The 143,599-nt window shown below is 36.8% G+C and overlaps 6 protein-coding genes across 9 annotated transcripts; 4 read left to right on the top strand and 2 right to left on the bottom strand.

The window, feature by feature from the left end:
- The first annotated feature begins 22,873 nt into the window (after positions 1-22,873).
- On the top strand, positions 22,874-25,947 carry LOC126969390 (rab11 family-interacting protein 2). Its single transcript, XM_050814781.1, has one exon. It carries the CDS (start codon positions 23,041-23,043, stop codon positions 24,469-24,471), a length of 1,431 nt encoding a protein of 476 aa, XP_050670738.1. The 5' UTR covers positions 22,874-23,040; the 3' UTR covers positions 24,472-25,947.
- Positions 25,948-25,982: 35 nt separating this feature from the next.
- Positions 25,983-29,411, bottom strand: LOC126969393 (protein KRTCAP2 homolog). The gene is made up of 4 exons (XM_050814784.1): positions 29,240-29,411; positions 29,007-29,161; positions 27,083-27,210; positions 25,983-26,153 (listed from the first exon to the last, which is right to left on the bottom strand). Exons 1-4 carry the CDS (start codon positions 29,241-29,243, stop codon positions 26,045-26,047), a joined length of 396 nt encoding a protein of 131 aa, XP_050670741.1. The 5' UTR covers positions 29,244-29,411; the 3' UTR covers positions 25,983-26,044.
- A 4,034-nt stretch (positions 29,412-33,445) lies between these two features.
- LOC126969392 (hydroxymethylglutaryl-CoA lyase, mitochondrial) lies at positions 33,446-46,183 on the top strand. Its single transcript, XM_050814783.1, has 6 exons — positions 33,446-34,157; positions 34,242-34,387; positions 34,619-34,742; positions 34,990-35,202; positions 37,070-37,258; positions 45,816-46,183. Exons 1-6 carry the CDS (start codon positions 34,104-34,106, stop codon positions 46,086-46,088), a joined length of 999 nt encoding a protein of 332 aa, XP_050670740.1. The 5' UTR covers positions 33,446-34,103; the 3' UTR covers positions 46,089-46,183.
- Positions 46,184-46,304: 121 nt separating this feature from the next.
- LOC126969391 (sialic acid synthase) lies at positions 46,305-55,137 on the top strand. The gene is made up of 5 exons (XM_050814782.1): positions 46,305-46,631; positions 51,574-51,789; positions 52,936-53,283; positions 53,789-53,939; positions 54,206-55,137. The coding sequence occupies exons 1-5, from the start codon at positions 46,503-46,505 to the stop codon at positions 54,409-54,411; spliced, it is 1,050 nt and encodes a 349-aa protein (XP_050670739.1). The 5' UTR covers positions 46,305-46,502; the 3' UTR covers positions 54,412-55,137.
- A 2,677-nt stretch (positions 55,138-57,814) lies between these two features.
- On the top strand, positions 57,815-102,713 carry LOC126969394 (major antigen). Of its 4 annotated transcripts, XM_050814786.1 has the most exons (41): positions 57,833-57,934; positions 58,137-58,457; positions 64,906-65,012; positions 68,070-68,222; positions 70,787-70,893; positions 74,038-74,196; positions 75,493-75,651; positions 77,200-77,454; positions 77,892-78,055; positions 78,384-78,537; positions 80,413-80,586; positions 80,860-80,991; positions 82,144-82,234; positions 82,689-82,816; positions 82,908-83,093; positions 83,172-83,296; positions 83,373-83,514; positions 83,613-83,849; positions 83,923-84,076; positions 84,208-84,531; positions 84,683-84,843; positions 84,918-85,043; positions 85,581-85,898; positions 85,981-86,152; positions 86,897-87,023; positions 87,615-87,729; positions 87,805-87,963; positions 88,039-88,260; positions 89,019-89,147; positions 89,605-89,769; positions 90,702-90,857; positions 91,303-91,401; positions 92,761-92,913; positions 93,925-94,062; positions 95,194-95,348; positions 95,984-96,095; positions 97,016-97,119; positions 97,442-97,604; positions 99,077-99,180; positions 100,109-100,208; positions 101,274-102,712. In XM_050814786.1, exons 2-41 carry the CDS (start codon positions 58,270-58,272, stop codon positions 101,334-101,336), a joined length of 6,180 nt encoding a protein of 2,059 aa, XP_050670743.1. In that variant the 5' UTR covers positions 57,833-57,934; positions 58,137-58,269; the 3' UTR covers positions 101,337-102,712. The 4 variants fall into 4 exon arrangements, with proteins under 4 accessions (XP_050670744.1, XP_050670745.1, XP_050670742.1 ...); XM_050814787.1 differs by having other exon boundaries at positions 57,815-58,457; positions 99,080-99,180; positions 101,274-102,713; XM_050814788.1 differs by having other exon boundaries at positions 57,815-58,457; positions 82,710-82,816.
- Positions 102,714-106,692: 3,979 nt separating this feature from the next.
- LOC126969401 (cullin-associated NEDD8-dissociated protein 1) lies at positions 106,693-141,915 on the bottom strand. The gene is made up of 24 exons (XM_050814796.1): positions 141,719-141,915; positions 141,467-141,636; positions 141,158-141,371; positions 140,717-140,851; positions 140,096-140,253; positions 137,745-137,907; positions 136,862-137,035; positions 135,563-135,671; positions 134,522-134,655; positions 132,872-133,032; positions 130,617-130,822; positions 129,634-129,821; positions 126,958-127,086; positions 126,749-126,880; positions 125,002-125,173; positions 124,562-124,710; positions 123,126-123,301; positions 115,244-115,442; positions 113,271-113,390; positions 112,458-112,595; positions 111,156-111,344; positions 109,573-109,816; positions 108,272-108,418; positions 106,693-106,926 (listed from the first exon to the last, which is right to left on the bottom strand). Exons 1-24 carry the CDS (start codon positions 141,758-141,760, stop codon positions 106,793-106,795), a joined length of 3,783 nt encoding a protein of 1,260 aa, XP_050670753.1. The 5' UTR covers positions 141,761-141,915; the 3' UTR covers positions 106,693-106,792.
- Between the last annotated feature and the right edge of the window lie 1,684 nt (positions 141,916-143,599).

The raw sequence follows: 143,599 nt of genomic DNA, 5'->3' as shown, positions 1-143,599 counted from the left end.
TAACCTAACCTAACCTAACCTAACCTAACCTAACCTAACCTAACCTAACCTAACCTAACCTAACCTAACCTAACCTAACCTAACCTAACCTAACCTAACCTAACCTAACCTAACCTAACCTAACCTAACCTAACCTAATCTAACCTAACCTAACCTAACCTAACCTAACCTAACCTAACCTAACCTAACCTAACCTAACCTAACCTAACCTAACCTAACCTAACCTAACCTAACCTAACCTAACCTAACCTAACCTAACCTAACCTAACCTAACCTAACCTAACCTAACCTAACCTAACCTAACCTAACCTAACCTAACCTAACCTAACCTAACCTAACCTAACCTAACCTAACCTAACCTAACCTAACCTAACCTAATCTAACCTAACCTAACCTAACCTAACCTAACCTAACCTAACCTAACCTAACCTAACCTAACCTAACCTAACCTAACCTAACCTAACCTAACCTAACCTAACCTAACCTAACCTAACCTAACCTAACCTAACCTAACCTAACCTAACCTAACCTAACCTAACCTAACCTAACCTAACCTAACCTAACCTAACCTAACCTAACCTAACCTAACCTAACCTAACCTAACCTAACCTAACCTAACCTAACCTAACCTAACCTAACCTAACCTAACCTAACCTAACCTAACCTAACCTAACCTAACCTAACCTAACCTAACCTAACCTAACCTAACCTAACCTAACCTAACCTAACCTAACCTAACCTAACCTAACCTAACCTAACCTAACCTAACCTAACCTAACCTAACCTAACCTAACCTAACCTAACCTAACCTAACCTAACCTAACCTAACCTAACCTAACCTAACCTAACCTAACCTAACCTAACCTAACCTAACCTAACCTAACCTAACCTAACCTAACCTAACCTAACCTAACCTAACCTAACCTAACCTAACCTAACCTAACCTAACCTAACCTAACCTAACCTAACCTAACCTAACCTAACCTAACCTAACCTAACCTAACCTAACCTAACCTAACCTAACCTAACCTAACCTAACCTAACCTAACCTAACCTAACCTAACCTAACCTAACCTAACCTAACCTAACCTAACCTAACCTAACCTAACCTAACCTAACCTAACCTAACCTAACCTAACCTAACCTAACCTAACCTAACCTAACCTAACCTAACCTAACCTAACCTAACCTAACCTAACCTAACCTAACCTAACCTAACCTAACCTAACCTAACCTAACCTAACCTAACCTAACCTAACCTAACCTAACCTAACCTAACCTAACCTAACCTAACCTAACCTAACCTAACCTAACCTAACCTAACCTAACCTAACCTAACCTAACCTAACCTAACCTAACCTAACCTAACCTAACCTAACCTAACCTAACCTAACCTAACCTAACCTAACCTAACCTAACCTAACCTAACCTAACCTAACCTAACCTAACCTAACCTAACCTAACCTAACCTAACCTAACCTAACCTAACCTAACCTAACCTAACCTAACCTAACCTAACCTAACCTAACCTAACCTAACCTAACCTAACCTAACCTAACCTAACCTAACCTAACCTAACCTAACCTAACCTAACCTAACCTAACCTAACCTAACCTAACCTAACCTAACCTAACCTAACCTAACCTAACCTAACCTAACCTAACCTAACCTAACCTAACCTAACCTAACCTAACCTAACCTAACCTAACCTAACCTAACCTAACCTAACCTAACCTAACCTAACCTAACCTAACCTAACCTAACCTAACCTAACCTAACCTAACCTAACCTAACCTAACCTAACCTAACCTAACCTAACCTAACCTAACCTAACCTAACCTAACCTAACCTAACCTAACCTAACCTAACCTAACCTAACCTAACCTAACCTAACCTAACCTAACCTAACCTAACCTAACCTAACCTAACCTAACCTAACCTAACCTAACCTAACCTAACCTAACCTAACCTAACCTAACCTAACCTAATCTAACCTAACCTAACCTAACCTAACCTAACCTAACCTAACCTAACCTAACCTAACCTAACCTAACCTAACCTAACCTAACCTAACCTAACCTAACCTAACCTAACCTAACCTAACCTAACCTAACCTAACCTAACCTAACCTAACCTAACCTAACCTAACCTAACCTAACCTAACCTAACCTAACCTAACCTAACCTAACCTAACCTAACCTAACCTAACCTAACCTAACCTAACCTAACCTAACCTAACCTAACCTAACCTAACCTAACCTAACCTAACCTAACCTAACCTAACCTAACCTAACCTAACCTAACCTAACCTAACCTAACCTAACCTAACCTAACCTAACCTAACCTAACCTAACCTAACCTAACCTAACCTAACCTAACCTAACCTAACCTAACCTAACCTAACCTAACCTAACCTAACCTAACCTAACCTAACCTAACCTAACCTAATCTAACCTAACCTAACCTAACCTAACCTAACCTAACCTAACCTAACCTAACCTAACCTAACCTAACCTAACCTAACCTAACCTAACCTAACCTAACCTAACCTAACCTAACCTAACCTAACCTAACCTAACCTAACCTAACCTAACCTAACCTAACCTAACCTAACCTAACCTAACCTAACCTAACCTAACCTAACCTAACCTAACCTAACCTAACCTAACCTAACCTAACCTAACCTAACCTAACCTAACCTAACCTAACCTAACCTAACCTAACCTAACCTAACCTAACCTAACCTAACCTAACCTAACCTAACCTAACCTAACCTAACCTAACCTAACCTAACCTAACCTAACCTAACCTAACCTAACCTAACCTAACCTAACCTAACCTAACCTAACCTAACCTAACCTAACCTAACCTAACCTAACCTAACCTAACCTAACCTAACCTAACCTAACCTAACCTAACCTAACCTAACCTAACCTAACCTAACCTAACCTAACCTAACCTAACCTAACCTAACCTAACCTAACCTAACCTAACCTAACCTAACCTAACCTAACCTAACCTAACCTAACCTAACCTAACCTAACCTAACCTAACCTAACCTAACCTAACCTAACCTAACCTAACCTAACCTAACCTAACCTAACCTAACCTAACCTAACCTAACCTAACCTAACCTAACCTAACCTAACCTAACCTAACCTAACCTAACCTAACCTAACCTAACCTAACCTAACCTAACCTAACCTAACCTAACCTAACCTAACCTAACCTAACCTAACCTAACCTAACCTAACCTAACCTAACCTAACCTAACCTAACCTAACCTAACCTAACCTAACCTAACCTAACCTAACCTGACCTAACCTAACCTAACCTAACCTAACCTAACCTAACCTAACCTAACCTAACCTAACCTAACCTAACCTAACCTAACCTAACCTAACCTAACCTAACCTAACCTAACCTAACCTAACCTAACCTAACCTAACCTAACCTAACCTAACCTAACCTAACCTAACCTAACCTAACCTAACCTAACCTAACCTAACCTAACCTAACCTAACCTAACCTAACCTAACCTAACCTAACCTAACCTAACCTAACCTAACCTAACCTAACCTAACCTAACCTAACCTAACCTAACCTAACCTAACCTAACCTAACCTAACCTAACCTAACCTAACCTAACCCAGTCTGTGTCGCACCTCTGACGAGTAAGCAGCAAAAACGCTTCGCTCCGTACTCGTAAAATATCATAAGTGGTAAATTTGTTACTTCAGTACCAGTGTTGTATATCCAACGACGCGTCTCGCGACGGCGAATCTAGTGGTGTAACTCCCACTAGGATATACCGTGAAAAAGTGGAAAAAAAGTGAAAAAAAGTGGAAATTGTTAAAAAACTGTGCACAAAAGTGTGAACGCTGCCTAAACTAGATCTTTTCCCCACCTTTTTCTTGATTGCGCACGGTGCGCGTTAGCGAGTTGCACATTTTGAGGCCTCTCCCGGATTTTTCCGACTACGGGTTCGGGAGATAACCGGGATAGAGTGAAATTGGGTGTGGCTCGAGGTACCTCAAAACGTTGTTGCCCCCACAAGTGCGATATACCGTTGAACGCGCCGTGAAAATACCTGCTCAACGACACATCGCGTTTCGAAATCAAACGTGGGGAAAAAAAGTTAATCAAGAAAAACCACCATAACCATAAAAAGGCAGCGTTCCCTCTTAAATAACTTAAAAACTAAAGCGGTGACATATAAGTTTCTGTACACCAAACGATAGGTCTCATTGAGACGCATCTTTTGACCCATCATTCAGATTTTTCCGGCCATCGGTGGCGCTACAATCGCCAATTTTCACCGAAACCGCGTGGCACGAGGTCGGAGATCCCGAGGGAGCAGCTCAGCGTGCGATACGTCTCTGGATAGATCTCAATACAAGGAACAAGCCGCCGCTTCGAGCAGCTCAATCGGACCACTCCACGCGACACCAGCCCGCCGGGAAGATCTGGACAGAAAAACCGGGATATCTCGGGAACGGTGCGTCCTAGCCCATTTTTGACCCCGGGCCTGGATATACACAGTGTGTATATCTGGTCTTTTTTCCCTTTTCATGCCCTACTAGATCCTTTTTTCAAAATTTAAAAATTCCTGATTTTGTAAATATCCCAAAAAATTTGCTAACTTTCGAAATTATCAAAATTTTAAAATTAAATAACTCCGGAACGGATTAAAATTTTGTAAATTTGACACCGGATCCAGGTACAGTTTGTTAAGAAGCATTTGGCTCATCTATAAAAAAACTTGATCCCATACCCAACCCCCCCTCCTACTTACCCCCCCACCCCAAATTCCTTCTCTCACCGTTCCCAGATTAACTAGAATTAGAGAAATTAGTTATAGTTGTATATATATTTCAAAGCTGTAATTTAATTGTGTATTTTACCTAAATTTTGCTGCCGTTTTCCCAAAGCACAAGGATGTCATCCACATACAAATCGACACGAACCTTACGGTGCACCGACCGAGAAACGATTACCGCGACGACCGCGAAACGCCCATCGTCAGACCCCGGAAGGGTGAAAGCAGTCCCATGCCGTCGCATCGAGGCTGGGGAGGGTTCCTCCTTCTCCGGAAGTGAAATTGGGGCGGGGTCGGGTTCACGACCTGAAAGTGGCACCCTGGCGCAAGCGCTCCAAAGAGAGGCGGATGCGGCTTTCCGCACCCCGCCATCTGGAGATCGGCGTGGTAGCGTCGGGGGGCCCGAGAGCCCGACCGCAACCCTTTTAAAAACGGCGAACGGAGTTTACCAGCGGGCCAAAGAGGAACTGGAGAAATCCGGTAACTTGAAGGGTTCTATAAGGGCGACCGTACTGGACGGCCTGAACTTTTTATACGAGGCCACCCTCCAGGTAAACAGTGCGCGACGTGACGTCCTACTGCAAGTCGAGCACCTGCAGCGAAGGCACGCGGAGGACGTTGCAAGGAGGGAGTCCAGTCACGCGGAGCAGATCTTGCTCCTTACGCAGCGGCTGGAGAATTCAGATGTGGGGGGGCAGACGGCGGAGTTGCGAAAGGAGTTGGAGGCACTCCGCCGTGTAGTCGAATTCGACGTTATTGCCGAGATGGGGAAAATCAAGCTCCCCCCTCCACCCGCTGCGAAACTGGGCCCCCTTCTCGAAGAGTTAAAGGGAATGCACATGGACGCTGTGAAGATGTTGGATGAGGTGCGCGACCTAGGAGCCAAAACGTCTAAGCTCCTAGAGGAGCCCGCGAGGGCTCAGGCGCTGCCTTCCTACGCGGCGATGGCTGCAAAGGCACCTGTCAAGTCCGGCCACTCGATAGTGGTGACCAGCGAGTCACCAGAAGACTCGAGTGACAATGTGGTCACCAAGATCAGGAAGGCCGTTGACCCAACAAGGACCGGCGCCAAAGTGGACAGCGTACGCATGGTCCGAAATAGGAAGGTGGTGCTGACATGCGGCACTAAGGGTGAGGTGGAGGCCGTGAAGACGCGGCTCGGGGCTAGTTTGGGCCTCAAAGTCCAGGAGGCGAGAGGAAAAAACCCGATGATAATCATCAGGGACGTCCTCTCTTGCCTCAAGGACGAGGAGGTCATTGCGGCCTTACGAGCTCAGAACAAAGAGCTCTTCGCCGGCCTCCATAAAGACCACCAAACGGTGGAGGCATGCTTCCGCCGAAGGTGCCGCAACCCGCACCTCACACATCTTATCTTGCGGGTGGCCCCTCCGCTATGGCGCCGCATGGTTGACGGGGGATCTGTCCACCTCGATCTTAAGCGATCAAGGGTGGAGGACTTCTCGCCGTTGATCCAGTGCTCAAAGTGTCTAGCCTTTGGGCACGGGCGGCGCCACTGCAAAGAGTCTTCGGACCTCTGCAGCCACTGCGGGGGGCCACACGTGAGAAGTGAGTGCCCCGATTATGTCACAGGAGAGCCGCCCAGCTGTGTCAACTGTCGACACGCTAAGCTGGACAAGACGGATCACGGTGCATTCAGCGGAGACTGTCCGGTGAGGCGGAAATGGGATGCCATTGCCCGCCTCGGCGTGAGTTACTGCTGAGGGCACCGCGGTCATAAATCCAGGTGGTCGCGGGCCCAGGGATGCTGCTTCGAGGCACATGATACAGGTAAACCTGCAGCGGAAGCGATTGGCAACCGATGAACTGATGGCGGAAGCTGTCAGTCAGAAGGTGAGCCTGGCACTGCTGCAGGAACCCTACACAGGTAATCAAGGTGCCTTGAAGCGGTATCCGGGGGTCCGCGTCTTTCAGATGGACCAGGGGATTAGTAAGACCAATCCCGCAAAGGCCGCAATAGCGGTCTTTGATAAAGACCTCCAGGTTGGGTGTGACCCGAGCCTCCAGTCGGAGAACATAGTGGCAATTACCATAGAGTTCTCCGACTGGACACTTGGAATAGTGTCCGCCTACCTGGAAGGGGATAAACCCCTGGTTCCATACCTGGAACGTCTGTCCAGCGTCCGATCCAAGTTGGGAACTTTAAGTGTTGTGATCGGAGGTGACTTCAATGCGTGGAGCCCATGGTGGGGAAGCGCAGACGAGGACCACCGGGGAGCCGAATTGGCAGGATACTTCGACGACAACCAGCTGCACATCCTCAACACCGGAACCGAGCCAACATTCCAAGTGGTTCGGGGAGGTCGGCTCTGTACAAGCAGAGTCGACATTACGGTGTGCAGCCGAAGTATCTTGTCAAGGATGGAGTCCTGGAGGGTGGACCCCGACATGGTCAGTTCCGATCACAACGCTCTAAGGATAGGACTCCGCGCTGGCCGTGCAAAAGCACCCGGCCCAGCACCAACCACTCGGATATATAACACACGCAAGGCAGACTGGGATAAGTTCCGAAAGGAACTAATCTTACAGCTCCAAAAGCGCCAGATCCGAGTGGAAAGAGTGTCGGCCGTAACCGCCCCCGAGGACATCGAAACCGTTGTCCTCGAGTATCAGGAGGCGGTTCGCCAAGCGTGTGAGACCGCAATCCCAAAGCTGAAGCGAATGCTGAAATATGAACCTCCGTGGATGACCTCCGAACTTCGGGCCCTGAAGCGCGATGCGGTTACTAAGAAGAATCGCATCCGCTGCGCGGCCCCAATTAGGAGGGAATTCGTCGTCCGCCAGTATCTCGACGCCCGGGAAAAGTATGAGTCTGCCGCACAAGCGGCACAGACCCATAGCTGGAAGGAGTACTGCACCGCGCAAACAGGCGAAAGCCTGTGGGACGGCATCTACAGAGTCCTCCGTCAAACCTCGAAAAAGCAAGAAGATAAACTTCTTGTGAGGGACGGAGTGACTCTTGATCCCAAGCAAAGCGCAGAACTCCTTGCAGCTACGTTCTTCCCGGACGATAGAGTGGAGGACGACTCTCCCGTACATTCCGCAATAAGGAGAGAGGCGGACCGCCCTCTGTGCGAGTTATCCTGCACAGAGGACGATCCGCCCTTCACCCTTGCGGAACTCAGGGAGGCGGTTCACGATTTCAGCGCTCGTAAAGCGCCTGGATCGGACGCGTTCACAGCTGACATCAGTGCCAAGAGCATTGAGGCAGATGAGCGGCTCTTCCTAGAGATAGCCAACAGGTGCCTCGCTGTGGGATACTTCCCGAAGCCGTGGAAGCGTGCGGCAGTCGTGACACTTCCCAAACCGGGAAAATCCGACTACCATCATCCAAAGTCTTACCGTCCGATTGGACTTTTGTCAGTCCACGGTAAGACTTTGGAAAAGATGATGGTACGTCGGATAAAGTGGCACGTACTGCCGACGCTAAATCCGGCCCAATTTGGATTTATGCCACAGCGAAGCACTGAAGATGCCCTCTTTGCCTTGATCGAGCACATCAGAGCTGAGGTCAGGGCAAAGAGGGTAGTTTTGATGGTATCTCTAGACATAGAAGGGGCATTCGACAGCGCCTGGTGGCCAGCTATCAAACACCAGCTGGCTGCCAGGAAGTGCCCCGGGAACCTGTACTCTACCGTGTGCAGCTACCTCAACGACCGGGAGGTCATTATTCGATACGCGGGCGCCGAATGCGTAAGGCCCACGACCAAAGGGTGCGTTCAGGGATCGATTGGGGGGCCCATATTCTGGAACCTCCTGATTGATCCGTTGCTGGGCGCCCTCGAGGAAGAGGGTCTGCGCGTGCAAGCCTTCGCCGACGACGTAGTGCTCGTCTTCTCGAGCTCCTCTCCGGAGACTATCGCGCGGACCGCTAACTCCGTCCTCCGGCGGGTCTGCGACTGGGGCTTGGACAACAAGCTGCGATTTGCTCCACACAAAACCAACGCCATGGTGATCACCAAGAAACTGAAACTAACACCAATTCAGATCACCATGGGCGGCGAAAGCATAAAGATGGTCACTGAAACCAAGATCCTGGGTCTTATAATTGACCACAGGTTGTCTTTTAAGCCGCACGTCATTGACGTTTGCCGAAAGGCAACGGCCATCTATGGCCAATTGTCAAGGGCGGCAAAGACAACCTGGGGTCTGAACCCAGAGGTGGTCAGGACCATCTACATCGCCGCTGTGGAGCCAATCGTACTTTACGCTTCAAGCGTCTGGGTCCCAGCCGTAGATCAAGTCGGAGTGCGGAAGCTGCTGGAGGCAGTTCAGCGGGGGTTCGCGCGGAAGATCAGCCGGACCTACAAAACCGCCAGTTTGAGTGCGGCGCTGATCCTGTCAGGTATCTTGCCACTCGATCTGAGGATCCGAGAGGCGGCAGAACTGTACCGATATAAAAGGGGTGAGGACATTGATGGTATGGCAGACAGGAAGGCTGAACAGCGGGTTAGCTTTCTGGATGCTCCCCATCCAGCCCTTGCTCCTGAGGTAGAATTCTGCTGTCTCGAGGAGACAAAGGCCGAGACCGACGCGGTAGAGATGCAGGATGACCCAGGAGAAGGAGAAGGTTACCTGCAGGTCTACACCGACGGTAGCAAGATACAGGGCAGGGTTGGAGCCGGAATTTCATACAGGCGGCAAGGCTTGGAAGTCAGAGCAAGGAAACTCAAATTAGAGAATTATTGCTCTGTCTTCCAAGCCGAAATGTGCGCAATTTCAAAGGCTATCGAGGACATCTTGAAGATGCCCGATATGAGGGTCGAGATCCTTAGTGACTCCAGGTCGTCGCTGGAGCTGCTAAGGGATCGATCCTCATTCCACCCGATAGCCTTTGAAATTAAAAACCTTATCCAGCGGGCTCGAAATATGGGTAAAACCATTCGGTTCCGCTGGGTTCGGGCGCATGTAGGTATCGAGGGGAACGAGAGGGCTGACCACTTGGCGAAGGACGCGGCGCTCCACTCGAAGTTGAGGGCTGCATACGATGGAGTGCCGGTTTCGACTCTCCGTCGCAAAATCCGAGCCGAGACCCTTGACGTCTGGCAGGAGCGCTACACTGTGGGTCAAACTGCAAGTGTTACAAAGGCGTTCCTGCCGGACGTAAAGGCGTCGTATAAGCTGGTTAGGGAGGAGCCCTTCTCCGCACTCATGGCCCAAATCATCACGGGCCATGGCGGCTTCTCGGCGTATCTCCACCGGTTCGGACTGAAGGATAGCCCAGTGTGCATATGCGACGGTCAAACGGACGAAAACGCATTGCACCTGGTGCTCGACTGCCCTAGGTTCGGCCGGTGGAGATTCGACCTGGAAGTGCAAAGCGGAGTGGCCGTTCATGAGGCCAACCTTCCTTTGCTTTTAAACGAGCCAAATAGGAAGCTGTTTGAGGCGTTCTGTATAAGGATTCTTGTGGATGTGCTGCCAAGAAACGGCAGCAACATAAATGTTAATAAGTTTAGATTGTAAATAGTTAGATGTAAAAATTTAAACTGATGTAAATAGGCTCTAATAGTAGACAATGTTCAAGTCTACTATTTACACAAGCCACAAGATAGTATTAGGTTAAATCAAATATAGGTCATAATGTAATTAGTATTAAAATATGTATAATATGGTTCCCTATGCCAATGCATAGGGCCCATAATACATCCCTAGTCTGTAAGTGAATGTGCCTAGAATAAGATAGTTTAAGTAATCAAACTGTAAATAGTATAGATAGCTGTAAGATATTTGCAATAGTATATAAGTAATTGATTAAAAATGTTAGTAGGTAAGCGACAAATATAAATAAAGATGATTATTATAAGTGATAAGAAAACCCACAACCCCTACGGTCTCATGGTAGGGAGAAACTTGTTATATATAAGTAGTAGCTCCTCGGCCCTGGAGCGAAAGCTGCCAGGGAGGTAGGCCTACTAGGAGAAAAAAAAAAAAAAAAAAAAAAAAAAAAAAAAAAAAAAAAAAAAAAAAAAAAAAAAACCTAACCTAACCTAACCTAACCTAACCTAACCTAACCTAACCTAACCTAACCTAACCTAACCTAACCTAACCTAACCTAACCTAACCTAACCTAACCTAACCTAACCTAACCTAACCTAACCTAACCTGCCCTAACCTAACCTAACCTAACCTAACCTAACCTAACCTAACCTAACCTAACCTAACCTAACCTAACCTAACCTAACCTAACCTAACCTAACCTAACCTAACCTAACCTAACCTAACCTAACCTAACCTAACCTAACCTAACCTAACCTAACCTAACCTAACCTAACCTAACCTAACCTAACCTAACCTAACCTAACCTAACCTAACCTAACCTAACCTAACCTAACCTAACCTAACCTAACCTAACCTAACCTAACCTAACCTAACCTAACCTAACCTAACCTAACCTAACCTAACCTAACCTAACCTAACCTAACCTAACCTAACCTAACCTAACCTAACCTAACCTAACCTAACCTAACCTAACCTAACCTAACCTAACCTAACCTAACCTAACCTAACCTAACCTAACCTAACCTAACCTAACCTAACCTAACCTAACCTAACCTAACCTAACCTAACCTAACCTAACCTAACCTAACCTAACCTAACCTAACCTAACCTAACCTAACCTAACCTAACCTAACCTAACCTAACCTAACCTAACCTAACCTAACCTAACCTAACCTAACCTAACCTAACCTAACCTAACCTAACCTAACCTAACCTAACCTAACCTAACCTAACCTAACCTAACCTAACCTAACCTAACCTAACCTAACCTAACCTAACCTAACCTAACCTAACCTAACCTAACCTAACCTAACCTAACCTAACCTAACCTAACCTAACCTAACCTAACCTAACCTAACCTAACCTAACCTAACCTAACCTAACCTAACCTAACCTAACCTAACCTAACCTAACCTAACCTAACCTAACCTAACCTAACCTAACCTAACCTAACCTAACCTAACCTAACCTAACCTAACCTAACCTAACCTAACCTAACCTAACCTAACCTAACCTAACCTAACCTAACCTAACCTAACCTAACCTAACCTAACCTAACCTAACCTAACCTAACCTAACCTAACCTAACCTAACCTAACCTAACCTAACCTAACCTAACCTAACCTAACCTAACCTAACCTAACCTAACCTAACCTAACCTAACCTAACCTAACCTAACCTAACCTAACCTAACCTAACCTAACCTAACCTAACCTAACCTAACCTAACCTAACCTAACCTAACCTAACCTAACCTAACCTCCCCCAAAATCCCAAAAAACCCCAAACACACTTCCATAGGCCGACTCCCGAAACCTTCCCCCCCTCCCCCCTAATTTTCGACCTCACCCCCTCAGTGGCTAACTTTGGCCCCTGTGCTCCCAGACCCTCCAAGTTTGGGCTCAAACGAACCCTCTCATCGAGAGGAACAGTTTGGCCCCGACGGATTTCCCCCACGACCCCCCCCCCCCTTAAAAAAACCAACAAAATTATTTTAATATCTCCATAGGCCGTCCCCCGAAACCTTCCCCCCCCCCCCCCCGCAATTTCGACCTCACCCCCTCTAGGGCTAACTTTGGCCCCTGTGCTTCCAGACCCCCCAAGTTTGGGCTCAAACGAACCCTCTCATCAAGAGGAACAGTTTGGCCCCGACGGATTTTCCCTCAGACCTCCTCCCCCCCTCTAAAACCACTAAACATAATTTTCAAATAAATCAGCTAAAAAACTTATTTTAAAAATATACAACCCCGAAATATGTTGAGGACCCCCAAAAAAGCTTCCCCAGTAGGAGAGAGAGACTCCCTAAAGATGCAAGATAAGGCTGAGCCTTCACAGGGAAATAATGTCAGACAAAGCATCGGTGATAGTGAACCGGCAATACAAATAGAGACCATGAGCACCTCTCAAATAAATAAAACGTTTACAATCGATATAACACCCCAAAAGCGAGAAAGCAGCAAAAATTCTGAAAGAATAAAGGAAGCAATTGCATGTGTACAAAAAGGGAAAACTGTCTTAAACAACTCGGGCAACTTAAAAAGGGAATACAAAACAGACCTTCTTCAAATTTTAGAGCGCCTCCTTAAGTTAGTGAAGGAAGTAGATTCGGTGAAGATAGCCAAAAAGAGCGGGAGTGAGGACGAAAACAAGGAGGAAGAGAAAATACAGAAAACAGAACCAAAAATTGATGACATACTGATGAAAATTCAAGAACAATCGAAAATTATTAAGGAAAACGGAGAGAAACTGGACCATCTCAAAGAATACATAGAGAGGAGGACATACGCAAATGTAGTGGCTGCACCCAGTAAACGACTCCCTGAACAGGCAGCATTGCATTCGGTCATCGTTACCTCAAATGACGAAACGGAAACAGGAGAAGACGTTTTGAGTCGAATAAGGAAGGCTGTAAATGCAAAGGAAGGAGGGGTAGCCGTAGAACGTGTTAAGAAAGCAAAAGACAGGAAAATCATAATAGGATGCAAAACAGAAGAAGAGCGAATGAAAATAAAAGAAAGGATTAACAAAACAGGGGAAATGAAAGCAGAAGACATCAAAAATAAGGATCCTCTGATAATACTTAAAGACGTTTTAAATTATAACAATGACGAGGAGGTTCTGCGCGCGCTGAAAAACCAAAACAAAGGTATATTCAACGGACTTGACAATGAAGAACAAAGAATGCAGTTGGCCTATAAAAAACGCACTAGAAACGCACTGACTAGTCATCTTATCATTAGAGTTTCTCCGAAAATTTGGAAGCGCCTGGTCGAAGCCGAGGTAGTACACGTAGATCTGCAGCGAGTAAGGGTCGTGGACCAATCACCGTTAGTCCAATGCTCTATGTGTTTGGGCTACGGTCATGGTCGAAGATTCTGTAAAGAAACGCAAGAGAAATGCAGCCACTGCGGAGGCGACCACATAAAAAGCAAGTGTGAACATTGGATTACCGCAGACGCACCATCATGCATAAATTGTGTTACAGCCAAAGCGGATAAGGTCAACCACAATGCCTTCAGTAATGAGTGCCCGATAAGGAAAAAGTGGGATGCTCTAGCCAGGGCCACCATAGCCTACTGCTAAGGTTGTTCCAGGCGCACAAATAAGATATAAACCGTACGTCGTAGCACAAGCCAATCTCCAGCGCAAGCAACTCGCCACCGATGAAATGATTATTGAGGCCATTAAAACAAAGATGGCATTCGCGATGATTCAGGAGCCATACGTGGGCGGCTTGGGCAAAATGAGGCATTATAATGGCGTAAGGATTTTCCAATGCGCGGATCAAAACCACGGTGTTGTGAAAGCGGCCATTGCAGTATTCGACGATAATATTGAGGTTACCCAATACCCGGAGTTCACGAATCACAACATTGTTGTTCTAAAAATGAAGACTAAAGCGTGGGAGTTCACAGTAGCCTCATTTTATTTCGAACCTAAACCAAAACCTATAGAACCATATCTAGAACAACTTAAACGAAATTGCGAAAAATTTGGCCGAAATATGATCATCGGCGGCGACGCGAACGCAAAGAGCCTATGGTGGGGTAGCGCTGAAGTGGATACAAGGGGCAACGAATTGGCTGGGACACTGGAGGAAATGGGCTTACAGGTACTCAACGACGGCGATACCCCAACGTACGACACCGTCCGCGGTGGAAGATCTTACACCAGCAGCGTAGACATCACAGCGTGCACACAAGACCTGTGGAATAGAATTGAGGGTTGGAGAGTCGACACACAGCTAACGAGTTCTGACCACAACACAATAATATTTAAAATAACACTTACCAAATCTAAAGGCAGTACCATAAACAGGACCACTCGGAAGTTCAACAGCAAAAAAGCAAACTGGACCCGATTCCACGAGAAAGTTGACCAATTGCTTAAAGAAAATGAAATTAATATACATGAAATTAATAAAATTAACACAACAATACAACTAGAACGAATAATAGAAAAACACACGAAAGTAATAATTGATGCGAGTAATGACAGTATACCACTAAAAACAAATAAAACCGCACCCGCCTTTCCATGGTGGAATGAAGAACTCGCCAGACTGAAGTCAGAAGCGCTCACCAAGAGGCGCAGAATCCGATTCGCAGCACAGGTCCGAAGGGAAAAAGTCGTAGGAGAGTACCTGGAAGCAAAGGAAAGATACGAAGAAACGGCACAACAACACCGAATTGACAGCTGGAAGCAGTTTTGCATGAAACAGGATAGAGAGGGGCTCTGGGAGGGAATTTACAGAGTCATCAAAAAAGTAGAAAAAGGAGAAGAAGACCTACCACTTAAAAAAGAAGGCAAATATCTAGACCAAACAGAATCCGCGCAGTTGTTAGCCACAACATTTTTCCCGGTAGATGACGAAACCATTGAAAATGAAGATCACAGAAGCACAAGGATACAGGCTGCGCAAGTAAACACATCAGATGACAACGAATATTATGACCCACTGTTTACACGGACAGAACTTGCAGTAGCCACAATGAGTTTCAATCCCAAAAAAGCCCCAGGATCTGACGGACTAACAGCAGACATATGTCAACATGCCATAAATCATGACCCCGAAATCTTCCTCGCACTAGCAAACAGATGTCTGCAATTAAGCTACTTCCCAGTCATATGGAAAAAGGCAACGATAGTAGCTCTCAGGAAACCCGGGAAGGAAAACTATACAGAGCCCAAATCCTACAGACCGATTGGACTTCTGCCAATAATGGGTAAGATTCTGGAAAAGATGACAGTAAACAGACTGAAATGGCACATTCTACCCCGATTAAGTGAACATCAGTATGGATTTATGCCCCAAAAAAGCACAGAGGACTCTCTCTATATCCTAATCAACCAAATAAGATCAAAGCTAGCGCAACACAAAATAATCACAATAGTATCACTAGACATAGAGGGAGCCTTTGACAGCGCGTGGTGGCCGGCAATCAGAGTCCGTCTTGCCGAAGAAAAGTGCCCAATCAATCTAAGACGCATAATTGACAGTTATTTGCAGAATAGACAGGTGAATGTAAGATACGGGGGGCAAGAAGTCACGAGATCAACAAACAAGGGATGCGTGCAAGGATCGATTGGAGGCCCTATTTTGTGGAACTTGCTCTTGGATCCGCTTCTTAAGGAACTACAACGAAACGGTCACTATTGCCAAGCTTTTGCAGACGATGTCGTTCTCTTATTCGATGGAGATACCGCTAGTCAAATCCAAGGCCATGCTAATGCCGCTCTCGAATTAGTGCGGGCGTGGGGTGTCAGGAACAAGTTAAAATTTGCCCCGCAAAAAACTAAAGCGATGATTTTTACCAACAAACTCAAATACGATACCCCACGTCTACACATTGGAGGGATCGACATTTGCATGGTCAAGGAAGTCAAAATCTTAGGACTCACAATAGACAATAAACTCACTTTCAATAGTCATGTCGGAAATATATGTAAAAAAGCCTTAATCTTCTATAAAAAATTAGCAAAAACAGCCCGAATAAGTTGGGGACTTCATCCAGAAATAATAAGGACCATCTATATAGCAGTAGTAGAACCAGTCATCTTATATGCCGCAGGTGCGTGGGCGGAAGCAGCAGATAAAATCTGCGTTCAAAAGAACCTAAACGCTGTACAAAGAGGCTTCGCGCAAAAGTTGTGCAAGGCATACCGGACCGTTTCCCTCAATGCAGCGCTGGTGCTGGCTGGGATACTCCCCCTAGACCTACGGATTCACGAAGCAGCCGTTCTGTATAGGGCAAAGAGGGGTGTGCCCCAGCCAGCACTCTGCGACAGGGAGGTAGAGCGGAGGGAGCCCTACACAAATCTTTCTCACCCAGTGGAACGTATGAGCCTGAAGTTCGTTTGCCTAGAAAATCAAAATGAGGTTGAAGCAAATAAACACCAACAAGTGCGTATATTTACGGATGGCAGCAAAATAGCAGACAAAGTCGGAGCAGCACTGTCCGAATGGAGTGACGACAATGAAATCAAAAGTAAAAAATTTAAGCTGTCATCCTACTGCACAGTATATCAGGCCGAGCTTTTTGCCATACGCGAAGCTATGAGAGAAATAGAGAGGAACCCGGGAAGCACCTTCGGCATATACAGTGACTCAAGATCAGCACTTGAGACTATCACCAGTCACCACACTACCCATCCTCTAGCCATAGAAATAAAGAAATACATATACACTTTGCAAAAACACAACAAATCAGTTTCTTTTTTCTGGGTCAAAGCTCATGCAGGGCTACTGGAAAATGAGCGTGCTGACCAGCTAGCAAAAGAGGCAACTAATTCAAAAAAGAAACCTGAATACGACCTCTGCCCAGTTTCATTTGTTAGGCGACAAATCCGATTAGAGTCGCTTGAAAAATGGAACTGGAGATATAAAAACAGTGACACTGCAGGCACGACGAGAATGTTCTTCCCGGATGCAATAATTGCATATAATGTTATTAGAAAAATAGAGACGACTGGAGTTTTAACCCAGACACTAACGGGTCACGGTGGGTTCGCTGCATATTTGCATAGATTCAAGTGTAAAGAGAACCCATCATGCCCATGCGAACCCGGAAAGGCTGAAAGCGTTGAACACGTCCTACTGGAGTGTCCAATTCACGCTAAAGAAAGATATGAGACGGAACAAAAACTAGAGATAGATATAAATTCAGAAAATGTTAGTATTTTAATTAGCAATAAGAAATATCAGTGTATATTTATAGAGTTTTGTAAAAGCATAGTCAATAAAGTAATAAAAAGAAATAAAACTAGTTAAGTATTAATAGAAAACATGTAAATAAAGATAAGTTTAAGTTATATAATATCAGAAATATTAAGTTAAGTTTAAAAGTAATGTACTAGATTGTAAGACAAAATATTTAAAAAAAAAAAAAAAAAAAAAAAATATATATATATATAAAGATAAAAAGAAAGATATGAAAATGCTACACTACAAAGGAAAGATATAAAAAGAAAGATATTGGAAAAAAAAAAAAAAAAAAAAAAAAAAACAGATAAGTTAAGTTGATATACTGTCAGACGTTGTAAGATGAGTTCATTAAAATTTATGTATTAGATTATAAGAAACAAAATAGAATAAGTCCAAATGTAAATATACTAGGATAAGACATTGTCAATAATTGAAGTTTGTACTACAAAGATAATAAAGATACCGAAGGGCCCCGATACTAACATCGGGGGTTTAGCTCGCGGGCCGGGACATGAAAGCTCCCGGACAGAAAAAAAAAAAAAAAAAAAAAAAAAAAACCTAACCTAACCTAACCTAACCTAACCTAACCTAACCTAACCTAACCTAACCTAACCTAACCTAACCTAACCTAACCTAACCTAACCTAACCTAACCTAACCTAACCTAACGGCTATCGGCTTGATTCTCTAGCATTGCGTAGAGATGTGGGTTATCTCTGCAAATTCTACCGCATTTATAACGGGGAGTGCTCTGAGGAGCTGTTCGGGTTGATTCCAGCGGCCGAATTCCACCACCGGACATTACGTGCAAAGTACCGTCCGCATCACGTAGACGTCCGGCATTCAACAACCGCGCGCTTTATTCGAAATTTCTTGCCTCGCACAGCCACTTTGTGGAATCAACTACCGGCAGCGGTATTCCCGAACAGATACGACTTAGGGACCTTCAAGAAAAAAGCATACTCCCACCTTAAAGGCCGGCATCGCATTTCTTGACACACCTGTTGTTGCGGATGTCCATGGGCGGTTGTCTCACCTCTCCCCATCCCGTGAGCCTCTTGCCCGTTTGCCCCCTCTCATAAAAAAAAAACAAAAAAAAAAAGAGTTCCGCTTTCAACAAGAGTTTGTATTTCGACATTTCCTGACATTTTGAACGTTAAGGATTTATTTGATTTTTATAGAATTTTTAACAGGAGTTTTGTTCGGCCAAATTTGGATTTTTTTTTATTAATACGCGTTTATTAGCTTCTGCTGTATGTCTGTTTGTAACCGACTCCATTGGACTTGATATTGTTTAGTTCCTGTTCAAAGACAATCTTGAGGACTAAAATCCAGTCGTGCGTCGGAGTTGAGACACATTACTGAAATGACAATGACTTACAGTGAACGCTGTTTTTTATGCGTTCACTGCGTACATAAGTTTAAATTAAGCTTTCAATACCATACATACGATACATATAATATAGTACATAATTGGGCTATTTCTTCTCATATAATAGAAGTTATTTATTTTCTCCCATGTTAAATAGTAGTTGCTTACAATATTCTTGCAAATATCTTCAAATATTTTTTCATTTTGGCCAGTCCAGGAATCAGGTTTGGAAATGGAGTTGCTTATAATGGGAACAACAAAATCAATCAAATTAATTAAAGAGCCAATAATTGCAAAAGTTGCAAGGGTACTCATATCAATAAGCCAAATTATAAAGTAAATCACAGAAGCTGTAGCAATAAGGGCACAAGGGTGCAAATGTTGTTCCCACAAAAGAACAGAATTTAAAGGTACAAGAGCCAAATGCCATCCTTCTAAGAATTTCTTCAACTTCTTGACCTGTAGATCCTGATTTATGTCCGATATCATCTTATGAAGAATATAAACAACGGCAACTTCCAAATCAAAACCAAACACAAATGTTTCTAACTTTGTAACGGGATATCGCTAAGCGACAAAGAAAATTAATCTGCAACAACCGCCAACTAGAGTAATCAGTAATTATTGAAGGAGCAAGGACTAAAGGAAAAGGACTCGTTAGAGTAAAAGTGTTCTGTGCTAAAAGCGTTCGATATAATATTAGGGGTTAAAGTATGAAATTGCCGATTTCTACGGAAAAATTGAATTTTTTTTTTCTAATATAAAATATTTATTTAATCTAAATAATTACTCATTATTATCTATACATTGCTGCCTTATAATAGGAAGGTCGTGTATTCCTTTGCGATGGAACTGTGGTGATCTACATTCGGCATGCTGCGTGAAAGCATTTTGTACTGCCTTCAAGAAGAAAACTTTTTATCATGTAGAAAATGGTCCAAATCACGAAAAAAATGGTAGTTCGTTAGAGCAAGGTCTGGCGAATACTGATGGTGAAGTATGGTTTCTATTTGCAATTCCTGTAGACCTGAAACGGTTTCTCGTGCTGTATGATTTCTCGCGTTATCATGGAGCAATAATAGTGAACATTCATGAGTCGGGGCTGTTTCACTGCTTGTTTTGCTATCATTGTTCGGAGTACGGAACAGTAGACATCTGTCGTTATTGCTTCACCAGATCGGAGAAAGCTATAGTGAATAACACCATGCTGAGCCCATCAAACAGTTACCATTACCATTTTATTGATCAGCTTTGCTTTAGGACACTGTGCGGCATTTGACCTGGGGTCAGCCATTGCATTTTTCGCTTAAGGTTGTCGTAAAGAATCCCCATTTCATCGCATGTTACAATTCAATCCAATATTCATTCATTTCTGTATCGATTCAACAAAGCAAGACAAGTTTCAACACGCGTCTCCTTCTGCAGATCAGTCACATCATGGGGCACCCATCCGTATTTTTTATTTTATTAATTTGACCAATATGAGTAATAAGCATGATCCTGCAGCCGTAAACTCTGCTTTATGGTTTTAAAATTAAAAATTATATTTTTTATAATCGCTAATAGAATGGTCGCTAAAAACCTTTATTTATTTACGGTGTGTGTGGATTGATGCATCTACTGTACGATGGCCTACTATTATTGTTGATACAGTAGTAGTCGGCCATGACTGTACTCAATAACGCTTGTTTTTACGAATTACTTAACATTTTTTTGGAGTATTTGTAGTGAGTATTATTGCTGCATCACTTTACATATATTGTAACTGAAATTATTTGTGAGTGAGTGATTGTCACAATGAGTTTCTTGCCACTTCTTCTTATTTAAGCTCAACCCTCAAAGGCAGTGGATATGAAAAGAAAGGTCATTTCCTTGACCTGCATGAATAAAGTGATTTTGATTTGATTACCCAGAGCATTGAGCTTTTGATTACTGTGAGTAAAAATATAATATTAATATATAATATTAATTACAAGGTTCAGCAGAATTGTCAAATTGTAAGTTGACGTATTTGGTGAGTACCTATTGCATGATATGTAGACTAGAATTCTTTTATTGTTGTTTGTTTGAGTTCTCGTAACAGACTTCGTCATGCTCGCTTAAATGTCACTGCTAGTGGCGGCGACATGGGACGGGTCTTCCTCCCTTCCCTAAAATATGCTTGAGGGAGGCGATGGCTTGCGCATGCGATCAGCTCGTGAACGGGCGCTGCTTGTGGTAGCAGGATGATCCTGTTGCCGGAGGCTCGGCTTCAGATTCTTAAAATTTATTATATATATATTTTTTATTTGTAATCGTTTATAGAATGCTCACAGAATACCTTTATTTATTTACGGTGTGTGTGGATGATGCAGCTACTGTACTCAATAACTTTTGTATGAATTTACATTTACTTTTTAGACTTACTCGTGTAAGGCATTTGACTATTTGACGTTGAGTATGTTTGTTGCATCACTTTACATATTATATTTTAATTGAAATGATTGGTAATTCGATGAAAATGTAAATATTGAAATAAAAGAATGACAATGAGTTTCTTGCTACTTCTTCTCATTAGCTCAGCCCTTTACGAACTGGCGGTAGCTTCAATAAAATAAAATATTTTTTTGACATTCATAAGTGTGATTTCCGTGACCTACATACATGAATAAAGTGATTTTGGTTGTGATTTTTATTTTTGGTGAGGTAACGTTAAAGCATGCCGCTATTCCTGGGTAGTTTGGCTTGGATCAGCTTCCCACCATCTCAATTCATTGTTATTCATTGTCGTTTGAGCCAAAATGTGCCAAGATAGTGCTTGGACGATGTCTCAGATTTAGTAGGCTAAAGAATTTTTGAATATGAACTTTCCCAGTGGACCCCTGTACTAAATGACAGCTGTATAAATAAAAAAATAGACTTGATGACGGATGTTGTATTGAGATGCTTTCTCAAATACCTACACAACAATGATACCTCTCTTATGTATTTGTGCCAAAGTAAAGGAACACAAAAGTAAACGCCCTTTAGGATTTTGAGGAAAACAATTTTTCTTATTTGTAAGTTAGAAGTCCATTTAAATTACTGAATCAACAAAGCCAAAATCAAAATCATTTATAAAATTATTTTACATACCTACCTACTGGTCAATACAAACGTAACCTTTCCGCATCGGCCGTGTCCGCGGGCACTGGTAATTCAAAAAACAATGAGAGCGGCTGTGCCGCGGGGCACTCTTTTACCTCATCCAGTTTTCACCCTTATTAGGTGTACAAGATGGTTTATTTGCCTACGCAGTTATGAACGAGTGAATTCCCAAACACATTTCGATCCGTTACGATTCAAGGCCACCAATATTCGACGTCATAGCTTTACGGACAAAGCACTTATGTGTCCACTTGTTCCCGGCCGGCGCAGCGAGCGGTCGTTATCAAGACTTTACACGAAGATCGTTCTTTGTGGAGATTTAAGCTTAATTTTATAATTAACATATACTATTCATTACAAAAACATAAAAGGAAATAAATATAACAAGTAATTAACAATAATAACAATATTTATTTTAAAATATACCTATTTTTACACTTTTTTTCGAATGAAAAGTCTTTGTGAAATAAAAAAGAAAGACAATATGAATAATTTATACATGGTCTTATAGCTTGTTTCAATAGCTTTCAGTGACAGTCACCCAAATCACCCTAGCTATAAGCATTTTATAACTACACGTAAAATAATACACACGGGGAAAATGCCGGAAGCTTGCCGATCTACAGTGTACAGCGAGATCCGGAGCGCGCCGATGCGGAAAGGGTAATAATTGAGGAAGACTTGGCAGCACTGACCAACCATTCGGCTTCTGGGCCTATGGACTTGCATCCTATGCCAATAAATAAATTTAAAAAAAAATGGCTTCGGTACTTGTGTGTTGTACTATTACTCTTTGGCTTCGGTCTACCGCGATTGGGTTACCTACATTTGTCATTTACAATTATTGACATTCCACAATTCACAAATCAAATCACAATCAGTGTTTAGATTGTAATTTGTATGGTATGATTAGTGATGGTGATTCATTTTCATTTACTGAAATTTAATTGTTATTAGAGTGAAAATTGATAAAACATAGCTAAGGTTTACGTTTATTCAAAATGTGGGACCCAACACACGTACAAGTAACAGTGCAGCGAGCTCGAAGCTTGCTTATTAAAGGTAAAAACGGTACAAATAACTGTTTTGTTACGATCTCCCTTGGAAAAGATAAATTTCAAACTTCTGTTAAACATAAGAGTACTGAGAATGTTGATTGGTTTGAAGAATGTGAATTACGTATTCCTTCACAAGGAAATACTGCTGAAATAGTCTTAAAAGTATACTGCGAAGATATGATTAAGGATCATTTATTGGGTCAAGTATCTATTCCGTTAAAAGATCTAGATGGGTATGAACGACCCAGAAATCGGTGGTATCCGTTGCATGGAAAGACAGGAAAGGAAAATGATAAAAACAGAGGTGAACTTGAAGTAAAAGTAGCATTCATAGTAAAGGAAGGAAGTTTGTCAGATCTTAGTAAAAAGGAAAAACATAAATCTTCTTTGTCCACTATTGCTCAAAATGTGGGTGGAAGTCTCATGAGCATAGGCAGCATAGAAAAGCGTAAAAGTATAAAGAAATTAGCAAAAAATTTAGGTTCAAAAATGAATCTTACCAAAAAAGACAAAAAGAGTGAGTCCCCAGCTCTTGGTGGAAGTGTTGGAAACCTAAGAAGTTCTGTGCTGTCTACTCCAGATACATCCACACCAAAAAGACCTTCAGGTGAAGCAGATCCTGGGGTCATTAGTGAAGATGAAGATGAATTTGCTTTTGATGATTTATCTCACAAAAGCTCAGGAAGTTCATTAAATGTACAAACATCTTATATGCCTCGGATAGCAAAGTACACACCTTCTCCAGTCAATGCCTCACTGGAAAACTTAGGTGGTGGAGAATTTTTAAGAAGATCAACTAGTAGTAATTTGGTCATGTCTGATAAATCTACACCTGTGAAACCAGTCCGTCTCAGTCTTGACACATTTACAACACCTCAACTGCCTGTCCAAGCTCTTGATAAAAATGATGAATGGTCACAGAAATTAGTTCCAAGAAAATCCATGAGCCAACTGGCTATTGATAGAGAAAAATCATCAAGTCTTGAAAGAAACAAAAAATTAGACAGTCCAAGTTCATTAAAAGAAAAACCGAGCCCTAAATTCTTCAAAAAATTTGGTAACAGTAACAAACCCAAAAAGTTGCTTGAGGAGCGGATTATTGTTGGTGAAGAAAATATTGCTGAAGAGGACAGTATTAACTCTGCTTATAACAATATACCTAAAACTGTACAACAGCAATTTGACGCAATGTCACGGGAAGACTTGATTGTAATGATTTACAATTTGCAAAGAGATGTTGAATCCGAAAAGAAGAAAAATAAGGACCTTGAAAACTATTTGGACAACTTATTATTGCGGGTTATGGAAACCACACCCAGGATACTTCAGAATCCATACATGAGAAATAATAGTATGCATATTAGAAACAAATAATATTTATGCAGCTTGCAAATGTATACTCTTTATTTGAATTAATATTATTTTATTAATTCGTTGAGATTGATGATACGGAATAACATTAAAAATATAATATATTTACTTTGTGCATTTGCACTGATACAGCAACTAGGTAGTTTATACTTCCGTCCAAATCTGTGCCTTCTAAGTATTACATGGGTCTGTGATATAACATATTCACTTTGAAAATTATGATATCAAAAACGCAATACAATTTTGAAATGAATATATTTAAAAGCATTTTTATAGGTATAAAAGAAATTATTTAACTATATTTTGTAAATATGTCAGTTAGCAGCTATGTTTACATAAGAATAAGCAATTTGCTTAATTATTCAACCATTATGCATGCAACCAATGTGTGCCAAAACTTAATTGATGTTAATATCATTATATAATTTAAGTGAAGATTAAAATTGTATCCATGTTAAAGACTTTAGAATTACATTAAAATATAATTTAGAATATACTTTGATACAATGAATAATCAAACCAGTGGGAGGCTCTTTTGCCGGATGCCGGCTAGATTATGGGTACCACAACGGCTCCTATTTCTGCCGTGAAGCAGTAATGTGTAAACATTATTATGTGTCAGTCTGAAGGGCACTGTAGCTAGTGAAATTACTGGGCAAATGAGACTTAACATCTTATGTCTCTAGATGACGAGCATAGTTGTAGTGCCGCTCAGAATTTATGGGTTTTTCAAGAATACTGAGTGGCACTGCATTGTAATGGGCATAGCAAATCAGTTACCATCAACTAAACATCCTACTCGTCTTGTGCCTTATTTTCATAAAAATTAAAAAAACATGTAACACTGGTAGTATTTATTAGTCTGTTTACCCATCATTTATTTTGGGCTCTGAACGGAAATTAAAATCAGTTGTAGACTGTCAATTATTTTTGTTCATTATAATTGATATATCAATTGAATGTGAAGTATTAATAAGATGTAATAGTTAATTTCATTTTTAAAAAGGTTGTTATTGAATAAGTTTAAAACAAGCTAATACATTCCATTGTGCAATAAGTATAGTTTTAAAACACTATTATTGGAAGATTTTGTTTGTAAATAAATAGAAAACAATTGCATATCTTTTTGAAACAGATTCAATAAAATTATTGTAATTCTACAAAAACAGAGTGGCACAGCTTAATTATTTAGGAAAAATTAATTTTTTTATATTATAAAGTTACTCAAAAATATATGATATATATTTCTATGTATGTTGAGTGAATTAATATTGATTTGTTGTAAGCCTTTGTTATACTAATTCTAATTTACCTACTAACATTTGCATGTTATTCTAAGTTTCTATGATGATCAAAAATTACAGTTATAGTAAGAACTTCTTACTCTTAATAATAATAGTTTAGTCGTAACTAAACAAAGAGCAAGAAATGTTACTGATTATATTATCATGTTTGTGGCAATAAATCTAATTCAAAACATGCATTGTATTATTACTGTTGAAATAAAATAAGGATTGGAAATAATAAGTATTTATTTATTCTGTATAAAAGAAGTATTATGATGATCTTAATCAATTCACTTGTGGCGTCGACTCTTCACTGCTACTGGGGCTTGAGTAGTGGCACCATATGTTTTTTGTGATAACTTGTTCAAGTAGTATATTGTGACCAGTGAAAATATCAAACTGAAAAAAAAATTGTATCAGTGGTCAATATAGGGTTTTAGTATGTTAGGCTCGTTTCGAACAATGAAGTATATGTATGTATCTGACATAATTAATAACAAAAATTCTATTTTTCTAACTATTGCCATGATTGAAGGACTAAATGCACCTAAAGATATGATCCTTTAAGCCTAATATTTTAATATATTGCAGTTAAATCGAAACACATTGAGTAATTTCTGTTGCTCTACAATCATTAAATTTGGTTACTCATTAGTTTCTATAATTGATCTCTAATAGAAGATACAGTCCACATATTTTTATGTCTTCTGTCAATCTGATTTAGGGTTGCAATTGAAAATAAAGAATGCCCATAGATCACAAGCAAAGAAACAATTCAATACTCATTAGTTGTTGTCACCTTATAAAATGGTTCTAGAACAAACACAAGATAAATTGCCAACAATAGATAATATTGATAAATAACTCTGGTGTATAAACATATCAAGTATTTTATTACTTTTTTTTATAGTATACTGTTTCAAAGTTGTCTTTATTATTGCATCAATTGCACATTAAACTCACACTTGACCACTTTTTGCATATATTTAGGGTGCTTTCAATTTTTTTTCAAGTTACAAAATTACCTAAGGGCTTGAGGCATCATCATGTCCACGCAGTCTGGTGCATGTGCCTACATAAGCATGATATCAATGACAGGCAAGGTTTTAATGAAATAAAATTAATTGTCTGTGCATGCTACAACACAGGTGTTGCTACAGATGAAGGTTTTTTGTCATGTGGTGGAAGTCCAGCACCAACCATATAAATCAAAAACACTCTTAAAGAGTATGAAATGAACCACCAATCAAAAACTGACCAAAATTTATAAGCACAGTTAGTGTGTATTCACTAGAGCAATAATGTTATTTAAAAGACTGCTAAATTACCATGTTGTAAAACAAATTCTGTGCACCATTCCAGCAGCTATGAGAGATATTACCATTGTTAGAACAATCTCTGGTAATTTCAGCTGAAAGTTTTTGCTAAACAAAACTGCTTCCAAATTCCCTACTGCCTGTATATATGATAAGGAAAAATTATGTGTATTATTAATTTGGAAAATACAGAAGGAAATAAGTAATGTCATGACATGAGCTCCTCAAATGAATATAAGCTTATATTTGATTGATACACTCATAGCCTTTTAGTTAGTTGTTATGGTTTTTAAATAGGCTAAATACTAGGAAAATTTATTGAAGTAGGTGTTACTTTGTGGAAATCCATAATTTTACAAATTATTTGAGCTTCCAATATTTGTCTTTAAACAATTGGACATGTGTTTCGCCTCTACACGAGGCATCCTCAGGACATGTTGTCTCGCCAAAATCTGGCATGAGACTAACTTTTGGCGAGACAACATGTCCTGAGGATGCCTCGTGTAGAGGCGAAACACATGTCCAATTGTTTAAAGACAAATATTGGCGGAATTAACACTAAAGAAAACTCAAATCACTTGTATAGGCTAAATACTGATTAGTCCTGTATGAAATCACTTTTTATTGATTGTGATATAACTTAGATGTAATTATTTATTGTGGTAGCCACTATTAATTATAGCCCATAGCTAAGACTGATTCCTGTTTTGAATTTTGTAGTTAGTAACCCTCACTTCTAAGCTAAGGGTTGAATCCTAGTAGATGCAAACATTTTTATGATGAATATGTTTGATTTCAAGTCCAGCATGTATATTGTAAAAATATATCATTGTTTGGCACTTACAGTACAGGATTTGCCTACTTTGAGGCTAGGTAATTATGTAATCTAATAAGATTGTGTCAATTATTATAATTGTTATATTATTAAGTGGTCCCATTATTTTGAATGATTATTGAAGCCCCATATGAAGTACTTTATTCTAAACCCATTTTGTGACACCTATATGCAATCACACCTGTGGCCACCACATACACACAACCAATATATTATATAAGTAAGTATACAACAGTTGAGAACCCTCTCTCAGTGGGGTAACCCTCTTTTTATGCAATATTCTAAGTCAAATAAACTTTATCTAATTAAGCTTAAACTAATCACTTTAAATCATCATTTAAAATATTTAAGTATTTTGAAATACTGAATCTCCTTACTATATTTTCAAGAAAAAGTAGAGCTCGTGAGAAGAACAAAAAGGAAACTCAACAGCCATTCTTTTCAATCAAATAGTGTATTTTACAGTGGCTGCAATACACACAATAAATTAGTTTGTATGGTGCTACATCAAATATTTATTTATTCAAAAAAAAACAAATGGTTACATTCATAAATTGTTTACATAACAGGATAGTAAATCTAAAGATCCCAAATTTTTATGAACAGCCAATATAGATGTGAAATAGTATGGTACTACTAACAATTTTTTTTAAATTTGGTTACAGGTTTTTTAATGATGCTAAAAATATATACCAAAAAGCAATTTAATATGAATTAATTTTAAATTGTATCAATTATTTCATAAAAAGTAATAAAGAATAAACTTTATAAATATAAATTATTGTGTATTTAATGCATCAACCTTGCGAGCTTATTTCTTAATTTGTGTAAAAATGCTTTGTGAACATGACGGTAGTGATCACTGTCATACATTTATCCTCAGTCCTGACATACCCTGGCTGATTTTCAGTTGACACCTGACCTGATCATGGCAAGTACGCCTAAGTTAAACATTTATTACCACACATTTGCTCTATTAATTAGAGAATACATCAATTCTCTTCTATAATCAAACCATCCAAACATTTTCTTCTCAATAACTATCATTTACAAACACCAATATAATGTTGTGTGTTAATAATGAGTTTTATCAAAGGATACAGTTACAAAGAACATAAACATCAGAGATCCTAGATATCCACCGAAGATTATTGTAATTGGCGACTTCACTAACAGCGGTTTGTACATCTGCATACCAGAAAATATCAGTAGTGTTAATATTGAAGATAGTACAAACGATGTGGCACTGTTAACCGCTGAAACATAAACATGATGTAGATTATCAAGTTCGACCCATTGAAATAAAGAACCTCAGTTTTGTTAAAAAAAATTACCCATAATGTTTTTACTATATTAAATGATAGACAAGTAAGTGGTCAGTTATTATCAGATGTAAAGATGTTTCAAAGCTCAATTTAACAGTAAAAACTAAAATCACATTCGTTACAATCTCCACGAACCCAGTGACCGGCGTTCACGATGATTGACGATTCACGTCACAATAAATCTGACAATGACAGTTGACATAAATGACAGTTTGAGTGATTCGTATGACTAAGAAATACGAAAACTTGCTTCGACTGCCGAAGACAACAAACACGGTCGCAAATATGTCGGTCTCAGGAGTCTTGTGCCGTTTGGTATCGAGACACTTGGCCCATGGCGCCGAGAGGCGCAGACAATTTGCAAACTGCAAAGTATATAGACTATACAATAAAAAACTAAAATAAAATAACTATACACGCCTCAATAAGGCTACTGGCAACTCAAGCGCTGGCAGCTATTTCGGTCAACGGATACACTTGGTACACTTCCCCGTACTGAAACTTTTAATTTAATGTAAACATAAGTGGTATTGTAAATATAATTATAAGCTTATTTGTGTGACAAATATAAGACCTATTGTATTGTACCTAACTAATAACTATTATACTCGTAAATCGACACATAAACACAATGAAATTATGTTGTTCCTTTTAGACTAATTGAAAAGCAAATGCATCCCAAGAGATGGACAATATTCTCTTTTAACAAAAAATATTAACATTTTTCTGAATTCTCATACTTTCGGGGCAGTCTTGACGTATCACCTTCTCCTTTCCCTTCTCCATTATTCTATTCTATCCTACGAATTATATTATCCTTCCAACGGTCACTTAAGAGGGAGATATACCACAATTTAGGCATTTCACGTTAAAATGTGAGTTAAAATTTGTTTTCTAATTCTAATGGTAGTGGTCAGTGCTAAATATTGAAACAAGTTTTATTTTATACCTGAAACAAATATATTACTTGTTGTTAGACTTTATAGGATATACATAAATAAACAAAAGAGTGTGTGTACTTATGTACACGCATTAGAAGTTATACTTCTTTGGCGCATGGAAAAATAAGTAAAATTTTAACAGATAGTTAAGATCAAAGATAGTATAAACACTTAAATAAGGTTAATACAAGTATAGATTTTTTTTTTATACATTAAATTTGTTAATATACCAGAAATAAAACGAAACCATAAAAAAATATTTTATAGATAATAATGTAATAATTGTTAATTAACGATGTAAATAAATTATATATACCGACAATAACCTCAAATCTATAAATGCACTCAAAACAGTTTATTCAAATCAGTTTTATCACTAATATTCAATATATATACATATACTAATAAATTATTAGTAAATACTATTACCGTCGTATATAAAATTGATTTAATAAAAACACCAAAATAATATTTATTTATTCACACTGATTAATTGTACTGTTACGAAACACGTGTTCTAAATATAAAAATACTAGAATATACAACTTGAACATAGTTATCGATTTTCATGCCACCTAGAACTAACTTCACGATGTAGAATTCAGGTGACGGTGTGCGCTCGCATCGTAAAAATTCACTCTCATCATTTTTCTCCATCGCGCCAAAAGAAGTATAACTTCAATAATTACTTAAATAACAAAGGAGCGTCCGGGTCACCTAGTGTTAAGTGATCACACCCAGCTTCTTTGAAACCAATTTGGCTTTGCCCTCCAGATGACCGCGAAATTGGCAATCACTCGAGATTTCGAGGGAGGTGTTGTCGAAGAGCGGTGATACGACAAATGGGATTTTTTTGGTGATAAACGCTGTAGGTGTACCTACAACAAATAACATAAATTAATGTCTATGTCTAATATCTAACTTGTAACGTAATACCTTCGTAGCATTATAGATCGTAGAAATATAAATCGTGCATATTAACTGTAATAAGCGTATGCCGAAAGATTCGTTCTTAAAAGAACATATTATTTTATTTACCGTTACCTATATTAGCTCTGATAAGAACCATTTCATAATGCTGTACATCAAGTCATAGAATCATGCAGATCACCAGTAGTCACAGTACGTAGTACAAGCATCATCACGTTCTCCCGAAGATCGCAGATATACTCACGTGACCAGTCATATGCTCCACGTTACACAACCTCACATCAAGGCCGAGCGTACTCTACTACAGCGCGTAGATTTTTATTCATTCAATTTTAATAAATGAGCAACAGGAGTGAGTGCCCATTGACATCCACCGATCGAGCATCGACACGAGTTTACACAAGCGCTCGCTGGTCGGCATACTGCGATAGCATTAGTTTTAGAGCGCGATAGAACACATTGTTTAGTTCTCAATTCTAATTGAATGAAACGCTTAACTATTGGTCACAATGTAAGCTTTAATATTGGTGTGTAATTTCAAAACTTGTAAATATTTTATAAGTAACAATTGTAATTGGTTAACTAGTTTTAAGGATTTTGTATACATATCGTGTAACTGAAATAAATTATATATTCCTCACATTCTTCATATTACTCAAGCAGTCATTTTATTCAATCTCCAAAGGCTCTATCTCAAAAACGCTCAAACTTGAATCTTCTGGGGGTTTAATTGGACAAAGTTCAATTTACCCCAATTCACGACCTTCTCAAGAGAGTTCTCAATAATAGGTATACCAAGAGCTGGTGGTTAATTATGCTCTCCATGATTTTTGAGAGTAGTGATGTAATAGGCCTGTAGTTTGCAGGATCTGAACTGTCTACTTTTTTTGTATCGGATGGACAAGGGTCATCGACTACATGAGTCATAGACTACATACATACGTCCAGAGCTCGCCGAACAGTTTTCTGTCTGAACTGTACTTCAGGCAGAGAGCTCTGACATCTCTACCAGCCTAGAAATAAGACTTATTTTAGTTTGGTGAAATCCGACCTTAGTGATATTTACAACTTATTTATAATTATTCTTTCAAGTATAGTTACAAATCAGTGAGAACTAAGGAAGGGAAAACTATTAAAGGAACTTCAGGAAGTATGAAATTGTACAAACAAGGTTGCATTAAAAGGATTTTTGCCTTTGTGTTCACATGGGATCCCGATTCGGGCCTGTTGTATACGGTAATGCAAAATGTGCCATGTCATCACAAAATTCAGTTTTTCAAATCCCATGAAATAAGATTTGCTAAAACTTCACTCCGTGTGAACGTAGCATAACTCCATAGTGGTGAAGTTTTTTACCAATGATTTGTGTTTTATACAATAATTTTGCTTTGCATAAATCGCCAAAGACCTCAATAAATATATTATAGCTATGGCCACAAGAACCACATCACCATCAGTAGTTGAACGGAGTCCTTGAAAACTAAACTCTGTATTGTGTAGTATAAAATTAACGTAAAACCTAAAAATAATGGATAATTAATGGTGTTAATACAAATATTGCAACCTAAACCGAATATTAATAAGCTATTGGATAACGTTAGTAGACTAGTTAGTTAGTAGTCACTGGGACTCAAGACTAGATACTGCTTGACTTAAGGCAAACTATTATACCTTATTAAGTTTACGTTATACGTCTAGACTCCAGATGGAGGCTCTTTCTGTCTAAACAACCGGTGAAAACAAACCAGGTTTATTACTTTATTGTGCGTGACAAGCTACGTCTTGTATGTCACTTTGTGTTAGTGCTAGGGATGATCAATATTCATCGATGGTGAATAAAAATGGATGCTTAGCTGGAAAACATCAATGTTTTAACTTTGATATAATACATTTGATACATCGATTTTATAGGAATAAAATATCGAAAAATCAATTATTCTTTAGGGATTATTCTTTGTCAGGGTGTGCATCGGATTTACTAGGTTCAACTATCAAGTTACATAGTCATTAGCTAATAACTATCAAGTTCAACTATTTTTCACTAGACGGGACTATTCAGACACCTGTTAATAAGTTATTTTTTTACAGAGTGTGCCCAAAAATACTGGGAATGTTATTTTTTTTATTTAGGTTTAGAATTTCTATAACAATAAACAAATTTCCTCAATATGATAGACAGTTTTATTTGTTACCGAAAACATCGATGTTTTTAGACAGATCGGTGTTCAATCGATATTTATTGTACATTGATACTTTTGATTCGATGTTAATATCGATATCATCATCGATGGTTTTCTAATATCCATCCCAAGTTAGTGCGCGCATTGCTCAATATGGAGGTTGACAGTCAACCTCAATTTTTTTCGACGTTTTCATAGCTGTTCACGCTTATATGATCTAACTTCTAAGCTCTTCTAAGGCAAAGGCATATCGTCAAAGCGGACAAAAATTAAATGTGCGCGCGGATATTTAAGCGCGACGCGCGGTTACTAGAGCGGTGTACCTTGTAATTTGTGGAAAAGGAAATAATTTATATTACACAATTTTTTCATTTTTGGGATTATGTTTCGGATTTTATTCCAAATATATTTTTCTCTGTTTTAATCGCATTTCGAAAAGTGCAAGTGCAGCTATTCTTATTTGTTACTTTTCGTACGTCGCGGGCAAAACACAAAAACCGCGCGAATGCTCAAAACTAGATCATATAGAGGATAAAAGACGATACGTTGGTCAAAACTTTTTCCATCAATTTATTTAAAATTGTTACTTATAAGTTAAATTATTAACAATGAAAAAAGAATGTAAATACGGCACGTAAATGGAATTATGATAAGAAAAACCTCTAAAATTAAACAACACGTGATCAGACGATGAGAATTGCGTTATCACTTATTTATTATCATATTAAATTGGGTATGCTAATACGAGTACGTTTGCTAACAAACATTTGTAACCCAATTAAAACACTTCTACTGAATTAAAACATAAGTAATTTGACCATTATGTATAGAAGAAGTGTTCCCGAACTATTTAGATTTTGTTGTGTACGCTCTATCGTGAGTATTAAAATATCAATGACATTGTTTAACACTTCACCGACCTAGTCATTTATATGATTTAAATTTTTTATTCCTTCTTAGGTTAATAATGCTCCTGATATCAGAATATATGAAGTTGGACCAAGAGATGGATTACAAAATGAATCAAAATTTGTACCAACAGAAATAAAAGTCGAGTTAATACACAAATTGACAAGTGCTGGAATAAAAGATGTTGAAGCAGCGAGGTATGAAATGGCTTGCTCTCTCCCTATATTATTTATTTTTGAATTGGCAATTTTTTTTCATCTCAAAATAAAGAATATTGATTGGAGTCTTTAACTTAAGCAAGTTCAAGGCAGCTAGCTTGTTGAGCAAATATTTATAATATAAAACCAGATATTCTCATTGATATCTTTTACGATCTTTCTGGCAGTATCATACCCTAACTCTCTTAAATTTATTATTTTATCTTCTAGCTTTGTTAGCCCTAAGTGGGTCAAACAAATGAGTGATGGTGTGGATGTGATGAAAAATATAAAACGTGAAAAAGGTGTGAACTATCCTGTTCTGATACCCAATTTAAAAGGATATCAAATTGCTGTGAGTCATGAAATAAAAACAACTCATTCCAAATCAAATCTAACACTCCAATATTCTCTTCTACTGACGCCTAAATTAACCTTTGGCTGGTAATCATTATTTTAAACAGTAATAACAACATAAATACATAGGAATTGTAAGTTTAATTATGATCTTCTTCTTCATAGCTTAGTTGATTTGAATTGTCTTGTCTGGTCTATTTACATAGTGCTTGCTCAAATATTAAATTTTATGTCATGTTATTTAGAAACAATGCAACATTGAAGAGGTAGCTATATTTCCGGCTGGCTCGGAAGGATTCTCACAGAAGAACCTTAACTGTTCTGTTAAGGAGGCCATAAAAAGATTCAAAGAAGTTGCAGATCAAGCTATCAGAGATGGATTAAGAGTGAGAGGATACATATCATGTGTTCTAGGCTGCCCATATGATGGACCAGTTAGTCCAAAAACTATAGCAAATGTAAATAAATTTATTATTTTCACACTAAGTGCATATATTATAAGTAATTACTTACCCCCTTATTCATAATAGTCTGCTAACTTAAAGCATTGCTAATTCTCACTCTGTCTTCTTCTATTGACCTAAGTCAGAATGAGAAAAAACACTCCTAAGCGGCTGTTTAAAGTTAGCGGACCATTATGAATAAGGGGGTAAGTAACTAAAAGAAACACTAAGTTGTTGTATATTATAAGAAACATGCCAAATGTTAACATTAATGTTAAATAATTTCCTTTCCCCTGATTTTCACACTTTTAAATAAAATGGAACAAAAACATTATTAACTCTTCAGTAAAGTACATTTTTGTTGTATCCTGTGAACTAGTAAGGGAATTTATTACAAGCTAGTTTTAGAAAACATATCAACAATCAAAAACAATTGAAAAGTCAATATTCCTAGCTAGGAACCTGTTGATTTAAAAAAAATTAAATATCCTGTATAATTACTTCCTCCGATTGTGTCGTTGTGAGGCATTGACGTACAGTAAACAACTAGAGTTTTCTTTCCCTGTGTTGTGTTTTCACCGCGCTTTGAATACAACGCCACGCAATCTATAAGCGTATACCAATAAACTTTGAACATTACTGCCACGAAATAAGGTGTTAATTTGAATGAATGTAAGTATAAATAAATAAATTTTAATGTTATCCGTTATAAAACCAGATATTCTCATTGATATCTTTTACGATCTTTCTGGCAGTATCATACCCTAACTCTCTTAAATTTATTATTTTATCTTCTAGCTTTGTTAGCCCTAAGTGGGTCAAACAAATGAGTGATGTGTGGATGTGATGAAAAATATAAAACGTGAAAAAGGTGTGAACTATCCTGTTCTGATACCCAATTTAAAAGGATATCAAATTGCTGTGAGTCATGAAATAAAAACAACTCATTCCAAATCAAATCTAACACTCCAATATTCTCTTCTACTGACACCTAAATTAACCTTTGGCTGGTAATCATTATTTTAAACAGTAATAACAACATAAATACATAGGAATTGTAAGTTTAATTATGATCTTCTTCTTCATAGCTTAGTTGATTTGATCATGTGTTCTAGGCTGCCCATATGATGGACCAGTTAGTCCAAAAACTATAGCAAATGTAAATAAATTTATTATTTTCACACTAAGTGCATATATTATAAGTAATTACTTACCCCCTTATTCATAATAGTCTGCTAACTTAAAGCATTGCTAATTCTCACTCTGTCTTCTTCTATTGACCTAAGTCAGAATGAGAAAAAACACTCCTAAGCGGCTGTTTAAAGTTAGCGGACCATTATGAATAAGGGGGTAAGTAACTAAAAGAAACACTAAGTTGTTGTATATTATAAGAAACATGCCAAATGTTAACATTAATGTTAAATAATTTCCTTTCCCCTGATTTTCACACTTTTAAATAAAATGGAACAAAAACATTATTAACTCTTCAGTAAAGTACATTTTTGTTGTATCCTGTGAACTAGTAAGGGAATTTAATACAAGCTAGTTTTAGAAAACATATCAACAATATATTCCGAAACAACTCAACACTTCAACTATCAATAATAATAATCACAAATTTCAATACTTATATTAATTTCTTTCTTCAATGTCTATTATGTAGGTATGATACCTACATAATAGACATTGGAATAGTTAGTTTGCCTCATAGCTATTAAATATTATATTTTACACATAGGTCTTATCTTACATAATGCAATTTTGTTGACACTTTTCATGTCATCTTTTTGCTACTACTGTTGAAAGGGATACTAATATACTTCATAAAGTCAAAGTTTTAAAACACAACTTGTATGAAACTCATATATAAAATGTATTTAAGATAACAGAAGAGGTTCTCGATATGGGATGTTATGAGGTATCTCTGGGAGACACAATTGGTGTGGGAACGGCTGGATCAGTGCGACGATTAATGAAGGAAGTGTTGAATGTTACAACACCTGATAAAATTGCTCTGCATTTCCACGACACTTATGGACAGGGATTATCCAATTTGGTGGCTGGACTTGAGGTATCACATTATTTATTGATAATAAATTTATTTCAGGCTCTCACTCTCTCACTTGATATAATGGTAAGAGGTATAATCAATCCACAGTCTAATCTACAAAATGAATCCAAAGTCAATGCCGTTTTATCACCCTGTTGAAATTCCTTAATGCAGTATTCCTGAAGAAACATATGCAATATATTGGGATCATACACTCTAATCACTGCTCAAGCCTCAAGAGGCATATACAGGCTGAATATTTCAAGTGAATGTGGATGACCAAATCCTAAGTAATAGCAATTAGGACTTAAAGGAGTATCAAGCCCCGATTTTGATGTAGTTTAAAATTGTATTAATGGTTTTTTGAAAAGTCAATATTCCTAGCTAGGAACCTGTTGATTTAAAAAAAATTAAATATCCTGTATAATTACTTCCTCCGATTGTGTCGTTGTGAGGCATTGACGTACAGTAAACAACTAGAGTTTTCTTTCCCTGTGTTGTGTTTTCACCGCGCTTTGATACAACGCCACGCAATCTATAAGCGTATACCAATAAACTTTGAACATTACTGCCACGAAATAAGGTGTTAATTTGAATGAATGTAAGTATAAATAAATAAATTTTAATGTTATCCGTATAAGTTAATGTGTACTTACAACGCGATTGGGAGTGTAACTGTTTATAGTATATGTCAATGCTGTGTGGGCATATTTTTTATGTACTTATTAGTTATTTCTATTGGTATAATTACTATCTCAAAAGTACTCTTTTATTTCTTTATCTTCTTCACAGATCATTTAAATAAAACGCTTTTAAATGATTAAACCGCGTGTAATTGTAACTGTGTTGTAACATTAGATTTTCAAACATGTGATCTGCAAAGGTCTCGAAAAGTCGGGCTAACTAAAAAAATAATAAAAATTTAACTTTTACTCAAATGTGTAACACTCGCGTTAAACAAAGAAAATACTAAATTAAATCATTATACTTTTCACGATTATTGTGCCAAAATTTAACTTTATAAAAAAAAGGCTCGACACCTACCTACTGACTTAGTTAAGTATGGGTACCTTTCGCAGACTTACGGGCAATATACTGGGACTGGAGATTTGGTATTTTTCAATGGCTCTATTGCCCATTTTTAACCCACTACACAACCCTGATTCTAATCTTTCGAATGGTCCGAAACTAGTCGGTAGGTACCAACACCGATTAATCGTTTGTGAAGTCGATTTAAATAATTAAAGCCCTTTTTAAGGTTTCTTTCTAACTTTTTATCTGACATTAATAAACCTCTTTTTTATAATTAAGTACATATTTTATGATCGATTTTTTTAATCGACCATAGAGTTAATTATTTAAAGCGCATACAAGTTACTGTTGACTATAGGTACTCACTGACTAGACTGATTAATAAACTGCCACGTGACTTGACCGACTCGTTGACTGAGACTAATTTAAAACAGAATTTAAAAAAAATACTTTTTAAGACTTGACTGACCACCGATCAACTTATCGTGCTTAACTATTAATTGTATCAAGTACTTTTACTTTTATTTGTATAATTATAATGTATAGCTAAGTGATTGTGAACTATTTTTTTCTTTTATTAATTTAACTTTGTTGGTGTAGACTTAATTTAGCAATTGTACAAACCTCAGTGGTTTTTATTGCTTTGAAACCGCAATGTAAAATTTGTTTTTTATTAATAAATATATATAAAAAAAAAAAAAAAAAAAAGTGATTACCTTACTTGATACTTATTTGAAGGTAGTGAAAGAGGGCCTAAAACTTACATAGTATAAGTACTATAACATTTCAATAAAATCAAATCAAAATCACTTTGTTGAAACTACATTGTGAGTGTAGTCGCCCATACATAATTGTATTGAGTAAAACAGTAGCATTAAAGACCTCGAACCGAGAGCATGTTTTTTATTACCGACAAGCAAGAAAGAATCTAATCACCCTTACAATACAGTACATAGTGGTCCAAACGAGTCCGATTATTAGCGAGTGCATCAAAAAAAAAAAAAAGACGGATTAGTGTGAACAGATTATAGCGATAAGAAACCGGCCGCCGTGTAGTGCTAACACCAGTGCACCTTATCGCGCTGTAATACGGTTGAAACTTCAGAACAGCTATCGAAGAATTTTTTGTGGAAGTTTCTTACAAGTTCTATTACAAAACTAGAAACAACACGTGATATAATTACGTCAAAATGGCTACTGCAGTTGAACAATTATTGAATTTGTTACAAGATACTTCTAATTTGTTAAAGAAGACACAGATTAACTTAAAGAAATGTTCAAAGTCTCGGCTTACACGTGGATATTTAACAACGCGGTTGGAGTGTATTAAGGAATATTGGAAACTGTTTATAACTACGCATCAAACTTTAATAAAAACAACGACTCAAGTGCAACGTAACGATATAGCTTATTTTGTTAACGATGAGTACAACTCCTTTGAAGACTTGTACATATGTATCAAGGCTGATATTCAAGATATGTTATCAGATATGGAAACGCCGCCTTCTACGAGTAGTCAACATAGGAATTGCAGCTTGATGTCGACTGAGGGAGCTTCATCGCAAGTTTTGCTACCTAGGATACAACTGCCTGTTTACAATGGACATTATGAAGAATGGCCTACATTCCACGATTTATTTGTCAGTTTGGTGCATAATAACACATCTCTTTCCGACGTACAAAAACTACACTACTTAAAGACAAGTTTAGCTGGTGAAGCCGAAGCGCTGTTAAGACACATTCAAGTCACCGACACCAATTATGCACAAGCGTGGGAAACTCTAAAACAACGTTTCGGTAACAAGAGGATGATTGTAAGTACAATACTTAAACGTTTATTTAATCAGAAAAGGATAAGTGTACCGTCTGCCCAACACATCAAACTGTTGCTTGACACTACTTGTGAGTGTCTTAATACTTTAAATAATTTGAAAGTTACCACCGAGTCCTGGGACCCAGTAATTATATTTCTTGTGATACAGAAATTGGATCAGGACTCACACAAAGAATGGGAGACATACAACTACAAACAAAACACAGATGATTTACCTTCTTGGAGTGATTTGAAGATCTTTTTGGAATCTAAATTTAGGACATTAGAGTTAGTTACCCCAACCAGTAGTGCTAGTGCTGTGACACCCGTAAAGACAAGAGTGTGTAATTATAATAAATTAAATGAGAATGCATTTCATGTAACTCCTTCCGTGAAATCATGTTTATTATGTAATCAAAGTCATACGTTGTGTCATTGTAAAGAATTTTGTAGAATGTCAATAAGCGAAAGAAACAAATATGTAAAAATTAATAACTTGTGTTACAATTGCTTATCGATAGGGCATCCAGTTAAGTCGTGTCGATTGCCAATATCCTGTCGTATCTGCAACAAACGCCATCATAGTCTTTTACATGAAAACAAACAGGAGGAAGCTGTGGCTCATACCAGTGTGTCACAAATACAACCACAGATTCCTAACAACACACATGTCGAAGATGGTGAATTCCAAGTAAGTACAATGATGACGTCACATTCAAACACAAACACAAAACACAATTTTGCTTTATTAGCAACAGCAATGGTAAAACTATGCAGTGAAGAAGGACACACTGTTGTTTTACGAACTTTAATCGATCAAGGTTCACAGGCATCCTTTCTTAGTGAACGTGCTGCACAACTTCTCAAACTAAAAAGGAGACAGGTTCGAGGTACAATCACAGGGGTAGGTTCAACACAAACGCAAGTCAGTAGCATCGTACACATACAAATTTTTTCTACATTTGATTCTAATTTTTGTATGCCAACAGAAGCTTATGTAATGTCTAAACAAATTACAACAAGGTTGCCATCCAAGTCACTCATCAAGAACAACTGGCCACATATACTAGGTTTACAATTAGCAGATCCAACTTATGACAAACCTGGACCCATAGATTTATTATTAGGTGTCAAGGAATATGCTAATCTAATAGAACAGGATATTATAAGAGGTCCTCCTGGTACGCCATGTGCCCAAAAAACGAAGTTGGGTTGGATTCTTTTCGGACAAATAGATGACCCTTTTACAGAAACACAACCCTTAATTGTAATGCATCATCAAATTGACTTGGATGTCATGTTAAAAAAAATGTGGGAGTTGGAAAATGACACGGACAGAAAATTAACACAAGAAGAAAGGCTCTGTGAAGAGATTTATAAACAAACACACAGAAGAAATGAAGATGGTAGGTATGTTGTAAATTTACCATTTAAAACAAGCAATGAAAAATCGCCTGATGGAAATAGCAAAGATATAGCCTATGGAAGATTTTTACAATTAGAGAGAAGGTTCGAAAGGAACCCTACACATAAAGAAGCTTACACAAAAGTAATCAAAGAGTATTTGACATTAAACCACGCAGAAGAAGTTCCTGAAAATGAAAAAGATAATAGAGCGGTGTATTTAAGTCATCATGCAGTTATTCGTAATGATAGTGAAAGTACTCCAGTGCGCGTTGTTTTTGATGCATCCTGTAAAGACAACAACGGTATTTCATTAAATGATGAGTTGCTAGTTGGTCCCGTGTTGCAGGAAGATCTTCGGAGTATCATCATGAGGTGGAGGATGCACGCTGTATGCTTCGTCGCAGACTTAAAAAAAATGTATAGAATGGTTTTATTGGCGAACAAACATGTTGATTATCAACGTATTTTATGGAGGAACGATCCGTCTGAAAAAATAAAATCTTACAGGCTACTTACCGTGACGTTTGGCACTGCACCAGCACCATACCTTGCAGTAAGAACATTAATGCAGTTGGCTGAAGACGAAGGATCCGATTTTCCACTGGCGTCTGAAATAATTAAACAAGACTTTTATGTCGACGATTTGCTCACTGGATTTGATAACGTTGAGGAAGCAATAGAAGCAAGCAAACAATTGACAGAAGTACTGAAACGAGGTGGCTTCGAATTACAAAAGTGGTCCTCAAATAGCGCAGAATTCATGAGAACTATAGAACCTGAAAACAGATCAACAAAAGTAAATCTAAATATAGCCATTAACGGAACAATTAAAGCGTTGGGTATCCTTTGGAACTTGGCAAATGATCAATTTAATTACAACATACACTTACCTCCAGCACCTGAAGTTATTACAAAAAGAAATATTTTGTCAGACGTGCAAAGGCTATTCGATCCCCTGGGATGGATCGCACCGTGTATAGTAACAGCAAAGATTTTAATACAACGGTTATGGTTACAAAAGTCAAATTGGGATGACGAAGTAGACATAAATCTGAAACAAGAATGGATAAGAATTCGAAACGATTACGAAACAGTGAAGGACATTACAGTAAAAAGATGGATAGGAATTAGTAAAAATAACGACAGCAATTTTGTCGAGCTACATGGCTTTTGCGACGCATCGGAGAAGGCATATGCAGCCGTAGTCTATTGTAGAATAACTCACTCAGATGAGAAAGTTACAACTAAATTACTTGCAGCACGAACGCGTGTAGCTCCAGTCAAATGTGTTTCACTTCCTCGTCTAGAGCTTTGTGGTGCTGTCTTACTTTCAAAGCTTCTAAAACAAGTAGCTCAAGCTATGAGAGTTAGTTCTACGAGCATATTCGCCTGGACTGATTCTACAATAGTATTATCATGGCTTTGCGGAAATCCATTACGATGGAAACAATTTGTCGCTAATCGAGTAGTTGACATATTGGATAATGTGAATCATGAACAATGGCGTCATGTTGTCTCTAAAGAAAATCCAGCAGATATTGCCTCTAGGGGAGCTCTTATTTCTGAATTAAAAACACACAATTTATGGTGGGAAGGCCCTGAATGGCTGCAAAGTAGAGAAATAAATCACACTTTTCCACTCGATATTAGTACAAATCTTGAATTGAAGAGCATACAAGCAAATTTTAAAGTAAATGAAGAACAAGAAACTGTAGTAAAATTTGAAGAATACAGTACCTTGAATGAGCTTTTAGCTGTAATAGTGCATTGCATAAGATTTTTAAGAAGCAAACCAAATTCCATCCATAGAGACATGAAACTTACCACTGAGGAACTAAACGAAGCTCTAAATAAATGTTTAAACATAGCACAAAGAGAATTTGAAAATGAAATAAATGATCTAAAACTAAACAAAAATATTAGCAAAAACAGTAAACTAAAAATGTTGAATCCTTACCTTGACAGAGATGGCGTCCTCAGGGTGGGCGGCAGGCTAAGTAGCTCATACCTTCCAGAACAAACAAAATATCCTATTATATTATCAAATAAAAATTATTTAACTCACCTTATTATAGCCGACGCACATAAGAGGACTCTACACGGTGGTACACAGCTCGTCTTAACATACTTAAGATCAAAATATTGGATTATACATGCAAAAAACACCGTAAAAGCATACATACACAAGTGTACTATTTGTGCTCGACAAAGGGTTTTTACAAGAAACCAAATTATGGGAAACTTACCTATAGTACGGACAACGCCGGCGCGTCCTTTTTTGCATTCTGGAGTTGATTTTGCTGGTCCTTTAAACATATTAATGTCGAGAGGTCGTGGAGCTAAACAAAGCAAAGCATACATTGCCATTTTCGTTTGTATGGCCACGAAAGCTATCCATTTGGAGTTAGTGGGTGACCTAACATCAAAGTCATTCATCGGTGCCTTTCGTCGGTTTGTTGCAAGAAGAGGCAAGTGTACTCACATTTGGAGTGACCAAGGGCGGAGTTTTGTAGGCGCTAATAAAGAGTTGGCAGAGGCATTGGAAGAAGCAAAATTAGGTCTTCCTGGTGATTTGGAAGAACTCTTCACAACAGAGGGCACTCAGTGGCATTTTATCCCAGCCTATAGCCCAAATTTTGGTGGCTTGTGGGAGGCAGGAGTAAAATCCACAAAGTACCACTTGCGAAGGATACTTACCGCATGTTTGACATTTGAAGAAATGATCACAACACTATGTGAAATAGAAGCATGTCTAAACTCAAGGCCATTGACTACAGTTGACACCAGTGATCCAGATGCATTAGAGCCACTTACACCCGGACACTTTTTGATAGGAGAGGCACTAGTAAACATTCCTTCACCTGACATTAGAGACATTTCGTTGCATAGACTGGATCGTTGGCAATTGACACAGAAATTAGTTAGGGATTTTTGGCACAGGTGGAAATCCGAATATTTAACTAAACTTCAGACTAGATCTAAATGGTTTAAGCGCAAGGCAGAGTACAATATTGGCGATATTGTCCTATTAAAAGAGGAAAATCTTCCTCCTGGAAAATGGTCCTTAGGTAGAATTATTGCAAAGCATCCCGGACCAGATGGTTGTACCAGAGTATATAGTGTCAGATATCGCGGTGAAATTGTAAAACGATCAATAGGTAAATTATGTGATTTTCCTATAAATGATTAGTTAATTATTATCGTGTTTTGAATTTAATCAATTTGTTTTGTAATTTTAAGTCATTCCCGGTTGAAATTAATTAGAATTGTATAACATTTTAAAGTACTAACGTCCTTTGGTGGGCGGCATGTTGAAACTACATTGTGAGTGTAGTCGCCCATACATAATTGTATTGAGTAAAACAGTAGCATTAAAGACCTCGAACCGAGAGCATGTTTTTTATTACCGACAAGCAAGAAAGAATCTAATCACCCTTACAATACAGTACACACTTTATTCATGTAGGCCAATGAAATGCCACTTATGAATGTCAAAAGTTTTCTTTTCTTTTTACATTTACCACCACTTCGTAAAAGGTTGAGCTTGTATGAGAATAAGTGCTAGACGCTTATTGCCGCTCTTTTAAATCAACATTTACAACTTTACCAGGGATGTCGGCTACCACCGGCTATTACGGGCACCACAACGGCGTCTATTTCTGCCGTGAAGCAGTAATGTGTTTCGGTGTGAAGGGCGCCGTAGCTAATGAAATTACTGGGCAAATGAGACTTGACATCTATCTATGTCTCAAGGTGACGAGCGCAGTCTAGTGCCGCTCTGAATTATTGGATTTTTCAATTATCTTGAGCGGCGCTGCATTTTAATGGGCTGGGCGTATCAATTACCACCAGTTGAACATCGTGCTCGTCTCGTCCTTATTTTAATGAAAACAAAAAACAACTTCATCGTTTTACAAATCCTTTCAATTACAAATTACAATACTTAATGGATATATTATGTAAAGTGACGCAACAATAACAAATAGAATGTAAATTATTTTGGTAATACGTAAAAACAAAAGTTATTGAATAGGTAGGTTAGGTACCTACATTAATACACACACACCGTTCTTTCTTATTCGTTAATTTCTCCAACATTCCATTATTATTAAAATGATATAAGTATGTAAGTATGTAAAAAATATACTTGTTACTGATAAAGTGTACGATTTCTTATCAAACTTTTGTACTTTATTTAAATGTCAATAACGTAATCTGGTGGATGTTGTTGCTATATGATTCTCGAATCAACTAACGCACGTAAACACACCCATCCATGTTATTGTGGGTTACGTCATCCGAGTTATATTTAACATTATGTTACAGTTCGGAGTGAGGACTGTGGATTCCTCCATCTCGGGGCTCGGAGGGTGCCCGTACGCCCGCGGCGCCACAGGCAATCTCGCCACCGAAGACCTTGTTTATTTCTTATACGGCTTAGGGGTCAACACAAACATTGACCTAGTAAAACTAATTGAAGCCGGCCGATATATTTCCAACTTTCTGGCCAAGCCGACAGAGTCTAGAGTCAATCGAGCGTTGGGCGATCGGTTTAAAAATCATCAAGACATCGTTAAAATTGCTTCATGTGCGGTGTAACGCACGGTTATTAAAACCTCGTAAAAGCCATTGTTATGTAAATCTGTCGATAGTTATTTGTAAGAATGTTCAATAAAACTATTTTATGCATATCAGACACTTGTTTTATTTTTATAGTAAGTACATTCGTTGAGGTCACAGCGTCGCTAGTCGCTACACAACATATACCTACTGGTTTTTATCAATAATGCGGACTGCGGAGTGGGTAGGTACCTACACAAAACCGGCTCACACTAGTGTTGCGTTCGCGCACCGAGCAACTCGCTTTTATATTCAATTGACCCTGTTTACTTATTGTGATCTTGACGAAAGGTCGATAAACCTTTCCTATATATTGCTTGTGCCTGGGCTGATTAAGTGTATCGTTCGCCGTATCCCCTTTGTTCAACTTATGGACCATTGAAGCCGGTAAAAATGGTTGAAGTGAAAATAACAGAGGATATAAAAATTGGCGGCGATAATCCATGCTTCATAATAGCCGAAGTTGGACAGAATCACCAAGGTGACATTGAGACAGCAAAGAAACTAATAAAGGCGGCTAAGGTGAGTGTAATAGTGCATTTTGAATGCTTTGTTTTGTTTGTAGGAAGCGATACGATATCGCCGTGTACGTGGTCAACCGTAGTTCCTTGTTTGTTTTGCTATCACTACCAACTCATTATAATTACCTACCTACTGAATTTTAATTCGAAACATCTGTTCTAAACAATATTCAATTAGTAAGTAGGTATTATAATATCTGTAAAATACCATGATTACTTGTAGTCTGTAGACAACAATGACCAAACTTCATAACATCGATAGGCGATAGCCGATAGCGGATATCTAATGATATCAAGACGTATATAAGTACCTAATTGTTCGTGATTGTAAGATAATTATTCTGAGGTTCTTATATGTAATATAAGAACTTTCTCTAATAATAAAATATGAAGGTTTCTCTTGTTAAGGTCGTTAAAATAAAGATTATGCTTAACCTAAGGTTCATGCGCCATGCACTGACATACCTACGTAGGTACTTATCTAAGGTACCTTGTTAATGAAGTCCGACATTATATCTATTAGAAGTGTTTTCCCAAATGGTATTTAATAAAAAGAGGAATCACAGGAGTGTTGCCGGACTTTTATTTAAGTATTTATGTTATACTTTAATAAAGCGGCCAATGACAATATTAAAGTAAGTAATTATGTAATTACAAACAAACAATATAACACAAATAATAGTAAGTACTTAAATAAATACAAAATTTACTGTAGGTAATTAACTAATACATAAACATCCAAATACCAGTTATCCATTCTTCTCACAAAAACGCAAGCACTCTGTTAAAATTATCTACCATCCATCCGCAAATATAGGTATCACAAGCACCGCCTAAAAACATTAGTTGTTTGTAAAATAAGATCATGAGATGTAACGTAGGTACTTTAGAAGTGGAGTAGGTGCGACAACAATAAAAACCAAAGCATAATTTATTAATTAATGATTTGAATGCGCCTTGCGACTTTTCCGAGCATTGAATTCACGCAGGATAGTATTAACGTCTAACGTTTTTAACATATCGGACTCTATGTTTTTTTTTCTTTTTTTTTTTATGGAATAGGAGGACAAACGAGCGTACGGGTCACCTGGTGTTAAGTGATCACCGCCGCCCACACTCTCCTGCAACACCAGAGGAATCACAAGAGCGTTGCCGGCCTTTAAGGAAGGTGTACGCGCTTTTCTTGAAGGTACCCATGTCGTATCGTCCCGGAAACACCGCACAAGGAAGCTCATTCCACAGCTTCGTGGTACGAGGAAGAAAGCTCCTTGAAAACCGCACTGTGGAGGACCGCCACACATCCAGATGGTGGGGATGATATCGTAACTTGTGGCGTGTCGTGCGAAGGTGAAATTCGGCGGCAGGAATCAGGTTGAACAGCTCTTCGGAACACTCCCCGTGATAAATGCGGTAGAAGACACACAAAGAAGCGACGTCTCTACGCAACGCCAAGTGATCCAGCCGATCACAGAGTACTGGGTCCCCGACAATTCGAGCTGCTCTGCGTTGCACGCGGTCAAATGGATCGAGCTGATACTGGGGTGCGCCAGACCAGAGATGACAGCAATACTCCATGTGAGGCCGGACCTGCGCTTTGTAGAGCGCTAGAATGTGGGCCGGCTTGAAGTATTGCCGTGCTCTATTTATGACGCCCAGTTTCTTTGAAGCCAGTTTGGCTTTGCCCTCCAGATGGCCACGGAATTGGCTCGAGATTTCGAGACCCAGTATTCCGATACTAGGCGAGGCTTTAAGGGAAGTGTTCTCGAAGAGCGGTGATACGGCAAATGGGGTTTTAGTGGTAAACGCGCAAACTTGAGTCTTCTGGGGGTTAAATTGGACAAGGTTCAACTTACCCCATTCCGCGACCTTTTCGAGAGAGGACTCGATAGAAGACACAAGTTTCACCCGGCACTGGTCGACGTTTTCCCGAGAGAGACCTGCATGGCCCGTGTATACGGCATCACCAGTGCTGTCGTCTGCATAGCAATGCATGTTGGCGGTGTCCAACATATCATTGATATGCAGAAGAAACAGCGTGGGAGATAGCACACAGCCTTGGGGCACTCCAGCGTTCACGGGCTTGGGATTCGAGCAATAACCGTCGATAACGACCTGTATGCTGCGCCCAGTGAGGAAGCTGGAGGTCCACTTGCATAAGCTCTCGGGAAGCCCAAATGATGGAAGTTTTGCGAGGAGCGCCTTGTGCCATACACGATCAAAGGCCTTCGCTATATCCAGACCAACTGCCAGGCCTTCCCCCTTGCTTTCAATCGCCGCCGCCCATCTGTGTGTTAGGTATACCAGAAGATCGCCAGTCGACCGACCATGGCGAAAGCCGTACTGCCGGTCGTTGATCAACTGGTGACCCTCAAGGTATACCAAGAGCTGGCGGTTAATTATGCTCTCCATAATTTTGGAGAGTAGGGAGGATTTAGCAATAGGCCTGTAGTTTGGCGGATCCGAACTGTCTCCTTTTTTTGGGATCGGATGGACAAGGGCTGACTTCCATGAATCAGGGACTACGCCTTTTGAATAAGAGTGCCGGAATAAACGCGTTAGCACCGGCGTCAACTCAGGGGCACACGTTCTAAGTGATTTGCCGCTTAAAAAATCTGGAGGCACGGTTATATTTCCTCTTCAGAACTTTGCAGTTCGGATCCTTTGAGCCCAGCGCCGCAACCCAAGTTCGATACGCCTGTTTTTTGCAGTCAGATGCTGCTTTAACTGACGCATCGAACCAGGGCTGTGATCTGCCACCGATCGGTACTACAGAGCTTGGTATAAAAATATCCATGCCCTGCAGTATCACATCGGCTACTGCAACGGCGCAGGCACTAGGATCATCTGAAAGGAAACAAACCCTGCCCCAAGGGTAGGATGCAAAAAAGGAACGCATCCTATCCCAATCTGCTGACTTGTAGTGCCAAACGCGGCGGGTTGCTGGTGGTCTGCGACGTTGGCGTCGGATAGGCACTACACTCCTGACCAGGCAATGGTCGGACGTTCCGAGAGGGGCGTCGACAGAGACCTGGTAACCATCGGGATGTGTAGTCAGCAGAAGATCTAATAAGGACGGCATGTGGCTATCCACATCCGGGAGCCGCGTCGGCGACTCAACCAATTGGGACAGACCATACGCCAATGCAAAATTATGCACAGATCGCCCTGCGTAGTCTGTGGTACGTGATCCAAGCCATTCGGCATTGTGCCCGTTGAAATCACCCAAGACTACGATTTCAGCGGAGGGGATCTGAGCAAGCACGTCATCAAATGCCGCTTGAACGCAGCCCATGAGGTGATCCGTTTCACTATGGGACCTGTAGACACACGCATAGATGCGGACGCGGTCCTCTAAATCTACGCGGAGCCAGAGAGTAGACAGGCCCCTACCCTCAAAATTGCCGAGACGGCGACAGCAGATATCCTCCCTAACGTACACACACACCCCGGCATGAGGCATGAAATTATGCTCAATTTTGTACCCGGGGTACGTTAAATATGACGTATCGCTAGGTCGAGGTATCTGCGTCTCCGTAAGGAAACACAAGGCCGGCTGCGCCGTCTCAAGGTGGTGGTGGACGGCGTTTCCCCGGATGTTACAAAAGTCCACATTAAGCGTGGAGTGGGGTGCCGTGGTGTTGCTGCCCTGTTTGTCCTGTGACATACGCGGTACTGTGCCCACCCCAGAATACGAGGGGCAGCCCGAGCGCGAATGCTCGGGTAGGGATTCTCCGGCTCTACAAGAGCCGGTACCCTCCTGGGGTAATTTATTTTTTAGGACCGCTCTCATATTTTGTTGGGGGGGGGGGGGGAAAGGACGGGGGGAATGGCCTCCGGTCCTCGACACTAACCTATGCGAAACATAGCGGCACTAGGCCGCTACTTCACGCCGGTATTCTGTGCGAGTGTGGTAAGTAACCCGGACGAGTCTGGCCCGATTGTGCTGACGTCATAAGGCAGCAGCGTGACTCTCCCACTTTCAAAGTGTATGTACAATATCGATAAATTATCGAGCCGGCACAATTACTCAAAAAACAAAACATTTTATTGAAACAGATTTGCGAGGCGCCAGGCTTGGGGCCCGCGGAGAAGAAGTGGTTTGTGATTGGCTGATCGCAATTCCGGGGCATTCGAATTGTCGAATGCACAAGCGGGCAGCGAGTGGCCAAGCGGGAGTGGGGGTTATGACTCTAGGTCGGACTCTTTGTCAACTTAAAACGGGCGAATTTTCAAATTAGTCTTAGAAACTTTTTTTTGGTGTAGATTTTGCTGACGTGATGACGTGATGCCCTAAGGACAGATTTTTAGTGGTACTTCTTCTGTTGCCCCATCAGACGTGATGCCCTAGGCAATTGCTTAATTTGATTAAGGGTTAATCCGACCAACTCCCATAACCAGTGGGTATAGGTGAGTTGGTGGGAGCCACAGTAGTATGTGCCTATAGTCGTCATCATCATCAGCCGGAAGGCGTATACTGCTGGATAAAGGCCTCCCCCAAAGATCTCCACGACGATCGGACATGCGCTGCCCTCATCCAACGTATTCCGGTGATAATAATAAAGATAATATCACGCGCAAATTAATAAATACCAACTTGTCCCCTTGGGACCTTGCCCAAGACTTAGCTTGTCAAAAGACTTTCATTTATTATCTCAACGTCTGGGTTGTGATTCGTACAGGTATTTTCTTCGCATATAATGGCTTTTATTATTATAAGTATGTACTTCTAATTAAGAGAGGTAAAAACTAGATTTTAGTTTCGAAGAAAAATATTTCTTGTTTATTTTTTTTATTTAACCACACTACATCTATCATTAGGTACAGGTTTAACCTAATATGACAGAGTAAAGAACAAATAAGATTACATAATACTTCAACATACAAAAACATATTTCGTAAAAGAATTCAAATCAAATGTAATAAAAATCTTACCCTCTTTCCAGGATTCTGGTGCAAGCTGTGTAAAATTTCAAAAAACATGTCTAAAAGAGAAATTTACAAATAAATATTTAGAACGCCCATACGAAAATGCGAATTCGTGGGGCAAGACTTATGGTGAGCACAAACGACACTTAGAATTCAATGAAACTCAGTACAGAGAACTGTTTAAATATGCTCAAGAAATTGGCATACCGTTCACTGCATCAGCTATGGATATGGTAAGTAAAGCACAGGAGAAAATACAACTTGATTTCGTCCTTTAATCACTGTTAAGTTACAAGGCTAGGTACACAGAACAGGTAAAAAACTATTCTGTGGTTAGGTAATAGGTATAATTTTTAACATGCTTTTATTAGCTTTATAGTTTATAAATAGATGGGATCCCAACCAAATACCGAGGCACGAAGGAAAACGCAAACATGGCCGTCTATAGCAAACCTGGCGGAGGAATGTCATTAACGAAACGAAAGACATCGGAAAGACCCTGGAGAGAAATCAAGAGAGATGCTCAGGATCAATCGCGATGGCTCCCTCTGCCTTAGCTAAGGGTTACAGAAACTTAAATTATAAATGACTAGCTTCATACGTATGTTATAGTATCTATGTAACGGAAAATCATGTGAGTTTCCCTGCGAGATCGAATCCGAAATGAGGACATCCGTAGTCCAAAGTCACCGATATAGCTTAGATGGATTCGAAACTGAAGTGGCAGTGGGCAGGGCACATAGCTCAACGGTGGGGCAGTAAAGTCCTGGAATGGCGACCACGTACCGGAAGAGCGTTTGTATGTAACGGAACTTTTGAATGTGATTATCGACCTCTTTAAAACCTCGAATTAATTTGAAACTGCACATAGATTGCACTGCTTCATTGTGTATCTTCTACCGCACTTATCACGGGGAGTGTTCCGAAGACCTGTTCAACCTGATTCCTGCCGCCGAATTCAACCTTCGCCCGACACGCCACAAATTAGGATATCATCCCCACCATGTGGATGTGTGGCGGTCCTCCACAATGCGGTTTTCAAGGAGCTTTTTTCCACGTACTACAAAGCTGTGGATTGAGCTTTCTTGTGCGGTGTTTCCGGGACGATACGACATGGGTACCTTCAAAAAAAGCGCGTACACCTTCCTTAAAGGCCGGCAACGCTCTTGTGATTCCTCTGGTGTTGCAAGAGAATGTGGGCGGCGGTGATCACTTAACACCAGGTGACCCGTTCGCTCGTTTGTCCTCCTATTCCATAAAAAAAATCTGCACATTGGTCATGGATTGCTACCAATTTAATAATTTATTTAAACGTATTCAACAAATTTTTATCAAACACGCAATAACATTATCATATTTAATAATTAATATAATTTTAGGTATCATTCGATTTCCTAGTGAACCTGAAAGTGCCCTTTATCAAAATTGGTTCCGGAGATTCCAATAACCTACTATTTTTGAAATATGCTGCATCGAAGAAAATCCCACTCATAATATCTACTGGAATGGTCGACAAATCGGCCGTACAAACGATATACGATATAATTTCGGTGCAGCATAAAAGGTTCTGCCTGTTGCATTGCATATCAGCATACCCGGTGCCATTCGAAGACTGCAATCTAACGGTGTTACAAGATTATAAGAATACATTTGATGTTCCTGTGGGATATTCTGGACAGGAAGTGGGCACAGCTGTCGCATTGGGAGCTATTGCTTTAGGCGCTAAGGTAATAACTAATAATATTAGACTTAATAGTTAGAATTTAACTATTTATACATTCAGTTTGTTGTTTGAAAGTGATAACTCTCACTTCCGGGATTAATTATTATACAAATTAAATTTGTAACAATTTGTTCAGCTGATGGTAATTGAAACGCCCTGCCCATTACTATGCAGTGCCGCTCAGGATTCTTCAAAAACCCAAAAATTCTGAGCGGCACTACAATTGCGCTTGTCTTATTGAGACATAAGATGCTAAGTCTCATTTGCCCAGTAATTTCACTAGATACGGCGCCGCTCAGACCGAAACACAATAATGCTTACACATTACTGCTTCACGACAGAAAAAGGCGCCGTTGTGGTACCCATAATCTAGCCGGCATCCTGTGCAATGGAACCTCCCACTTACTGCGTTTTCCTCTTAAAATCTACGCGTAATGGATAAATAATTACATTCCTTTTTAAACGGTGATCAGACTTTTATAAAACTAGAACTGTATATGATGTGACAGGTATTGGAGAAGCACATAACATTGGACAAGAGTCTCAAGGGCACTGACCACGTCTGCTCGTTGACTCCCACAGAATTTAAGCAGCTGGTAAGAGATGTGCGAGTCATTGAAGCATCACTCGGAACACCTATCAAAAGAGTCGTCACTTCAGGTATTATTTTTGACAAAGTTCTAGCTATTCGCGCCCTGAGTTCGATGGAGTACAATACTACAAAATAACCCCGTCACTTTCTAAGGGGCCATCCATAAATTATTTAACAAGTTAAAGGGGTAGGGAGGGGTCAAAAAGGGGTCCCAAATTTTGTTACATCAAATTTTTCAAAACATAATGTTTTGTATATTGGTATAGTATAACAACACTAACTAGCAACTTTAATCGTCATCTTACATAATGTTAACGCAAGAAATTTTTGACAGAAATTCCCTGCATCGACAAACTGCAAAAATCATTAGTCATGGGCTGCACGAAGAATAAAGGAGAAATAATTTACCCTGGCGATGTAAAAATAAAAGTGGCAGAACCTAAAGGCCTCAATGCCTTACACTTCGACGATGTAATTTATAAGACCTTAGTTTATGATAAAAAAGAAGACGAACCTCTCAACGAAGGTGATTTTTGTTAGAAAGGCTTGTCGCAGCGATAAAGAAATGTGCTCAAAATATCACAAACTAACTTCTCTATTATGTACTTTTATGCCTTATTAATAAAAGCAGTGTAAGGTTACTCCAAGTTTAAAATTACTTCTCCCTGTCATGTAATTCTGTAGTGACAAAGGTAAGATAAAGACAAAAAGTTTTAAACTTGCACTAACTTTACACTGTGTTTATTAATAAAGCAATTTATGTCTTATTAATAAACGCGAAGTAAAGTTACTTCTCCCTGTCATGTAATTCCGTACTAACAAAGTTACGACAAACACGAAAAGTTTTAAATTTCGAATAACTTTACTTCGCGTTTATTTATAACACAGTTAATATTTCGCCAAATACATTATACCCACTGTCCAGTGTTAAAACCGTTAAGTTTCGAAAACCACTTCGCGTGACGACACGAGGCATCTTCAGGCGCTGGCGGGTCAACATCTCTCTCATGAGAGATACAAATAATATAGTCTTCTGTGTCTCTTTCTTTACTTCTTGATCTCTAATACCACGTCCGTGACGTCACGTTACGTCAAACGTATTTCAAATTGCTGTTTTGGTAGATATGACAATGGTAACTGTAGGTATTTAGTTTTTATATTTTTTTAACTAATCATTGAAAACACTAACATTAGTAAACATACGAAATAATTATCTTCATTGTTATAACCATAATAAATTTTATGATACTCATTATGTTATATATACAGTGTTGTTTTATTTCGATGTACCTTGGTATCTTACCCGAAATATAACATAAATGATTTAAGGCCAATGGCCTTGAGGAATCGAGCGGAGCTAGGCTACCTCTCTCGCACAAGATCGCCATAGTCTATGGCTTTATTCAGATTTAGTAGGAATTTTAATTTATTACAAACACGATACATTCTAATATATAAAATTCTCATGTCGCGGTGTTTGTAGTTAAACTCCTTCGAAACGGCTTGACCGTTTCTCATGAAATTTTGAGTGCATATTGGGTAGGTCTGAGAATCGGATAACATCTATTTTTCATCCCCCTAAATGTAAAGGGTGGTCCACGTCATTTTTATTTTTTATTTTTTTTTAAATTTGTTTGATTATGAGTCAGCATTAAAAAATACATTCAACTTCACATTTTCACCCATCTACGATCAACAGTTACTTTTGTATCGCGATCTTAATATCGGCAATACAACGTTTGCTGGGTCAGCTAGTTTTCTTAATAAAATGAACAAAACTATGTCATGCTTAATATATATAGTATTGGTGTACAATTAATAAATATTCGTATAATTTTTTTAATGATTAGAATGACTCCATCTGTAAAAGTTGAGGTATTTTGGTGATTTATATTCACTGTCTATAAAAAATAAAGGTCAAAACTATTTTATTGACATAAAAATCAAAAGTTTGCTCGTCAACTTCAATCACCAAATAAACAGATACAATATATTTATCACACAAATATTTAAACATAAGTATACACATTTTTAAAATAATGCAATCCGGTAAAACGATATAAGGCTGAAGCATAAAATCCATAAAAAACTATATTACATATTCAATTCTACATTGTAATATCGTTTACGTAATCTTCAATACTGTAATAAGCCTTCGACATAAGTCTGCGTTTAGTGAAAGATAAAAATTTATTTATTGATAATTCAGATACACTTTTTGGTAATTTATTGTAAAATTTAATACCATTGCATGCAAAAGAATTGTTTATTTTACAGAGCCTAGTAGGGGGCACTATAAGCTTGTAGTTATTTCTAGTGCTTAAATTATGTTTGTCGCTAATTTTACTGTATAAATTATAATGTTTATGTACGTGCAGGAGATTGCTATGAATATATTGGCCATACATGGTCATAATATGAATATCTTTGAATATTTCCCTTAGAGATTCTCGTGGGCTCATTTTGGTATATGGCACGTACAGTGTTTTTTTTGAAGTATGAAGATATTATTTACTTCCGCTGCACTGCCCCATTGTATAATGCCGTACGACATAACGCTATGAAAATAGCTAAAATAGACAATTCTTGCTTGTCAGTAAGTTCTCGTTTCCTTTTTACATGAGAAGCTGAAAAAAGAATAAAAACAAAAAATGGATTTTCTTTAAGTACATATTTTTTACAGATACATATTTATTATTTGTAAAAATGTAAGCTTTTGTATAAACTGTCAAGAAATGGTTTCAATTATGCGCTATTTCTTGGGATAGCGACCTTAATATGACTGGGAAAGGAGCGAACACCCTCAGGCTCTTTAATTATTCATTTTATTGTAGGTACGATATTACATTATAAAATTAAAGCTATTCTCAGGTCTGAGGCACACTATATCGAATGGGTGGTAGTTTTTAATGTTCGATAAGTGAATTAAAATCCTATTTGGAAAAAATATTCGAATTAGAAGTATTCCACTCGAAAGATAGCCCTAATTGTATAAGTAAACAGGTTTAAAGTGTCACTGAATGTTAGGTAGTTTTTACGTATTTATTTAATTAGATTTTACAATGTCATTACAATAATTAAAAATGCTTTAAAAAAACAAAAATAACAGTATAATCTTAGATAAAGGAATCGTCTCTGCTGCGCTCCAACTGATACCGCACTACCTAAGAACAATAGCTTTTTTTACGACAATTATGTAAGTATTAGATGCTTGTGTGCATGGCATCCTGACACTCAAAGGCATATTTCAAATTTTGTAACATAAGCTTTGTGTTATTGTACATTAAAATTAATAAAATACAAAATACTTACTGATGATATAACGCCCAGTGTCTTTCTTATTTCTTGTAGATTTATTTTTACAAAATTTTACTACGCAACCCGACATTTTAGTTTCAATTATTAGCAAAGTTTAACAGAACATATGTATGTTGACGTGCCACAGCACGTCAACATACAAATTGTTCGATACTGGCTCGAGTACGTCCACTTTGGCGTAGTATTAGTTGTCGCACTTTGCGATTACGCCTGCGGTATCTAGTCGGAGCGCAGCGGTCAGCACCAATCCTTAATCAAAGCTTAACCTTAATAATTATTTAGAGGAGCAGTATCTATCTACGTACAAAAAATTAAACATAACAGTAGTAATTATGAGTTAAGATGACGTCCCACTCATTCATGAGAACGTAACGTTAAATCATTATGGAGATTTCGAAATGACGCATTTGAATAATTTCAATTCTTCGTGCTATTTTAGTTTACAGACACGTTTGATTTAGCTCTGCTACCGGGAGAGCTGATTTGTAAGCGCTAGCTTGCGACCTGCTATCGGGACACCCTGACGTTGAAACACGTCCGTTTTATTTTTATTGACGGTGAAAGCAGGGCGTCCAGAAACGTGTGGTGTAATAGGGCATAAGTGGCACAACGGGTGCGCATTGGCAAGATGCCCGGGACTTAGACAGTCCTCACAGCGCTTGCCTATCAGCCGCCTGCGCCGTTCGCGATACCAACTGCCTTTCTTTCACCAACTAATCCACAGATTTCGTAGCTGCTGGTAGACGTACGTAGTTATCAAAACATACAAATCTGGACATAATCCCTGTGATAAATAATAGCTCTCCCAAGCAAATTTAGGTCGCCCGGTTTGATGTTAACAGCGGGGTATTTTAATACTTGTTCGTGTAGTTCAACGAAAGCAACTACGCCGAGAGTTTAACATTATCTAATGATTAATTGTGAATAACATCCCGTAAACTTTGTAGATTCCTGTTCTTGTCGGCGACATCTGTGGTGTGAAATTATACTAGATATAGAATGCATTGAAGTGAACTATTTCAGGCAGTGGCATTTTAGTGAAATTGACATTTGAACAGTGCGTTTCCATTCAGAGATATCATGCATCACCTTTATCCGTTAGCGAAAGGCGATCCCTTGTGTCCACTAGGTTTTCACCCGCAGGTGCGATGGCCAACGCGATGCAAGCGATGTTTTCGCGATTACAAGGAACACGGGGGACGTAAGAGAGAGGATGATTTCACAGTATCAACACCAAGCCTCTCGACTTTCAGCTCGCCAGCGTCACGGTAAATTCAGTTATTATATAAGCTGTAGGTACCTAATTAATTAGTTCCTAATGATATCTTCGTGATTGGAACATCGAAAGACACAGTCGCTGTTTTGCCTAGCTAAATACTTTATAAACTACCTATTGTTTACTGTATTGAGATCCTGAGGTATTAATGTATTAGTGAGCAAGTAACTTTATACAGTGCCTAAATATCTGAGCTACATAGTCAATGGCAAAATTTCACTAAAATGAGGACCGAGGCACAATTTATATAGCTTCTATGATATGCATATACCTGTGTATACATAATTATATAGATTATTAAAACTGTAAGCAGATTGTGTAAATACTGTTAGACTGGCATCAAGCAGGTACCAATGTTGTTTTGGTTAATACAATCAATATGGATATTTGAGTGGCAATTTAAGGGACGCTCGTAATAATAAACAAAAGAATAAGAAATCTGAAGAGGATGCCGGCTAGATTATGGGTACCATAACGACGCCTTTATCTGCCGTAAAGCAGTAATGTGTAAGCAGTATTCGGTGTATGTGTCGGTCTGAATGGCGTAAGTACTATACTGGTCAAATGAGACTTAACATCTTATGTCTCAAGGTGATGAGCGCAATTGTAGTGCCGCTTAGAATATTTGGGTTTTTCAAGAATCCGAAGCATACCATCAGCTGACCGTCCTGGTCGTCTCGTCCCTTAGTGCCATAAAACAATACTCCCATATAAAGCGTACATTATCTGCTGTACATAGATACCTATAAGACAAATACTTAAAATATAATAGTTCGTTGCAAGTAATTCACTTTGTATATGCAATAAAACGCAATTCCGCTCAAAGAATACGAAACAAAGATCAGAATCAATAAAGTCGACATCGCTCGTAAAACGACATGTTACAAAGCATTACGAGTCAGTTGTGATCCATAAAAAGTTATTCGTGGCACTTTTCCAAATTCTCAAACGTTTTCGCGAATTGTTTGCGTTGCACCCGGTAGTGATGGATTGACGCAATGTCTGTCCGTAAAAGCAGAGCTCCGCAATAAATTGTAGGCGATACTTCTTTACGTCACAGGAAAACGAACAATTTATTCAAATCTCCAGCACAAGAGGAATTAGTTTAGAACTCAGCAAATGTACAAATTTATCGATTGGTTTCTGAGTTAAGGCCAATGATATTATAGTGTTATAATATGTGGTAGGCTTAAGTTAAGGATTGGTCTCCGCTGCGCTTAAACTAGATACCGCACTACGTAAGAACAATAGCTTTTTATTACAGGAACAGTTCATTTTAAAAAAATTTGAATTTTGAAAAACAAATGCCGTATTTGTGGTACTTAAATAAGTACAGTACACCATAATTAGAATCTTATCAAAATAAAAAATAAATGTTCGCGGGACCCTAATATAGTTTAGAAATCAATGTAATAAATAAATGTCCTAAAATTATACATTCGATAAATTTTTATAACTAACTGCACGTCACTATTGAGAATAAAGAACAGTAATTATTAATTAATAAAAAACTTCATGAGTGGACAAACGTCAAAACGGCCATCATAGCGTGCCGTACGTATAATGATAATTTACACGTCTAAATAGAATAGCTGTGAACACGTCGAAAAAAATAACGGCGAACAGCTGACCTCTATTTTCAACAACGTATGCACACTACAGTTATAAAACTTGCCTATTAGCATGCGTTGCCCTAACATCAAGAGGCTCTATCTAGAAGTATAAATTACTTAAGGTTTTCTCTCTAATGCACTTCTGGGCCAGACGCATCCCAGTCCTGTAGGCGCATTCGGAAAGACATCAATCGAACTTAGAATATCACCAAAGAGAACACATGCATCTCTAAAATTAACGCACTAGTTTTCAATTTCGCATTCTCTAGCGAAATGTTTGATCACAGAGAACAGTTCAATCAATTCCACTAGTATATGCTACGTACATAACACGGATTTAATAATCTCAGCGCTGAATCCGCTTTCGAGACTCGAAAATAATGTTTTTTTTTAAATACATACCTACAAAATAATCTAACAATTGTTTAGATTTGAAAGAGCGAATAAGCAATTATTAGGTTTAAGCAGGTTATCAACTTTAAAGTAGTTCCTGTAGATGCCACAGCCTGAGAGTTGAACCAGACAGACATACGTCACTCTAACGGTTCAGTTGGAAGAGCGCTCGGACGAACCCGAGATGTCGCGGGTTCGAGTCTTGGGAATTTTGGTTACAAATTTAGTTTAATTAATCCCAGAAGTATGTTTTATAGTTGTTTCAATAATTCCGCTTGTGGTCTTGGTGATCGATTGCGGAAACAATCAATAAAAAAAATCCCAAAAGTAAGTATGGGATATCACTTTAAAATTAAAAAAAAACGTGTGCAATTCACACGTGGTAGAAGTGAAACCTTCAAAAATTTTGCTTCTACATACGAAGTTAAAATTTCGGGAAGAGGATAATTGTAGTTATTTGTAATGATCATAGTGCTACAAAGTTTGTATAATTATTTTATATTTTAGATAGATATTTATTATAGATAGATTTATTCAGATTCACATTTTCGATAAATGTTACAAGTCGCTTTGGTAACTAAAGTATGAAATAAATACTTTGGTTTTAATATGGTCAATATATCTTTGGAATATTGCGTCAATTACTTTTTTATCTTGTTGTTGATTCAGTGCGGCTGCTGCACATTTTCAAATTAAATTAGGCGTCCAAAAACTCAATCAACGAAATCGCTGCATGAATTTTAAACTGCATATGAAGTCTTGGTACATGTTGGTAGGATGACACATGATTTCAACCGCTATGAAAGACTTTGATATCACCGCTACCATATTTATGTTCTCCTGGTGTCTAGTATGGCGTCTGTAGTAATGTCAGAATATATTAAGGTATACTCGCGTCATACATAAGACAATCTCCTCTTCAACTATGATCGCCTGGTACCTAAACATGTATAATGCTTCCTATCTCATTTTCTACCATGTTAAATTTGATGAATTTATGTATCCTGTCTCTTTTTACTGTCTCGCTCTTTCGTTTCATCGAATTTAAAATCACAACGATGCTATGGAAGTTTATACTTCAACAAATTGTTTATACATAGGTACTAACGCTCCTGTTGATGTTATAGTTTTATGTGGGCAGCGAATATTTGCCTAATGCATGTATCACATATTAGGTTTAAATAACTTTATTCTCATTAAGACCTATTGTCACTTACATGAGAAATTAATATTTTAACAATTAAAGTAGGTACTTAACAATAATGATTTTGGTAGGTGCAGAATGCAATACAATATTAGGCAAATAGATAAGACATAAAACAAACTACATATTTTATTGAAACATTTTATAATTATTGAGTATGTGCCTTTGAAGGCTCGCTTTAAATGAAGTCAATGTTTTGGCAGAAATAAGAATATTTCTGAGGGCAGGTTGTTATATATCTGAACTACCTCAAAGGTTGTTGTCTATTTTCCATAGTTACTTCTCACCATTGGCAGCTCAATATGACTAGCTCTTCGTGTAACAGTTCTGGTTGGAGAGAAAGTCTATTGAGTTAAGATAGTTTTGTAATCGTTTATGGAATATTCTGTTCCGATTTTGTGCCAGATTTATTGATAGGACATATTAACTTTCGCAATTTTCAGACAATCAGGAAAGATGAGATGATTAAAACATTTGACTAGTGGTTGGGCTACGAGCGATTTGATGTATTTTAGCATTTTTGTAGTAAGTCCATCTACACCAGTACTACAATTTGGGTCAAGCTGATCAATTATTTGGTTGACTTCATCTACACTACAAGTATATCACATATTATTTACTCAATATGTAACAGCCAAGTTATGTTAAGATTCATGAAAATACTAAATCTTATCAGTGAGTTATAGTTAACAGTGGCTATCACAATAGATCACGTTGTTCGCAGTGAAACAGGGCTGCACTGAACTAAAGCCGGTTTTAAACCCATAACTATAAAAGCCTAGTGTACCTAGGTAGAGAGTACCCGCTCCTTTTCTGTCCAAAAATGTTTGCAATTTAAATTATTAGAATATTCAGTCGTTCCCAATATTCAGTCTTTCTTAAGAGATTGAGATTAAAATCGTAACTATCGTTGACTTTTGTGTTCCAATAAACTTATCGACGGTAACTCACCTTATCCGAGCACGCTGTCTGTCGATGGGACGACGTATAGCTTACCACCGATATAAAGTTTGTATGAAAATTGCAATTCACGCGTCCCAATATAAGGCAATAAGAATTACTTATCGGGTATAATGGGACAGCTTCAGATTATTGACAGCTAATTACTGACAGTAGAAGGTAGTAATTTATCTCTATATGTAGATAGTGAACGGCCGTAAGTTTTATTCTTTAGACACTATGGCCTCATCTAGAAAAAACATATTGCGATATCTTCATTTAATAGAAAGTTTTGAGAAAGAAAGATTTTTATAAGTACTACGTGGTTAGTCATATGTGTACGCGGACGAAGTCGCGGGTATCAGCTAGTAGACAATATTGTCTATGTCGTAACGCATCATAAAACAATCTAAGGCTGATGTGATACATCGCCGATGACATCACAATACGTCAGTCACTTTGAAGTTAGAGTGGCTCATGTGCTTGGAATAATAATTAACTATTATTACTTTAATTGTATAATGAAGTTACAACAAACTTAGGGAGATGGCGTAGGCCACCAAATCAGATTTAACACACTGGGTGCTGACACACACCGTTTGTGGTTTAACAACTATCTAAGTGCCTTCTTTACACAAGCGCTGTGTTTACAAAAAAATTCGAGACACTTGAGCGCCTTAACACGCCGTGCGTATGGTTTGGGATATCGAGGTCGTAATAATGGAATTCTAAAAGTAGCTACTAAGTATATTTATAGGCTTATTGAAATTAATTATCCTAATCTAAATTTATCTAACCAACCCAAAATTATGAACGGTATACCAACTAGAGCTACTATCTATCCGGATTAATCCAGACATGTACGGAATTTTAGGCTATAGTCCGGATTTAGTCCGGCTCTCTAACTTGTCGGAATTAAATTTATAATTAGATTGAGTATGGTAATAATACTACGTATTAACTTATAAAAAAAGTCTTTAATCGAACCAATTACCAAAACCAAATCTAAACGAGATTAACTAAAAACTCCGGACTTATATCGAAATATAAGGCTTTTTGACAGAAATTTTCAAATTACTAAATGGTAACCCTAATAGTAACAGCGCTCGTGACTGTGACACTAGCATAGAAATGTTAAGTTTTAGGTATTTCACTAGCTACTACTGCTGGCGCCATTCAAACCGAAATACACTTATCATCATCAGCCGGAAGACGTCCAATGCTGGACAAAGGCCTCCCCCAAAGATTTCCACGACGATCGGTCCTGCGCTGCCCTCATCCAACGTATCCCGACGATCTTGACCAGATCGTTGGGCCACCTTGTGGGGGGCCTACCGACACTGTGTCTTCCGGTACGTGGTCGCCATTCGAGGACTTTACTGTCCCAACGGCCATCTGTCCGTCGAACTATGTGCCCTGCACATTGCCACTTCAGTTTCGCAATCATTTGGACTATGTCGGTAACTTTGGTTCTCCTACGGATCTCCTCATTTCTGATTCGATCTTGCAGGGAAACTCCGAGCACAACACTAATGGTTGCACTTTATTGCTTGACGGCAGAAAAAGACGTCGCTGTAGTACCACATAAAGTTAAAATACAGTAACAGAACAGTACTTTAACTTTCGAAGACGACGATGTATCGACGCACGCACACATTCACACGATTTACACGGCCGCTAGGCAATCTTGAGAAGACAAAACTATTAAATGCCACGCTTGACGCTGGCGAAACTGGTCGTTGTCCGAGTTAGATTAGCTACGCCGCGTAGTCAAACTTTTTGTGTGTGCCAACCTTGTATGTGCCTTAATATTTAAAGTAGTAAAGTTTAGTTATATGTATACAGTTAAAAATTTTACTATGTATTTAGGCACATTATGAATTAATCACTGAGTAATATATTACGTGTGTATTAGTAATAGTGTATATAACGAACAAATTAGGTATAATTTATTATATATGCACATTAGTATAGTATAGTATAAGAGCGTAAACTCGCCAACAAACTGTTGCAATAGTTTGGCGAGATGTAAAAATTAAGTCCCAACTGTGCATACTTTTATCATTAAATAAATTGAAAAAAGAACCCTAGCATTCCGTCCAGACGTAGGTATAAATTTCAAGGTTGAGTTACGCTACTGTACTATTACTGTATCGTGGTAGTACTCACCTAGCCGGCATCCAGTGGCAAGATGCTTCTCACTATAGATAAGAATATAAATTGATGGTACTGGTAAGGCGCCAAAGTACACTTAATTTTAATGTTAAATAATTTAAGTTAAAATTGTGCAGCTCACGTGATGAGGATAATGGCGCAGACCGTGAGAGGTCGAACCGAGGCTGGTCTTCCAGCGTTAACCTCAGCTACAACGAACCAAGCAAGAAGGACGCATCCACAGGTTAGCTATACTTTTTTACTTAGATATACATGTCGCACGGATATGATAAAAAAAAAGATTTGGTCAAATCACGGAAGATGTTAAAATAACAACAGGATTTTATCATTTCTCTAAACAAATCTAGTGATTCGATCAAATACCAGAATTGGTTCCGTGAAATGACAAAAAATCTTTTCTTTGGTATATTTTAAAAGAATTATCTGGTAAGACTATGACATAATTTTTATCCTTAAAGCAACCTTGTAGAATATGAGGACAACCAACTTCTGGTAATGTAAAAGCCATTTATAACTTTTGTCGGGGGTTCACCGTAAGTTAATCAGCCTGACCGCGGTGGTTAAAATCACTAGATACAATTGGACAAGCAACGATACCTTTTCTTGAAAATTTCTTTTAGGATTGACCGTACATAGTTTCAAAAATTACAATAAAACAGAAGTGGGAATTAAATATCTGGTTTTAAAATTTTACAGCATTTTATCTCTGTCGCCGTGGTCTGTCGATTTGTGAGTCTCACGAAGTATAACATAATATTAATCTGGAGGCACTATTTTCACCACAGAGTCAGAAGAACACTTTCTTTTCAAAATTAAATATTTTGTAGTACCACAGTACCTTCATTACATCATATTTATTTCCGTAATATTTAATATTGATTGTTTGTTCTCTTTACTTTCATTACTGCAGCTGATTTAAATTGTTCAATCGCTGTTATAGCCTCTTCTATCATTTCTCGAGTCCATACGGTTTTTCCTTAACTTGCCGCCGCTCTAACATTATCCCAATTCACAAATAAAATTTGAAAAACAAAATTTTATGATCGGTGCGGGATTCGAACCCACGACCTCCGGCGTTCCGTGCCGGTGCTCTAACCAATTGAGCTAACCGTTCGAGTACCGCCTCGTTATAAAATTCTGTTTGCTTTGTTCAACTCTCAGTTTGTGGCTTCATCTACAGGATCTACTTTACAGTTGATAACCTGCTCAACCCCAATATTTGCATAATTAGGAAATTGACGTGAGATGTCGCTCTTGTAAATCTAAACAATATGTTATGTTTTTAAAGTGATAACCCTCACTTCTAGGATTAATACACAAATAAAATTTGAAAAACAAAATTTTATGAACGATGCGGGATTCGAACCCACGATCTCCGGCTCTCATTGACTTTGAACCAATTCTGGTATTTGATCAAATCACTAGATTTGTTTAGAGAAATGATAAAATTCTTTTGTTATTTTAACATCTTCTGTGATTTGATCAAATCACTTAGGGAATTGACCAAATCTCTGTTTTTCATCATATCCCTGCGACATACACATATTATTTACTTTTCCTATTTCTTCATAGGATCCTAATCGCCTTTCAATCCTTTTCAATGAAAATGTTGCAATATCCTAGGGTTGGGTTGCATCATATTAGTGAAATATCAAGTCAATATTGAATATTTATTTGAAACTTTTGACAGGTCACTATTTAGCTATTTAACATTAACAATTATAGCTTTAACCGAAGATTGTACGGTACGGTCAACAGTTAAAGTTATGACGTCATCTAAGAATTGTCAAATTGTGTAACACATTTTTTTCTTAAGTGTTAAGTTTAGTTAACTTTGTGAAGACGTTTGGTATTCTGCAAGGGTGTCAAAGCTTTTCTTCTCACATCATTTAAGCTAATTGCGTCACCAGTTAATTTTCCATCCATGCACCAGTCTTAGATATATTTGATAATCTTCAAACGCTTGAACAGATAATATTAAAACATAGATATATCGTAGTTATGAGCACACGATCACGTCGCCTTTCAATGTATAAAAAGTAGTTCATAATCTGTTCAGTCGTATTTTACGATGTCACAGACAACAGACGTATGTTAAATTTAATAAAATTTCTCTGTTTGTAATGGGATTTATTTTCAAAAAACTGATTTTATTTTTATTTAAATGTGAACATGTTGACATCAAAAACGAATCTTTGTAAGATCACATGTGATCTTCTTGTGCGTCTGTCTGTTTGTCGCAACCCATATTTTCAGGAATGAATAATTAATAAAATTAAGAAGTATTAAGAACCTAGCCTCAAAAATTTATTTAGTCTTCTTTCGAAAAAGTATGCCTCAGACCTGAGCAGAACGGTCGCCAGAAACTCAGCGGGCTTCTTTTTTATCATAAAATATCGTAACAATGAAATATCGTAAATTTTTTTTATACAAGTTTGAGTGCGGTCGATCCATTCCCAATCTTTGGTATCATTAAGAAAGTCAATTGTCAATACATACATTTGTTTTAAACAATTTCTGGGATCTTGTTGTAAAAGCATATACATTCACAGAAGATACAAAATGAATCGACGACAATAGGCAATCCCAAGCAAACGAGCCGAGGACAGAGTATTGGATCACCGACAGTTTAGAGCAGCTCTGTGTTGCACGTGGTCCAATGGTTTGAGAAAAGAGATGAAGAAATGCTTCATGTGGCCGGACTTGCGCTTTATATAACGCTAGAATGGCCGGTCTGTTTACACCCCAGATCTTCGAAGCCGATCTGGCTTGCCTTCCAGATGACCCCAGCTCGCTAAGTCCCAGTATTTTGATACTAGGTGATTAGCGATACGACAAATGATTAGGATTATTTTTTTGGTTAATTCGTATGGAGGAAGACTCATAAAGAAGAAAATATAAGTTTCTACCAAACAAGGTATGATTATTTATAAATTAATAAAATAATTTTGGGTTATATTTCACCGGGATACCACAATTAACCAGTCGCAGCTCTATAGAGGGTTACTCACCAGGCGTCCGACCAGCTTGGACGCGTCATGACTCTGGTGTCTGTATAATGTCTAGTTTGGTAGCTCAGGGACACCACGGAAATGCTACCAGTTGCGTATTCCCAGTGTAATATAGCCTTTAAAATCAAAGAATCGTACCTCCCTGCCATATTTTTTAGGATTGATTAGGATTTATCGTTGTATACTCCATGTATAGCGTCAAAAATTCTTCTGAGGGTGTTTAATAATTTCTATAGATGTGAAATAACTTAAGTTTATATCAAATATAGGTGTCAACAAAGGCAGCGCTTCCTGGACTTCGTCCCCTGACTTGGCCAACGAAAACGAAACAGTGACCGCTGTTACTGTAAACTTGAAGTTACCCAAGCGAAGAAATACGGGACCACTGCCTTCTATTGACACTGGCCAGAGTACCACTACGGGTAAGATTATCTTTAGAACTAATATATAGAGTTACTAGCTGACCCAGCAAACGTTGTATTGCCGATATTAAAATTGCGATACAAAAGTAACCGTTGATAACCGTAGATGGGTGAAAATTTGAAGTTGTATGTATTTTTTAATGCTCATTATCAAGCTCAAAAATTAAAAAAAAAATGTCAATAAAATAAAAAAAAAATTGGCGTGGACCAACCTTAACATTTAGGGGGATGAAAAATAGATGTTGCCCGATTCTACCCAATATGAACTCAAAATTTCATGAGAATCGGTCAAGCCGTTTCGAAGGAGTTTAACTACAAACACTGCGACATGAGAATTTTATATATTAGATTGAAATATTTTTGATTCATTTAGGCTGGTTTGCATTGTATTAGTTATTATTATTAAGGTTTAAGTCAAATTTAACGTTAACAGTAAAGCTCACTTTAACATAGACTGCGGAATGTGTTGCACCATCGTATTCCTTGGCATAGTTAAAGTTAAATTGTGAAATTGAAAACAATAATATGCTAACTTACTTTTAAACTCTATCGTTAATTTACCAATCTATAGGGTTGCTATTATTGTTAATTATGAATTTTATTTTACTAACACAAAAATGTGATTTTTTACCCATCTGAATTTACTCAAGTAATTATATTCGTACCGCGGAGTAACTTATAAGTCGAGCTGCAATAAATGTTAGTTACTACACATTACTACACACACACAAAAATCGTATGGAGTTATTGGTGCCTACTTCGCAAGAACTTAATTCCGAAAATCTAAAGCCGAGATAATATGCATCACTCGATGATGGATACATATTTGTTCCCTTTTGGGTGCAGACGATGGGTCCTTGGGGCTTATCGGCACAAACTCATAACAAAATCATCCAGGCGTCTAACCGATATGTGACCCAAGGTCTGGGACGTACCTCTGTCACAGGATAAGTTTGGCAATACAGAGAGGTAATGTTGTCATGTTCATGGGCACCTTACCTGCCGCCTGCGATCTTCACGATATATACTAATTGTAATTAATTTTAATAGATTACTTAAGTTTATTTTATTTATTTTTATATCATTATCAACCGGAAGACGTCCACTGCTAGACAAAGGCCTCCCCCAAAGATTTCTACGACGATCGGTGATGCGCTGCCCTCATCCAACGTATTCCGGCGATCTTGGCCAGATCGTCGGTCCATCGTCGGGCCTACCAACACTACGTCTTCCGGTACGTGGTCGCCATTGGAGGACTTTACTGCCCCAACGGCCATCTGTTCGTCGAAACATGTGCACAGCCCACTCCCACTACTTTTTCGTAATCATTTGGACTATATCGGTAACTTTGGTTCTCCTACGGATCTCCGCATTTCTGATACGATCTCGCAGGGAAACTCTGAGCATAGCCCTCTCTTCATATTATTTGAATATAAAGAGAATTATTAGGTCCTGTGTAAATTATCTAAATATTTAATTTCCTTTAAAATACTTCGCAAACTTTCGATTAAATTCATTTGGGGCTATTTCTTCTCTCACGAATAGCATCACGTTCTAAATCGAAGTAATATTACGGCGACCACGAAAATACCTCGTAAACTAAACTCGCCAATTATCGTTATTACAAGCTAATTGTAAGCAGTTGAAAAGGCACTTGGTTTAAATTGGTTTCGACTTTGCAATCCATATTTGTATTAAATGATATATACCTATTAATTTTTATTGATATACACCTAGAAATTTTTGAAGAGTAATCACTCAATTAAGTACTCATAGATTCCATCATCATCATATATATATATATATAATATATATATAAAGGTGACTGATTCGAGAGCACAACGAATTCCACCTTCGCACGACACGCCACAAGTTAGGATATCATCCCCACCACCTGGATGTGTGGCGTTCCTCCACAGTGCGGTTTTCAAGGTGCTTTCCTCCACGTACTACAAAGCTGTGGAATGAGCTTCCTTGTCCGGTGTTTCCGGGACGATACAAGATGGATACCTTCAAAAAAAGCGCGTACACCTTCCTTAAAGGCCGGCAACGCTCTTGTGACTCCTATGGTGTTGCAAGAGATTGTGGGCGGCGATGATCACTTAACACCAGGTGATTCGTATGCTTGTTTGTACTCCTATTCCATAAAAAAATACCCTTTAAAAAAAAGAAATTGCGTCATTTTATGAAACCACTATGGTTTAAGTATTTATAATATTAATGTTACATCAATCTAACATGTTTACGCAAATAAAAACTTTCGGCCTTACAAATAAACTTGGTACAAAGCTATAACTGATGATAAACAAAGAAAATGCAAAATGTTAATGATAATTCTGAAGTTTTCCAAATGACAAGATGCCTTGCAAATAAACGCGGGAAACGTTACATGTCCAAACAAACCATTCGTAAGCAAAATGTCTATTTGTAAACATTTTACCTATTCTTGGTTTATGCTTAGTTATAGATTTATGCCAATTTTATTTATAAGGCCGTAAGACTTTTTCTTTAATTATATATTTTAGACATGAATCAAATTGATGTATTTTATTATTGTTCATCAGAATCAGTTGTTGTTCGGCGTCCATCACCTTCACCATCGCCATCACCGTCGACCACAGCACAGATCACTATCAACAAAAATGACTCACTTGCCGAGAGAGTAAGAAAGGTATAGTATTTAAATCACTATCTCATCTATATATAGGAATCACTGGTGCCAAGTATGTTGCTTTAAGTCTTTGCTGAATCATTCCACGTTTCTCTCGTGGATTAAAAATCAATATTTACTTGTTGATAAGCCGCTATTTAGGCAGACATCTATAATTATCCAAATGATGTGATCTTTATTGAGTGTAAATTCCATGAAGTTTTGTCCTAAATCAATTCGACACGTGTTTCGCCTCTACACGAGGCATCCTCAGGAAATGATGACTAGCCAAATTCTGGCACGAGATTTCGGTATATTAATGAATAAAAAACTGAAATACGGACATAACCTTAGTTAAAAATAGTTAAAAAAGTCTCTTAGTCTCGTATACATCATGTTACGTAAGAGATGATCCCATATCAAATGTTATGATATTGAATATTATATTTTTATATAATATGTATATTTTGTTCGCATTCTACTAGAAGTAGATTAAAAAAATATCAATAGTATGTTTACTGTCTATTGTCTGTTGAAGGTGAAAAATAATCGGAACATCTCAAAATCAAGCTTCCGAGAAATCGATAAAAGACAAAACTTAGCGACTTTATTTAAACTCAATAGAAATCACAACATTTGTATAATATTTACTTGATCAAAAATAAACCTGGACTGGGATATTTCGAATATGCAGTAGGTAAAAAGATGCTCACATATTATGTGCCGGCAATATTACCCACATTCCGATTATATCGAGTACTTGAAGGAACTGTTCAGAATTCATCCTAAGAATTTCTGATTATATCCAAACAAACATCAAAATCATTTGGGTTGTGAGTAGTTCAACCGTTAAGAAAATACGAACTTCCATTATCTCCACCCGTATGTATCTTCTATCTTTAAACGAGCAATTCTTGTGTATATATATATATAATCTGAATCTCGGAAACGGCTTCAACGATTCTCATAAATTTAGTATACAGGGGATTTCGGGGGCGATAAATCGATCTAGTTACGTTCAATTTAAAAGAATGTAGTTTTATCCGTGTTTTAATGAGAAACAGCAAACGTAAATTTTGCGACTATAATAAGAGCTAAGATTGGGTGATCGGGAAAGCAGAAGACCCCGGTTCGAATCGTGATGTCCTATTAGTTTTTCTGTTGTTCAAGTTTTATACATTCTTAAAAATCCGAGCAAGGCTCGGTCGTCCGGATATTATTATCTTTATGAGTTAAAATTATTAAGCTAAGTATTTTTTTAAATGACTATTTATTACATTAAATTTTCCCCCCGAAAACGTGATCTGGAAAGGTCACTTTTACGTAAAATCTAATGTAAAAACACAGTAACAATAACACGTGTTTGAATCCTTCAAAAAGTGTCTCATTTAAATAATCAAGTTAACCATTATTAATAACTTACAAAACTGACATGTGGACGATATTGGTAATAATTCCAGCAGCCACAATATTGTTGTAAGGACTCAAAAGTAGGTCAACAACATCAAGCGACACTCATAGCTTTCAAGCGCATTAGCATCGCTCAAAATAGTCGAAAGGTCACCATCAAACATAGCATTTGGCAATGCCCAAGACTTTATAATTAATGACGGAAATGTCCACACCACGACTACTACTGGAAAGTTCTGCAGCATTTACACATTTTTACGACCGTCTTAAAATTGTAGACCACATTAATTAACACTACATCCAACAAGCATAGTTCGGGGTTTTGTAAACAGCCCAATTGAGTTCTGTTCACAAATCACGTAACTATATTGTGTTTTAATAAACATCCGGCAAATAGGAATGCTGGTTTGATGAGAAATGAGAGAATGATGTGTAGATGGTAAATAAATATGTGATTCTTTCTATTGTTAGTAATGGGCGGATTACGAAGAAACTGCGACTGCCAAATGTTGCAACGATTAAGTAGTTTTAATTTCGAGCATGAAGTGTCTTCAATTTATATTTCGTACTCGGCCACATAGAAATTTATTTACATATCCTTTCGGCTATTTGGCAAGAGTTTGAAAAAACAAACGAAGCTCGATATACAATCGACAGAGAATGTACATATAGGTTATAGTATCAAACCCTAACGGTCATGAAACTGTTGTTTGTAAGACAAACACTGCAACTGCTTTACCAACTGGCTCGGGACTAACGATGTGATCTTTTTTTATTTTTATGGAAAGGTATAACCTTATGTTAAGTGATAACCGCCACCCACATTCGATACCAGTGGAATCACAGGAGCGTTGCCGGCCTTTAAGGAATGTGTACGCGCTTTTTTTGAAGGTACCCATGTCGTATCGTCCCGGAAACACCGCACAAGGAAGCTCATTCCACAGCTTTGTAGTACGTGGAAGAAATATCTTTGAAAACCGTACTGTGGAGGACCGCAACACATCCAGACTTGTGGCGTGTCGGTCGAAGGTGAAATTCGGCGGTAGGAAACAGGTGAAACAGCTCTTCGGAACAGTCCCCGTGATAAATGCGGTAGAAGGCACACAATGAACGATCTATAGAGCATACTTAGAATTTACCTACGTTAAACTTAGCTGAGTGTAAGCTTAGGATAATTTCGTTTCCAAAGTCATTTGAAAGCTGAACTTATACTGATCTTAAGCTAAGATAGCCCAGTGCAAAAGTCAAAATCACGTTTTATCACACTCAGCAAAGTTACACGTAAGTCTGAGCAAAGTCTAAGAAAAAAGTCTAAAAAAGTACGCTTTAAAGATCTTAGCCTATATTAGAATTCAACAATAATGAAGACCGTTACATATGAGTAGTTTTCCGACATCCAATTAATAATGACTACAGCCAAAAGTTAAACGTCAAATCGAATTACAACCGTTTTGATCAATATTCAAAAATCTATGTAAAAACGACCTTTGAACTCTATCAAAACATCAAAAAAAAAGTAATTGATTCCGGTTGAAGAACAAACAATGTTATGCATTCAGTCTAAACCCAAACCGAATTGCAGGCTATTGAATATTTTTTTATTCGTGGATTTGTAGTTGTTCAATCAATCGAAACATTTCAGCCGGTAGCGAATATATTTTTTGAGCTATAGTTTAAATTCAATTGAACAGATGCAGTTTTGTGTGATATTTTATGTTAAAAATTTTGTTAGGTATAATATAAACCATCTCTTAGATGCAGCTAATGAAGGCGCAAAGTAGTTTTGAGAAAGAGTCAAGTGCAGAGAAAGAACGAGAAAGAAGATCGGCGTCTCGAAGTAAGGAAGAAGAGAAACAGGTGAAATCTCGAGAAGAGAAAATAACACTTAGAGACGATGTTAATTTCATGATTCAGGTAAGAAATTAATAAGTACTTAAATGAGTTACAGCAACCGATTTTCAGAATCACTTTTTTGTCGTACAAGAAAGCAAGAAGGAAATTCCCGCAGTAACGTCATTATAACTTTATTATAAATGTTTGTTTTGTATAAGCAGATTCTTATGGTATCCAAGAAAGAAGCTCTTTTGCTTATGAGTATAATTTCGGTCAAGTAGAGTTCAACCTCCTTTACCTCAATTTAATTAATTAAGTTCCTAAAAAGGAATAACTGATAATAAGTTAGTAATTATCATAGCTCTCCAAAAATATAAGTCCTCAAAAAATTACATTAATAAATGTTGATTCAGAATTGGTTCTCTAGAAGATATAAAGTGTAAAATCATATTATCATATTATTGTGTCTTCTTATGAAATATGAAATTTACTGAATTTGGTAAGATATTTTCTTGACAATACAAGCTTTCTACCTCCACCTAAAGATTATCATGAAGATGTACAAACCGTTAAAAATACAGTTACAAATTTACGAATAGTTACACGTACGAACGGGGTTTTTAATGCGAATGTTAGTGTGCCTAACGTCCGTTTTATGAATGTTTTATTTAATGTTAAACACTAATAGGTATGTCGTGTCTATTTTATCAGTACTTATGGCAGACGTTACTCAAGATCTTACTGTTTCAACGCAGTGAAACCATTCTAAAAGACTTATAATACTTATTATATGAAAACCTGTACTGTACTTTCGGGTCAAGTGGAAATTTCCCCTTTTGTTGATTTGGACTCCTGACGTGGTCTCTTTCACATAAAATTTGAAACGCACGTAGTCATCTCAAAGTTTATTATTAAATTAATGATAATGTCGAATGTCAGGAATCTTTGATGCATGAGTAGGGCTAACACAACTACTACTGTCTAGTATTATTTCCAACTCCCAAACTATGGAATTGCTCCAAACTCGTTTGATCCAGTAGTATTCAAAAGTCTGCGTATCTTTAAAGATAATGTTATTATCTAATCAAAGATTTTATCTCAAAATCAACTCGTGCAACTAATTGTTGAACCTCCGATATTATAAAGAATAAAGAACTGAAATACGGATGAAAATACTTGAAAATCGATAGCTAATTTTAAATATTTCTCTTAGTATAAAACTCATATACCGATATCCATCATTAAGAAAGATATGATTCCATATCAAATATAACAGTGACTATTATATTTTTTTATATGTATATTTTATTCGTATTCTACTATAGTGGAAAATGATAAAATATCAATATGTTTACTGTCTATTATTATCTGTTGTAGGTGAAAAATAATCGGAGCGTCTCACAATCTAAACCTCCGAGAAAGGGAGGTCCTTCTCGTGATAAAGAAGAGACTTCAGATGACGACAACAGCGTCGCCGGCACAACAACTACAGACACAGATACAACATTAGTGGATCTCAACGTTAAAGAATATCAGGTACACACACTCAAATTCTTCCTAATAACCCTTAACATTTCAAGGCAGGAATAGCAAGAAAAATGTGCGCCTATCAATAATCAGATATACAGAGGTAAAGCTTGTATATTTAAGTCTTTAAAAGTAAGTAAAGACTTTCAGGAAAACTAGGCTAAATATTTCTGCTTTTTTATACAAAAAAGTCATCAATTAAATTACAATCTAGCATAACACTAATAAGTAACTTGTTTTCGATACGTAGAATAAAACTCAAATAGATATTTTCTTATAGTCTCCTTTAAGGGGGAGACACTATGTTATGATTCTTGTAGTCTCTCAGCTGATGTAGTACAAAGTTTAGTTTAACGACACAAATATACACTAGTTTTTCTCTACAGAAACTGTTTTTTTTTTATTGTTTTTTTATTGTTGTTTGCACTGGATGTTCTACGTTTAACTGTTTTAAGTCTCCGATCTATCGAGAAGCTGAACATACATATTTTTGTACAATTATAAGGACTAGATTTACTTACAGGTTACGATGAAGTTCTCATATAGTTTGTATATTGGTTTTGTTCGTTTCGCACAACCACAAAGACTTCTTTGTTTTTCACTCATAAGGAGTGAAAGTAACCATTACATATTTTTATAGCGGGTCTCTAACCCATCTCATTTCTTTTCGCCATTTACTTTACAGTGAAGTTTCGCGTGTAATGTCATGACGAGGTACTTGGCTGAACTCTCATATGGAATATATAACTTGTATATTGATATTAACTGGATGATAATTTATTTGTTCAACCTGTATGGGTTGATTTAGACCCACTACGTTTGATAGGTCACTTCTTAGTCCATCTATCCTATCCATCTATTATAGATGGCATTCATGGCAGATAAAAACACACCATATTTGAACACCAGGTCTTCGTGCATGTGCCCTGATTACAGCTGTCTAATCACCTGCAAAACTTGCGATGATATTGTCATCTAGCACTGGAATATCAAGTATAATAAACGTACGGCAGCAGACCTAGGGCACTTCCCTATGGTACTTCAGCTCTTATTTCTTTCAGTTCTGAGAAGGAATCGTCTTGCCTGACTCAAAATACTATATGTGTGAGATACTATTCTAGAATATCTGCAAATTGCTTAAGAGGCCTATTTCTTAGTGTGTACATAAATTATTCGTACCATTATTTATCAAAAGCTTGCGCAATATCTAAAAAGACCTTCTGGAGTCTTTATAGTCATACTAAACTTGATAGATGATTGAAACAAAATGATTATTATCAGTTGTAGAGAATTTATTATCTGCTATGCATGTAAGTGATCAGATTTTTTATCTTAAATAGAGTATTTATAATACTCTTCAAAACTATATCGTTGAGACAGAGTAAGCTGCAACGTTTTATCTTTATTACTAATATTTATATTTATCAAATTCAAGCCGGACTAGCCTTGCTCCCAAGAAATATAAACATTATCAATGTATAATCATCTACTTTAATACACACACAAAAGACAGTAAAATTTATAAGAAAGTAATAATAACGTAAAATTAATTTTCAGGACCAAATAGATAGCCTAAAACAGGAAGTAGATTTACTCAAAAAGCGGTGTGAAAGAGTGGAAAAGGAAAAAAGTGACATTTTATTACGAAGGTTAGCTAACATTGACACAGTTAATAAATACAGTATTGGAAGATCGTCGGAGGTTTTGAAATTGCAACAAAAAGTTAACGACCTGAGTACGCAGAATGAAGACTTAAAAGATGAAAAGAAACATTTAACGCTAAGAATAAAAGAAGTGGAATCAGAACTAGAGGTAAATGCATTGATTATTTTTAGAATTGAGTTATCGTGTTATTTGATTGAGTCAAGTAATTCCAATACTTTTATAAGTGTGAATGAACGTTTTACTCCATCTCTAGATCTTTAAATTGCAGTTGGGGAGTAGCAGAGCTTTTTTTATTGGTAGTGGTAAATTGATAATATGTTTTGTCATATCATAATTTTTAATACTTTTCACCGAGTGTAGTGACATTAACTAAAGAACTTAAAATGAAGTAGTTATGATTAACACAAACAGTTTTCCTTTCAATGAAAAGGGCTGCAATCTTTGGATCTTTATACATTTGGCCTACATATGTATAATTTAGTGGGTTATTAGATTAGGTCATGAAGTTTTTCTAAGATTAACTGAATAATAATAGGTCAGCTGAGTGAAAATAATTATCTAACATAGAACATCTCTTTCTTCAGTCTCGTCCATCCGTTGAAGCTCAAACTCGTCAAATCGAACAGCTTAGAGCTAAATTGCTTGCCGCTGAAACTCTTTGTGAGGAGCTGATGGATGAAAATGAAGACATGAAAAAAGAACTGCGTGATCTTGAGGAAGAAATAGAAGAAATGCAAGACAATTTCAGGTAAAAAAACATCGCTGCATAAATTTAAATATAGCCACTAAATCTTTAACAGCAACGTCAATTACTGCCATCAAACATATTTCACCTGTAACTGGCACATAAGACCTATCCCCAACTCGCTGTCTCTGTGCCTGTCGTCGGGGGGACAGACATATGGGGATCCTCGCCTAAAGAAATGCGAAACGGTGTAATGAGCGAAGGGTCATTTTGTAATACCTCACGACTCATATCATAATTATTGTAACTGTAATAGGTAGAAGATACCGCATAACATCACTTAAAATAGTTGAAATACTTAAATTGATTCACTTATTTTACAATATTTTAGGGAAGACCAAGCAGATGAATACAGTTCATTGAGAAGAGAATTGGAACAAACAATAAAGAATTGCAGAGTTTTATCTTTCAAATTAAAAAAGACTGAGAGACGAAATGAGCAGTTGGAACAAGAAAAGGCTGATCAGGAAAAGAAGCTTTTAGAGGTGAAAAAGTTTTTTTTTTGTATAAAAGTAAAAATACAGTAAGACGGCGATGAGCGGATTACACAGTAATGAAATGTCAAATGAACCAACGAAACAACCAATGAAACCAACATTCGAACACACCCGGCGACACTGGCACCGCGTTACTGTTTGCTAGGCGATAGCGGCCGTTTATTTTTTTTGTTATTTATTTATTTATTTAAAACATCACAAAATCCACAGAACTTAAATTAGGTTATAATAATACTATTTTGTAGGACTTACATCTAATAACGGATTTACAATATTTATAAAAAGACATGATATTTGTGCGTGTGGGGTTTGGCGAGAGTGCGTGTGTGTGTGTGGGCATGTGTGTGTGTGTGTGTGTGTGTGTGTGTTTGTGAATTACTCTAAATTTAACCTTCCTTTAGATTTCTACTAACACTCCTTTTAAAGCAGTCTTTACTGTTATTAAAAAGTTCAGTACTGTTGAATTGCTTATTATAGTTGCATAGAGTGCGACAGATTACCGAATTTCATAATAATTAGTATTTGTTGTTATTTATAATTAGTTATGTTTGCTCAAACACTGTCGCGCAGTCACTGCGTACGCATGTGGTTTTCATGTTATGTCAATATTTGTAATATCTAAAAAAAATGGACCTAATAACATAATATTTACTGTTGAGGAAGTCAAGACACTATGGGTACCACAACGGCACCTTTTTCTGCTGTGAAGCAGTAATGTAAAGGGCGCCGTAGCTAGTAAAATTACTGGGCAAATGAGACATAACTTTTGGGTTTTTCAAGAATTCAGAGCTGCACTGTATTCTAATGGGCAGGGCGTATCAATTATCATCAGCGAAACGTCCTGCTCGTCTCGTCCCTTATTGTTATAAAAAAACTAATGAAGTTGTTAGTGCCTTCATCCTTTCGTCTTTTGAATATTAATTGAGCTACGCTCCATATTATAATAGTAACAAAGCAACAGATCATCAACCTCCTCTTCTTCTAATAAATGTTTTTTAATGCCTCGGTTCATTCTGTATATATACATATGCATACAACAGCCAACTGTGACTGAAGACATAGTCGCGCGAAGTCATGTCAGATTCTGCGATAGAGCAGCACTGGGCGGAAGTCTAGCTTTAGTAGTGGCCCGCGTAGTCTAATAGATAGACCGCGCTATCTCATAGGTGGATCATCAGTACAGGACACATAACTAATGGTGACCGGCGTATTTATTTTAATATTAGTTTGAAATGTTTGTTTGGAAACTATAAAAAAAATCTTTCCTAATCTTGATTATTCTTCTAACGAATCCCTTTCAATATTGGTCTATTAGCGTCTCAAATACAATCATCTTATAGTAATAGCATTCGTCATTACCATTTTCGATTGATAAAATTGCTTTCCTGCTTTCAGTATCATCGTCAGCAAATATTCAATCAATTAGATTGGTTCCATTAATATTTATTCCAAATCTATTCTAGTCTAGGATAAGTATTTATTTAGTGTTTCTATATTTATGAGTATAATTTCTAACTCTGCCGATTTTTTGTTTTTTAACATGCTTTGGGGAAAGTGTGTTAGGTACATTTTGTCTCTAGTACTAAATCATTCTCGTTGTTGTTTAAGATGAACTTATTTTAGACTTTAATATATCTTTGCGATGTTTATATATTTGAGTTCTACGGCGATACTTAATCGGTAAATGCCGTATAATAGATTGACCAGTTTTTTAAATGATCTGTTTTACTACAAGAATTATATGTACCAGTAGAATAATCTGTATAAAGCCCCGCTTGGTCTCTTGGTTGATTCTGTTCTAGTTGTTTCGACCGTTGAGTTGTTTTGAGAGAATGTTTAATAAGAAATGATAATCAATTACAGATTGTTGGTGGCAAAGATGGTCTGCAACGTGAAAATCGTATCAAAGAGTTGGAACAAGAAGTGGCTCGTTCTACAGAAGTTTCCCTTCGACTACAACGCGAGTTATCTGAAGCTAAACAAGCAGCAGCATCTGGAGCGCCTCCTGCTAATCTTAAAAAACAGCCAAATGAAGGGGTAAAGTATTTAATACCTTTATAAAGACATCTTTTCTTTAAAAACGTATATTTACATGCAATAAATCTCAGAACATAATGTTGGTAACAGTTGGCACTTCATACCGATTTATGTATTCAAAAATAGTTGGGTATACATAAATATTAATAAATTTAAATAACTGCTTATAGATAAGTAGGTACTTATACTTTATCAGGACAAATTATAAATTACGAAATTTTGATATTTACCGAATATATAATGTATGCTTTATTAGTTTTATATGTCTCTCAGCAAAAAGTCTCGCGCTCCTCACTCACCCGGGGCGGCAGCCAAGAAGATCCAGCTCAACTCTTACGAGACTTACAGGATTCTCTCGAAAGAGAAGCGGATTTAAGGGAACAACTCCGTAACGCTGAGGAAGAGGTTCGTTTTAAATCAAATATAAATATGTTCTTTACGAACATCGCTTTGTTATTTAACGGATTTAAATAATTAATTTGATTGTATTTTCCGCAATAATTTCGAGTCCTCATGTAACGGAGAATTTTAATTAATTAAACATTTCAAAATTAACATGAAGAAAATCTGAAGTACATTCTTCACGTTGCGTTCCTTTTTGCGTTGAAAACCAATTGAATGCTAATGCTTTGATGCTCAGATCATAACAAACTCATGTATGTTACAGTTTTTTCTTAAATACACCTAATCATTATAATAAAATCAAAAAAATAAACATAATATTTTCTGAACATTACTTAATTCGTTGAACAGGCGAAGTTGGACCGTCACTCCTTCAGACAAGGACGCGAACCTGCGCTCAAGAATAAATCGACAACATCACATCATCTTTCTAACCAAACTGCCAATGTAGAAAAAAATAAAACTAGTGAATTTTCCTTAAATATACAATATGAACTTGAAAAGAGATTATCTGCATTAGACATGAGCAAGTTATTCGTAGGAGTTAACCAAATGATTCAATTTCCACATGATGTTCTGACATATTTTTCTGAAGGTTCTCAAACTGATATTATCATGTCGCATGACGTAGCGACTGAAACAAGAAATAAAACAATAGATTGCTTTGTTCAAACTGATAATATTTATAGGGAATCATCGACGCAAACTGTTTCAAATATTTGTCAAAACCAAAGTTCGCAAGCTGATAATGTAATGTGTAACGTTTTCACCCAAACATATATAGATAAGTTAGTCAGTAATCAAAATAATGAAATTAACATGAAGAACAATAAAGTAGAAGCCAATTTGAATTGTAATACTAGAGAAATTAATATAATTACGGATAATACACTTTTGATTGCGAATAACGATGTTCCAGAAAGTGTTCGCAGAGAAAAGACAGATAGTCCACCTCTGTCGTCTGAAAAGATTGCAACAACTTCATCGCAAATTTCATTTCCATTTGCATTGTTTAATCCATTGGCAGCTCGGTTATCAATTGTAGGTACTTAATTAACAGTTACTTCTGCCGCATTAATTAACATTATCTCATTCCATATTTAATACACAAAGACTTGACTAATTTATTTCTAATGTACTAACTAATATTTTCAGGCAAATAACTTGCGTAAAACTGCGTCAAGAGTCGAGGACGACAATGAGTCCTTACTACTACAGCTGAAGAAAATGGCTACCAAAGCCAGAAGTACGTCACTTAAATTATGTTTGGAAAAATTTTGTTTGGTGTATTCCTATTTCATTTGTGTTACCCTGGGTTCCATAACTATTTTATACCCTGCATTAAATCTTATAACATCCTCAACCCACATTATTACACATACACATTACTCATAACATCATTTGAATGTACCGAATGAAATCTGGTATCAATTCTACAAATCAGTTATCGTTGTTACTAACATATGCTTTTTGTTTCGTCAAAGTGTACTTCAAATATTGTGGTAGCCATTTTCTCCAGAATACTTACAAAGTTGCAATATTTTTGCCAGAAAAATTGTACATATACTAAGTGTTGGAATATTTTGAATAATCAAAAACTATTAATCTATTAATTTATTAAATTTCGCCTTTTTACTAAAACCTATTTTGATTGTTACATTAAACCTAAGCTTTTAAATTAAAAGATTTTTTATTAACAGGTCGTAAACTATCTCCAACAGCTCCCACTAACAGACTTGCCATTGAAGCACCAAATGAAAAGGACGAAGGAATATCAGATGAAGAAGATCCTGCTGAACTTAGACTATTATTAGAACTAAATGAACAGGTTATTATTTTTACCAAACTATGATTTATTAAATAACTGTAACAATTTGATTAAAAACTCTTCTTGTGTTGTGTTTTATGTACTATGAAAGGAAGCGGCTGTATTGCGAAAAAAAGTAGAAGATTTGGAGCAGGATAGGGAGGCATTAAACAAACAAGTTAAAGAACTAAAAGAAAAAATTTCAAATGCCGCTACTAAGCCTAATGCTAACTCTGCAGCTGCAATGCGAAGAACAACAACTAATAAAAGTAATAACCTGGCTGAAGAAAAAGTTAAAGTAAGGAAAATTATGATTGAAATAGATATGGTAAACGAGGGACCTTTTTATAAAACTATTATCCATTGTTTTTTTAAGGTATTGGAGGATGAAATCGCGGAACTACGAAAAAAATTGATTGAAAAAGAAAGAGACTGTGAAAGATTACACGCTGAATTAAGTTTAACCCAGAAAAAGCCAAAGGGATCTCTAATAAAAAGCAAGTAAGTAATGAAAAATAAAGATATCCAACAACTCTACAAAGTAATTATATTGATATATTATTTCTATATTTAAAAGGTCGCTGGACGGTGATCAACAAAATGTAGATTTAAAACGGCAGTTACAAGTGATAGAACAAGAAGCAAATGTATTGAGGACAAAGACACAAAATTTAGAAGCGGACAATGAAAAACTTCAAGCAGAAAATAAGAGGCTACAGGTAAGTTAACGTATCGTAACGTATTAGACTTAAATATATATATATTAAATCGTTGAACTTTAAATATCTTGTTTTAAAAATGACTTGCATGCTTTTAGCTCCTGAAAAATACAAAATCTTTAAAAATAGACAAATCTTTAGAAATATCTTCAAACAAAGTTAGTCAATTAGAAAATGATTTAAAAGATGCCTTAGCGAAAATAAAAGACTTAGAAAACAAAGATGATAGAAATGAAAAAAAAGTCAGATTTAGCAACGAAATAACTAAAAAAGATGAGGAAAGCATAAAAGCCAGACAAGATGAGTTGGACAAATTAAAATTAAACTTCAGCAAGGTACGATTTATTTATTCTACATTATTAATTAGTATCGGCGTTTTTTTTTATAATGTTATTTTACCTTGATCAGCTTGAAAAAGAAAAACTGAAACTTCAGACATCTTTAAAAGAATTGAAAGATGAGGCAATTAAATCATTCAAGCCGAGGACACCTAAAAAAATAACAGATTTGACAACAAAATTACAAATGAAGCGAATGGTAGAAGATTTAGAGAATGAAATAGGTAAGTTTAATAACTGCTATTGGTACTTGTTTACTTTGCTTTTATACAAAGTAAACAAGTACAATTCAAAGTAATAAAGTACACAAAACCTTAATATAAAAAGAATATTTTGTAATACACTTAATTTTCAGGGGAATTATACGTTATCATGAAAAATGCTGGTTATTCAACAGCAGATCTTGATATTAAATCACAAATGACTAAAGATATAGAGGACATTAAAAATAAATTGTCTAAACAAGATTCTGATTTCACAAATGAAAAGAATCACTTACAAACGGAAATAAGTAAATTGAAGGATTTAAACACCAAGCTGGAATCAGAGAAAAAAATATTATTAGAAAAAATTAAAAAGCTTGAATCAGGGAATAACAGCAGTCTGATTGAATGCAAAACTTTGAAAGAGGAAAAGATTAAACTGGAAACTCAAATAAATAAAATAACAGCCGATTTAAGTAAGTATGGAATTTAAATTAGTCTTATAACCTCTTTGTGGATTCACTGTTTACTGTGCAATAAATTATATGAGATGTATCATTGGACCAGAAAGAGATGATAACTCGTAACTATGATCGACTGATAATTTTTTATATCATTGTATTTTAGACAAGTTCGATACCCAACAAACTGCGGTAGCAGACTGTATGAAGAAAATAGAAGATCTCAAAAAAGAAATGGACTGTAAAGATAAAGAAATAAACAAATTAAAAAAACAAGTAGAAACCAATACAAAGTTAGAGCAAGAGAAAAACAAATTGCTAAAAGAGGTACCTTTATTTATTTTGTCATCGGAAAATAACCGTAGGTTGACTTATGTTACAACCCATTTTTTTGTTGGCAGGTGACAGAAAAAACCAAGAAAATCGCAGAGTTAGAGAAAAAACTCAAAGAAATAGAAGAAAAATGCAAAAAATCAGAAAAACTACTAAACTCGCGCAAGGCGGTTGTTTCCAAATTGGAAAAAGAAGTACAGTATTCATTTGATATCTTATAAAATATTTATTATTTTTTCAATAATATTACATCACTTATTTATCATTAACAGCTATCTCAAGAAAAGGAACACATTGAATCACTCAGCGATTCAAAGAGACGAATGTCGTTTGAATTAATGAGTGAAAAGGATGAAATGCAAACAAAACTATTTAAATCTGAGAGCAAGCTTATTGCTTTAGAGACCGATATGAAAGACTTAAGAAATCAATATGATACTAAAATTACAATTCTAGAGTCAACTATATCGGCCAAAGATATTCATATCAAACAACTGGTATAATAAAGTGTTTCCCTGCGTATACCTATAGCGCCCGTATTTTATCCATATTTTATGATATCCTGTTATTTTTAAATATCTTTGCATGCCTGATATCCCTGTACCTGAATGATAAATACATCTATCCCATCCATTTTAGTTAGCTTATGATTTACTCTACCGAGATATTTAAAAATATATTAATTATTTATTGTCATATTTTTTATATTTACTTTTCCTTACCATTTACAGGAAGATGCCCTCCGAGAGACTTCTAATCTAAAGTATGATGAAGCTGTATCGTCTATCGAATTAAAACAAGTACAAGATAAACTCCAAAACAGTAATAAGAAGTTGCAAGAAAAGGAAGCAGAATTGGCAGCTGCTAAACAAGAATTAGAAAATGTGCAAAAGCAGTTAACTGTATTACAAAGTGAAGTAACTAACACTAAAAATGCACTCAATAAAGCAGAAAATGATAAAAATGACGCGGAAAAGAAATTAGAAACTGAGAAAAAAGATTCAAAATACTGGGAAAGTAAAGCATCTGATTTTGAATCCGATTTACAGGCAGGTGTTATACATAATTTTATACAATACATACAATTTAAGTTGTAGTTGATTTTGATGATATTTTTTTCATTTTCTGTAGGCGGAAAGAAAAAAGATAGAACGCATGCGCATATCTCATGATAAGGATAACAAAAATAAAGAAGTTGAATTAGCAACACTGAAGGGCAAATTAAAAATTCTAGAGCAAACATCTGGCGCAGGTGCTAAGAGAATAACTGAACTAAAGCAAGAGTTTGAAGACAAAATGAAAGGTACGTTATCTATATATTATACGTTATATAATATATAGATAACATATATAGATAACAATATATACATACATATATAGATAACAATATATAGATAACAGATATATTATTACGTTATCTATATATTAAGTGATTTCCACCTATGTACTCATCACATATTTCTGTATCCATAAGACTTAGAGAGACTTGAAATTTGGTAGGAATATTTCTTTCGTTGAGTAGAGGTCAGCTAATAATGAATTTAACGAAATTTCAGAACTTATAAATTATAGAACTTATACCTACAAAACTTGGCTAGATAGGCTACAAATTTTCACGTTATATACAGTTACGAATGATATGATATATTAAAGTATAATTCTTTTAGCGATAACCTTGATTCCTCACTGATCTTAACAATGAATTTTTATTTATTTATTTATTTAATTAAATTGCGTTACATGAGACTTAGTTACTAAACAAAATTGTAGTACTAAATAATTATCACATGCACCTCGTAATAAGGCATAGCAATGAACGACAGAGGGGCAGACATTCAAATATATTTTTCCTCTAGGTATTCATTAATAGAATAGTAACATTTTTCCAAAAGTAACTTTTTCAAAGAGCTTATGAATTTTTTAATATTGGTTTCGGCTTTTAAGTGTTCTGGTAACTTATTATAAATTTTAACTGACATTGGGTAGGGACTTTGTTCTGTTAGAGATAGGATAACCAATAATCTATAATTATTTGTAAATTCCATAGCCTTGGAGCATACAATAGCTGTTGAAAAATCAGAATATGAAGAATTAACCAGCAAATATGAATTATTAGAGGAAGAACATGTAGTAACAAAGGCTCGGTTGACAGTCGAAAAGGAACAGGCGCAAGGGTCGGTAATAATTCGTCGGCATTGGATATATATTATAATTATATAGTATAACACTATTGTTCAAGTGTTTAATTGATTTAAAAGTTCTTGTCAATGTCACATCGATTAAGGGTATTTTCCGATATGCACTGCGAGCACTGTACAGTGCTATCACTGTAGAAAAATTCGTTCCGTTATGGACTGCCAGTATACTGCCGCAGTACCCTAGGGAAATATATTACATTATAAATCGCCGCCATATTCTACTGTGAGCACTGGCGTCTTCGAGGTAAGTTACTCGCAGTACTTTGATCACGTGATCAGTCAAAACCACTCGAGTGCCTAAAATAATTATTAAAATATTTTTAATTTGACAGTACTCCAACAAAAGTTTTTTTAATGAACTAGAAAACTTTAATACACTCATTTGAATTTTGCGTCAAAAAATGCGTCTGACAGTATACGGGACTGCGTTCCTTTTTAAATAGTAACCAGTATAACTGGCTATAACGGAACGGATTCACAGTATACTAAATTGACGTCACACTGTACAGTCGGTCGCAGTGCATATCGGAACATACCCTATATGTAATGTTTATTATATGTTTGTAGAGACTTATTACACGTCAAGAAAGAGTTAAGTGCCGCATTAACAGAACTTCAGGCAGTTAAACAAAACCAAGACACCAAATCAAAAGAGTGGCAAAGTGAAAAGACTGAACTTCAAGTATGCCGTGTTATTTGATACATATTTAGATAGGTACTATGTGATCGTCTTAAAAGTGTACAATTTGTTTTTTAGAAAGAAATTTCATCACTACAAGAGCGTTTATGTGGAGGAGGATGGGAAGTTGAGAAAGCAAGGCTTAAAACAAAATTGGATAAATATGAGTATCAATTACGGGATACGATCGAAAAATACGATGTTCTTTCACACCATCACGAGCTTGCTAAAAAAGAGGTGATTGATAAGTCTATTATTGTACAAATATAAAGAGTATTTTACGTTTTCTTATCGTGACATTTTCAATTTTAGTTGGAAGAAGCTAAGAAAAAGCTGGAAGACTACGAGAGAGTCAGCAAAGTACAAAGAACACTTGCATCGGATAACGCCGAGCTTGAGAGAGAAATGGCGACACTTAATAATCGTCTAGAACAAATGGAAAAGGCCCGAAAGAACGAACTTACTGAAACTAAAATGCGATATGAAGCTCAAATGAATACCATGAGAGAAGAACTAAAATCACTGCATAATCAGGTGTGTCAGTTATTGTCTGAATACAGATTGATAATTATACTTAGATGATTAATAAAACATGGTTAGGTATTCACTTGTTATGTAATTTTTACCAATGGAAGTCGATGGAGTCGACAAGCAGTAATGTGGAAGAATTTTTGTGTTTCTGAAGGGTGCCATAGTTATTGAAATTGTGGGTAAATGAGATTTAACAACCTATGTCTCAAGCGCGCATTGTAATGCTGCACAGAATTATGGATACAATCAAGAATCCTGAGCAGAATTACATTGAAATGGGCAGGGCGTATCACTTCAACAGAAAAACGTCTTGATCCGTCACTTTTTCATATAAAATAATTAAAGATTATGATGCAGATCAACCGCAATCTTAAAATCAGGAATTCTAGGACTAATTATATTTAAATATCTTTGAATCTGTTTAGTTCCCTTTTCTTGATTACGATAGACCATTTAATTTTAAAAGCTTAATATGAATGAGAACTGCAAATAGAATAAAATAGAATTGATATGTTTATTCTTACCATTGGGAGTAACAATAGCATAACATACACGTCATGAAACTACATCAGTTCGTAAAGGGGCTTTGACTTGGGGAGAAGAACAGATAAGAAACTCCCAGCCCATCTTGTAAATTATTATAACAAGCAGGCTTTCTTTGTCAAAGAAGATGTAATATTGAATTTGTGCTCAGTAAGAACTAGTAGTATAATCTACGTAGATAAGCGTCTATTCCCTTAAATAATATTTAAACTTTTTAGGTATCAAGGTTTAAACGCGAACGTGATAATTATAAACAAATGCTAGACGCTGCTCAACAATCCATGGCCGAGATAAAGAACGGAAACAAACCACGCTCTGTGAGATCATCGGTATCAAGTACAGACGATGTGAGTTGTAATGTGTACATATTTCTAAATCTAGATTATAGAGAGACTGGCTGCGATGAACATGTCGATCTATGGCCGCTAGAAGGGCGCAGATGAGAAGCTTGCCTAGAGCGCTTTGGATATTTACGGCCGTTCCCAATCTTTCCTGCTCTACTGTCAGTAATTAGCTGTCAATAATCTGAAACTGTCTCAATATATCTGATAAGCCATTCTTATCGTCTTATGTTGGGTTGCGCGAATTGCAATTTCCATACAAACTTCTATCGCTGGTAAGCTATACGTCCTCCCATTGACAGACATCGTGTACGAAAAGTCAACGATACTTACGATTTTATCTCAAGAAGGCCACAACCGGAGATCTACTGGATATTGGGGACGGCCGATAATGCACTTCTGACCACCTTATAATGATCTTTATGTTAAACCCATATTACAGTAGTCTTCGATGTGATTTTAGGAAGAAGTTCGTAATAAGGTTGCTACGTTGGAACAACAAGTGGCGTGCTTGGAGGATGAGCTCTGCGAATCCAGAATGTTGGCGTCAAAGCTTAACACTGAGTTGATAAGTGAACGTTCTTCAACGGAGGTTCGCTTGGCAGAGATGCAGTCAAGGCTCAATGAGGTAACTGACCTCGTTTTGAAACTCTACTATAAACCTACCACTACCACCCATTCCAAAATGAATGCCTCAGGCCTTAGAGGAACGGGCGCAACAATCTCAACAATATCAGTAACCAAAAAGCTTATTTAATCAAGTTGAGGATACATTCAAAATAGTAAGCAAGTTACTACAAACAAATTTGTGATCATATTAGTTAAAATAAGTCAAAATATTTTCTTGTAAAGTTTTTGTAACATACAGTATCTGGGTAGCTACAAGTCTACTAAACTTCATTTTTTCTTCAGACATTTGTTTGGTTAGAAGTAGATAGTTGAGAAATGTGCGAAAGTCAAAATGTAATTTTTCTATCGCATTTTTTTTTGTTTATATTGCGATATAGTCAAAAATTATTTATATAAAAAAAAGTTGTTACCTGTGGGTAAGAGCTAGCCTACAACAAATTGTTATGCCCCTTAACAATGCTAACTTAGCTAATCCGGTAAATTTGGAAATCCTGTAAAATGTTGTGGATCAATACAAATCCATTCTGGTATCACTAAGATTCAACTCTATTGCGACCTGTAGGTACTTTCTACTTAAGCTGCGTTAAACGTAAACAATCCAAACATTCTCCTGCAACCTGATAGCCTCACTATGAGATTAAAAAGAAAAAAAAAAACCGAAGACTACAAGACCTTATGGTGTAACGTCAGTTTTACAATTCCTTCCAAGACAAGCTAGAGGACGTATTTAATAACCTCTAACTAAACGCCAAATACTTAGGCTGATGAAAGTCATTCATTACTATTTCAGTCAACGCATAAGACTAGCTTAATTAAGTATTCTGGGTACACTTCCTCTTAGTTAGTTTAATCTCATGTAAGCATATTAAGTATTGTAAAAAGGTATAGTTATAAACATTGAAAATATATATCTTACAATAATAATTTCAGTATGAAGAAGACCGGTTACTTTCATCAGGACGAGCCCGAGTGGCTGGCATGGCTACTCGCATGGAACTGGCCTGGCATAAAGAACGAGACGAACAACAGCGACTCTTGCAAGAAACTTCTACTCTAGCCAGAGACTTGAGACAAACTCTGTTTGAGGTAAGGTAAAAAACCAGTGTAGTTCAAATACCTAAAAGACCGCAAACGATCACGTCATTACGATATTATGATGGTGCGAGATAGTTTAGACGTGGTGATCATTTGTCCTCCTGGTACATATAAATAAAAAAAAAAAATTTTTGAGTGTATACCTCTGACTTGGGTGTAGGTTATGTTCTTGGCCTTATGATCCATTTTCATTAACTACATTTCATTTTAATTGCAACAAATTCATCATTGCTACCTTAATCATCCTAACACTACACTAGCGCCCGAAAGGAACGACCCGCGCCACGACTTTGCCACAAGCAGCTATATACTTGAACATCCTATAGATATTCCATTTTCAGAGCGTGTTCTACCACATAGCTAGGTTTATTTATTATGCCCATGCCAGAGTTAAATACATCACATTTAGTGACGTTACTTTTCAACTGTTTTTCAGCTTGAACGTGAAAGAGATAAGGAGAGGCTCGATATGAAGAGGAGATTAGAACAAATAAAGCGCACGACTGATGAAGAGACTGAGGAAGCTAAGAAGAAGGTAATAAAGTGATAACACTCACATCTGGGATTAATTGTTTAGATTTGTAAGAATGACATTTCCTAATATTTAAATATTGTCGTTGAGCAGGTTATTAACTATAAAGTAGACCCTATAGATGAAGCCACAGCGTGAGAATTGAGCAAAGACATATCAAGATTTATGAACTTTACGTTACTCGAGCGAGTGAATGTTTTTAAATTTAATTTGTCCAAAAAGGTAATATTTTTTGCAGCAATACATGTTACCAGCTATTAGGAAGGTATTGCCATATTTAACCAGTGCAATTATACTGATGCGTACGTGATTGAAGGCGATGCCGTTGTAACTACAGATGTGAGACGTTCCATCATTAAATTAAATTAAATCGGAGTCGAACTATAGCTTTCTACGCCCCAGATTGTTTTGTAGAGCGAACATAATCGTACAGGCGAAGCTAATACAAATATAGATCGATTTATGTAACAGAATATTTGAACGTGAATGTGGGGCGATGTATATGCTTTTACAACAAATCCGAGCAAATGTTCAAAACAAATGTATTACGAAATTCAAAAGAATCGTTAAATGTTTATGTGGTTAAGTTTATATATATATATCATAATATTAGTGAATTTGACTGTATCTAAATTTTATTTAACGAAAAAACAAAGAAGAAGCCCAATGTAATTCTTGCGCCCGTTCCTCTCAGGTGTGAGGCATTCATTTCCTAATGGGTAAAAGGCATAAAAGGCATTTATTTTCTCAAAATTGATTCCTTTAGAATTCTGTGTGATGTCATTTCTAATATACTAGATACTACTACCGCTTCGGAAACAAATGGCGCTTTTAGAGAGAAGAAACGGCGCAAGAAACTTAAGTAAAAGTAAAGTTTAGATATTCAATAAAAATTTCATATCTAATTTTTATTTTAAAAATATTTGAATTTGAATTTCAACTACTTCAAAACGTCTAATTTACTTGCCAAATTTGCAAACGTATCAATGACATTTTATATTCATTGCTTTGGTATTGTATAAAAACACCATCTCGAGATTATTAATTTCATAATAATCGTCACACATACGACAGAAAAAAGAATTCAAGCTTTGTTTTTATAAATAGTTTTATTGCTAATACATACTAAAAAGTTAAATTAATTTATAAAAAAAACCTGAAAGAATACCTACCTAACGCTCTAAAAATAAGATGGTCATTTTCAAATAAGCAGAGTTCTTTGTTTAGCGATAACGGTCCACTTAGACACAATTTTTTAACATTATAATAAACAATATTGCTTTTTCGCAAGAATTTTGAAACATAGGCATATATCGTTAGCAATTCTGCAGCCTACATAAATGTGACGATTGTCTTCCACAGGTGACAGAACTGCAATGTGATTTGTTAGAGCTCCGAGACGCGCACGCAAAACTACGGACCGCCAATGAGAAACTGAGGCGCGACAAGGAACGACACGACCGCGACCGAGACCAAAACAAACTGCTTGTGTCGTCGCTCAAACGTTCCCAACAGGTGATTAACACATCTACAAGTCTGGGCAATGAGCAGAAGCAGTAGAACCAAAGTCACCGATATAGATGGTTGCAAAACTGGCAGTGGGCGGGGCACATAGCTCGACGGACAAATGGCTGTTGGGGCAGTAAAGTTTTCGAATGGTGACCACCTACTTGAAGGCGCAGTGTGGTAGGACAAGATGGACCCACGATCTTGTCAAGATCGTCGGAATAGTTTGGATGAGGGCAGCGCAGGACCGATCGTTAAGGCGATCTTTGGGGGAGGCCTTTGTCCAGCAATGGACGTCTTCCGACTAAAATGAATACCTGGTCAATGCCACACGGTCATGTCCCACTTTGCCGCTTGCCATCGTGTATAATATAGATTAGACTTTAAATACTAGTAAGATAACAATGACTTAAGTTCTAGAAATCTGGTTTTATCGGAAACACAACATCACATTGCAAAGTAGACCCAACATGCTGCCAAACTGGGTTTTCGAGAGGCAAGGATCAAGAGGATATACCTACTAAGAGGAAAAATTTGCGAGCAATTTTCAAGTTGACCGAGCGAACCACGTGCGTAGGGCATAGTCGAAATCGGCTCCTGATCACCTCAACCTGCCTTCTGTACTGCCGCTTCGCCTGAAGTATTGGTACTCTCTTTATCTCAAATTCGAGTCTTAGGCACCGACTACAGTCAAAGGTCTATTACTAAGTTTTCAGGCTGGAAACTGTTTAGCGATATCTGTTTTTTTGGACGTTAATATGTAATTCCAAGTGGACCACCTGCACGATATATATGTATAGTCTATGTTTACCTTTATATATGTAAAGAATAGTTATTTCGCCTTAATCTTGCTCGGCCGGAGTAGGTATATTCGCTATACTTACATTAGCAATGATTCTTAAGGAAGTTAGAACCTTAATTTAGTAATTTGGATAAACTACTGAAAAATACAAAACATACAAAATATAATAATGTTAAGATAATTAATTACATAATTCTTGAAATCTTTGTTATTTTTAGGACGACGATAGAGTGATAACTCAACTATTAGAAACTATCGACGACCTAATAAAGCAAAGTCCCAATTTGTTCAAATCTGAGACTCCAATAAAGCCTGAGAAAACCCTCGCGACGCCAACTCCCCCCAGAAGAAATAGGGTGAGTAACTATTAGATAATAATAATATAACAAAAACATAATCTTGTTTTACATCCTACTACATAAGTACATATATATATTTATACGTTGACAACAAAACAGAACTAATGAAAGAGGAAAGACTTATGGAAAGGTATCGTTACTTAATAACATATTGATTGATTGTAATCTGACACTGCTGTAACTCCTCATCACTAATAATAACAAGCTTTGTATAGAATATTTTAAAACTTTGATTCGATTAATTTTGATTTTTCTGACTATAGTCATGTCTGTCTAGTCTACTCTAGTACTCTACTCTAGTCATTCTGACTAGAGTAGAGTCTGCGACTAGTCATGAAATGTCTTCACATCCAGGCGGATATCGAAATGGTTTTTTTTTATGGAAAAAGAGGAAAACGGGTCACCTGGTGTTAATTGATCACTGCCGCCCACATTCTCTTGCAACACCAGAGGAATCACAGGAGCGTTGCTGGCCTTTTATGAAGCTGTACGCGTACGCGTACGCGCTTTTTTAAGGTACCCATGTCGTATCGTCCCGGAAACACCACACAAGGAAGCTCAATCCACAGCTTTGTAGTAGGTACGTGTAAGAAAGTTCCATGACAACCGCACTGTGGAGGACCGCCACACGTCCAGATGGTTGGGATGATATCCTAATTTATGGCGTGTCCTGCGAAGGTGGAATTCGGCGGTAGTAATCTTCGGGACATTCCTCGTGATAAATGTCTTAACACACAATGAAGCGACATCTATACGCAACGCCAAGTGATCCAGCCGTTCACAGAGCATTGGGTCCCCGATGATTCGACTTACTCTGCGTTGTACGCAGTTAAATGGATCGAGCTAATACTGGGGTACGCGAGAGCAGAGATGACAGGAATACTCCATAATATGTGGCCTGCTCTTTGTAGAACGCTAGAATGTGGGCCGGCTGGAAGTATGGCCGTGCTCTATTTATGACGCAATCGCTCGAAATTTCGAGACTCAGTATTCCAATACTAGGTCTTTATTTTTAATTGTTCTATAACGGATCCCTTTTTCTTTTTTTACGAAGGGAACCCTAAATTTTGATGAATGTTGGCCGAAGAATGACTTCGCTACTACTTTTAATAACAAATACTTTGTCAGTCGTCGAAGTCTCGGTCTCGTTCGGCGACACCGGAGCAGGCTGCCGCGGAGACTAGTGTGACGTCGACGGGCGCGCGGCTGCGGCGGCTCGCTGACGAGCTACGAGCGTCCCGCATCGCCGAGCGGCAACGCAGGCAACAAGCCAGCGCCAGGCGGTAACACATGACCTATCTACATCCTACACCACTCATTCCACGCGGCTTAGGTCTCGCATGCATTTCGGATTTAAATCTTCACGAAATTTTCTTGCAGTTTGAAATCCGCGCACTAAATCTACAACCAGCACTACGGTAAAAATTCCGCGTGATTTTAGTCAGTTTATGCTCTGTTCTCATCCAAGGCGAATGTTAATCGACTACTGTGCATAACTATTTTGTCTTGCATTTTTATACTTAAAACGCGTATCAAAGGATATCACCAATACTGTATGTTGAAAAAATTTACTACAAATAGCAGTCGCGAATAATCCAGTTTTAAAGGTTAACGATTAGATACTCTTATGACTTGTGTCTATTTTCTGTTATATTAAAATAAAATACAATAAATTACCACCGCAACTCTTGTTTGTTGGCGGTTCAATATCTGCGCGAATTTTGTCCCACAAGTACGTGCAGCTTCGAACAATTTTATATGGCACAGAATTCGCACCGAAAAAATCCACATTGCGTGATACATGTCCCTTATTAGTATGTCTGTCGCATACAATACAGAAGAAAGGGACAAATTATGGCCGCTCGTTTGCATTATCTCGTGTCCCATAATCGGCTATAACCTTAATTATTATCTTCAGTGCTATGTCTACGGAGCCTCGTGAAGCCATGACAGTTACTTCAAGAACGACCACCCGTGCACCCTCGCTTAAGAAACGATCCATATCTCTTGAACAAACAACCAAAGAACAGGTACGATATAATTATTACTCTTTTCAATGTATATATAAAAGATGCTCCTATATTCAAAGGACAGCTACAATGTATGTATATCCTGATCAAATGTCTTTATCATCAAACCACACAAAACCAAGTGTGCTTACAAGGGTCCAGACTAGGGATTTCCTCTGGATATATTCCCAATTGCGACGTTTGTTCTGCTGGTTCAGCGTTAAGACATAGGTTTACGAACCCGGAGTAGATATCAGACATAATTTGTGACTTCACACTTGTATCTACGCAATACAGTCTGCACTCCACGAAAGCCTGTCTCCCTGTGTTTGTTTCTCTGATTGCCAAACACGTCGAAGGGAAAGCTGAAATGGTCTCATTAACTCCTGTTTCCTAGTAGACTATCTTCTTTCAGTCGCATTTACCGTTTCATGCATGCTTTGTAAAATCTAAGTACCCGCACTTAGGTTGACAACGATTCTTTGTTCTGTGTAGTCAATCTAGGTGCTATCAGTTTTCTCTACATGTGGAGATGCCACATGTGCTTCCCCGAGGCATAAAAATAATAGGGAAGTCCCAGGCCCCCAAGGGTGTCGTAAGAGGCGACTCACAAAGCAGCAGGCCAGTAATTAATTCGCAGATAATGTGTAGTAGTTTGAAATAGCAGAAGACAATTGAATATACAACACAGTAAAAAAATTTGACATAAATTATCTTAATAAACATATAATTTGACTTACCTATCCATATTCTGATAGGATAATAATTTCATTCTATACAGACATATTTCTACGATTCTATTCGTCTCTACTCGAGGTTTGCGTACTGCTGACAATACATGAAAAACATTTGATTGCCATTTTTGACATAGCAATTTGGTCAAAACACAAATAAAATATTATGTGATTTTAAAAAATGAATATAAATTGAATTGTTTTCAGTCGTCCATTTGGAAGTCAGTGGACGAGAGTAGCGTGTCGTCTATGCAATCTTTAGACGGCGATGATCGCCTGTTCACCATGCAACGTGACCCGAGCCTAGACAGGTAACTCTAACCTCCAATACATTCATGGAACCTTGGTATCCTTTGGAATAAAACTTTTAGGCTTACAATCAAATGTGGTTTGGAACAGAACTGGCCAAATTTATTTCATTTAACCAACATGTTTTCACAACATTGTGAAAGTCTAACAAAATATTTAGCATTTAAAAAAAATCTTGTTTCTTTCCATTATTTGTTACAAAAATAATTTGTTCATTCACAAGACACTTTTCTAGCCAACTACATAATTTAAACTTAGTATTAAGTTTATTATTTTGTAATAATATATTTTTAAGGTAAAATTATGATAACGTTTGCCCCACAGCCGTCTGTCCGGCGGTTCAGCCCAGAGTGAAGTATTGCCGACAGAGAAAACGAAGAAAAAGAGCTTTTTTGGGAAACTAAAGAAGCTGACGAAAGCTCGATCTGTCGATAACAATGTAGATTCACAAGTCGCAGACTTTACATCCATCGGCTCCATCTCGCAGGTAAATAATACATTCCTGTTATAAATAATCATATAATCATCACAAATTACTTTCGGAATTTTATTTTAATCTATTCACGTTAGTAAACAGTCGTAGTGGTCGTAAATGGTAATAGTTATTTATGCAACTGTTGTGTAATAAGGGGTATTAAAACACGAATGTGGATTTATCTCACGAGGCGAAGCCGAGTGTGACAATAGTATCACATGAGTATTTTAATACCTAATTTACAACAGTTGCATACAAGACTTTATCTACACCCATAATATGAATCCTCTAAAAGATTCTGAAACAGTCAGCTTACATTGCTAACATTAAAACAGCCAGTCCTAGTAGTAACCTAATATCGTCCCTTACTCATTATATACAAATAAAAGTAATTTACATTTTGTTGAGTACAATAATTAAAATTCACATGAATATTATGTTCTTTTGCAGCATTTAAAATGAATCGCTCATTTTTTGTAAACAAAGCAATAAAAATATCTAAGAAAAATGGCGGGGATTCGAATAACCTATTTTTTTTACGGCGCGCGACGTTCTGGTAGTGAGGAACGTGCGTAAACGAAAATGTTCTTTTTTGAAATTCATACAGATACCACGCATCGAGCAATAAGAATGTGGCTGTCTGTTAAAACTCTTTGAGCATGAAGGGATTGAAAAAAAATAGGAGTGTTGTTATGCAATTCAGTACAACATTACAACACTCGTTTGGATTATGTAATGGTTATTAGGGCATTGGGTGTTTTAGTGTTGGCAATAAGCTGACTGTTTCAGAATCTTTAATAGAGGATTTAAAGCATGGGTGTAGATAAAATATATAACTTTAGATATTCATACTCTTATTTCTTTGACCTTAATGAATAGATTGATTTCATTGATTTATTCCATCTAGCAGCACTAGAGAAATAACAGTGTTGCTGACCTACAGACTTCTCATGGATATTTGACACACAATGCTCTAGTCAAAAACTGTTTAAGTACCTGCAGGCTATGTATAAAAGTATATAAGTGATAACCGCCACCTATATGTCGTTTGAGTATTTTTGTTCACATAGGATGTAATTAAAGTAATCGGTAAAATGATGTAGAGTGGCAAAGAGTTTCTTGCTATTTCTTTATTAAAGCTTAATCTTTTTCGTTGTAGTCGTAAATGGTGAAATATTGGTAACCTTTGGACATTCACACTCTCATTTCTTTGACCTAAATGAACAGACTGATTGATTTATTCCATCTTGCAGCATAAGAGAAATAACAGTGCTGCAAGATGGTCATGCCTGCAGTTGCTGACCTATTTCCCATGTAAATTTTACCCACAATTCAGTCTGTTCTTGAGATATTTTAATTTCAAACGAGTATATACGAAACTATTTTTATAAAATATACGTTATCTTTGGGGGAGGCCTTTGTCCAGCAGTGGACGTCTTCCGGCTGATGATGATGATAGTAAAATAATATTTATTAATAAACAGCAGGGTTCCGACTCGGATGTGAGCGCAGCGGGCAGCAAGAAGGACCTGCGCGGGCGATTGACTAACATGTTCAGCAGGAAGGGACAAGTCTCGCGCGGTCACAGGTACATAAATAAAATTTTCATTTAAAACTACCCGCAGGTTTGCTGTATCTATAACCACGCACTCTCATGAATTTCGCATTTAGTCACGCACAACTCTTTCCACGATCTCACGATGTCTCGATGTTCTGTATCTCTAGAAATATGAAGGACTCTTTTTTTTCTAATTACGTACTTCACAACCATAGACAAAACATGCGAGAGAGAACTACTTTAATGATAAGTCGTAAACAGTCAGCCACGTATGGAATTAGTTCGCGTGTTCTCGTTATTAGGCACACATTGACATATCAAAACTGGTCACGCTATGCGTAAAGTTATAGTTTATTTAAATTATTAACTTTACTAATATTAGAATCAACTTATAAATAACTCGATACTTTAGGCCCGTATTCAAGCGACTCAAACTCTTTTTTGTCGGTTGTCGATACACGGCTAGATAGACAGTGAAAATACCCTCGATTTTTACAACTGGTTTTGTATTTTTAAATACATATTTACATATATATTTTATAATTTATTATACATATAATAATAAAATATTAATGATTATGAACTAAATTATTTTTAGTTTTACAATTTGCAAGTGGATCGCTGAGAACCTTGCGTTTGTATACAGCTGACTCGCACATGCGCGTAGAATAAACCGTTGTTACGTTTGTCGTCCCACACAGAAACTTTTTATAGTTCGTGCGCCAAAAGTAGTATTAACACTTCAAAAATATTAGAATAACCGTCAATATCAGAATGCCGCGCGTTAAAATATACTTAAAAACAAAGAGATTAAAAACCATTATCGCTACCATATGGATATTTCACGTTGAACGACATAAAAATATGAAAACACTGCAAAATTATATAAATATAAAGAAATAAATATCGTCTTACGCAGTTGAATCTATCATCATTATAAATCATATTTTTTTTTCAGCAAAGAGAAAAGTCCTGACAAAGGCTCGTCGAGCACACCGCGGCCGATTCTTCGTAATGCCAGCTCGACCACTCTCCCGCAATCTACCACTTCGATAACAGTAACTTTATTATATTTTAATTGTTTAACGAATTTAATTAATGATTTTCCACCAGAAATTGTGACTATTACAATATTACCCAGAAGAAGCAAATTTGTTATGCCTGCTATTTGTTTTGGTCGTGTTAGTAAATCTTTCATTAGTTCGTATATGCTTCTACAACAGGATCCCAGAAAACGTACATAATAATACGTCATGTTGTTGCGTATGTTAAAATGATTGCTGAAAAACGTCTGTCTCGAATGTTTACAATATAATAAGAAAGACTAACCGATATCACACCTTTGGAAAGGGAAATACCAATTTTAAAAGATGTTTAAAGACCGACAATACAAACTATTACTGTGAAGCCTGCGTCAGCCATTTTTTGCAGCTGATATGGGCGTGGCGTCCATCAAAATTAACCAATAAAATCGCAACGAAGCTCTATGATAATTGTGTTGTAGCAGGAACTGTCACAATTTCGTATTAGTGCTTGCTCCCACTTCGAAAGCGAACGCACATGTCGCGGGTCAGTACTCAGTGTCGCGCCGTTTGTTATCGAGTATACACGTGTGTGCATCGTGCCCCTCAACATGTCTGTAGTGTGGGGAAATTCTGTATCCACCACCTTCTCTTACGTTTCTCACCCAAAATAAGTATGTACGCAGCACAAATCGCCACCACCTCCTTGGGCGACATTTCTATAAGCACTGACTAGAGTGGCCTGCCAAATGTTTCGCAACATTGACCTCGGGACATTCAATGTAGTTGTTGAACAACATGTCGCTCCGTTTGGGCCCTAGTGTATAGGAACTTATAGAAATTTAAACACAAATACATATATGTCATAAACTTAATTATTTTGCAGAAAACAACTCATACTTCGCTACTTACATACTGCATATTAAGCTGTAACATGTACCATCGTTATGTTATCAAATGATAACAGTTACTTAGTAAATGCATGTTCAAGCGAATTTCGACGTACTTGTTTATTATGACTATAGGAAAATGACATTAAGGTCAGAATTCAATTTTGCCCATAATACAAACTAAAATAATGAAATAATATTCACGTTACAGAGTGACGCACCAAGTACGAGGGCATCTAGTACCACACCAGCTACCAAGAGGAAGGGGAAATAAACAATTTACATCGCGTCAATATATTAACCAACCCAATACTATAGAGTTATATCACAATACATATCATTGATAGTACGATCGCCGTGCCTTAACCAACCAACTCAAGCGTTAAGCAACAGATACCGCCAAATCGATACCTCAGCTCCAAAGAGGAACAATTCTGAAAAGGGTTCTCAAACAAAATTAAAAAAACGACTCGAGTTGTTACTGTTTGAAACGAAAATATTCTTAGACCTTTAAAGATGACAAGCTGATGACCGCGACTTCATCGATGATGTGATTTTAAATAATAAGCAGGTTTAGAATTGAAGATTATCTAATGTCCTATTCCAGTTCCGATTCCCGTTTTCTCTCCGTTCCCAACATATTATATGAACCTTATTTGGAAGGAGATTGCTATGGCCAATTAAACCTACTCTTGGTATAGTTATAGCTCATCAACGTGAATTTCTGTTATTACAAATCCCGCGGAAGGATAAAATGTAACCTATGTCCTTTCCCCAGCTCTAGTCTACCGCTGTACCAAATTTCATCAAAATCGATTCGGTAGCTCCGGCGTAAAAGCGTAACAATATAGTTATTTATGCAACTGTTGTGTAATAAGGGGTATTAAAACACGAATGAAGGTTTATATTTACGGTCATAGTAGTATAACATGAGTGTTTTAATACCTAATTATCAACAGTTGCATACAAGACTTTATCTACACCCATAATATGAATCCTCAATAAAAGATTCTGAATCAGTTAGCTTACTGCTAACATTAAAAAAGCCAGTCCTAGTAATCATTACATCATCCAAACGAGTGTTGTAATGAAAACGGATGATATAGTGTTGTACTGAATTTCATTACAACACTCGTTTGGATGATGTAATGGTTATTAGGACATTGGATGTTTTAATGTTGGCAATAAGCTAACTGTTTTAGAATCTCAAATAGAGGATTTAAAGAATGGGTGTAGATAAACAAACTTACCTTCACTTTTATAATATTAGTAGGGATACTGGAAGAACTAAACTGCATTTACTTATCGACTTGTTTCTCTGTGGTAATGGAGGGTTATCTTTTATGGAACAATTTCTTACACTTATCTCAAACTTACTAATTTTCAGACTCGTTATACTTTGGAACTGAGGTATTGATATGTAATACTTTTTCTATGCTTTACTTTTGTAATGGAAATTTCAGTAATATGATTTTTATAACTATTTCATAATATCAATGTGTAGGCTCTGAAATTATTAATTTCATAGCTGATATGTTTACTTAAGAGTTATCTTAGATTAACCTACATAATATTATTGTTTAATATATTATACTGTTGAATCTTTATACTATTCCGTTTGATCCTTTATTAAAGTGTAAGTTTAGCAGGTCTACAATAATTTTGTTTTATTTCTAAATTAAATATCACAGTGTATTTTAATAACCCGAAAGGAATTGTTTTTCCATTTATTCTCATACTAACACACACAAATTAAATAATCTATAAATAGAACAACACCAGTGGGACGCTCCTTTGCACAGGATTCCGGCTAGATTATGGGTACCACAACGGCGCCTTTTTCTGCCGTGAAGCAGCAATGTGTAAATATTATTGTTTCGATCTGAACGGCGCAATAGCTAGTGACATTACTGGAGAAATGAGACATAACATAAGTGACGAGCGCAATTGTAGTGCCGCTCAGAATTTTTGGGGATTTTCAAGAATCATGACCGGCACTGCATGGGCAGGACATATCAATTACCATCAGCTGAAAGTCGCCTCGTCCCTTAATGTCATAAAATAAAAATCTTCGCGAGAAATAGGCGACACAAGTGAAAAGTTCATTGATTTTTCATTATTATAATAATAATATAACCTATAATACTGAAAAAATAAATCGTAGTTTATTTATTAATAATAATATCCTAGTAATGCTTATTTTTCACACCGTAACAAAGCGACGATATGACGTCATGGACGTCACGTCCAGAGATGATGTAACCGGGTAATAATTTGTTTCATTAAATTAATACGAGTAATTTGTAATATTGCTCAGTTAATAGACAGATGTCAGCAAGATTGTCAATTGCCACATCTCAAGAGTTAAAATCTTAATAGTTGTGGATATTTGGTTTAGAAAGTCCCATTGTAACCTTAGGAGTAACCTCTACGAGCGAGTGATATCCTTGTCGTACCTACCATATAATTATATGACCTACATGCCCGTTCCTTTTCCTCATTCATAAAAAAACCACTGCTCTTAAGGAGTAGTTTAAACAGCTTAGCGAAACTCTCTAAGAAAAAACTGGCTCACTCGATTGTATGAAACGTGCAGTCATTGATAGATTAACGGATGCCGGCTATAATCTTGTACAAAACGGAGATAGCTGAAATCCTCTACGTTTTAAGCAACTGTTCGCTTTCAAACTTAGCCGGATTATAGTTGGTCGTCATATCATTGTAATAACTATTTCAAACTTATGTCAAATTTTACTGCACGTTTCACTTTCATACTAAACTAAATTTCAATTTTTAACTAGGCAGTCCTCTTATTACTCAGTATTTACATCCTCTTTGGTCACCAAGCCCAAGCCAGTTATCGAGCTGATCTTATCACTTGAAACCAATGATTCGCATCCAGTACTTCCGTTGAACTAAAGCCTCCTAAAGGTTCCTCACCCGTTCTTACTAACGACGTGATTATTGTACTTGGTTTGGACGAAACGTGGCATAATTATAATAACCAACCTCCGTGGATGCGAATTTGTAACCTAAATTTATGAACGATACGGGATTCAAACCCGCGACCTGTAGGGTTTCGTCCGAGCGCTCTTTCCAACTGAGCCAACAGTTCAAGTGACTATCGTTGATAAATCTTGTATGTCTTATTCAACTCTCAGGTTGTGGCTCCATCTACTTAACAGTTGAAACCTGCTCAATCCCAATAACGGACGGAACCCGGGAAGACATCTCTACGCAACGCTAAAGAATTAACCCAATCAAAGATGCCTTGATCGTCGATCATTCGAGCCGCTGTTCGTTGTATGCCATATAATCATTGTTCGAATTATTAATATTTGCAAAACTGTTAAATAAATGTTAAATTTTTCACTATGAATATCTTTTATATTGAGTTTAGTATGAGACTTAAAAGATATGGTTTTATACAATATTTTTTTGTAAAGTTCACATTGGCCTATTAAAATATAAGGGCTTTCATATTACCTTAGTTTCAGCTCGTTTCATGCTAATTATCGTATAATAATTACATACCAATATAAGGGCAACAAGTCCACACAAGATGGACTGACGACCTGGTAAAGATTGCCGGAATAGGCTGGATGGACGAGGGCAGCGACCGGCAGGACTAATCTTCATGGAGATCTTATGCGAGAGGCCTTTGTCCAGCAGTGGACGACTTCCGGCTGAGATGATGATTCGAGCAGCAAGCTTAAAGGCTCGCTTACCACTCAAGACGCGTCTCTAGCCCAGAGCATGAACATACATACCAGTAAAAAAAAAACACTTGCTCGTAACGTCGTGTTTATATAATACATACATCAATAATCATACAGAGCTGATAGTCAGGTTAAGTTTGAACCTCAATGCAAATTAAATGTATGTAAACAATTTGTTGTTTTTTTAAAGTGATGCCCCCACTTCTGGGATTAATTATACAAATTAAACTTGAAAACAAAATTTATGAACAATGAGGGACTCAAACCCGCGAACTCTCGCTTTCTCACTGCGAGAAATTTTGTTTTCCAAATTGATTTGTGTAAATGTATGTAGACGAAGAACGGGTAGTAGAATTATTTTAAAGTATGGAACGCGTAGTATACGCCGCAGTCTACGGTCTGATCTCATGAGATCATTAACGGCTGTTCCCAATATACTATCTACAGATAGAGATAAATTACTACCTTCTACTATCACTAATTAGCTGTCAATAATCTGAAGCTGTCCCAATATACCCGATAAGTCATTCTTATCGCCTTATATTGGGACCCGTGAATTGCATATTCCATACAAACTTCTATCGCTGGTAAGCTATACGTCCTCCGAGACAGACAGCGTGCACGGATAAGGTGAGTTACCGTCGATAAGTTTATTGGGACAGAAAAGTCAACGATAGTTACCATTTTAATCTCAAGTAAGCCACAACCGAAGATAAACTGAATATTGGGAACAGCCTTTAACAAAGAGTTTATGTGGCTCTGTTGTATACAGTATTGTTATAGTACATGCATATTATTATTCACAAGTAAATAAATAACTATACCACCTTAATTTAAGATTCAAAAACATTTAATTTAATCAAATTATTCATAATTAGATACATTCAATTTTAGATACGCTCTAATTTTAACCAAGAACATGAAAATAAAAAAAAAATCTAAATATACAATATCACATACTGCCTACAAAAACTGTGTATCATTTTAAGAATTTTAGTTTCGCTAATTGATTCAATAATTTTATGTTACAAATCCAATCAGTTATTTAACCAAAAATTTATTCATGTACAAAAATTTATGCATGATGCGGCGATAAGAAAGTTTAATCTATTTTCATCGCAGGTGTGTCGCAACAGCGTTTGCATTGATCACGACACTCTCTGTACCCTTATCGGTAAATACCGCGTCGGAGCAATGACCAACACAGCACCGTAATACCGTAAAAGCGCGCATCTTAAAGAACTCTAAGTGAAATCCTTCGAGAAGCTAATAATATTTGTGATGACTTGCTCTCTTGTGTATGATAATATTATGAATATAAAATAATAGATATTTTACAAGTATTTCTCACCGTACCTAAACTTTTATATAGTCAATAGTTACTGTCAATTTAAAGACCTACCTTATGTCCTAGATTCGTTTCTTATGTGTGTTGTATTTAATTTGTTATTTTACAGTGATATCATTCACTTATGGGATTAACTGAACAAATTAAATTTGTAACCAAAATTTATAAGCGATGCGGGACTCGAAACTGCAACTATCGGGTTCCGTCCGAGGGCTCTTACCAACTGAACCAACCGTTCGAGTGACGCATGGTTCGTAAATCTTGGTATATCTTGTTCAACTCTCAGGCTGTGGCTCCATCTACAGGATCTAATTAACAATTGATAACCTGCTCTACCCCAGTAACGGACGGAACCCGAGAAGCGAGGGTTCGAATCCCGCATCGTTCATAAATTTGGTTACAAAATTTAATTGTATTTAATTATTAACAATATGAATAAACATTTAGCAAACAATACGATCATTTTATTTATAATATTATAAGGAAAACACATATTATTAACGGTTAATTTTTCTAACACTAGGCGATGAGTATTGGTTTTGATTGAGTCAAATAAGACAAAATAAATTAAAAAATCTATTATACGCTCAACATTTACAACATGATAATTTAAGTAATAGACAAATGAGAATAATAAATGTGACATATGTGTTGTACCGAGGACTAGCTCTGGTCCATGAGGTTTGTGTCGAGTCCCGCGCCACCTGCCGAGTCCTTGAGGATGGACTCGAATATCGGCTGCAGGTCGGGGAAGGACTTGATCTGCGTCACGAAATCCATCAGATGGGGGTTCTTTTCTGTAAAAAGAAATTTGTAAAAAAATTAAACCAAAATTTATGAACGATTCGGCACTCGAGCCCGCGATTTCTCGGGTTCCGTCCGATCACTACCCAAGGATTATTTAGATGATAAGAAATATAAAAATGAATAAAAATAATTATGAATTATAATATTATGCAAATGTATGCAAAATGGTGAAATTGTAAGTGGAAGTATTTAGTGAGTATTGTATAATATGTAGATGAACGTTCTTGTTTGTTATTTGGTTGAGTTCTCGTGACAGGTTTCGTCATGCACACTTAAATGTCACTTCTCGGGGCGGCAACGTAGAACGGGTAGATTTGTAAAACGATGTAGCTGTAAATGTTTATTTAAAATGAGTATTGTACAATGAGTTTCTTGCCACTTCTTCTCATTAAAGCTCAACCTTTTGCCACTGGTGGTAAATGTAAAAAGAAAAGACTTGACATTCGTATCATTTCCTTAACCTACATGAATAAAGTCAGTTTGATTTGATTTATCCGGCCAAACTTATGCCCACCTGTAACCGGTCATATTGGTGTAGTAATAACTTCCTAATATAAATTAATTGTCATGAAACAATTTCGCCGTCTTCTGCCTTCAAGCGGTGATACGCAAACATTATTGTGTTTCATTGAAGTGATGATATTATATTCAATCGAGAATGATAAGGCAGGACATGTGACACCATCACGTGAGAGTGTCCGTATAATCCCGTATATTGTCCGACCATATTGTAATAATGTTACCTACAATAAAAAAATGGCAGTTGTAGAGTTTTAGTATTAAAATTGGAAATTTCGTAATGTTTAAAAACAATCAAATTATTAATTTAAATTTAGTTTTAAAACTTTTTTACATTTATATATATTAATGAAACAAAAACACTACAATTAAAACAATGTCTAAATATTGATATTAATAAACTGTGTATACTATGTGATAGTGAGAGAATATAAATATATTTTGTATTTGACTATTTCAACAATGCACAGTATTATTATACACATTAAACTTTTCACTAAATCCATTCAATTTCACTCATAAGATATACACAGCAATAATGTTGCACAATACGTCAGCTGTATAGCTACAGATATACTGCTATAAGGTATAAGGCATTTCGGTGATACGAACTCAAGAGATTTCACCCATCCAAAATAATAAGTGTCTAACTATATATATATATATATGTATATTTAATTATTTATTTATGGCGTGCACCACACAGGAGTGGGTCAGTGAAGCGAACCGATAAGATTTTCCCCTACTAAAAAGAACCCAAGGCGGGTAAAGAAGTTTTTACTTCAAAAATTATATTGACATGTTTCATATATTTACCAGCTTCAGGAATGTGCAACAGCGCGGCGGTGGCTCGGAGCGCGGACCGCTTGAGCTCGTCCTGTTTCTCATACTCTTGCTTCACGGAGTTGGCCTTCACCTTCATGGTGCATGTCGCCCGTAGTGGCTCCACGAGGCTCTCCAGCCCTGGAGATAATGGCCGAATTAGACAGTTATCTATATATAGTATTTTCTTTGATTAACGCGAGTGTTACACATTTAAATAAAACACTTTAGAGGATTAAAACGCGTATAATTGTAACATTAGATTTTTGCGTAAAAGTTACATTTTTGTTTTAGTTAACCCGACGCGACGTTTCCATAACCTTTCCAGATCTCGTTTTCAGACTTAAAAATGTTTTATTTAGAAATCATTATAGCTAAAAAGTTCTTCCACTATAATATCAAATTATTGACAAATTTTAATGACGGACAGTAAAAATAGTATTTTAATTTGTATAATAAGGGTCAAAAAACACTAGTGGCGTGGACCACAAGCAGTACCGGTTCACAAGTTGACGTATGTTCCGGCTGTCGTTCCCATTCCCATTTGGAGGAAGAAGATGACCGCGCACACGACGAAGCCGCAAGCAACGATGAAAAAGCATTACGAACCATATTAGAAGATGAAAAAAAAGTGTTGGTGTCAGCTCCGACGCACAACTGAAGTTTACTCCTCATGAACGATTGTCTTTGAACAGGTACTAAACAAAATCAAGTCCAATAGAGTTGGTTACAAGCAGACCTACAGCTGAAGCTAATAAAAGCGTATTAATTAAAAAAAAATACAGATATTAATAAAATAAAATAACTTCTTAGTTAACAGTGATTTTACTTATGGTCAGGTACCTAATTATTAAATGTGATCAGCGCCATCTATCGAAAACCGCTAGTTATCGTCTTACTCGATGGTGTTCGATTTGGAAATACTAAATAGTTTATGAAAGTGACACTAGATGACGTTTAATCTAATATTTTTTTTTTAATTTGAACTTAGATGGGCTGTCTGTGGTTCAACGCCATCTAATAAAGTTTAGGAAACTAACGTACATTAGCCACAACACTTCTTATTGCAAAATAAAATAATTTTCAAAAGTAACGCTAGGGGACCAACAGGAAAATACAATGCTAATTGTTGCCTTATTTGTAAGCAGACAAAGTCTGTTTTTATTTAAATGAGAAAAACGTTACTATCCCTTTTGATGAGTAGGTTTTAATCTCCATATTTTTCTCACACCGGGCGCCTAATATGAAAATCGATTCTTAAGGAGTAAACTCCAAAAGGGGAAGTATAGACTCACTCTGCAACACAACAGCGGGACACAGGGTTGCGAGCCGAGCGCACATGAGGTACGTGAGCATCTTGATGTCGTAGTGGTCGCGCAGACCGTCCTCCACGTGGCGCAGGAACTCGAACACGTCGAGCCGGTCCAGGCACGTGCCCAGCAACGTGTACATGCACTCGAACGCGGCCTTGCGGAGGTCCAGGCCGTCGTCCACCGAGTGCTTGAACGGGCCCATCTCCACTTCCCGTATTAATTCTTTCTGTGACAGTATTATTGACTTTTTATACTTACATAATTTAAACATTTAGATAAAGTCTCTTATTTTTAGACGACCAATAAAAAAGGCCAGGAATATATGTTTAGTGAGCGTGACAAGCTACGTCTTCCACTCGCGATTTGTATGACACTTTGCGTTAGAGTGCGTGAATTGCTCGAAATAGAGGTTAGTTTTAAACAATTTTTTTTTCGATGTTTTTACAGCTGTTACAGTCTATCTAAATGTATAAATGATCTAAGACGTTACGAATTATCCATTTTTTTGTGTTATATTGAGTGTAAATTCCGCTCATATTTGTTTTCAATTAAATTCATCAAGAGACGACTGACTCGTACTAGAGTCTGACGAGTCAACATCCCCTGAGAGATGATAGAAAAATTACTGTCAGTTTTATTGAGGGTATGTTCCGATATGCACTGCGAGCACTGTACAGTGCTATCACTGTAGAAAAATTCGTTCCGTTATGGACTGGCAGTATACTGCCGCAGTACCCTAGAGAAATATATGACGTCATAAATCGCCGCCATATTCTACTTGAGCACTGGCATTTTTGAGGTAAGGTACTCGCAGTATTTTGATCACATGATCAGTCAAAACCACTTGAGTGCCTAACGTTTTATAAACAATACCTACAGTTTAATCACAAATATTTTCAATTTGACAGTACTCGAACAACAGTTGTGTTTTAATGAACTAGAAAACTTTAATACACTCATTTGAATGCTGCGTCAAAAAATGCGGCTGGCAGTTTACAGGATTGCGTTCCGTTTTAAATAGTTGCCAATATAACTGGCTTCACAGTATACTAAATTGACGTCACACTGTACAGTGGTCGCAATGCATATCGGAACATGCCCTGAGATTTTATGAATTTGTAATTGGAATGAAGATTTGTTACTTTTTTTTGTTTGGTTAATTATAATATAAGAAATAAAAATTAAAGTAATTATTACAATTAACTAAAAGCGTTAGGTAATTCAATTTGCTTCGGTGGCTCGGTGGTCATGTTTCAAAGTATTAATACTTATAATATAATATTATAATACTTATAATATAATATTATAATACTTATAATATCATTAATTATAAGTATTTTTTTAAATTAGTCACAGTGAACGAGTTGATTAAGTTGTGTGGCAATCTATTAATCAGTCTAGGAACTATGGAGGCTATTGTTCTTTCACCGAACGCGTTGGATGCACAACATCACGTCATCAGACAAGGACTAGGGGAAGGGGTGAAAATATCATGAAATTCGTGTGACGTAATTTATGTAGGGACCCTAATAAGTAAAAGCCACAATGCTGCTCCTGTATCGCACCTTGACTTTGGTCTCCGCGTAGATGGTGGGCAGCAACTGCGGCAGCAGGTCCCGCACCAGCGACGGCTTGTTGTGAGCGGCCGAGTTGAAGGCCACCAGCGCCACGCGCCGCACGCACAGCTCGGGGTCGCGCAGCGGCACCAGCAGCTCGCACATGCACGCGCGGAGCAGCGGGTCGATGGCTTGCGGCTGGACACGGACCACAGGGCACAGGGATTAGATCATTGATATGAGTGATAAAAGAAAGGTCCAAGATGTGATCCTTGAGGTACTCCAGAAGCGAGTTTAATTGACTTCGATAGAAAGCTCTTAACCGCAACTACTTGACTACGATTTTCCAGATATTAAGAGATCCATCAGTTGGGGCAATTAGGTCCTCGAATGGCGCCCACGTACCGGAAGGCGAAGTTGGTAGACCCCTCACAAGATGGACCGACGATCTGGTCAGAATCGCCGGAGTAGGTTGGATGAGGGCAGCGCAGGACCGATCGTCGTGCAGATCTTTGGGGGAGGCCAGTAGTAGACATATTCCGGCTGAAATGATGATGATGATGAAGAGATCCATCGTAGTAAAATACCATGGATTTCGTAGGCTTCTAGCTTGCGTAACAAGATTCCATGGTCAACCTTTTTTTTTTATGGAAAAAGGAGGACAACCGAGCGTACGGATCACCTGCTGTTTAAGTGATCACCGCCACCCACATTCACTTGCAACACCATAGGAATCACAGGAGAATTTATGGCCTTAAAGAAAGGTGTACGCGCTTTTGCTGAAGGTACCCATGTTGTATCGTCGAGATAGACGAACGAGCATACGCAATACCTTATGTTACCGTATTCCGACGCTCATACTCTCTTGACCTCAAACTTTATTCAATTAGGCTTAAACTAAGTCCTTTTCAATAGTCACTATAAATATTTCTTTTAAATTACTGAATCTACCATATGTTCGGAAAAAGTTGAGCTCGTGAGAAGAGCATACAAGAAACTCAACGGCCACTCTTTTCAATCAAATAGAGTTCTTTACACTGGCTGTAATATACATTAAAAACTAGTTTGTAAGGTGCTACATACAATATCAAATATGTCATAAAAGTAATAAAGAATAATCTGTATAAACATAAATTATCGTATATTGCATGCATCAACCTTTAGAACTTGAATTCATTGTGTGTGTAAGGATGCTTCGTGATGATGACGTTCATGATGGTCGTGATAACAAGGGAATCAAGAAACAAGAACTTTGCCGTCTCTAATCCGGTAAGAAGTGAAATAAGATTAAGATATAAGATACGTATATACCTGGTCGGATATTGTAAATTTAACTGCCGTGACAGCAGTGGTCCTCGTCAATGCTTCGGGCGATTTAAGGAAGTCTTTCAAATGCGGCAGTAAGTCTTGTGGTTCCAGTAAACATAATTTTCCTAAACATTCTGCAACCTGAAAATTTTCAAGTACAATTTTATATATTATGTACTCCACTCTTTGAGAAATAAATAATTCAATTTAAAATTCGCACTAAAATAATCGTTACTCAATTAGCATTAATGAATAGCCATTACATTTTTTATTGTACCATTGGTTTGTAGAATACATTCGCCACACAACCCATTGGTTCACAAGGGCAAAATGCGAATGACTTTTACATAATATTGTTAGGATGCTGGCGTAATGGAATCTCAACTTTATGTCTAGAACAATAAGGTTCAATATGACATAACTAGGTTTCACATAAACAACCTGTTTGCTTGTTTACTCTTTCTTGTAGATTATTTATTGTTTATCTATGTTCATAATCAATTAATTCATATTTTAGTGTTGTAATTGAGCGTCAATGAATACATGTAATGAGTTATTGGTACCTAGTAAATAGTGTTTTACTGGCAGCTAGATAAATATTTAAGAGAAATACAATTTTATTGGGACAAAAAGGGCAATATGTTGGCCACCTTAAGTGAAGCGTCCTATGCCGTATATTATATTGTAAGCATTTGATATGAGTCGTATAATGGATTGGATATTGCCGCCACATCGCAATATGCACTTCACCAGCAATATCTGTACGTGTTCTTAATCCCCGGACATATTTGTACAGTTAGTTCCCTTAATACATACCACGTTCCGCGACCCCTCCTCCGCACACTGACAGTGTTTGGACAGCTGCACCCAGATCTCGGGTATAAACGGCCTCAGCGCCTTTACTCCTTCGGGCGTTGTCGACTCGCACGCTATTATCTATACATAAAAATAATCATTGACGCATTTTAATACAAACTGTCTAACTCCAAGCTAGACCTAGCCAGTGCTAGGCAATAGGTTTAAAGATATTTATTTCTCATTAAAAACATAATATTGTCACTAACATGAGAACATAAAAATATGATGTAATAATTTATCCGCCGTTCTTTAGATGTTCAGTACATACATATTACACATTATAGTACTTATTCTTCTTCACAAAATTTAAGATTACACACTTTTACAGGGCACTGTCACATAACAAACAATTTCAGACATGTGTTTTATAAAAACTTTGAAACAATATAGTCTGATAGCTCACGTTTAAATATTTTTAGTGACTTAATCTTTTTGAGAGATGAAGGTAGACTATTAAAAAGTTGTGCGCCCTCGTAAATAAACATACGCTTGCCGTAATTTGTTCTTGTCTTAGGTAGTATCAAGTAGCTGGCTCGTCTCGTGCTGCGTTTAGACGCATGTTTAGTTTGGGTGAGTAAGATTGATGTATGGATGGAATTATGTAGAATTTTTTGTATCAGTATACATTTATGGTATGTGTAAAGTTGTTTTATGTTCATGAGGTTAGTTTGTTTGTATATTTTAGATGTAGGTGTTAAATAAGCGAAACGAAATAACATTTTTATGAGTCTATTTCGTATTGTTTGCAATTCAGCTAACTTGGTTTTTTGAGCACTGCCCCATATTTCAATTAGATATGTAAGGTGTGATTTAACTAATGAATTATAGATAAGTATTCTAACTTTGCGGGGTATCGAACGAACTATGCCACGAAGTGAACCCAGCAGAGAAGAGAGTTTCTTTTTAACATATTCAATATGGGCGCCTCATGTCAGTTTACTGTCCAATAGTAATCCCAAATATTTCTCAACGTGCTTTTCTGTTAAGGGAACATCATTTACTTTTAAGGGTTTATAGGGAGGTATTGGTTTGTTCTTCGCACTAAAGATAATATAAGAAGTCTTTGTACCATTAATTGTAAGTAGATTTGATTGTAACCAATTGGAAAGAACATTAAGATCCCTTTGATTTTGATATGTTAAAAACATAATGTCTACATAAATATCTATAGCTATACATATTATATCTATACATAAATATAATGATTGACGCATTTTCACACAAATTGTCTAGCTCCACAAAAAACATAGGCAGTGCTGGAGAATACGCAATGCTCATAAATACTTAATATTTGACTCAGTGTATTGATATATATTGTACTTGGGTATTGTTCAAATGAAAGGCGTGCGCACAAGGTAAGCGTGGTTTAATGACTGAAGTTAGTACTACTCGATAGTCGATAGAGAGGCGTAGACAGTGGTAGCAACTTGTAACTAACTTCACAATATACACATAAGTATAGTTCAAGCGAGAATTTAATAGTAGGGGTGTGTGTGTGTGGTATACCTACCATACCACGACACCCGCAACGTAATTATGTATTATAAAAGTTATTGAACACAAATTAAATTATTAGATGCCCACTGTACTGCTTACTGTCGTCACGCAGAAGTATCGGAAGGTTCGTCCCTGCACCAATCTTAACTTTATCTAATTTACCAGTGGGAGGATTTTTTGCACAGGATGCCGGCTAGATTACGGGTACCACAACGGCGCCTTTTTCTGCCGTGGAGTAGTAATGTGCAGGCATTATTGTGTTTAGGTCTGAAGGGTGACATAGCTAGTAAAATAGCTGGGCAAATGACCCTTATCATAGCTCAAAGTGACGAGCACAATTATTGGGTTTTTCAAGAATCCTGAGCGGCACGTCATCGTAATGGCTTGTTTGGTTTCTTGTCACAAAAAATATTATTAGGTAGATGTAATGTTACCTCTCTAAGCGAATGCAGTAGCAGATACTGTCGCTTGGGCTGTGCGTCGATCTCTCTCAGTATGAAGGGCAGGAACTCCGGCAGATTGCCAACCGCCACGGAACCCAGAGCATAGCTCGCTGCCGACTTTACTTCTTCTGATGATGGCGTAAACGAGTTTAATAGAACTTCCTTCAGGTTCGGTATTGAGCTGAGATCCCTGTTGATTATATAATTAAGTATGATTTAAAAATGTAGTTTACAAAGTATTATAAGTTTTTTTTTTCAATAATAAGTAATTTGAAGTATCTACTATAGACAGATATGAAAAGCTAACTTAAATACAGAGTACAGAGTAGCGGAGTCACACCAATTAATATGAAAATTCGGTAATCTGTCGCACTCAATGCAAGTAAATTAAAAAATTAAACAATTGAACAGTACTGAACTTTAAAACAACAGTAAAGACTGCTTTATAAGGAGTGTTAATAAAAAGCTAAAGGAAGGTATAAATTAAAAGTCACACACGCACAAATACCACGTCTTATTATACATATTGTAAATCTATTATTAGAAGAAAGTACAATAGTATTATTATAACGTAATTTATGAAATAAGGGACGAGAGGACGTTCAGCTGATGGTTATTGATACGCCCTGCTCATTATAATGTAGTGCCGTTTAGGATTCTTAAAAAAACCCAAAAAGAGCGGCACGACAACTGCGCTCGTCACTTTGAGACATAAGATGTTAAGTCTCATTTGCCCAGTAATATCACTAGCTACGGCGCCCTTCATGCCGAAACACAGTAATGCTTACACATTGCTTCACGCCAGAAATAGGCGCCATCGTGGTTCCAATAATCTAGCCCTCATCATGTGCAAAGAAGCCTTCCACTGGTGTTGTTATACTTATAGATTATTTACTTTGCTGCGTGTGTAGGTATGACAATAAAATGTGGAAAAACATTCCCTTTCGGTTTATTAAAATACATTGTAATAACACGGACGAGTAAAAAAAGAAGGACCCGTGATATTAGCAAGTGAAGCACCGTTATGCTAATGTGTGTGCGGTTACGGGGGATACTACTTACACAATTTTTTCTCCCTTAAATAATCATATATGGCCACAAATACAGGGTGGCGCAATAGAACGTGCATATTGCATCATCTTTTTTCGCGGGGTGAAAAGTGCGCGGGCGGGGGGAGTCTGCATCGTTGGGTAGGCAGGCTCATGGAGTTTTAGTCACTATGAGTCACTTCGACGGGAAGCGTCGCGCATTTTGCGTGCGCGCATTTTACGAGAACTCTCGTTCATACATCGTTACTAGGCGTTTATATTGTTCTGAATATGGACTACAGCAAATTAGTGAAGCTCCGAGTGCTAATTTAATTAAAATATGGGTACAGCGTTTTGAAGAGACTGGTTCAACGTTTAAACCTCAAGCAAAAGGTCGTCCAAGAACATCCAGGACCGACGACAATATTTATTTATTTAGGCACACAAACAAACTACAATAAATTTTGAATTAAATAATATAGTATACAATATATATATATATATATATATATATGTGTGTATTTACATATCTGTATTGTAGTTCACTAATAGCGTGCACAGCATGCTTTTTACAAAGGTAACAAAATTTTAGTATCTGAATATATATAAACATAAAAACGAAAAATATTAAACTATACATAAACCATTTAAAATGATTACAATATTGTGTCTTATAAATATAATTTCAAATATATTATTTTTTGACAATATTCTTGAATTCTGCCAAACTTTGACTAAATATGTCTAGGTTTTTATTTTTATGAGATAATTCATTATAATATCTACACATACGCACAAGGGGATTATAATACGAGGTATTATTTTTGTACACACACAGAGAAAAAGTCCTTTGTGATCTGGAATTATGAAAAGTGTTAAAATTAAGCGATTGAACGAGATAGGGCGAGTCAATATTGGAATTTATTATTTTGTAAATAGTCAATAAGTCATGATACTTTCTTCTGTCCTCCAAAGATAAAGTTTTGTATTTAGCCAGCCTCTCCCGATAGTTATGAAGAAGCCTTCCTGTGCCTTCTCTGTATGATAATATTTTCAAACACTTTTTTTGAACACTTTCAAGCCTATCGATGTGAACAGTGTAAAACGGAGACCATATACAACAACAATATTCTAGAGTACTTTTGATAATTGTATTAAATAAATATAATAAACAGAAATTGTTGTGAAATTCCTTTGAAACTCGACAAATGAATCCGAGAAGCTTATTACTTTTGTCTATAATATTCTCATAGTGAGGTCGAAATGTCAATTCATCGTCAAAAAGTACACCTAGATCCTTTACGATTGATTTACGATTAAGTGTTTGAACTGACAGTGTGTAATCAAAAAATATTCTGTGCTTTTTTCTTGAAAAAGACACAACACTACATTTGGAAATATTTAATGACATTTTATTTATGTTACACCAATTTGCTAATTCAGTCAAATCCTTTTGTAAAATCGTGCAATCATTGGTATTAACAATATTATAATGAATTTTTAAATCATCAGCATAGAGTAAGCATGGACATTTAATCTTCTTGATTAGATCATTGATAAAAATGACAAAAAATAAAGGACCTAGGTGTGATCCCTGAGGAACTCCAGAAGTGACTTTAATTGGACTCGATAGAAAGCCCTTGGCCGCAACTAATTGACTACGATTTGCCAAATATGAAGAGATCCATCTGAGTAAATTACCGTGAATTCCGTAGGCTTCTAGCTTGTGTAACAAGATTCCATGGTCAACCTTTTCGAAGGCCTTAGAAAAATCTGTGTATATAGAATCAACTTGTCCACCATTTGAAAAGGCGTTACATAAGTAGTTTTTATAGACCAGTAAGTTGCTAGTGGTAGACCTATTTCTCACAAATCCATGCTGCTGTTCAGAGAGGAAAGGTCGAAAGTGATTGTAAATATATTTGTATATAAGAGATTCAAAAACCTTGGCCATAGCGGATAAGATACTGATCGGTCTATAATTTTCACAGCAAGCTCTATCGCCGCTCTTAAAGATTGGGATAATGTGTGCTTTCTTCCATTCATCTGGGAAGACTCCAGTAGTTAAAGATTTATTGAATAAGATTCCCAATGCATTGCTAATCTCATCCACACAGTGAATTAGAAACATGGGGGGAATACCGTCGGGTTCAGCTGACTTATCCTTATTTAGGTTTTTAATTTTTTCTCGCACCTGCCCCTCAGTAATCACAACTTTAGCCAAAGTGTCACTATTGGCAAAATCAAAGTGTATCTCAGTAGATCCTGAAGGGGTTGAATAAACAGATCCAAAATACGAGGAGAATAAATTGCATACCCCCTCACCATCGACTGAGGTTTGATTGCCATAAGTTATATTTTGGGGAATAGCAGGTCTGCCCTTTTTGTTCTTAGTGAAGGCCCAGAACGGCTTAACACTGTTTTCTTTTAAGGAATTTGTAACGGAAGTGATGTATTTATTGTAACAATCCTTGGTTAGAATATGACATCTTTTTCTCAAAAATGAAAAAGTATCATAGTCCCTCGGATTTTTATATTTTTTGTACAGAGTGTGATATTTAAGTTTTTCTTTTACGCAACGTTTTAAGGCTGGACTGAACCAAACTGGAAATGCCTGGCTTTTAGATTTAACAAAAGGAGTATGTTCCTTTATTATATTAAACAGCATATTGTAAAATTTATATATACAATTATTAACATTTGTATCACATAGTATTTCATTCCAATCTACTCGTGCAAGTTTGAATTTAATTTGGACAAAATCGCATTTATGGAAATTAAGGCGTGCTTTTCCTTTATCCTGTAGAGGCTTCACAAATTTATTTCCAGTCTCTATAACCAATACAGGATGATGCAAATTCGGTCTGGTCAAGGGGTCACCTCCCGAAACTTGTATTGTTTCAATAGAAGAGAGAACTAAATCCAAGTATCTATTATTTTTGTTAGGTATATTATTAAACTGCTTAAGGTTACAAAGGTTCATTGTATCAATTAATTGTTCTGCTCTAGAATTTTGTGGTTTAGTTGGTCGTAGTACGGATAGTGAGCTAGAGTACGTCCAAGTAACACCCGGAGTGTTAAAGTCCCCGATGATCAAAAAACCTTCAGTGGGTGACTCCAGTAATATCTTTTGTAAACTTGAATGAAAACTAGATATATGTTGCGAATTTAAAAAAGGTGGTAGGTAACACACACAAATATTTAGGTACTTGAGGTCTTTCAAATGCACTTTAATCCAAATATCCTCAAATTTACTTTCAAGATGCTGAATTCTTACCGCATTTAAAACCGTTTTGACGCCTATAAGAACACCTCCCCCTTCATTTTTATGGATAATAGTGCTGTTACGATCACGGCGAAATACATCATACCTGTCGTCCAACAGCTCACCGTCGAAAACGCTATTATTAAGATTAGTTTCAGTAAGACATATAAGGTCAAAGTTGGCATTAAGATTATTTAAGTAAAATTTTGAAATTTTAGTTCTTATTCTATTAACGTTTTGATAGTATATTAGTACCATTTTTAAAGTTTTATATAATCCAAGTATGTAGACAAAAAATCATTGAGTTTATATAAAAAAAGAAAAGATAAAAACCTAATCACTCTAAATTTTTAAGAAAATCTAAATTTTTTACTCTAATGGCCTGTGAGTCATCTTTTTTCCGGAGATAGATATAGCCATGGTTTACCCAACAGTATTTATAACCTTTTTCTATACGAAATTTTCTAGCCGCCGAGTGTAATAACTTTATTTTAGGTGATAAATGTTCCGAGACATATACATAGCTCTTATCACCAGGGATTCCCAGATGACTAGTGTTCTGCTTATTTTGTGTGTGATTTTTATTGAAGCGATGCACAGCAGATAATACTGTGTCCCTTTGACGAGGCGAAGACAGTGTTATAAGAATATTGCGTGGTCGATTGGATGAAGCGTTAATTTTGGGAACGCGACGACACGCTCGAATATCAGTGTCACCCAAATTTATTTGCAATTCCTTACATAATGTCAAGAAGATAGCTTGGACATTTTCGTTTTTCTTTTCAGGGACATTTTGCACTTCCAGATTATTATCACGAGAAATGTTCTCTAAAGTAATTAAGCGATTTTGTATCTCATTACACTCAGACTTTAAACGGCTTTGTTCAGATTCTAAGTTCTTAATAATTTCATTTTTGTCTGAAATGATTTTCTTGAGATCACATTGTTGGTGGTTCAAGAATTCTGTCGATTCAGTAAATTCGTTCTTAAGTGTATCTAGCAACTCTTCCTTTAGTATGGGCAAGACCAGATTTATCTCACTTTTAATCATAGTTTTAACCTCTTCTCTAAGAAGACTTTTTAAATTATGCATGAATTTTGAATCGGGTGCAAGCTTCGTATCAATCAATGAACTTATATTATTTAACAATTATTCATTTAAGGTGGTACCGCGTGGTGAACACTGTGGTGAGATATCATGGGTGAACTCCGTTTTATTTTTATTTATGTCTCCTTCAACTACTGGAGTCTCCGAGATGTAGCTTGACCCTTTCTTACCACTCTGTTTGCAATAAGTGCACCTCCATTTGGCTTTATTCATAGGCAAAATCTTAAAGAACTCAGTGTCACTCATACCAGCACACAGGGAGTGAAAAATTCCAGAGCAAGTTTTGCATTTCAGATAATTATCTGAGTTTGTGTTTATAGGTCTAGCACATTCTTTGCATTTCATATTGAAGTTAAGTTAATTGTAAGAATAACAAACGTCGTAATACCAACAGGTTAAAAGTTCTCGTCCAAAAGGTCTTAAGCGTCGTGCAACACGCGTCGCTTACGCGTTTTGACCGTACACCTTTAACTTCACTCGTTCACTTTAGGCAATGATAATAATTTAGATATTTGATACACTTTAACCAATATTTAATATGTAAATGAATTAATTTTATCAACTGTATATATTGTTGATATGCACTAAACGAATTTAACACTAAACTCACTTTCAAATTACACTTTTGTTGTACTACGTGTCACAAAGATGTTATGTTTTCTTACTTGACGTGTTACCTTGACGGAAGCAAGATGCGAATATTGAGAGAGTTATGCAGTCTGTACGAGGAGATCCACAAATGTCTACTCGCAAGAGATCGTCTGTCTTACACTTATCGAGACGAAGTTTGCAACGAATTTTAAACTTGGATCTTAAACTGCATCCTTACAAGCTGCAGTTAACACAAGAATTGAACGAGTTTGACTTCGGAGCAAGGGTCGCATTTGCTAATGAAATGCTTAATCGATTTTCCAATTTTGACAATATTCTTTTCTCAGATGAGGCCCACTTCCATATCAATGGGTTCGTAAACCGTCAAAATTGTCGTTACTGGAACAGTGAGAATGCCAAACTCAAGCACCAGAAACCACTGCATAGTCCTAAAGTGACAGTATGGGCAGCATCTCTGGTAGAGGAATAATTGGACCGTTTTTCTTTGAAAATGCGCGGGGGCAAAACGTCACTGTTAATACCGAACGCTATGTTGCGATGTTGGAAGGTTTTTTGGCTCCAGAGCTTGAAAATTCAAGAATAGTGAATTCTAGGACTTGGTTTCAACAAGACGAAGCTACCTGTCACACATCAAATGACTCCATGGCGGTTGTGAAACAGATGTTCCCTGGCAGACTGATTTCGAAAAGAGGTGATATCCCATGGCCCCCACGTAGTCCAGACGTGACGCCTCCTGACTTTTTTTTGTGGCGATACCTCAAGAACAAAGTCTACAGCAATAATCCGAAAAACATCGATCAGCTCAAGGAGAATATCCGTGGTGAAATGGCAGTAATTACACCAGCATTACTAAAGAAAGTTTTCAATAACTTCCGTTTGCGATTAGAGGAGTGTCGTCGTATTGTCGTAATCATTTAGACGATGTTATTTTTAAAAAATAAACTTCAGTTATTTTTTAATAATACCTCAGTTTTATTTTAACTATACCTTTTATATTTATTTTTTAATCAATATTTTAAATATGCACGTTCTATTGCGCCACCCTGTACTTGTATAGTATCGATTTTACACTTTTTCACAACGCATAGCATTTTTAAAATATTTTATTGAGACGCAAACTGATCTGTCACAGGCGATGACAATTCTCATAATGGCCGCCTATCGGCTTGAAGTAGTGTAAGAGTGTGCGTGGGGCTATGTATGTTACATGTTAATCGGCTTTGGTGCTACACTGTTAAGGTGACAGGGAGTCCTTATTTTTTTACTAGTCCGTGTGTAATCTATCTATATGTATAAAAGAGAATGTATGTTTGTATGTTCCCTAATAACTCCAAACCACTGATCGTATCGGCATGAAACTACCACCATTCGATGCTAAATTTATCCTAGATGGCTTATGGCTACTTATTTTTTTTATTGTTTAATTTATTTCCTGTTAAAATTCGCCCAGCTAAGCGGGCGGGATCGGCTAGTAAGTAAAAATGTACATCATACCCATAATGGGAGTGTTCCGAAGAGCTGTTCAACCTGATTTCTGCCGCCGAATTTCACCTTCGCACAACACGCCACAAGTTACGATATCATCCCCACCATCTGGATGTGTGGCGGTCCTCCACAGTGCGGTTTTCAAGAAGCTTTCTTCCTCGTACTACAAAGCTGTGGAATGAACTTCCTTGTGCGGTGTTTCCGGGACGATACGACATGGGTACGTTCAAAGGCCGGCAACGCTCTTGTGATTCCTCTGGTGTTGCAAGAGAGTGTGGGCGGCGGTGATCATTTAACACCAGGTGACCGTACGCTCGTTTGTCCTCCTATTCCATAAAAAAAAATATGTATTGAGGTATAGTGTGGTGTACGTACATGTGTCGGCCGATCTCCGCGACGGCCAGTAACGCGAACATGTGCACAGTGTCAGCGGGCGGGTCGGCCGCGTCGCGTAAAAACGCGCGCGTCGTGTGGAGGGCCTGCTCCGCGCAACCCGGGCCTCCGCCTCCCACCACTACCGCAGCCACGCACTTGGCCAGCGAGTGGTACGACTGGGACATGGGACGTGATAAAATATAATAATAAAGCTCTGTTCAAACTGAGGCGAACAACGCGCGGGAAGCGGGACGCGTTTTAGCGTAATTCGCTCGCTCGCTTAGCCTCTCAAACTGACGCGACTCCCCGCGTGTCATTTTTGGTTCTACAGTGGAGAAACATCATGCGAGAGTGAGATAAAACAATCCCGCCGGGCGTCTCGCTCTTGTTTCGCTTCAACTTGAGCGACTACTCGCGTCAATTTAAACACGTCCATACAAGTCAGCTGACACAATCGGCGCGAGCGACTTCCGTCCCGCGTCTCGCGCATTATTCGCCTCAGTTTGAACAGAGCTTAATATTTATTTATGCAACTGTTATGTTATAAGGGAGATAAAAACACGAATGTGGGATTATAAACGGAGACGAGTGTGATAATAGTATTACACGAGTGTTTTAATACCTAATTATCAACAGTTGTTTACAAGATTTTATCTACACCAAATGTCCTGATAACCATTACATCATTCAAACAAGTGTTGTAATGAAATTCAGTACAACATTACAACACTCGTTTGGATGATGTTATGGTTACTAGGACCGGCTTTTATAATGTTAGCAGTAAGTTAAATGTTTCAGAATCTTTTGTAGAGGATTCATATTATGGGTGTAAATAAACTTATATACTTAACTACCGGACCCCACAGACGTCTAAAAAGTTTCTAAAAATTGTTATAGTTATTTTTACCACACAAACTTTTTTTAACAATTCTTTTAAATTTCGAAACACATTTGTTTTGTACTTTTTCTGGGATCGTGTTGTAAAAGCATATACATCGCTATATAAAAGTCTTATAACTCGACCTAACCGAGTAGTAGGCATAACATAGTTTATTCCTATACAATTGTTGGTAGCGGCGACTGGTTGCGGTACCGTGGTGTATTATTATTATGATTGTGCGCGCCTACCTTCAACTCAAAAGTTAAGGAATAGAATCAGGGCTAATAACTAGGAAACGTGTTACTGTGCCGAGATTTAAATTATATCCTCGAGACCTATTACTTTTAAAAGGCGTAGGATTATCAGAGGGTTTAGGCAGGGTGCTTTAAGTGAAAGGTATTTTAAGACACCCCCAGCCTGATTCTTACAATAGATTCGCATTCCATAAGGATGTGTATGGGGTCTTCTTCTTCGCAGCAGAATCTGCACAAGTTTGATTCACTACCCTTTCGGGCTAGGTACCCATTCAGCTTGCAAATATAGCCCAAACACATACCTGTTTAATATGATGAGCGGTCGCATTGTGCTCCGTGGGTCTGTGTACCGGCGCTATCAACAACGCGAGCAGTTCCCGTCGCGAACACCCGGCTACGTCCGCCTCTACCAGGGCTGATAGCACACCCACCATCGCCTTCAGCGCTCCACCTGACCATTTTTGAAGACAAAATCAATGTAAAATAAACTTTATTCAATTAGGCTTAAACTAAACATTTTTGAATAGTCACTATAAATTACTGAATCTACCATATGATCGGAAAAAGTTTAGCTCGCGAGAAGAACATACAAGAAACTCAACGGCCACTCTTTTCAATAAAAATATTTACAGTGTAATACTTTGTTCGATAAAAGTATTTACACTGTTATACTTTGTTCGATAAAAGTATTTACAGTGTTATACTTTGTTCGACAGTACGGAACCTCGAGTGATATCGAAACCTTGCAAGAGCGGTGAGTTAGCGAGCGCCAGGATGTTGGGCGTGAGAGCCGCGCGGGCCTCGTGCGTGAGCGCAGCGGGACAGCGGCGGCACACGTTGGATATTAACGAGAGCGCGGTCTGGGCGCAGTGCAAGTCAGCTTCACACACCAGCGCTGGCACTTCCACTAGAACCTGCAAACGTCCACAGATAGAACAATCATATAACATATCTTTATATATATTAATTACGTGTCACGTTGTTTGTCCGCGATGGACTCCTAAACTAATGAACGGATTTTAATGAGGATTACTTCATTGAGTGCAGTCTAGTGCAACTTGAGAGATCGGACAGTTTTTATTTCGATTTGGGACCCATGATTATTTTTTTTCCAATATTTGTTTCGTATGGACTTATTTTCTATGAAAGAATTTAGTGACGCACGGTTTGACAGTAGCACTGTTTAATCTTCAACAATTTCATTATAACAACAGCATGTTTTGAAATATTTTTGGCAAATTCCTAATAGTATTTTTTTATTATTTACAGAACAACGTCTGTCGGGTCAGCTAGTATATATATAAATATAAAGAAGCAATAAGTAATCCAATCGAGGTATAGCAATTGTGAAAAAGTGTCTAGAAAGTAAGCTACAGGGGCGTGCATTTGATATAGGCCAATAGACATTGCTTACCTCAATAAAAATCTAAACTAAAATTATATAGCACTAGTGTTGAAGTTAATTTAGTTTAGTTTGGTTCAATTATACTACAATCAAACTTCTATTATCCACCCACCTAGTAAGTTTTACCTTACGCTAAGCCTTAGGTAGGCAGTGTTACAGACGCAATATTAGCAACTCCTACCTTACATAGAGATTATTTAATTCGTCGAAAGTTATACGACTATATTAAATATTCCAAAAACATGTCTTCGCAATTTAACTGCGTAAGGCAGGGGTACTCAAGGTTGAACTGCTGGCGATCTGCCTTAAAATTGTTAGACTACGATGGATCGACTCTGAGAGACTTTTAAGTATCCGTGATGAAGGACTGTCGCCGAGGTGGAGTGTAACGATGACATAGAAATTACTTTTGCGCACAGTAATATGCATTTTTTTAGTCAAACTAAGTGTAGGTCTGCTCTAAAATGTCAATGAAAAAACTCACAAAACTGGTTCTTACAAAACAAACGCGTTCTAGTGTCTAAAGTTCTAAACTTAACTAAAGAGTGACTTCGGATGTTGAATCTGTATGACAATGCATGTCCGGAACATACTTTTCATAAGATGGTACGTAATTACCGATTTTAGTAAACAAAATCTGTAAATAGTTCTATATCGGATTTTTTTTCTCGAGATCGACTCAAAAAGCACATGCGATCAACCGTATGAGCCCCCCTGGCGTAAGGTAATCTAGCCTTCTGGCCTATTATAGGCCCACAGCCTAAATCTTAACAAATTATGTCGCGACTCGCGAGGTAAGTCATAACCAACGATCCCACATCTGTCTCACTCATTCCCATGTGCACGGTTATAACCTGTTTCGCTCTTAAATATAATCAATGTACAAATAAGACTTTACATCTTGTCTCACAATGACGAGCGCAATTTCGTTGCCGCTCAGAATTTTGGTTTTAATCAAAAACTATGAGGGATTCTTGATTTCACTTACCATTAGATAGAGACTGCTTGTCTCGACACTTTATATTAGTTTTTATGAGCACACATTGTGCAAAATAATTGCGATACATTATATAGTTAATATTACCTTACTCAAGAGTTCTATACTTATAGCGTTGCTATAATTCTGCACTAAAGTATCTAGCAGCACCAATGTCGATAGTTTCAAAGCACGTTGATTCTTTCTCAAGAACGATCTCAAGATAGGCACAGCCTCACACTGAAAAACAAGACGATTTTAAATCTATTATATTGACAAAATATACTTTAAATCATAATAATATGACAACCACAAACCAGTATAGGTCTCAAATCGATGCGAAGCGGAGAAGAAGCGATTTTAGTTAAGGCTTTCACTGTTGTCAGTCTTGTAATCTCATTGCGCAATCTTTCTAAGAATATAGGTAAGCATACTGGAAGCTCAGTCTGAAATAAAAAAATAAAATATTTCATTTCTGTTAAGTTTATTATTTAAATAGACCCTGTTACCCTACCCTAGAAATATATCCTTGAAAAAAAAGAATTATCGAAATCGGTTGGCGCTATATTGAGTTATTCGTAAATTTAATCACGCACATATTATAGCAACATAAGACTGTTATGGTTTTCTCATGGTTGCCATTGTCAGATCTACACCAAATTGGAAGCACCAGCTTTCAAATAAAAAAAAATATCAAAATCCGTCCAACCAGTTCAGCAAACATAAAAAAACATACCGACGAATAAAGAACCTCTTCCTATTTGGAAGTAGATTAAAAATACATTTTGATTAAAACTAAAATTGCATGCATGATTAAATTTAAAAAATCAATATTCCTTGAACAAAAAAGAAATTGTAGTTAATCGTGATTCACTATTCCTCATAGTTGAGGATTTAGCCAACCACAATAATTTGTGGATATTATATAATATGACCGTATCTATAACAGATGTAAGAATGATGTCAACCTCTATCATGAAATAAAATTCCATTAAAAATATATTTATACTAGCTGACCCAGCAAACGTTGTATTGCCGATATTAAAATCGCGATACAAAAGTAACTGTTGATCGTAGATGGGTGATCATCATAATCAAACACATATAAAAAAAAATGAAAAAATAAAAACAAATTTCGTGTGGACCACCCTTAACATTTAGGGGGATGAAAAATAGATGTTGCCCGATTCTCAGACCTACCCAATATGCACACAAAATTTCATGAGAATCGGTCAAGCCGTTTCGGAGGAGTTCGGTCCCGCACACCGTGACACGAGAATTTTATATATTAGAAGAGGGCAAGAGGCTCACGTGATGGGAATGCTGAGGAAACCGCCAAAGGACATTCTCTACACCAGGTGTCCAGAGATGCGTTGCCGGCCTATAAGTTGGAACTATGCTCTGTTCTTGAAGATCCTTAAGTCTTATCGGTTCGGAAGAACAGCAGCAGTAAGTGGCTGTGCGAGGTAAAATAGAGCGGGTGTGGAATGCCAGACGTCAACGTGATGCGAGTGGTATTTAGCATTTTGACGTCCGATGGTGGAATTCAACCCGAACAGCTCCTCTGAGCACTCCCCGTGATAAATGCGGTAGAAGATGCAGATAGACACTCACATCTCTACGCAACGCCAATGACTCGCAGATGACTTATATTGAGTCATAGTTTAAAAATATTTTTTTTAAATTGCGCCAGTTATTCTCGGGCCTCATTCATTCCTTCTCGAAAAGCAATAGACCCTGACTTTCGAAGTGATAGTGAAAACCAATTTAAATAAATATTTGAATTTGTATTTGACATGGAAACAGTGCTTAAATTAATTTGAAAACAATGCCTAGTATTTTCTGACCAGAAACAGAATTCCAAGAATTTATTGATATGCATAGCAATATACAAATCAATGTATTGTTGACCAGTTGTACAAGAATAATTAATGTTGCAATGCATATACAAAGAAAGTATGTATCATATACTAGCTGACCCGGCAAACGTTGTTTTGCCATATAAAGTATAATTCACGCGATAGTTTTATAAGTAATAAAATATTGCCTATATTATAGCCTGTACATCATTTTGTTCTATTGTCAATAGTTTTTGCAGCGCACGCAAAAATAGGTTTTCGATTATACACCTTGTGTTACAAAATAGCAATTTTATTACGGATCCCTAATTCTGAAAAAAAAACATAGCCTATAGCCTTCCTCGATAAATGGACTACCCAACACTGAAAGAATCATTCATATCGGACCAGTAGTACCAGAGATTAGCGCGTTCAAACAAACAGACAAACACTGCAGCTTTATAATATTAGTATATATTTTTAACCAACTTCGAAAAGGAGGAGGTTCTCAATTCGATTAGTATTTCTTTTTATGTATGTATACCGATTACGCTGAGATTTATGATCCAATTTCCGTGATTTTTGCCATTTGGTCCCATAAAAATTTGACATAGTTTGGCCCGATTTCCTAAAGACATTTCTTTACGGATTAATTTTGTTTACGCGGATGATGTTATTATAATTTATGTACTGCTTTTTTAAGGAGTTTTCATTTAGTTTGATTATATATTATTAACCCGTTCACCGAAACCTACTACTATCAATAGAAATTATAGTATTTTAATAATATTAAAGATAGAAAGTTTGAGTGTGTTTGTTGCATCATTTTACATTTTACATATTATATTGTAATTGAAATGATTTGTAAATCTTGATATAAAAGAGTGGCAATGAGTTTCTTGCTACTTCTTCTAATTAGCTCAACCCTTTACGAAGTAGCGGTAGATTCAATAAAAAAAATATTTTATTATTTTTGACATTCATAAGTGTAATTTTCGTGACCTACTTGAATAAACTGATTTTGATTTGATTTGATATAAGATTTTCATAAGAGTGAGGTGTATTGAATTAAATCTCTATGAAGTCGGTTTTTTAACGTAGTTTTTTTAAATTAATTGTAATGTTCATAGCATGACCTTGATGGTGGTTTCTTACCTGTAGAAAGTCACCAAAATGGCATATCAACTGTCCACATGTTGCAATCGCTCTCTCCTTCACTTCCTGGTCCATATCGGTGGCCCGGAGTCGCACCAGAGTACGGGAATACATTGCCGGTATGAACTGCTGTAGTTCTTCTGGTGGGCTCTCTACTTGGTACTCATCAGGGATGCTTGATATATTATCTATTTAACATAAATTATAACAGTTAATCGTTCCATAGAAATTTTAACAATTGCCTAGCAAATTATCACTTCTTCTTAGCACATTATGAGAAATGATAGTAATTCTATTTAAAAGTTATTTTAATGAAAAATATTACCACCTAATTATGGGTAAATTTGTGGATTAATTATAGTGGATTCAAAAATGGAACGCGCTTATATAACTAGGACTACACACAGGTAAACAATACATAAATATAACATTTAAACCAACACATCTTTGTCGAAGACCATAAAAGATTTACGAATTTTTTCAGAGCGGTTAATCGTTCTAACCGCGAAACCGCTCGAGATGCACGCACCACAATAAAAAGCCGATAAACAATCCGCGATTTTCACAGTTTGAAGATGGATTTCAAAACAGCAATGTAATGTTCCTTTGATATTTAGAAAAAAAAAACTAACTAGTCGTAGATTTGAGAAATGTTTCTTGCAAAAGAAAAAATTCTTTAAATTTAATGTGAAAATCCAAAAAAAAAATCAATTACTATCGGATGTCAGTACCCAGCTTCGGTAAAATTTCTCATACATCGCCTGCGGTTGACTCATAGTGCTCAGTAATTTTGCGGCGGTTTTTATTCGCCACAACTTTGTAACATTTCACGGTTTTAAAATCAGTAGCGGGAAAAACCTCAAGTGCGGCTGATTGTATTCGTTTGCTTATTTCATTAAGTCACACTGTTTAAAACCGCTGCGGTTTAACCGTAGTGCGGCCTAGGCCTTACGCAATGCCATGAAAACTTCAAAATGACTTACCGAGTGGTCTCATGATCTTGACAATTTGCTGCAACACACGTAACGCCTCTGCGGTCACTTTGTAGAAGGGGTCGGCCACACACGCGAGCACAGCGGGCAACAGTACTGCAATGTGCGCGCGTACCCCGCTAGCACTGGGCCCCCGCACCAACCACCACACAAACACTAGCGTCTCTATCTTCATTGAGGACGCGGTGCTTTTATCACTAAAAAATTAAATGCTAATTAAACTTTAAAAGATCGAATTATGGGGATATGAGTAAATTAAAAAAGTATATTATTTTAAACTAGCTGACCCGATAGATCCACATAGGTGTAAATCTCTTATATATATATATATATATATAATACTAGCTGACCCGACAGACGTTGTTCTGTAGATAATAAAAAAATAATGTTTTATAGGAATTTGCCAATAATATTTCAAAACATCAAGAAATATTCCGTAAAAAATGCTCCCTGTTGTTATAACGAAATTGTTTCACAGCGGAACTGTCAAACCGTGCGTCACTAAATTCTCTCATAGAAAAAATGTCCATACAAAACAAATATTGAAAATAAAAATAATTATGGGTCCCAAATCGTAATAAAAACTATCCTATCTCTCAAGTTGGAACAAACTGCACTCCATGAAGTAATCCCCATTAAAATCCGTTCAGTAGTTTAAGAGTCCATCGCGGACAAACAACGAGTCACGTAATTTATATATATTAAGATGATACGTCAACTGTTTGACTGCTAGTTTTTATGTGAAAGGAACAGTTGTTTTTACTATTTTCCACATTATTTTTATTTTTGTACCTGGAACTTCCAAATAATATTAGCTGAATTGGTCGAGCCGTTCTCGAGTTTTGCACTTAGCAATGTTCATTTTGATTTATATAGATATGTTTATACAAATTAAATTTGAAAACATTGAGGGTTATCACATTACAAAATTATAAATTGTATGTTGCTATGTTTCACAATTACAATTCAATCTCTGGTATTTTCTTCTCCCCTGTCTGTTTTAATGAACCTTTGGAACATCTTGTACTTAATAACGGAGGCATACAAGTTTGTGGTCTTTATTATGTCAACCGCCGACCAGATGGAGATCTGCAATGCCAGAGATCAGTGAATATGAAGTTTTTTTTATTTTAATTTTTAATTCAGCTAGTATTTACCCGATTCCCCGCACACACTTTAATATTATGTGGTACAAGTTGCAGAAATTACTTACATCTCTATGCAAAACGAAAGATTTAATCAGATCAGAGAGGACTTGCTTGTTCATGGTTCAAGATGGTGAATGAAAAGAGCTGGTACTGGGGAGTACTATTTATGTTGGTACTCTTGACCTGGCCACTATTCAATAATGCCTGAGACCTTTCCGGACACTTCCTTGCACACTGATGAATTTATGCAGTTGATCTACTATCAAGCGTCCTGTTTTCAAGACTAAACAGCTCCAACATTGTATTCTCACTACTTTTAATCCATATCACTCTCAATAGGCCAGTTCTGATTTATCAAAATTAAATTATGAAAGTTTGTTATTTATAGTTTTTACCATAAGAAATACGAATTAAATACTATTTACTACCATAGTTTTATTATCTGTATGGTACGTGACCTAAAACGCCGACCAGCAATCTGTGACGTCACTATGGCAGAAACAATATTATGTATTTCAACCATCGATACGGATTATTAAATGTAATTTTTACAAAAATCAAGAAGAATTTGACGTTTCTTTGTTTATGTTATTATGACGTCACGATCATGGCGGCTCCGTTTTTAGCGCGACTATTTTTCGTTTCAATTTAAAACAAAATTTCTTAGTATAAAGTGGAGTGATTTTGATTATTAAAAAATACCAGTTGGCTATCGAATCTTTACAATAATTTTTAAACATATTTTAAGAAAACGAAGTACAGTCCATTTTTTTTTTATGAAAATAGGGACGAGACGAGAAGGACATTCAGCAAAATAAATTAAAGTAATTGAAAAATTTTAAAATTCTCAGCGGCACTACAACTGCTCTCGTCACCTTGAGACATAAGATGTTAAGTCTCACTTGCCCAGTAATTTCACTAGCTACAACGCCCTTAAGACCGAAACGCAATAATAGTTGCACAGTACTGCTTCACGTCAGAACAAGGCGCCGTTACCGCATCCATAATCTAGCCGACATCCTGTGCAAAGAAGCCTAACACTGGTAAAATATAATTATTCTTCTTCCACATCACTCTCAATGTGTGTGTGTTACGTACGTCAGCGCGGGTGTGAGCGCCCGCAGCACGCGCGAGGCGTGGTCCGCCAGACAAGCGGGTGCGGCCGCCAGGAGCTCCCGCAGTAACGCTAGCGCCGCCCCTCGCGCCCGCACGCTGCGGCCGCGGATCACACGCAGCGCGCCACGCACTATACTGGGCACCTGAAACAACAGACCAGAGTTCCATTCCAGAGTCCTCTTTGATTTTTTTTTTATTTATGAAAATAAGAGACAAGACGAGCAGGACGTTCAGCTGATGGTAATTGATACGCCCTGCCCACTACAATGCAGTGCCGCTCAGGATTCTTGAAACCCCCAAAAAGCGGCACTACAACTGCGCTCGTCACCTTGAGACAAGATGTTAACTCTCATTTGCCCAGTAATTTCACTAGCTACGGCGCCCTTCAGATCGAAACACAGTAATGCTTACACAATACTGCTTCACGGCAGAAACAGGCGGCGAAATTGATTCAAATATAACTTTTAATATCATTGTTGTGGAGAAATCTGTGGATTACCAGAACATAAGATACATAAAAGCTTTGAGGGTAGATGTATACCATAGACCAAGTATAGTAACTAGACTAATTGATAGCTTCCGTCTCACTCACACGAGAAAAAGAAAAACTTATGCGAGACTTATGTAAAGAAATGAGATAGATTGATTAGATTTTTAGTTTCACCATGCGTGCAGGTTTTTCAAGGTTAGCACTCCCGGTGTGCTAAACAAACTTGACAACGCTGCACAGATATTTTGTTTACTTTTATTTGCGTCTATAAAAATAAGCTATTCTGTTGTGAAACGTGTGAAATATCCACTATTTATTCAACATCAGTGACAATTTTAAGTAGAATCAAAGGAAATATGGTGCGATGTTGTGTTTTACAACGTAAAAGTGGTAGTAAAAGAACACTTGTGTTATATTATGTACCTATATATATTGGATATTATCTGTCTCATGTTGGCCACGCCAAACCGATGTCTAGTTACTATACTTGGTCTATGATGTATACACTTTTATAATAAACTCCCAGTCACTGTTCAGGCATTACCTATAAATAAAATTAAATGTTTTATTTAAAATGGTCGCTGTCGTAAATCCTACTACTCCACAGCTGAATATCTAAGTGATCAGACAACCGGGCTAGATTATTACTTTATAGCAATAACAATGACAGTAAAATATTGTATAACTTATTAAAATGAGCGAAAACAGAATGCTGCGAGAGATACTTGCGCCGCTTCTTATCTGTCATTTGTTTCCAAGGCGAAAAAAGGCGATAGGAATTTTCCTACCAAATTACATGTCTCTACGCCTTATAGTTCCAGAGACATCATGATGAGTCAATATGTAGGTGGAAATCTCTTATAATTTTATAATCACTCACATTATTGTCATTTAAATGAGTTGTACACATTGTTGAACACGACATACCAAGATTTACGAACCAAACGTCACTCGAACGGTTGGCTCAATTGGAAAAGCAGTCGGACGGAACCCGAGAGGTCACGTTACAAATTTTCCCGAAAGAATTAATCCCAGAAGTGAGGATTATCACTTCAAAAAATTCTTCAATTTAAAAATTCTTAATAATAACAATTTGCTGAGTTGTACACATTTTTTATTATATTTGTTGAATAGAATATTACCCTCTGCAAGAGTAGCGCCTGTGGAGAGTTGTCAGCTGGCTTGACGGAGCACTGCAGTGCGGGCGGAGGGCGGGTCGCTCTTAATAATGCAGTGTATGCGCTCAGAATATCGCATTTCACATTTTCTTCCCGTTCTGTAGCAAAAAATAAAAATATAAGAATATATTATATTAAATTCATCACACATAAAAACTACATGCATCATAATAAAACGCTTTTTAAATGATTAAAACGCGTATAATCATAACTGTATCTTTAAATTAGATTTATAGAAAACGTGATCTGGAAAGTTCTCGAAATGTCGGGTTAACTGAAATAATAATGAAAATGTAACTTTTACGCAAAAATTTAATGCAAATACACAGTAACAATTACACGCGATTTAATCCTTTAAAAAGTATTTTATTTCAATGTATAATACTCGGCTTAGTCAAAGAAATAAATACTACATGCATCTAGGTAGCAGACTGACCCGGCGCAAAACACATATGGACCCTACGTCAACAGCTTGATGCTAGAGTGAGAGAAATGTACCTACTGGAGAAATGGAATATCGGACGCAATTGTAAATTGTGAAACAGTAGCAAAATTACTGTACAAAGCGATTCTTAAACCAATGTCGACCTATGAGATTCAACTATGGCGGACAGCAAAGAACAGTAATGATGAAATACTGCAACGATTCCAATGTTAAGCGATACGAAATATGAGTAACATTCTCAAGTACATTAGCAACATAGTGTATGGTGCACGTTGGCACTAACGATTTTCCTAGATGATGATAGATGATCATAATTAAATCGTGAAAACGTTTATGCATATTGCATTCAAATGTTAGGTTAGTATTTGAATTTGTAAAAAAAAATTGACAATATTAGCTTATAGGTACCATAGAGACTTTGAGCGGTGGACAAAGCTATCGCGTACATTATATATTTTTTCTACTTAGATGGACTACATTTTAAGGCGTTATTAGATACTTGCCGTGGAATTAGCTTGGAAATGCCAACACACCTGGTGTTTATAGCTTTGTTAAATTACCTTTAAATCTGGCAATTAGAGCTGGTGATACAGTTTGATACATTTCGGCCAACAGCTCGTGGCGAGTAGAAATCACTGATTCAAGGCATTTGGCTGCTGCCCTCCTAACCTGTAAAACATAATATTATTGTGTTTCAGTAAAGCAGCAGTACAAGTATTCAAGCTATATATACACACATTGATTGGATTTAAACCTACAATGTGGATTCATAATTAATTCATAACATAGAGAAAATTGTAATGATGTGGCTTACATTTGATTACTTAAAGGAATGAGTAAGAAAAATAATGTACATTCCAAAATTTGAACATCAATTGTGATGTTTGTAAATTAGTTCTTTATTATTATTACTTTATTGGTCTGGGGCGGCGCCTTTGCCCAGCAGTGGACGTCTTCCGGCTAATATGACTATGATAATAATGATGATATTTAATTTTATTTGGGGCATTCGCACCGAGACCATCAGCTCAAATCAAAATATAAAAAAGAAGAAAATTCAGTCAATTTTTCAATATAGTAGAGACTAGGGCTGGATGTGACAGGGGTAGGTAGTTAGTCGCAATGGTCGTGAAACAGAAAACGCAATATAAATAGTGCCACCGCCTCGGATAGCTGACGCGTACCGCCATTAAAATTGGTGGTGGTTGGTAAAATTTTAGACTTTTAGTAATATTGGTTAGCAACCTATGTTCCATAAAGGCAGATATTATGTCCTTGTTGTGATTTTTACGCCCTTATGCTTTCGTTTTGAAATAAATCGAGGATAATACAGCTATGTTTATTGAAGTTTTAACTGCATAACCTCAAAAGATTTTACAAACATGGCCATTCCCCTGAGAACAGCAGCATGGGTTTGTGAGAAAAAGGTCTATCACGAAAAACTTCCTGCTTTACAGAAATTATTTATGTAACAGCTTGTCATATGGACGACAACTTTTATTCTATATACACAGATTTTACTAAGGCCTTCGACACGGTTGACCATGTAATCTTGTTACGCAAGCTAGAAGCCTAGGAAATTTACTTAGATGAATCTCTTAATATCTGGAAAATCGTAGTCAAGTAGTTGCGCCCAAGAGCTTTCTATCAAAGACAATTAAAAACACTTCTAGAGTACCTCAAGGATCACATTTTGGACCTTTATTTTTTATAATTTTTATCAATTAAATTTAATTTTTACTCTATGCTGATGATTTGAAAGTTTATTATTATATTGTTTCAGATTTAGCGTAGAGGCTACAAGTTACATTTGCGGGAATATACAATCATTCATAAATCCTTTATAAACAAAATTTAACCTTCCAAGACATATCATCATCATCTGAATACTCCTCAGAGTCTGACTCTGGTTCAGCATCAGGTTCAAAAGATTCCTCCTCCATTTCCTCATCTTCACCACCTCCACCTTCCTCTTCGTCTTCATAGTTGTAGTTTGGATCATATGTTATCATTTTTAGACATAGCTCTACTATCTAAAATGAAACAATTCATATTATGCATGTAAAAACATGAACTTCTTTCATACAGCACAAAAAGGATGCAATATTACATTATGTACCACTACTAATATAGGCGATAAGGGAACCGATAGTGTCAAAGCGTATGAGAGCAACACGCGTTTCATAGGTGCAAGTGTTGAAATATTTTTGCAGTTTTATTCAAACTAATTTCGCAGCGAAAATTAATCATTAGGTTGCATAAAATGGCATTTTTATTTTAGTACTTATATAACATTTTATATCAAAAATACCTCTCTGTGTAATAAAGCCAATATTATTCGTGTATAGCTGTTTGTGTAACATGTCTGCTGTATTGAGATATTAATATAATCACGAAATATAATCAAAAATACAAAGTGGAGGAACATAACATATATAACAAGATTTTGTTTATACATACAATAATCACCTTACTAGTGCTGTGAAGTAAAGTGAAAAGCATGCAAGATATCTTGAATTATGAAAAATTGAGTAAGAGTGGTGTAAATAACATGCACTTTATGGGCAAGTGTGATAGTACTGTCTCAAATTCTGAAAAACGTGAGCACCTTAAAGTGCTACCTCCATCAAAAAAATATAATACTGTTAATATCAACCTAAACCACCAGGGCACTTAATACGGAATGCATTTAAACAATGCTATTAGAAATGAAACTCATGTATTTCTTATTTTAATAAATACCGTAGGAATATGAGGTTGTACTTCTTTAGGGCACTTAAGTACAATTGCTTCCAAGGCCTGTAGGCAATGTTCTCTTAGCTCCTCGTCTGTATCATTTGAATGTTCTAAAACTTTTGGAGCTACTCTCCAAAGTTGTTCACCAAATCTATGACCGGCTTGACGGCTGCAATCAGGTTTAAATAATAAATTTTTTAATATAAATTTATTAAATTAAGACATTACAATATTTCCTTTTAGATAATGGCCAAGTGTCTAAGGAATAAAACTTAGAAAACTTAATTGAAATCTTTCCGGTAGCTTTTCCATGATATATGTAAATGATAATATCTATCATTTTATTTATATATGTAGGGCCGATTTGGGGGTTTGCGCCCATGCATTACTTTGCGGCCGTTTTAAGCTAATACTGCAGCAATACTTAAATAATAAGAATTCTATAGTTTTCTTTCACACGAACTTCAGCTAGCGAAAAGTAAGCTAATACTATTCCTCGGGTTTTTTAAAATTGGCAGGATAACATCAAATGCGTGACAGGCTTTCGTTCCCAGTGCCAGCCGTGTCTGTAAGCTCGCAAAATAAGGAAAAAAAACACATGCTGTTTTCGAAGTGAGTATTTTCCTCAATTTTCTTCTTTTGCGAGTCATTATAGTTTTTGCAATGTCTATAGTGCTTGCTTGATACGTTTTTGCAAATATTTACTGAATAATATAAATAAATATCTAAAAAACAACGTGGTCAAAATACTCATACATGGATTTTGTAGAAATTTTAATTTGCGGCCGGATGGTCGGTTAACTGACATCATACAGTCATAAATAATTTGTCTTTTTTCTTACACTTAATACAATTAAAGTCTTGATTACGAATATATTATAAATATTGTGGCGTGACGAGAGCACTACTGTTAGTTTGCGGCCGCCAAATTATACTTAAATCTTTAAATTATTGTGTTGACCACCTAATTATTATAGGCGAGTTCGGAGAGGCCGTAATCTAGCTCGCTAAGGTCAATATACGCCACCGTGGGAATATAAGGAATTTTTCAATAATAAAAAAAACCGCGTGTTATTTTTAAGAAATCTAAATAAAGTAAAGCAATTTTATTACTTTACACATGTCGAATGCATGAAAAATAACATGCTAACTATCCATCAAAAATCTGGAAGTAGCCCTTACAGAAATCAGAGAGGATAATAAAGGAATTAGAGAAACCTCTAGAAAATATGGGATTCCCACGGACTACCATCCAAGATATAGGCTTATCGGGAAAAGGGCCGATGAGTAAAAAACCGAAGACCAGCACCTATCGTAGGTTCAACTGGTGATAAGGAAGTTGTACAGTGAATCAGAAACTCAGGAAAAATGTGGGTTTGCCCTAAAAAAACAGGAACTCTTGGACACTGCTCAAAAAATATTTAAAAATTAAAAAAAACCGTCAAGGATGATTGCCCCGCCCAATCCCGAAATATCCCTTCGAATACTACGAACATGCTGCAACCTGCCGACGTCAGTGTTTTTGCCTCGTTGAAAAGTAATTGGAGGAATGGATGAAGCCAAGACTTCCTGCTGCCAATTCAAGGAGAAAGTGGCGTGAGGTTTACGAAGAAAAGGAAATTGTAAAGATTTAAAAAATGTAAGCTGTAAAGCATAGCCAGGAATTATCAAAAAGAAAGAAACTGGAAATGCATCAAGCTGAGAAAAAGAAGTTGAAATCTCGCAAGTCACTACAGAGAAATGTGCAAGTTATGAAAGAAAATTGTGTACCAATAATATATTAAACAGTGACACAGAAGATGATGAAATAAAAATATTGGTTACGATTTTGAATCTATATCACATTGATACTCTTATACTTAAGAAAACCTAATTAAGGTTAATATACGGGTAACGTGAAGTTTAAATTAAGGCTGAATGTTTTTGTACTGTTATACGCATTTTTATTGAACTTTATGGCCGTAAACTAACTTCATGATAGTCGCAAACTAGCTTTTCCGCCTAATTAAGATTGTTCTTTAATTTTAAACTAAATCAGATAAATTTTGAATAACTTATTATTTTTAATTTATTTTCGAACATATATGTTACATCCACAAAAAATAAAACATGATATTTAAGAAACATATGCTATCTATTTTATTTTATAAAGTCTGCTGTTCCGCTAATCGGTCGCAAACTGACCCTATATATTTTAATTTAATGTTAGGTTGAATGACTTCATATGTATGTTTATAAGACACTTTATAAGTTCAGTCTATTACAGTCTTGTGATTTGTCTGGTTCAGATAACTCATGATATATGATTGTTTGTCTTCCATAGCAAAAATACTATCTAATATACAAATAATTCTTACCAAATTGAAGCAATACACTGTATATGTGTGCGGCTCACACTAGCTGATTTTGAGCTACTTAATCCCTCCAAGAGATGATCAATAAGTTTATTGTAGAGTGATGCATTACACGACATCACTAGGTGAGATAGTGCAACAATTGTTCGCTTCCGAACCGCCTAAAAAATATCATCATAATAAAGTAATCCATAAATGTTTAATAAATAAAAATAATTATTTATTTTCATAATCCATACTAATACAATCACTGTATATTGCTTTTTCAGAATATTCCAAACGAAATTGGTGAAATTTCGTAAAATAATAGATGATATAAGATGATGAACATAGACTTCATGTTATCCCAAAATTTTTACCTCCAGAGGGAGGCTAATGTAAGTGAACTAAACTTGGACAAAATCAAAAATGGAAGCCTGTTTTTCCATAAAATGATAACTAATTAATATTAGACATTATTGATACTGTAATATACAAAGTAAAAATAATATCCAATTCTCTTTTATGCATTTTCATTAAACTGTTTACTTGTGTAATTATTAAAATGTTACAGTACTTAATATTAATTTATAGTTTTTAATCTTTTGTCAGTATTTTAAGTTTTAAAACCTAAAAAGTTAATACCTGGCGTGGTGATGCTAACTGCGGAAGCAGTGAATTCAAAAGCATTGGATGAAATGATATCAGCAGACCTCCAAATCTACTGAGTAAGTCAGCCAAGATATCCAAAGCTTCCAACTGAACAGAAACATCCTCTTGCTAAAAAAAAATTTTTCTATACTTAAAATGTATTCTTTACGTAAGATATATAATAATAATAATAATAAAATTTATTGCCTTAAACTTAATTTAAGTATACAATATCAGCTTATTATAAACATACATTAAGACAAAAGGGAGTAGGCTCAGCTTATGCTGCTTGAAATAATATTTTCATGCAGCACTGGTTTTCAGCCATTCCCATCTAGCCAGCCATCCCTAAGGTGTAAGGTGGGATACATAGTAAAGAGGGCAAACTAATAACGATGTATGTCTTTTAAATCTTGTGTGAATACAATATTTTACCTTTTCAATGGCACTACTTAACCGACCAGTTATCTTTTTACACACATTGGCTGCTAAAGTATTGGATCCCAATGGAAGTTCGGATATAACAGTTTTCAGGCCAATGCTACTTATATCCCGCAGTTGTTCTGTGTCAGATAACATATTGGCACAAAGTGTCTCTACAATACCTTCTACTTGATATTCTTTTACTTTGTTGACAAGAGGGCCAAGACTGAAAACAAATCATTAGGTTATAAACCAAATAGAGTAACATAATGTATATTTATGTATATATCTTCAAAATATAGAATAGATCAAGGAACATACCATTTCACGGCTAAATTTTGAACTTCTCCGTTCTTATCCTCAAGCAGACGTAGAAGCATTTTGACAACCTTCCTTTCGGAATCATCGTCTAGTTTTATGCTGTCCTTTTGTAATTCTGTCATCAAATCATTTGTGGCCATAAATCGAAAGTCTTTATCATTAGACGTCATCTAGTAAAAAAATAATATTAATTAGAATATTAAACACAATAATTATAAATCACGATTTTATTTACTCAGATCCACCGGTTACCTTTTCAAGAAGATTTGCTATTTGATATGAAACACTGGCCATTTTGAAGATATTTAAAGTCCTGAAGACGCTAAATATAAATGAAGCACATATGAACTCTTACAATCTTGGATATTATATTAGAAAACTGAAATTATTTGTCTTTTATCAACACCAAAACTATATTGAAAAAATACGCTGTTCGCTGACGGTATGACTGACAGCTGGTAATTTTTTTTTATTTTTTTTTATATTAATTCGTTCTTTCGAACAGGCTATAGCCAGGGGCCTTACTGCCTTGTCGTTAGTATTTTCATTTCTTTGGTATTTATTATTTTCACTATTTTGTTTTACAAAAGGTCCAATCCAGTTTTCTCATTTCATCTTACATTATTTCCATTTTCCTTTTCCAATTATGTATATTCGATAGCGAATATTTATAGTAGTTTCTTTCATCAAATCCAATCCAGTCTTAAAGTCATCAGTTATTTTACCATTTTCGTTAATGTATAATTCTCTAAAGAATATTTTCCATATTTTCCTTTTAGTAAGTCCAAATCCAGTAATATAGTCTCTAATAATTTTCCCCTTTTCTTAAAGTCAAATCCAGTGTAATTTGCATAACTTTTTAGAATAATACCTACCTATTTACATTATCTGTTCAGTTCGCGAATTGCGCTATGCTATTACTAGTTGTATATGTACAAGTTATAACGTATTTACATAATTATAAACAAATTTACAACGTATGTATCTACAAATTACAATGTATTTACAGTACTACATACAAATTTATACAAGGACATATAAGTTGATGTGTCCTTTAATAGATCTATTACTGAGAGCGGGATTATATTGGGTGCACCATATATTTACAGTAGCTCATCCATCAGCACAAGGCGCTGTATGCCAAAGGACGAACAATCAAAAAAGATGTGATCCAGAGACTGATCTTGTTGCTTATTACAATGGTCACAAAAAGGAGAGGAGACAATTTTTTTGCGATGAAGATGAAAATTCAATCGATAGTGACCAATACGCATTCGTGTTATTGTAGTATAGAACTTTCTGTGAGCGTTATTTTTAAACTTACAAAACCAGGGTGTGCTATTAACGGGATTATCTAACAAAGTATACGAATGAGCCTTATTTTCAACTTCTGTACAATTGTACCAATATCTTCCCCAAAGAAGAGTCATACGCTGTTTTAGATTACTTATTATATCTGTATATGGTATGTTAATGTCTAGATCTTTGCAATCAGGATATAGGGATAGATCGGATATATTAATGATAGTTCTAGCTAGAAAATCAGCGCTTTCGTTTCCTGCTACTCCTATATGGGACGGGACCCAAACGAAATCCACTTTAATATCGATTAAACATAGTTCGAACCACAATTCCTTTATAGCAAAAATGATGTAATTGATGTTAGCACTCATTTTGTTATTTGACAAACTTTTTAACACACTCATACTATCACTAACTATTACCCACTTCTTATTAAGTTGATTTTGTTTCTTAATATGCTTTAAAGCAAAAAGAATAGCGACGGCTTCAGCAGTAAAAATACTGGCATATCTATTAATCTTAAAGCCAATACCCTTCCTAATTTCAGGAAGGTAGATTGCAAAAGAAACATTATTATTGTTTTTTGCGCCATCCGTATAAACAAATTTACAATTAGACCATTCTGACAATAATACATGAACCTCCTCTTTTGAAGTTAAATTTGGATCTATTACAACATTAATTGCAGAATATTTACATCGAAAAGAACCTGCATGGCAGGGAAGTATATCATTATTCCGATGAATATTTAAATCTTGTAGAAATTTAAAAAATGAAGAAAAATCTTGCAAGATAAACAACTGTCTCGGAAATGAAGACGATTGATAAGCA

Source organism: Leptidea sinapis, chromosome 18, assembly GCF_905404315.1.
Source record: "Leptidea sinapis chromosome 18, ilLepSina1.1, whole genome shotgun sequence".
NCBI classification, from domain to species: domain Eukaryota; kingdom Metazoa; phylum Arthropoda; class Insecta; order Lepidoptera; family Pieridae; genus Leptidea; species Leptidea sinapis.
This window is presented reverse-complemented; position numbering and strand designations above follow the sequence as displayed.

Bases quoted from the DNA above. Each gene is read 5' to 3' on its own strand.
- LOC126969390 (XM_050814781.1), top strand. From the start codon at position 23,041: ATGTGGGACCCAACACACGTACAAGTAACAGTGCAGCGAGCTCGAAGC.
- LOC126969393 (XM_050814784.1), bottom strand. The intron at 27,211-29,006 runs GTATCCTTTGAT...TCATATATACAG, and splicing joins TGTTTATGTTCTTTGTAACT to GCAGTAGGGAATTTGGAAGC. The intron at 26,154-27,082 runs GTAATTTAGCAG...TTTTTTTTTCAG, and splicing joins AGAATTTGTTTTACAACATG to TTTGATATTTTCACTGGTCA.
- LOC126969392 (XM_050814783.1), top strand. From the start codon at position 34,104: ATGTATAGAAGAAGTGTTCCCGAACTATTTAGATTTTGTTGTGTACGC. The intron at 34,158-34,241 runs GTGAGTATTAAA...ATTCCTTCTTAG, and splicing joins TTTGTTGTGTACGCTCTATC to GTTAATAATGCTCCTGATAT. The intron at 34,743-34,989 runs GTGAGTCATGAA...CATGTTATTTAG, and splicing joins TAAAAGGATATCAAATTGCT to AAACAATGCAACATTGAAGA.
- LOC126969391 (XM_050814782.1), top strand. From the start codon at position 46,503: ATGGTTGAAGTGAAAATAACAGAGGATATAAAAATTGGCGGCGATAAT. The intron at 46,632-51,573 runs GTGAGTGTAATA...CCCTCTTTCCAG, and splicing joins AACTAATAAAGGCGGCTAAG to GATTCTGGTGCAAGCTGTGT. The intron at 53,284-53,788 runs GTAATAACTAAT...ATGATGTGACAG, and splicing joins CTATTGCTTTAGGCGCTAAG to GTATTGGAGAAGCACATAAC.
- LOC126969394 (XM_050814785.1), top strand. From the start codon at position 58,270: ATGCATCACCTTTATCCGTTAGCGAAAGGCGATCCCTTGTGTCCACTA. The intron at 85,899-85,980 runs GCAGGTGTTATA...CATTTTCTGTAG, and splicing joins ATTTTGAATCCGATTTACAG to GCGGAAAGAAAAAAGATAGA. The intron at 91,402-92,760 runs GTAATAAAGTGA...TGTCTTCCACAG, and splicing joins CTGAGGAAGCTAAGAAGAAG to GTGACAGAACTGCAATGTGA.
- LOC126969401 (XM_050814796.1), bottom strand. From the start codon at position 141,760: ATGGCCAGTGTTTCATATCAAATAGCAAATCTTCTTGAAAAG. The intron at 137,908-140,095 runs GTAAGAATTATT...ACCTGATTGCAG, and splicing joins CAGTGTATTGCTTCAATTTG to CCGTCAAGCCGGTCATAGAT. The intron at 126,881-126,957 runs GTTTGTGGTTGT...CTTGTTTTTCAG, and splicing joins TCGATTTGAGACCTATACTG to TGTGAGGCTGTGCCTATCTT.